Source organism: Anser anser, assembly GCF_964211835.1.
Source record: "Anser anser genome assembly, chromosome: 4".
Lineage (NCBI taxonomy): Eukaryota > Metazoa > Chordata > Aves > Anseriformes > Anatidae > Anser > Anser anser.
The window spans coordinates 62,184,340-62,287,148 of NC_139724.1; the positions used below are offsets into that span (position 1 = coordinate 62,184,340).

At 38.2% G+C, this 102,809-nt stretch overlaps 1 protein-coding gene and 1 long non-coding RNA gene across 15 annotated transcripts; one reads left to right on the forward strand and one right to left on the reverse strand.

The window, feature by feature from the left end:
• Window positions 1-763: 763 nt before the first annotated feature.
• On the reverse strand, window positions 764-9,151 carry LOC310898378. Of its 2 annotated transcripts, XR_014583250.1 has the most exons (4): window positions 8,809-9,151; window positions 8,485-8,573; window positions 5,006-5,152; window positions 764-1,604 (listed from the first exon to the last, which is right to left on the reverse strand). It is a non-coding gene; the product is annotated as an uncharacterized lncRNA (long non-coding RNA). The 2 variants fall into 2 exon arrangements; XR_014583249.1 differs by lacking the exon at window positions 8,485-8,573.
• A 12,798-nt stretch (window positions 9,152-21,949) lies between these two features.
• LCORL (ligand dependent nuclear receptor corepressor like) lies at window positions 21,950-101,519 on the forward strand. Of its 13 annotated transcripts, none has more exons than XM_083835758.1 (9): window positions 22,069-22,233; window positions 47,451-47,516; window positions 52,404-52,487; window positions 54,708-54,787; window positions 55,023-55,152; window positions 64,325-64,579; window positions 74,299-74,389; window positions 83,602-88,490; window positions 100,633-101,519. In XM_083835758.1, exons 4-9 carry the CDS (start codon window positions 54,740-54,742, stop codon window positions 100,644-100,646), a joined length of 5,427 nt encoding a protein of 1,808 aa, XP_083691884.1. In that variant the 5' UTR covers window positions 22,069-22,233; window positions 47,451-47,516; window positions 52,404-52,487; window positions 54,708-54,739; the 3' UTR covers window positions 100,647-101,519. The 13 variants fall into 13 exon arrangements, with proteins under 13 accessions (XP_083691880.1, XP_083691874.1, XP_083691875.1 ...); XM_083835755.1 differs by lacking the exon at window positions 100,633-101,519 and adding an exon at window positions 96,524-98,690; XM_083835756.1 differs by lacking the exons at window positions 22,069-22,233; window positions 100,633-101,519 and adding exons at window positions 48,848-48,908; window positions 96,524-98,690 and having other exon boundaries at window positions 47,466-47,516.
• Window positions 101,520-102,809: the final 1,290 nt, after the last annotated feature.

Consider the following 102,809-nt stretch of genomic DNA (forward strand, 5'->3'; position numbering starts at 1 on the left):
CCCATTGTCATTTTTATTAAATCCTTCCTTTTTTTTTTTTTTTTAATAGTCATGCTTCTTACTGCACTTCTTTCCTCAAAGTTGAATAGGACGAGTTGATTCCCATTGTGGCTGCTAGAATAGGATGTGAGCTTAATAATAATGGATCAAATCCCTGTCCAAATTAAATCAAAAGCATAACCCTCTGATTGCGTTGCCATTTCGATTAACCCATTGTCATTCAAATGCAAGAATTCTGCTAAGAGAACTCCAAGCCTCCATTGTTTCCTATGAATCAGGGTTGTTATTTGTGCCTTAGCTTCCCCTTGTCAGTGTAGGTTTTGCAGTGCCTCGGCCCCATCATGAAGCACGCACATCTTCCCTAGCTGCCCTTAACACTAATTTCAACACACATGGAGAATTTGGCAGAGACCATTACGGCGCAGTGAATGGAACCACTGTGGTTAGCAAGGGCATCATGAGCAAGCCCATATTACAGTGTCATAATACAAACATATAACTAATTAACTAAATAATGAAGAGGAGACATAAAACAGTTTCTTATGCCTGGGGAATTATAGAGCCTAAGGTTAAATGGCAGCTTTAAATAAGTATTTCTTTGCTTTCATTAAGGCAGGTTGCTTTATTTTAATATACATTTCATATCAAAATTAATTATAATGTATATTGGATTCTGCAGTTATAATTTGTATTCTCTGCTTTATGTGTCACTCACTCATTAGTTTCCTAAATAACAGAGAACACACTTAGTCAGTTGGCATTTTCCAGTGTTTTAATTGCCTGCTGTGATATAATTATTGTGACATTTTGGGATGTTTTTAACATCCTGAATTAAATATTCTGACATCCCACAGAGCACTTCATGAAAACAGTCAAACTGTATTCAAGTCATTAGGAGTCTACAGTTGTCCTTTAATATTAAAATTATTTTTGACACCAAAAAAAAAAAGCAGATAAAATTAAAGTATTTAACAACTTAGATCTTATGTCAGTTTCCATATTGAAAATTGCTAATTATTATTAGAATATAATGAGTAACTACAGATCTTTAAATATTGTATTAATTTGCTTTTTATTTTCATTTTATTTTTTAGGTAGCTATCAAACAGTGCTACCTCTGAAGTCCTATCTACAAAGTTCAATTTTTATTGAACTCTCACTGTAAAATATGCTACATTAATTAAAAAAAAAAAAAACATCTGATTCACAGTGGTTATGAACTACTTTATATCCATAAAAACAATTTCAGTTGCACAAAAAAAAATGTTTACAAGAGTTAACATAAAATGCCTTGGCTTCCAGATTAGAATTAATTTCTGCAAACAATAATTGTTTAATGGATTACATAAAGAGAATTAGATAAATCAAATAAAATTTTGTGAATTAGCTCCTAAAAGATGTAAGAATAAGAATAACATTTAGATAATAAACAGACATTTCCCTGCCTTGGTCTTTTCAGCCCCATTTTGCAAAAGGATTGCAAATTTCCTGGCATGTGGACGTGGAGGAGGTTTTAGGAACCGCAGAGGCAATGAGGGCAGCTCCATTCAACCTCCGGTCCAGCCTTTCTGCCTCTGCCACCACCACTGCAGAAACACACAGACCTTGTCAGGGACAGAAAGAGAAGTCAGGAGAGCGATGGAGGGTGATATTTTACCCTGGCAGTCTCCAATTAATACCTGGTCCCTAAAGAGTCATACATTGGCTTGTGCACAGCACTACATTAAATTGTGCTATGGTCAAGCTAAAAAAACAGACTCAACTTGACATTTCCCTTCCTCGTGCGAGTCCAGCACAAAGTAGTGCAGTTGTGAGTATGGCTCTAAACCAAAAGCTGTCTGGTTATTAAATACAATCTTAAAAATCAAGTCAATGTTTTAATATATACTCAGCATTTGATTTATACTCAACACTGACACCCAAAAAATACCACCCCCCCCAAAAAAAAAAAATCAATTTGTTTTCTAATTTTTCAAGGTCTAAATAATGATTTTTCTATCTCAGCTGCAAATTTAGTTATTCGACAATATTAATCAAATTTCAAAAGATTGTCTGAATCTTCCTATAATGAAAACTGGAAGTGAATGCAATACTGTAATAATGGAATAATATTCTACAGATCTTAAATGTAATTATGTTATGTTTATGCAAAAAATATATTGGCCTATTGAGCGACCAAGATACAGTCAATGCAAGATGAGTGACAGAGTCAAGACCTAGTTTGTGTGGAAAGGCAGGAGCTGGCAGTTGTCAGAACTGAAACTAGACGTGAGGGCTAAACAGACCAATATCCTATTGACATCAGTTAGATAGCAAGAATATGGAAAGCAAAGTTCTTGATTTCTTGATCACTATACATCAAAATCTTCTAGATCAAACTAAATATCATACACAAATGAAGGGACAAGTGCAGCATGTGCAAAATTAGTGTCCATCATAACCTTAGTGAGAAGCCAGAGAGAGAGATAATGGAGTTAAAACTTGGGGGACAAATTTGCAGCAAGGATGTTACTTTTATGTATATAATTACCTGTCTTTTCTGTGAGTTATGGCTTTACTTATATGAGTACTTATTTACTTTATATCTTTCTGATAGTACACTGATGATTCATATTGACTTGAGCATGCCCTAGTGTATTTACTGCAATAAAATGCACTGAAATAATCCCAATGATACAATCAAAGTGTTCAATTACCCAGCTGACATTTAATGCTGACACTCCATCCTCATGTCAAACTTCCATGTAGACTTGAGGGGTTTTTTTGTTGAAATCATGTCTCCATTTTTATGTCATAACACTTTAAATGAGTTAATTACAATTCCAAACAGCAGGTGTGTGTTTTAACAGCCATAGGATTTGCACTAACAGGGTAATTGCTCAAATATTCTGTTAACTTAAGTGAAACTTGTGCTCTGGCAGAGCAGGAGGAATAAAGAACTAAGAAATAAGAGAGATTACAAATAACAAAAAACTCACATAAACACAGTATGCATTTATAGACAGTACCACACTGGCATTGATCTCATTTTACCCCAGTTCTGCATCATTTTTGAATATGTTAAAAGATCAGTGCAAGTGTCCTCAACCATATTGATCCTACTGAAGTCACAAGTCCCTTTGCCTCATTTTAGCTGCTATTTGGCCAGGCACCTAAACTAACAGTGCTGAGTGCATCCGCTCTCAAGTACACACTTCATGCAGCAGAGCCCAACGGAGACTTAAGCAGTCACTTGTAATGAGTGTGGTAATACACAGCCCTGAATTGGCTTTCCCTTCTACCTGCAAGAATTGCCAGACATGAAGATGGTGACAGATCACTGCAAGTGGGAAAAGATTATCCAGAACAGCTTATTCAGCTGCTCGTTTTCAGGCAAAAAAATCTGAGGGTAATGAGTTTTTTTTAATTGAAATATGATCAGCTGACTCTGTACTTCATTGTGGGGTAGCATTAAAAACCAAAGAATAAACCAAAGAACTGTTAAATACCAGAAACAAGACTTTTAAAAGTATTTCCAAAAGTTTTAAGAAATATACTTTGCAGGAATATCTATTAGAAAAGAAATATTTTTGTGCCTGTGTGTTGAAAAATACTAAAAGACTCTCTCTTCACTTTGCTAGAAAATCCATATAACAAGAAACCCTCAATGCTCTATTAATTTCATTCATGGTTTGCTATGAGGTATTGTGGAGTTACTGTCATATTTTCACTTAGTTCTTTCAGATATACTGAGGTCATGAGTAAAGTCTTGCTCATATTTCAATATTTTCAGACAAGGTACTTCACTATTAATAAATTGGAATTAGACCATTACCTTTACTGAAGGAACATTGCATTGGAAGTACCCACATTAGCATTTCAGTTCAACAAAAAAATTAGTGTTCTCAAGCATGTCTTTCACTCATCCCCACATACTACGCTCCACTTCACATTAAAAAGCTGTTTTAAAGTACAAAACCTGAAGTTTTCTCAGGTGAATGTATACTGGAAGGTATGCTCCAGAGGCACACCTTATGTTGTCTGGCCAGGAAAGCCTTGAAAAACATGAATAATGGAGACATAAGATCTGATCACCGATGTTCAACTCTGCAGGTTCAAGGTGTGAAGCCACTTGTTGATGTGCACTTAACCATTCTGTTCAGAAAAGTGCCATGGAAGGTTTGATATTTAAATGTACAAGTCATTAAAAACCAACATTTCCTTTTTGTCAGTATGTCATCACCATCCAGATAACAAAATCAGGAAGATGACACAGATTTCACTTCTACCTCTATCTGCAGGGATTTAAACCTTTCCCTCTGAAGAAATATCTATACCCACAAACCTGTGGGTAATATATGGGAGAGAGTGCTCTCAGTGGCATGATACTGTGGCATCACACTGGAAGAAATTTATGATAAATCGGATAAGAAAGAGAGAGTTCAGCTCTAACTTATTGGTTAGGACATTTTTGTTAAAGATGAGAATGCTTGGTGACAGTGTGTGGGTAAATAGATGTAGTTGCCATTACAGAAAAAGCCACCCCAGTACTGGTTTCAAAAAAATATTACAACTGCATTTTGCCAAGGCCCTAATCCTGTACTAAGTATTAAGTATGCCCTGAGAATTCCTCCCAGATCAAGCTGCTTAGAGGATTTGGTAGAGAAACTGTTCCCAGATCACTGCTGGTCCGAGGGAGAACACAAGCAAGCTCCGTGCAGCCTTGGACATGCACAGAAACACAGCTTTGGATGTAAGTGGACCTTTAAAGGTAAAGAAAAAAAGAAATTCAAGTGCATCTGGAATGAAAAATCTACTGAGCAAGGTCTTCTTGGACCATATTTTAGTGTTCATGATCAGAAGCCCTTTATTCAAGCTATTTCTGATTCCTGTGATTTTGAAGTATATTAGCACTTCCCTACCAAAGAAACAGCAGGACCTTTGGAAAATAAACAGAGGTGACTTCTCAGCAGGAACAAGAGCAGACTAACAGAAGGCAGCGTGGACTGCAAGCTGCAGAACTTACCAGGCTTCTGCAAGGCACCGTGAGCACTGGAAGCCGGTCAGTGGAGTCAGCCTGAGTGCCAGGTAGCTGTGGTTGTGGCTGCTGCCAGCCCCCGAGCAAGCTGCTCTCCAGCCAGCTCTCTGCGCTGCTGCAGTCAATAGGCATAACCTAAAACCCATCCAGGAAAAAACTTTTGGTATGCGCTTGTTGTGGTTTAAGCCAGCAGGCAGCTAAGCACCGCACAGCCATTTACTCATCCCCCACAGTGGGATGGGGGAGACAATTGAGGAAAAAAGGTAAAATCCGTGGGTTGAGATAAAGATAGTTTAATAGGACAGAAAATGAAATAAATATTATTAATAATTAATAATAATAATAATAACAACAACAACAATAGACTAGAACATACAAAGCAAGTGATGCACAATACAATTGCTCACCACCTGCCGACAAACGCCCAGCTCATCCCTGAACAGTGGCCATCCCCCCAGCCAACTCCATCAGTTTTATTGTTCAACAGAACACCACATGGCATGGGACATCCCTTTGGGACAGTTTGGATCAGCTGCCCTGGTTCTGTTCCCTCCCAGCTCCTTGTGCACCCCCAGCCTCCTTGCTGGCAGGGCAGTATCTGAAGCTCCTTGTCTCTGTGTAAGCACTGCTCAGTAACAACAAAAACACTGGTGTGTTATCAGCATTATTCTTATCCTAAATCCAAAACACAGCACCATACCAGCTACTAGGAAGAACATTAACTCTACCCCAGCCAAAACCAGGACAATATCTACCCCTTATTCTATACCATCTATGTCATGCTCAGGTTCCACACCTTCCAATACATCCCAGTTAATCATCACAAACTTTTCCTGTCTTTTGATATACACACACAGATATCATTCCCCTAGTCTGTGGACCAACCTTCTAAAATGTCCATTGAGTTCATTTAGTCTATGACTTTGGGCTCCATCTGCGTAACAGACTTTCAGGGCAGGGGAGATGGTATGTGGTGTTGGATTGCTGCATGCTGAAGCCAGTTATGGTGCCATCACCACTGCAGTTTACTCAGTTCCATCAAAATTCATTCTTCCTTAATCTGAGTGATTCTCACTGTAGTGCCTTTGATATGGCACATAGCCAATTCATCCACCATTTGCCCCCCTCCGTCTTTCCAGGTCATTACTGCCAGCGAGTTGTCATACAGTGATGGTGTACTGCGTATAAACTTCCCCACGTGGGCTGCATGCATTTGATTTCATCTGGACCTCTGAATAACTGGTTGCTGTCCGGGTCACCATAAACTACCTCCAGCATGTCTAGTTCTCTCAGATCCTGGACACCCCTCTCCATGGCTGTCCACCCACCTGGGTGGTATACATCTTCCTTGAAGAAGATTCCTTCACGACTGACAGGAGTCACCTCCAGAGGCTGACGGCTTGTTCCCCTTTTTCAACCACTTTGTCAATGTCCCTTTCCCTAGAGAGGGATCCCAGTCATTTGGCTTCCCTGCCCTCCAATATCATGCTACTGGCCCTGTTATTCCAGCATCAGAGAAGCCAGGTGACAATGTGCTTGCCTGGGCAGTGGCTGAAATCCTTTTGCATATCTCACAGTTCACCCAGTGATAGAGATGGAGTGGTTATTGCCCTGTTTATGAGATGTCTCTTCCTCCTCCTCTTCTCCCAATGGCCCTGCTTGAGAGTAGCCTGCCTCATACATTTCTTCCTCATTCCCTGTAATAGGAAAGGGGGAGCCTCCTTCCTGCCTCCTTCCACTTCTTCCCTTACTAAATGAGCTGACTTTCACATCCATTGTTTCTTTTTGTGTATATGGGTGACAGATGTCGGCACGGGTTTTTTCTCTGGTTCGGCCACAGGGCCTGTTGTGGGGGTTGGAGCGGCCACAGGGCCTGTTGTTTTGTTAGCAGATCCAGGGGCCTTCTCTTCCCCTGAGGGTGCTGAATAGTGGTGAACAAGGCTTGGTAGGCTTGGGCCAGGCCCCAGCACATTTGAGTGATTTCATGGAATCATAGAATTGCTAAGGATGGAAAAGACCTCCAAGATCATCTGGTCCAACTGTCCCCCTACCACCAGTATCACCCACTGAACCATGTCCCTAAGCACTAAGATTAATCTCTCCTTAAACACCCTCAGGAACGATGACGCCACCACCTCCCTGGGCACCCGTTCTGATGCCCGACAACTACTCTTTCTGAGAAAAAAGCATGTATATCTCTGGAATTGCCAGGGTGACAGTATACTTTTCCCAAATATTTTACTATTTTTTCAGCATTATGAGTTGGTTCAGGGGTGAAGTTCCAAAACACAGGAGGTGCCCACAGGCCTAGGTACCTGTCCATACTATTCCACAAACTCTGCCACTCATAATTATCCTGCCTTGAAACAGACCTCTGGGTGCTACTCTTAAATAGTTTTTAACCTTAAACAAAACCAGCAGCATATTCAGGAGACATAGCAATAGGAACATGCTGGTTTGAACATCCCAAGGATATTCAAAATTCTCAAGAGCTATTATAACTCATCTGGAGGAGAAGGGGAAGGTGAAGGGGAAAGGGAAGGTGAAGAAGCAGGGGAAAGAAAATTAACTCTATCCCAGCCAAAACCAGGGCAGCTTAAGTTCATTTCTAATTAGGAAAGTGGGTAAGTGGATTCTTGAAGTTAATCACCTACTTAAGTGCTTTCCTGAATTACAGCCATGCACTGCTATACACAATGACGATATCTTTATGTAGACTCCATCTTATAATTCTATACAGAAGCAGAGAAGGAATGTATTCAGATTAAAGGAAGGGAGAAGAAGCTGAGTAAATTCTATCCAAGCTAGTTTTGTGTGCTTTCTTAATGCTGTCATACCAGCTTGACCTTTGTTTAGAAATCCATTTGATTTTTTTGTCATTTGAGATAGATATATTTCAAAGCAATAAACTGTTTCTGGAGGGAAAAACATTTCTTGCTTTTCACGTTGCCTTTTGTTTTTCTCCATGTTATAATAAATTTTACCATTTCTTACTTCTATTGCTAAATAGATATGGTTATTTTAGGTTTGCAGTACTTCCAACTATAACTGTGCAGTGTGTATGGCAGAGAGCTGGCTCCTGTCTCTCACCCTGGCAAAGCACATTTCCCAGTAAATATTTACAAAGACATAATTTAAGCACACTGTAATTAAAATGTTAATTTTTAAAGAATGAGAAATACATAATGATGATGTGATTAAACCAAAGGAAAAAAAATAACAAATAAGAAAACATGAGGTAGAGTCAGTACAATCCTATTGATCATTGTAAATAAAACAATGTTTCTTCTTGAAAATGATCATTCAACAATATTTGTTCTCTGAATTCATGCAGAAACCCTTCCACACCTTTGTGTCTCAAAAAATGGCTACAGCATGACAACAGAAAAAAATTACTTTGGACTTGTAGATCTCAGTAATGAAACAAAGATGTTTATTTTTTAGCTATGCATATACCCTTACCTTACCTGTGGTCAGGTAAGCAAGGATGGGATTTTTGGAAGATTGCTACATGAGCAAACATTTGTCCATATAAATTCTCTTGTAGGATCAAGGCCTAAAATAATTCAAAAAGAACTCAAATTTAGCCAGAAACTTGAAGTTAGATGAGCTCTACCTTTTTTGAGCCCACCCAAAGACATTATAGATTTATAATCCCTAAAAGGAAGTTCCATTGGACAAATACTAATGAAGTAGAACAAACTAATCCCGTAACTAGAGCAAACTCAGAAATGTTGAGATTTGGAAAAAAAAAAAAAAAAAAAAGGTTTGAGAATAAATCTGTCCCCTACCTGCTGAGACCATAGAGGCTAAGACCTTCCTTGCAGTCCATTGTTTTTTACCCAGAAGTTTCCCAAACTGAATAAATTCTGCATAATCTTAAGAAAGCCAACTTTTTTCCATTCCCTCTGAGGGTTAACAATTTGTGTGTGAACAATATTGTCAGCTTTTCTCAAATTTGTTTCCAGTTGCAAATTCACTGCACCCTCTTTCTCAGAACAAATGGCAACATTTTTTCTCATCATCTAGTAAAATCACCTAGTGTAGTGATCCTATTCTTTCACAGCAAAATCTTCTCCCAGGTGAACATGCTAACTGCTCCCAGGGGGTCTCCTCCCTGCTGACCAAAGTGCAGCAGCCAGAACAGCACAGAGGCAGCTATTCTCCATGCTCAGTCACAGGCTGATTAATGAAACATAGCATAGAATAAATTGTGAACAAATGGTTTTATTGACGATTGTGATAGCATTGGTTATAACCTTAAGCTTGGATTATCAGGTTAGATAAAATTTCAACTTTTTTTTTCTTTTATTATTTGTCCTATCTTCCTTTCTGAAATGGATCTCCTTTACAAATAAGTTAAAAAAAAAAAAAAAAAACCTGATTTATAGCACTCATTTTGGGAGCTGATTAGCATGTGTTTCATATTATTATACTGGGTGAGTATTTGAATATTTTTTTCCTTTGATCTGATTATTCTCAAGATGATGCATTGAAGTTTTTGGATTCTGGACCCTTTTTTTTTTTTTAATCTACTGAGACTGCCTACAAGGACCATAGTATGTGCTGGAGTATTACTTGCATTAGAGGCAAGTTAGCAGATCCTCAACGTTTCCATAAACTCCTGGATACTTACTTATTCTCAGAGAGAGAAGCAAGGTGACTACCAGATCACTCAATATTTTAAGAAAAGATGATTCCTAATTATCATTTCTCAAGCTAGCTATATTGAAATGAAATGTCATAGCTATATTGAAATATTATATATATATATATATTCAATGTAGCTATATTGAAATGAAATGTCATAATGAAACTTCAAGAAGCTTGCATAACTTGTACCGAGGATTTCCTTACAGCCTCTTCCTCTAACTACTCTTGCCTCTCACATATTGAAAGAAGCAAAACTTGTCCTTAATATATAGTCAAAACCAAACAAACAAATAAAAAAAACCTACACTCACCTTAATTTCTTTTATTGTTATAAGAGGCAATGTGAAGGAGGCAAAAATACATAATAACGTGTTTCAATATTACTTTCTTTTAATTTTAATTTTCATACTGAGCTTTGCTTGCCTGACAAGGGTTTGCTACTCATTTATATGCTTGTATGCAGGGTATATGTGTGTGTATACATATATGGCTTTGTTTCTCAGAGAGAAAAATCCATTGCTGGTCCCAGATTCTGTGCAATGTGGAACTGTTTCTCCACCTTTAAAGACTGTTTGTTTTAACATTACAAAGTGGCATTTTAAGGAAACATATGGGCTTGTTTTAAATCCATTTCCCTACTCCAAGGCATGTTATCGCTTGATTGAATGCCTCTGTAACCACGAGGAAATGTCCTTCCACATGACCAAAAGGGTGACTGTAATCCCATGTCCAGAATCACCACCATCACTTAAGCTTATCTCTTTAGGTAGGCCTACTAGATCGTCTTTTCTGTTTCTAGTGGGAGCACAGTTGTGCTCCCAAGAGTAAATTCCAGCTCTAGAGGGTATAGCAAATACCTATGTTGGCCAGAATAACTACAGACAAATGCAGGAACAATTTATAGCTTATGTCATTCTATCCTGTTGTAAGCTATTTGACTTTTACATTGTTTTATTAGAAATATAGCACAATATTTTTAATCTTCATTTGAAGATGTGAATGGTCTGAAAGTTTAGTGGTTAAATGGGAATGCTTACAAAATGATCTTTTTAGTGGGACTTAGTAAAGGCTGACAGGCAGTGCCAAGCTGGTCTAAAAATAAATAAATAAATCCAAGGACAGACCAAATTAGTTCCTCTAGAAAGATTAATGTGAATCAAACAGCTATGTTCTTGCAAGAAAGTACTGAAGTACTTTACCTGAAGTCCTTTTCCTGCCAGTATTTCACTTTAGTTATTCTAAAAACTCTGCTATGTGCTCTTATACTTCCTTTTTTAAGTACATTGGAAAGCTAGAAAACAGGCCAGCAAGGATCACAGTAAATAAAGAAATACATGAAAATTGAGGAATATGGCTTAGTTTGTGACTGCAATATATAAATACCTTTTTGCTCCCTCTCCCACATATCAGAAGCTTAGAATTATGACCTAAATACTTCTTAGACACCATACCAAACCTGAACTTTTCCTCTCATCCACTTAATAAATGTCAGTTCAAAATGTAAATGAATTTATTTCATGGTGAAGCATATTTCTTAAAATAAAGTTGTCATTGTTTACTTGATAAAAATACAGTTTTAGGACTATCTGAAAACCCTCACAAATGTTGCTCATTTAGCAAAGGCAGGAGGGGAAAGAGAGGCTCTGCCTGATTTCCTTCCCAAATCTATGGCATTCACCTAGATCATGGGTAACCCAAAGCACATTATCCTGTTTTCTAATTTCCCTAGGAAATTAGAATATACTTGTCTGAGCACTGAGAAGAGCCTGATGGTTATCATACTACAGAGGGCTTAGGGCAATGCTTCCTTGTCTGTGGACTTACATGCCCTTTAGTTTTACAGCTGTCCACTTTGTATGGATTAGCTAAATATTTGCATTACTTATTTGGTGACTAGCTGTATCTCTACGTAGGGCCCTGTCCTGAGGGATGATCTTAGTTCAAGCTTCTGCTTCATTTGTTTCCCCAGTTTGTTTTTGTTCAAAACCCCCAGGGGTTTTGGCCCTCCCCTCAGCTTATTTTTTTTTTTTTTTCTTCCCTACTATATATATGATTATCATCCTGGACTTGGTTCTTGTATCACACCTATTAAACCACTAAAAGTGGTATTATTTTATTAGCAAACTCTAAGGTTTTATTTCTGTGAAACAAAATGCATTCCTAACCATGCACTCTGCACAAATTGGTAATACAAGTGATATAATAATAATTAACAGTTAATGTTCAACTCTTTTCATATCAAGATGTTCTTGGGCAACGTTGGCTTATCACTGGATCACATGCCACATAAGATCTTGTTGATGATAATTTTGATCAGAAGTATACTCAGGTACTCAAATTTAACAAACAGTTGGGCCACAGATGGCAGTTAATCTAGTCTTTGACTAAATTAATAGCTTTCATAATTGGGTACACATGGAGCTGTTTAAACATTAAGCACGGTGCTCTTAGGTATCTTTAACAAGAGAAAGTAGGGTTGTTTTAACCAAAAGATTTGTGCAGCTAGGAATAGCAGGAGAGTGGGCATCATAGGAAAAAACAATGCAGTGATTTCTTTTCTTTGCAGAGCTAAATGCAACAGTAAGAGTAGAATTGGCTTGTTTGATTAAATTCAAGAAGTGTTCTTAATTTTTTGGAGGTAGGAACCTTCTTACTGTTATCCCTTTACTGGGCACAGAATTAGCTTAAATATTTGGGACATGACATGTTTTTTTAGAGTTTCCCCTACTCTTAACCAACAGATTGCCCACATGTGAGAATAACGGGAGAGGAGTTTTAGTTACCAGCAAGCTAGCATGCTTTTCCTATACTTTTCTATGCTACAGAGGAAGTGCAAGATGTTTTAAAATCTTTTATTTTCACTGATAAGAAATATTGATCCTAGGAGTGAAAAGATTTTATTTCCAATAATTTGTTGCCGATAATAATGCAAAGCAATTGTGCAAGGTCAGCATGGAAATGGAACTGAGACTTATTTTAGAAGGCGCACTCCTTGTATGAAAAGGAGCACTCATGGGGGACAAGGACGCTGCTGAGGAGCTTAATGATTTCTTTGCATTGATGTTGGAGGTGGCAGAAGCTGGAGAGATCCTTACGCTGAACCCTTATTTCTGGTAGGAGGGAACCTGGCATCGGACCTGTCTGATACCAAAGTGTCTGTGGAAGATCTATGGAAAAAGTTGCTAAATAAACACTAAAAAAAATCATCGAGACTTGAGTCTTCACTTGAGTTCTAAATGAATTTCAGAATGAAATAGCTGAGTTACTACTGGAAGCGTGTGACCTCTCATAACTTCTTCAGACCTGTGGACTGGAGGTAGCATCACTAGAGAATTGCCACCTTCAAAGCAAATAAATAAATAAATAAATTAGAATGAGATCAAGATCAAAATTGCTTTGGATTTTACAAGTAACTAATTCTATTCCAGTTTCATAGTCATATAGGTAAAAAGATAAAAGATTAGAGCCCACTTTAACCAAGAGCAACAAAAGGTATTGGTTAAAGGCATTCCCAGCACCTCCTTTGGTTCTCCAGCCTGAAGGATTATTTGAATAACACCGGAATCTATTTTATGGCACTAACACGTGGCTGACAAATGTTTAGAAAAGCTGATTGTGAGATTGCCTAAGAATAAGAGAATCAATCTAAATGGGGGAGGACTTGTCACAAGTCTGTGCAAGTACTCAGTATTGTGAAACCTGCTCAAGTGGTGGTACACCCTTGGCTTGTAACAATATTTACTTGTTTAACACGTAAGTTTATTGTTTTTTATTTTACTTATTATAAATAGTAAAGCACTAGAGTTATGACAGAGTCTCTACCAAAACATTGTCAGTTCTTACATTCATATCTCAAAATCTTTTATTTTTTTAAGCCCAAGATTATGGAATCAAGTGAAGACGGGAGACTTTTGACTTCCACTTCAAAGAAATTCTAGACATAATAATGCAGAAAGGGTTAAATACATCCCTTGATTCAATCCTAAACTGAAAGACAAGGTAAAAAAAAAAAAAAAAGGCACAATAGAAAGTAACAGAGAGGCTAGATGGAAAAGCAATGTGTCTGGATCACCATGGCACAGCACCCAAACTGGAAGGAGCAGGATCCCAGCCTTACTCTGACATGGCGACAGGGCTTTCAGACCCACACCTCCTAGCTAGCCATCTTTGCTGCCTGCTGTGGGCACACATTGCTGGGGAATGTAGATAACTAGCTGTGAAAGTGTCCTTCAAGGCAAATGGTGAAAGCCTAAACTCTTGAATTTTAAACAAGAGGAAAGGGAAGAAAGCAATGTTTTGTTTTGAGGAAGTGGACTTGCATAAGATAGAGGAGGAAAAGACTCATTCTGTCAGCATCTGAACCCATGAATAGCTGGAAGGAATAAGGCCGTTTGGGGGTGATCAAATTATGGAAAATGACAACAGCAATGTTGCACCATTTCTTATGGTGATCCACAGTAGATCTACTCTGCCATCTGTCTTTCTCAACAGGAGTCCAATGAGGAACTGTTTGGTCTGTCATATCCATCCTAGTGTGACTTCATTTTTTGTTATCTGAGGGGATTACTTCACACAGTCCCAAAAAAGGAGTACTTAATGTGAATCTCTATTTTTTCTATTAATTTGTTTGAATTAACATAATACAAAAATAGTCTTTAAAAATTAATGGGAAAAACTTTATGGCTAGAAAACATAAGAAAACCAGAAAACCAAGTTTCAGAAAAGCTACTGGAAAATAAAATGAACATAAAAATCATTCCATATCTTTGATTTTTAAAACCTACATTTGAAAAAAGGTACAATAAGAAAATAACAGTTATGTTAAATGTATTATCTGTCTTTGCAAAATATAAATTTTATTGTTGTTCCTTTACAGCAGTACTGAGACTGATTAAAATCATATGAAAAGACAAATATTGAGAACTGCAGAAAAGCAAACAACCATTTCAAGAATTGTCATGTGAAGGCCATATCAAACTAAACCCTGTAGCACTAATCTAGCTAGGTCCTTATTTTCAAATAATTTTGGGTCTGAGAAATTGTATTGCTCTCTTTTTATTTCACTAAAGAAGTGGTGAATTTCATTCACAATGTTCCCCCTTTCTTTTTCTTCTACTTTTTTCCAGTTTGAGATGTTTAGCTTGAAAATGGATGAGACAAAACTGGTGGGCAAGGAGGGAGAAGGGAGTTAAGTGGAGAATTCAGAAGGTAACATAACCTAAAACACAGACAATTCAGCTAAGAGAAAGGTTATACGTAAAACTGATAAGATGAAGTTTACAGATGTAATAAAAATAGTTGTCTTAAATCAAACCATGAAAAGCTCTGCTTGAAGAGGTAATAACTGTGCAAGTGATGTTCCAGGAAATAAGCTGCTTTACTCGAGTGACCGATGAGCCATCCAGTCTCATTTCCTGCCACCTCCCATGGTGGGTGCTGGTTTGGTTGGCTATGAAATAGCAGACTATGCCAGAAACTACAGGAAAACCTACCCAGTGTGATGTCCCATGTAAGGAAGAGTAGTATTGGAGAAACACTATCCTCCTTAGCTTAAATTGTAATTAATCTGTGGTCCGCAGAAGAGCTAGCAGCCCTTGCGGTATTTAGTTTTAGGGAGTACTTAGCTAGCGTAATTGTAGAAGTCATTCATGATGACAGTAAACAGTTCTTTGTCTTTTCACTAGTGTAAGTTTGGATTACCGGCACGTTGCCCTGATGACTGGCTCAGTATTTCATGTCTATCTCTAATATTAAGCTGCAATTAGTGATCTATTCTCTCTGGGTTTAATGGCAGTATATTTTCAGCTGCAGAGTTGCTCTGGTGATGGCATACTTAAATTACTTAGCCACTTGGGAAACTTTAGAGAGAGTGAGTGACATTACTCAGCTGTGTGGAACATAGGATAACAGTTTAAATGGAAGGACAAAAACAGCCATATTTGACAGATAGTGCTATGGAGACATCACTTAGGCATATATATAGGATTTTACCTTCCCTCTAAATTTAATTTTAATAGTCATATAATGACATGTTAAAACAGCAGCTTAATCTATAGAAGACTATTTTTTCCTCTTTTTTTAATTTTTTTTTTTTATTTCAAGCTGACTCCTTTCACTTACACACCTTTTTCTGTCAGGCTCGTGCTGAAACATAGGATGTATCATCCTCAGAAAAGCACTTAAAAATAATAAATGTTTTAAATCAGTACTGAACAAAAGTTGTTATATTTCTACTTCCAAAGTACTCTGATTGGCTTTTAAAAGATAAAAACACAGAATATTTTAGGTAGTTTGCATATTAGCATCTAATATCACCTTGCAAGCATGTATTGTTTAAAGCTTTTTTTTTTTTTTCCTACCTTAATATCCACCAAACTGTAGCTCTGCTTTGCGAAGTGATTCTGTGAAGTAACATTTGGGATACCGTTCTGATCAAATGTGCTCAGCTCGCCATAAAAATTGTTGTCTTTGTTTGTTTTGTTTTCTTTTGTTTTGTTTTTTCTTTTTTTCTTTTTTTTTTTTTCTCCAGCTCTACGGTTTTGTCCAAATGGATTGCAGCCCTAATACACATGCACTCTTGCATAGTAAAGTGTGTGTGATGAGAAAATGACCCCTTGGCTACATAAGCAGGAAAAGTGTGGCACAGAGTGGGCCACCAAAAACAACATCATACAGCTTGTGCCCGTCCACTCTCCAAGGATGCTGAAGGGGAAGGTAGGTTTAGGCCATCTGTTTCATGTTCTGGTCTGCGGCTTGCAAGTACCTTGATGGGCTGTTGTTTGAGCCATAAAAGATGGCAGTACTGCCACGGGATGAGAATGATACTTCTGCTGCTCAGAAGCCCACAAATTAATTCTACTCATATAAAAAAAAAAATGTGGAAATCAGTATTAAAAATCTTTATCCTGAATCCCGTAGCCCATGGCAATGTTTTGCAGTCAGTCTTGGCCCAGCCTTTGTTGACTGCCTAAAGAGTTGTTTATTTTAAATGAGTTTGTTTAGCAGAGCAGAGTTGGAGAGCAGAGAATTTACCATGGTATGATCAGTCAGATTATGAAAGAGGGAAGCAGAATATTAAAATGCCAACTTTAGCTTTGTCGTGCAGAAATAATGAGAGATATTTCCTCTTCTTTTTCAAACATTTTTGCTTCTGAAGAATCTTCTATTATGCTGGAAACCTAAGCACATTTGCATGTTAGAAAGCAAGATAAAGCAGACTGTGAATTATATTGTTATAGAGAGAAAAAAAAATAGGTATAAAATTCAGAGGAGGAATGAAAACAGGGAAACTTGAAAAGGGAAAGGACTTCTCTGGAACACGTTGAGAATGATACCAAATAGCTCTGAGCACTTACAGTTCTTGTGAAAGCATGGGGAGGTGAATAGTCAAGTATTGGGCAAAACAGAAATATTCCACGAGTCTCTGTCACCCCATTTCTGTCTCGCTCTTGACAGCAGTTCAGATGGTGAAATGGCTGGTTCATAGCTGGGCCTTTGAAAACCAAATAAAGGAGGACAAATGATGCTGTATCAGGTGGTGTGATAGTGCAGCACACTGGAAAGGAAGGCAAAAGGGGACTAACAACCAGAGGGGAAACGCTTGCTCTTTGCAACTCTCTGGCTTCTGTTTCACTCTCGGGGTTGCACTTCATTTGGTGTGTTTTGTCTACTGTTTTTTGAAGTACATTTACCTCTTGATAATTAGTAGGTCTGAGCTGATTCAAAATCTTGGCTTCAGTGTATTACTAAGTTTATTAAAATTATATGCAGGTTGAAAAAAAAGAAAGAAAGAAAATGAAAAATGAGGAATTGTAGCTATACCTAGTGGATTTATTGAAATATTTTAATAAGTTAGTAAATGAATAAGGTAACAACCAATCTCCTGAGAGTAGCTAATACTTACAGTTTGAAGCAACCAATTTTGATTTAACAAATTGGCACTGGTCCAGGATCACCCATAAAATTCTTCACAGTGTATAGTATATCCTCTACAGACAAATACTATCCCCTTTCAGAAGTCACAGTGTAGTTATCTCTACAACTGTGGTAACCCATACAACCTGACCCACATTCAGCAAACAAACAAAATTATCACATATTTGATGAGTCTGTGGCAGTGTACATAAATATAGACATGTGTGAAGTACTAAATTTCCTTTCCTCTCCTCATTCTGATCCACTGCTGCTTAGGGAAAGGTTTCCATCTTAGGAACTAACAAAGAATTTATTTGTGTACCATGTCCACTCAGCAGAAAGATAACCCTCATGGAGAGGGCCTTGCAGACCACAGCTATGCATATGGCACCTGCATCGTTTGCATGAGTTGTTTTGGAGGCAACCCCTTTCTTCAACCTCGTAAGGGAACTTTCCGCCATCATGCTGTAATTAGAGTAGATGAATTTTCTCTATAGCTCCTTGGCAGAGGGGAGCATTGCCAGACCCTTAGCCTCTAAAGAATAGTGATAAACTCAGATCTGAAAATAACGTATGAAAATTTCACTTTGGGTTCCAAAATGGTATAAACCAACAGTTCCATAAATGTCTTAGTTAACCACGTAAAACTGAGTGTATCTATCATAAATATTTACTGTGTCGTTTTATTGTAAGCCTTGCTTGCCCCAAACAAGGCTAGTTTGATACATGGCTGTTACATCTCTATTAAATCAGCTAGTATAGTTAAAGTAGACAGGACATGAAGAATATTCGTGTTCTTGAAAGCTTGGCTGCTTTTAGATAAGTTAGTTAGATGGTCTGGTAAGAAAACATCTACTCACATGCAAACTTTTTTTATTTTACCTAATTTTTTTATTTTACCTATTTCGGTCCTCACAGCTTTAAGAGCACTATGACAAGAACATGCAAGAAGAAGCATTTTCCCATTTTTTACCTTCCTTTATGACAGATACGGATGTTTGTGAAAAACAGTCATCTGTCTGCAATAATCAGGTTTCATGTGCTTAGAATTAGGTCAACAACGTGAACTCAAGTATAGCGCTGGCTTGATTGGCTTAGTGCTGCCTTTCTACTTACGGTAAGCTTCACTTTATGAATTTCTTGGTCATTTTTTAGAGGCAGAGATTCAAAGAGAAGTTTTTGGCCAAAAATGTTATTGTTCATTTTGAAATTCACCTTGGTTAGCTTTCTATTAACCTGTGCAAAGACACAATTGTGCACATATATTGAAAGACAGCAATATCAACTGATGCTGATGAGATTCCCAAAGGCAGACCCTGTAATTAAGAGAGAGCAGTATTTTTCATTTTATATACTGCTGAAACATGCAGTCACTGAACAACAAGTATTCTGCAAGGAAAATGTCTCAGGTTTAAGATTTGTTGCAAGGCACACAGAGCCCCTAACACAGATGTCCGCAACTGTAAAGGATTTCAACCTTTATAAAAGAAGTTATGTTTTTAAAGCTATTTTTGCGTGACTTCATTCTGATTGAGGATATTATGAAATTCTACTTCTGAACTATTAGATTAGTCATGATCTTTTCACCTGGGCTAGGCTGCTTGCCGCCATGGGCAGGTTTCTCATAGCACTCCTGCTGCACTGCACTACAGCTGCTGGTCTGGTTTCTGCTGCTGGAGGCTACTTTCCTCCTTCACTGGAGGAAAAAGAGTAGGCTGTATATCAAACCTGGAATAGTGGAGGTATCTGCTGGAAGTAGCTGAAAGAGTAGGTGGATCAGTTATGCCCTAAACCATACATATCAAACCACAGTGGCAAAATATTTATCATTTGCTAGCTGTCTGTGCTTACCTCTCTCGGGTGGAAGCTGCCATCCCTTAGGGGAAGTAGCAGGATTAAACATTTGTTGCCTATTCAGCATTTCACAGTTCAGTGCATCAGCCTAAATCTGTGAAGTTTGTGGTATTTTAGCATATAAGATTGTGATCTTATGCATCTTTATAATGTACTAAATCACTGGAATATGTATATTGCATATAGATTTAAGCAGTTATGTTTTGGTAATCTAATATTCACAGTGATTATTAAATATCGCTTGTTCAGTTTGGCTAGATCCTGTACCCAAATGACCATGTTAGTGTTTGTTGTGAAATCTCCTCTAGCATTTATTTTTTAAACCCTTCTGTTTTCTGTCATCGTTTATCTTTCAAATATTAATAGTTCTCTGCAATACTCATTCATAAAGCTATCGTACAATTCATTATTTAACCCTTTTTGTTTTACCAGAAACATTGACAATTTCCAGATTTACAAATTGTGTTCATGTAAGGGGGGAGGTTCACCATTTCAGGACATACTCATTTCAAGATACCATCTGCAAAGGCTTTGTCTGTTCAAGTTAAACTGTTTTAATTACACTTCATCCTTACTCCCAGTTTCCACAAAGCAGTGCTTATGTGACAAAGAGCCACGCAAAGCTGTCTGTACAGGAGTGAATTTCATCTTTGGGGATTAATTATAAAGAGGTTTCGGTGATGAACAGTTTTGTAATGTATCAATAAGACAGTTAAATCTCCCCAGTATGTGTTTAAAAAATTTTTAATTCAACATTTCAGATTATGATAGGGATGTAGATAAGCTCCTGTGACGATTTTATTTTGTCTTCACCCCCAAATTAATATATGAGAGATGAAACGTGCCTAAGGACCATAATAGTAATTCTTATAGCTTTAAACAAAATTGTACTGGACTTTGCCTCCAGAGCCATTTCTAAGTTAACTGACTCTGATCCCAGAAAAATTAGCTAGGATAGGCAGCTAAAAAGAACCAAGTTAAAATTAGCCCTCACTGCCCCTGGCTCTGCCCTCAGTCAGTCTTGGAGTTTCCTTGTTCACAACAGTGGAATCACTTCTATAAAATCAAGTCCAAATCCATGTAAGCAGTAATCTCTTGGCTGGGAAGTCATTTTGATACAGAAGGAAAACCAATGCAATTAATTTAAAAACAACACCCCTGAGGGTTTGACTAAACAAGATCCTTGGGTTGCCTGCTTTAGTTTTAGATTTGGAAAAATAAGGCATCTCAAAGGGAGGGAGTTGTTCAATACCTAGTGTCTGACATCTAGGCAGTATTTTCAGAAGGCCTAGGAATACAAAACTGAGAGAGCTAGAAAAAAAAAATGTTTGAAATTCTTTCCCCTTTCCTCCCTCTCCCTGAAATTCACCCTCCAGCTTGGTCAGCCATGTTTAGTTCTTTTTTTCTGCAGTGCCTGGAGAAGTCTCTCCAATGGGACTTGCAACTAGAGCAAAAATGGTGTTAAATGAACAAAAGGGAGTGGGGGCGGTGTCTTGTCTATTTTTTATTTAAACATAGGCATCTCAAAAAAAAAAAAAGAAAAAGGAAACCCTCCTCAGATGAAGGACATTTGTGTCCATATGAAACTATGATGACCTCCGGGGTTCAATTAAATGAATAGTTTTTAAAATTGCTGTGTGCTGAATTCATTAAGCTCTATTAGCTGCTTTACACAAAGTTTATTTTTATGAAATCTCTTTGGGAAAAAAAAAAAAAGGATAAAAGACGTGACCTGTCATCTTTTACAAAAGTTTAGTTCATTCCAGTGGAAACAAAGGTGATCTTCATGGCTGCGCTCTGCAGGCAATCTCTGAACGTGTCCTTCGCCCACAAAAACATCTGAACAAGTTCAGAAGGAAATGTATGCAAAGTTTTGCACAAGAAGCAAAAGCACAACCGGATTTATGAAGCCCATCTTGTGAAGAAAAAATAGATACATATACATTTTTAACAGTTTTTCCTTCAGAGGATATTATTAGTTTGAAACCGATGCCTTCTGTCCTCACACGGTTGCGATTTACCCTGTGTGGGCTCTGATGATGCCTTGCAAGAGTTGCCCTGGGTTCCGCTGCTTCTCTGAGGCGAGGCCGGTGACTGTTTGAAGTTCAGGGCAAGTAAGAGACACGAGGTGCTCGCAACAGATCTGAGGTGAAGAAGGAGGAAGCGAGGAGGTTGCCAAGCTGCTGCTTGCTGCTACTCACATCCCCCGCTGGGGACGGCTCCGGGGTGGGCGTTCAGCTACACCCCTCCCGGCTCCCCTCAGCGGACTACAACTCCCGGCATGCATTGCCGCAACCCCCCCTCCCCGCCGGGCTGCTGCAGGTGGCGCGCTGCCCTTCGGGATTTGTAGGCCGGAGGGGGGACATGGAGGGGAAGCGGGGCGGGGAGGCGGGGGGGCCGGTTGGCGGCCCGGTTACCGACCAGCAGCGGGGGGGGGAGCCCGGAAGGCGGGAAGGGAGGAGGGGGTGGACACGTGTCAATCACCCCGCCAGGCGGCGCGCGCGCTCCCCGCCCCGGATGCTAAGGGAGGAGGTGGGGGGGGGCGGACGGGCGCGGGCACGCGCTCGCCGAGGTTTGAAGGGGGGGGGGGGGGAGCGCGCGCTCGTATGTAAATGAGCGGGCGTGAGGTCAGAGGCAGATGGAAAAGGGAACAGACAGAATGGCCGCCGCGGCTCCCGCTCCTCCTGCCGCCGCCGCCTCCTCCTCGCAGTGCCGGAGCCCCCGCTGCACGGCGGAGCGCAGGGGAGTCCGCCGCGAACTCGACTCCTGGCGGCACCGGCTCATGCACTGTGTGGGTAAGCGCCGGGAGGGGGCTGCGGGAGGGGAGCGGGGCGGTGAAAGCTCGGGGGGCTCCGCGGCTGGGAGCGGGCACGGCAGCCCCAGCCCGAGCCTCCCCCTCCGGCTGGCAGCGGGGATGAGGGGCGGCGGGGGGCGAGCCGAGGTCTCCTGAGCCGCCAACGGGCGGCGCGGGGTGGGCGCCGCGGCTCGGCTGAGGGCCGCCCGGGCCCTGCCTTCGCCCCTTCCCCGGCTCCGGCTCCTTTTGTCTCGGCTCCCCGCAGCCGCCCCCCCCCCCCCCCCCCCCGCCCCTTCTTCCATGGGGGGGGGGGCGGCGGGGGTGGTGTGTGTGCGCCTTTAAGAGCGAGCCGCTCCTGCACTGACGGTTGGGATTTGAAGTTTTCCCTCCCCCCGGGAAGTTGTCATGGCGACGGCAGTTCTCCCTCACTCCCCCCCCCCCTCCCACCCCGGGGCTGCCCCGGCCGCGAGGTTCCCCCCTCGAGTCACGTGACCCCCCCCCCCAATCCCAGCGGGGGCGCGCGGGGCCCTGGCGCCGTTCCCGGGCGGGGCGGGGCGGGGCGGGGGCGCGCTCCCGGGTACCTGCGGGGCCGCGCCCGGCGCCTGCCCCGGTGCGCGCTGCGCCGCCCGCGGCTGGCTTCGGCCCCGGGCTTTTGTCCCTTCGCTCTCTTCCTTTCTTACCCCCCCCCTTTTATTGTTTTTGTGTGGGTTTTTTTTTTTTCCTTCTGTTTCGGGGCGCGCACGTGCCCGCTCGCTTGTCTCGACGGAGCTCACCCTGCTCCGGCCCCAAAAAGCCTCGGTCCCAAAGGGCCGGCGGGCAGAGCCCTGGAAGGGGGTGACCGAGGGGTGACCCTGTCCTGGTGCTGCCGCTGCGTGTTTTGGGGAGCCCGGTGGCTCCTTCATGCATGCTGTCAAACACCTTTCTGTATACTACAACACCTGTACGTGTGTGCGCTTCCTTAATCCTTCCCGTTTAACATAACGCTCTTTAGAAAACAAAATGCATTTCCACATACTTGTATATTCATCTTCCACTTTTGTGGAAACAATTAAGGTTAACTAGAATACATAGCGAGAGCTAGCTCATCGGCACAGACATCGTGGTGCACTGCTGAAGCTGACGGGCCGATGCCCCGCACAAGTTATATATGAAGCATCCGCTCCTCTGATTACATCTTGCTTGATGGCATTTCCTTTTTAAATCTAAACTGGGATCCTAAAAGCCTGCTTGACAGTTGATAACTGAAGGGACTTTGAGCTGTAGCAGTGTGCTATCAGATGCATTTAAGGAACACGGCGCCACATGACCAGCGCGGACAAGGAGTGCGAAGAAATGCAGTGAACTCTCTGTAAGATAAAATGTCACCGTAGACTGGGACCTCTGCTGGGCAGATCTGTTGTGTTTGAGAAACTTCTTCCAAGTCGCTTTGGGGTTGCTCGTTCACCGAGATTTGTTATGTGTAAAACCAGAAAATAATTACTTACACTTTATGCAGACCTGTGTTATCACTTTGTGCTCTCTTATTCCACTTGAAATGTTTTTTGGGATATAATTTCTTCGTATACTCATATGCAAAAATTAATTAATAGATAGGAGCCCTTTATTATGATTAGCTCCTGCTGAGGAGGAGGGGCATGGGTTATGGTTTAATAGTTAGACAAGAGCTATCTCTGTTAAGAACTGTTACTTGGCACGCTTGTTGAGTAGCCCTTATCTGAGAGAAAGTGTAAACGCAGTGGCAAGAAAGTGGGTAGGTAGTCAGTGTAATGGAGGTAGAGTACACTTAACTGCTTTTATTTTCAATCCTTTGAAATTCTGCAGCATTAACTTCTGCAAAGTAACCCCCTGTATTGGTGCTAATTAACTTTCAAAGTAGAAATGGTTAATTATTCTCCCTCAGCAAAGTATTCCTAAAGATCTGAAGAGTCTTACCAAAGCTAGTGTTAACTGGAAGGTCTAAACAATTGCCCAATTCACGGCTGAAACAGCAACAAAGGGGAGGGGAAAGTGGTGAATATGATTGATATTTGGTATAACTTCGGTTTTTTTCCTCCACCTTTTTCAAGAGTTATACCTGTGTAACAAAGCGAGGAGAACGATGTGGCAAAGTAGTAGTCCACCAGTGCCTGAGCTAGCTTAATGTCAGTCCTAAAAAGAACCACATTTCATGTGTCATTCTACCCTTAGCGTTTTTTTATTACCAAAATTGTTGAAAGGTGATGTGACATTGTGGACTGTAGTTTGTTAAGCAGTATGTTAAGAGAGCGAAGCAAGAAAGCAGAGGTTCCTTCAACGTGTCATCTGCTAGCTGTTTGGATGAACAACCTTTTGATTTCTTACATTGTTTGCTATATTGATGCTAAATCTGATGCTTGCATTTCTGTGCTATGGTGTCGCTTGGGCACCTTGAAATCCTTTATATGTGAAGGATGCCTCACCCATATGCTTTACGGAAATGATAAACTGAGCCAGAGGTAATCCTTCCAAGACACTGATTGCCCAGCTTGAGGCTAATAGTCAACAGATTGTTTGTATCCACAGCAGCACGATGAAAATAACTCGGTTGTCTGAAGTGTACTGTTTGCTTGAGGGTCAGTAACGGTTAGGGACCTCTGCTTGAAGGGTTTGATTGCTGAATGGGTTTTTGTTCATCTGTCAAAACCTCATTGCAGAATTGAATGTTTGCATGGGTTTAAGAATTAAAAGCTTGTTTCTTGCCAGGCTATTGTGTTAATTAGTGACTTGTGGAATATTACTTTAAGTCCCGGGTCAAAATGTTCAAGCACTTAAAGGCTTGGAGGAAAAACAGTGAAAATTTCACTGAGATTTCTGTTACTTGTGATCTAAATGTATTTGAAAGTATCCCAAAGAACCCTTCACGTTGTAATTGAGTGGAATATATTCACATAAATCCCAAATAGGTATGCTGTATGAAATGGCTGTTCAGATGGTAAGCTTTGTGTATGTTACTTTGATCACTAACATTCCTAAGATGCCTAGGCTTCTCCTTCTGGCTGTGCCTTGCTCCAGAGCACCTAGCTCTTGCATGACACCAAGCTCAAACCTGGAGGCTCTCAGAAGCCAGCTGCAGCTCTTGACTCTGTAGGTGTTCGTGCATCGTGCACAGGACGTGCCAACAAGTTCTGTTCAGAGCCCTGCTTACAGGTGTGTTTTGTCCTAGGCACAGTCTTTGTTACATAACTAATAAACAAGGTACCCTAATTCCAAATTCCGTGTTTATGAAAACTGCCTGAAAGCTTGGAGTTAAAGTACCTAACTCATCCAACAACTGAATTCCACGGTAGTGTAAATTGAAAAAAAAATTCATAGAGGTGTGTATCAGAAGGGTACCACACCCAAATTTTGAGTTATCTGTTTAAAACTTTGCAGTGTGAAGTGGTTATATGCATTCCACTGGGTTGAGAGGCTTTGTTGTGGAGCTATATAAATGTAGTGTCAGACTGTAGTCAGCCTTAAGAAACAGGATCTATGCAGTTCTCTGAAACAGTCACTGACCCCACTGATCAACTTTACTTGGATTTTACAGGCAAAGTGTTGGCAGGTATGTTGAGCCCACATAACTTTCATGGCATGGGCACAGAGGAGAGGCTTAGGAATTGCTAAATGAAAAAGCTACAGCATGAACTGGTGCTTTTATGTATATTACCATGGTATCATCTGTGTTAAGCAGAGACTCTTTAATGGAGAGTGCCAGGTAACTCCAGTCATGGAAGTTGAAGTTTTCTTACTAGGGCCTTGCACTGTATTGTGAAAATACGAAAGAGTGGGAATGATCTTTCAATGTGGAAGTAAAAGATTTTAATAATAACCAATTCTTAAAAAATAAATGCATCATTATTTAGGAGAAGGATAGAAGTTCTCCTGATCCTTTGGTACAGCTCGGGGGCATGCATTTGACAGGAAATAGCCTTAGAATTGCTTTCTTATGAAAGCTGAAAGTTGATCAAAATGAAAATGTAATTTTTGGTATGCCTGTGAAATCAAATCATGCCATTTCCTTTGCTTTCAGTGTCACTTGTTTCAGACTTTTTGCTTTCTAAACTAGGGTATATCAGTAAATCTAATTGTTTGTTTTGATGACTCTAAAGTTTCAAAGTTACTTCTTTTTTAAATATTTGAATGTCTGCTCCAGCTTGTTCTTTTTGAACAAGTTAGTTCTCAAGTGGAATTCCCCCCAAACCAAAGGCTTGTAGCTTCTGCACTTGGAATTATCCCCCCTGTTGGAGCCCTCCTGCATCAACTGCTTCCTGTCTTTATCCCCGCAATACACAGGAGTGTCCCCACTTTTCCCGTGGCTGTAGGTCCTCTGCACAATGTCACTGGGTTTTGCTGTTTTGTTTTGTAATGCCAACGCAGTTGTAGGTGACTTCCTACAGCTGCCAGAGTGGCAGAACTACCTATTTCGCTGTACATCTGCTATGCTCTTGTCTGTCTGCTAGTGCTGCAGACAGCCAGTATCTGCCAGCACTGGTGCTCTGTTACGCTCTGTTACACTGGCAAGGCTATGTGCAGGAACGTTTTTCAAAATGATACGTGCTTCTGTGGTACTCTGGGCTCCTTAAACAGCCAACAAGCTTACTGTGGCCATAAAGTCATTGTCAGGTGTGAGCTGTAATACCGGTGTAGGGTCTTCTGTGGTTCTGTCATGCTTTGAGCTGTGATGTAACCAGCAGGGTAATAAAGAAAACGTTTAGACCCAGTGCATGTATATATGTCTTTGGAGGCTTCTGCAGCATATCACATGAGCTGTCTTTGGATTGAAATACGAGAAAACACGTGGGGCTTGCTTTGCTTGTTTTGGAATATCATTGCTTCAATAAGCAGTGTTAAATCAGCTTCTTTTCCATGTTTTCTCACAAGCCTTGTCCAGTTCATCAGCTCCTCTCTCAAAAAGTCATTGCCTACTGTTGTCATTATGTGCTTTTAAAGGGATATCTTATATGGGATTCCTGAGAGAAATTTTCACCTGGGAAAACAATACAGAAGGTAGGGTAATGACTTCCAGGGACTTAGTTTAAAAAGTTGGGGGGAAGGTGCAGCACTGTTGCGTATACCTAGCAGCAGATGCTTGAGTAGTTTGCTGATCTGCTGTGAGCCTGCAGCTGTAAGGTGGTACAGAGTGTGCCTCTGTGACAGGCAAAACGGTACCTGCTGCACAGACCACGCGGGATGCAAGCAATGCTCTGCTGGAATTATTTGCCCTCAGAACAGAAATGTGTTTTGGAGCATACAAGTACATACACGTGTCTTCGGTAGTGCGCATAAAACCTGTGATTGTTTTTGTGCTCCTTGTCTCTAGATATTAGCATATGGAAGCAGTTCAAGTTTTTAAGTGTTCCAGGAACTGCTGTAATCTTTGTCTATGGTTTTAGGCATAGCTTGAACTTTCTTATTGTATGTTCTTACATGGCAGCTGTTTATTTTTGTGTGATTGATAGTGAGCTGAGAAATTTGAACTCTGCTGGTCTTTCTGCATTGTAGGCACTAACAGCTTAAGCTGTAAATTCTGTAAACCAATAAAAAATGGCGAGATGTGTTGTCATTGCAACTCGGTCTGTTTTTTTTCTTTGAACTGGCATTCAGTAACTCTGTACAGACCTCGAAGTTGGTAACTTTTGTGTTGATACATACCACAATTCTGTGGGTTTTTTGGTTCTACGCTCATTGTACCTTCCTTCATAGTTTGTGTAGATGGTATAAGGATTCATTCATTAAACTACCCAACAAACTAGACGATAAGCTTAATTTTTTAAAAAAGCTAACCTAGCAAATGAGGGGAAACGTGGCAGCAGAAAGAAAAGGGAAGGAAAGGTCAGATCTCGTTTAGCTTGGCTCGGTTTCCTAGTCAGGTTTACTACGTACCTGCTGTTTTTCCTTCAGTCAAGTATAAGTGGCTTCACTAGAGAGTACAAGGCTTAGGATTTTTAGTAACTACTTCTAGCAACGGGTTTTTTGGTGGTGTTCAAAATGAGCTAGAGACTGAGTTGGCTGAACAGCATCCCAACCAACATGATCCTTGACAAGAGCAAGGTTACAGTACCGCTAACAATAATGTGTTTCTGCTCATTCTCCTTTGTGGTGGAACTGGTCTGATCCAGTAGCCGACTGCCTTTCTGTTTTTAAGTGGTTCTGAGGGTCCTCTATGGTGGTTGTTCCTCTTGGTAAGTTTTCTGTGGAGTCTTCCAAAAGGGCTTGCTATGGTAATAAGCACTAGTAATCGGGGGGGCAGAAATAGGAGTTTGTCGTGCCGATCAATTCATCGGATTAGTTTGTGCTGTTGAGGAGCTAGCTGTGCTCTAGCTCCTGGCAAGTAGCCAGGGCTTATGCTGCCTACAGCCACAATGGGAAAAATGAGTACCTCTTCCCCTTATCCGCCCCTGCTGTTTCTTTATTTCTCAGCTCTATTATATGGGTGTTTTGAATAGATAGTTACAATGGATCCCTTCTTCTTGAATATGACTCAAGTATCAGGGCTTCGAACAAGGTTGTTATTCTAACCTTTAGAGTTCAGTATGTTTATGTACAGTGTAGAGGTCAGCCAGAGCTTTATAGACTTCGCTAACTTAAACTTCTTTGTCCTCGTTAGGACCTTGTCTTTCATGTTATTCTTGAACTTTGTTTTCTTCTATGTACACAGGGGAAACTTTGATAGCTTGGAATATTGACAGAGATATGAATTTGTGAGATTCATATTTCTGGTATCAAACTCCTGAAAAGTAGGATGGCGTTATAAATTTAACTACCATATATTCTGGAAGGGACTGAGAAGCTTGTTTGAGGGTGTAAAGCTATTATGTGATCTATCTCTTTGTCACTGCTAATCTACCACTTTATCCTTCCATCTGCTAAAGGCATAGAAAAGCCAGGAAGAAGGGAGGAGAGAGTAGGAAGGTGGATGTAGTGGCTCATCTATTTGAGACTGTAAGGGAGTAGATGATGTATTGCAAAGAGCAGGGGATTCTGAATCTGCAGAAATGGATCAAGATACAGAGGTTATATCCGTTTTTATTGGATGTGGTCAGCTGCAGGTGAATTCTCAGATCAAAGACCCATGTAGCAGGCCATCATCATCTTTGTGTCCACTTTTGGCACAGACCTGGTTCCTGTGTAGTATCTTGAAGCTGGATTAACCCTTTTGAGATAAATGGTTCATTCTTTCCAAAATTTTTGAGGTCTCAGCTGTTATTTTGAATTGTCTTTGGTTCTCAACATCCATCTAGGCTTGCATCTACGTAGCACCATTTGTTGTATTGCAGGGGTGAGAGGGGTAAATGTCACTAGATGTGAATTCTTAATTTTTTTTTAAGGTCTGGTGGTAAGTGGAAGATGACTGAACTTGTAACCTCTTCTAATTATGTTCCTCAGCTTTCAGGTTCTGTATAACTTTGTAATGCCATGCTTTTTAAATATGGAACATCCTAGCTTTTGTGGCGACTCAAGATCAATTACTCATGTTTAAAGAGCTTTTCAGTAGAAATATTTACTGTTTTTGCTGTGTCTTATTCTGAAATACTACAAACTGCTCTTAAAAATATTTATAATCTGAAAATTAAATATAATCTTCCTCACTTTGCAAGTCTTCACTACAAACTGTCGTAGTTAAAGGCTAGTTAAAATCTTATATATGAAGACTAGTCACCCCTGTCATAATTCTACTGCTTTATAAGCTAGCTTTCTAGTCTGCTTAGCCACTGATAGGTCAGGGGAGTATTGAATAATCCAGGGTTGAATATGCTGCTGCTTTTCATAACTCATACCAAAAATCTTTGCAGATCATATTTAAAAGATTTTTTCATTCTTAAAACTACACAATTTTATGCCAGGTTAAAATACTACCGGTGCAAAACTGCTAGGTATCTTTGATTAATGATGAACAAATACTGCTGCCATATATAATGTAGATTATAGAAAGAAGGTGTCCATTTGTGACCCGTAGATTGGGTGCAGGTCATCTAGTGGGGGAAAGAAAAACAAGATCTACTCAAGATCCGCTGCTGCCTTAAACTACTCTGTACATAGTGCCAGCTGTGCCAAATTCAGTCTTAAAAGTTTGCTGTGCTACCAGCTGAGTGACACAGACTGTGGACTTCCTTCTGAGTCTGGTTCACGTTCCTTCAGTCTTCTTGTTCCCGGACCACCCTATCTGTTCATCCCTCAACTTTCATCAGCAGTAACTTCCAATCTTTGACTTCTTAAAATCACCAAGGTGTTTACTTCCAAACCTTTATCTATTCTCTCTTGCTTTAAAGCAAGTTTAACAACAGTCTCCACAAAAAACATTCTTAGCTTTTGACTTTTTTGGTATGTTTCTATATGGAGTTTCTTCATAGTTTATTTGCATTACATCAAAAACTTGCTCACCAAGTAAATAATACTTTCAGTCCTTCAGTCCAAGAGATGTCAGTCTTCTCTGTGTGTTTAGTCAACTCAGTTTCTTCCTTCGGATATTGCTGCTGTATAATGCACTGTATGGTACTTGAGGAAAAAGGAGTATGTCATATCATCTTATCCAGGAAATGTCAGGCTCTGGCAATCTTGCCAGGTCAAGAAGTCTATCTTATTATGAGAGAGTTCTGCACACTTATGAGTACCCATGTGAAGGGACTAAAGTGTTCTGTTTTGTTGTTTGTTTTTGTTTTGTGGTGGTTTTGGTTTTTTTTTTTTGGAAATTGATTCCAAACTCATTCTGGCTAGAAGTGTCCTAATTTCTAGCCTAAATTTATCCCCAGTGTATATGCACTGTGATAACGTTGTCAGGTTGTTGGGTTTTTTTTGTTTCCTCCTCCCATTTTTTATTCTTATTCAGGTATTCTCACTTATTTAACATGGTAAAAACTGAGTATTAGTGGACAATGAGTACAAATGACCCAAGTCATCATAGTGGGTTTGAATTTTTTTGTTCAGACAAGTTGGGGGGGGGGAAATACAGCAACAAATATGCATGCTAATGTAGACTGCTAATAGCTGATACTGTCCAGAGTTTACTGTCTGCAGTGTGGTGCAATCCCAGTTGCAGTGTAGGGGCCATAATGAGCGCTCTGCTCTGGTGATCTCCTTGAGCAGTCTTTCCTTTCCTCCTGTTCCAGCTTGAATGGGTTCTAAGGAGTCCTTCCAAGCAGTATTTCTAACAAAGTGTAGTCAGGGCTGTGCTCAGTGGGGGTGGTAATAGTGTCTCTGCATCATTGGATAAGAACAGCTCTACTAAACCAGAGCAAACTTGTCTAGTCTGGGACCTGTTGTCTGCAGCCAGTGGTGGACTGCGAGGGGAAAAATATGAATACATAATTATATTTCAGAAATACCTTTCATCCTTCAACGACTCATCTCGATCCTTTAGAGAAAGTTTTCTTTGTTCTGATAACTGCCTTACTAGATGATCCTACTTATTGTCGACTTTGTGTGGGTGTGTGGTTGTTTGGTTGTTTTTTTTTTAAGCAACATAAAACTTTAGTGAATCTCTGTCTTCTGGTTATGGATTCTGTATTTTATATGACTCGTTTGCTTGTCCTAAAACAAGAAGTGGAAGCACCATATGAAACAATTATTTAAAATATGTTTCAAAAAAAAAAGGCAAGTGATAACAGGTGTTTCCTATTTGAGTGGTTCTGGGGTTCTTCCAGTTCTGTTTTTTCTGAAGATCTGACGTATCTTCACTTGGCAATCTCTTCTGTCCTCCGAGTTGAAGAGTTGTGTTCCTTGTAGAGAAGCTGTGTATTAAATTCGATCATTCTTCCCTTCTTTCTTACACTTTCTCTTTCTGCTTGTATCTTATGATGTGGAACTAGAAGTACATGTAGTAGCCAAGATTGTGTCAATTTGTGGTGACAAACCGGGGAACGATGCAGAAGATACTCCTTTAAGAACTCCATAAAGTCATGGTATGTTACTTGCCATTTACCAAGCTTATTCTTTCACAGGACTGTGTGTTTGAACCCCAGGATTAAAACCTGAGTGACGAGTCAGTTCGGTGCCTGTTGCTGTCTAATGTGAGGATTTACTTTCTTCACCATTCAGCTTAACGCTTACATGCTTTTGGTTATCCTCTTCCATTTCACCACCTTGACACCTCAGTATTTTGAAGTTCCCTGACATTCTTTGACTTCTGCCTCCCCCTTGCTAATACTAGACTGTGCCAAGTAGGGAACTGTAAATCTATTAGATAATCTCTTTGGGTGGAAGAGCACTGGCAGCCCTGGGACTCTCTTGTGTCCTTCTGCTGGGAAAACTATCTGTTCATTTCTGTCTTCTAACCAGCTAGTTATCTATGCAAGAATTTCTATATCTGTTCCTTGGGAAGTTTTTTTAAAAGCTTTTGTTTTGTGTTCCTGTTCAAAAGAGTCTGTAATGTTATTACAAGAGGATGGAGAGAAAGAAGGGTTAGCTGCTTGGTCTGAGGGGTTGGAAATGAAAATTTCTGTAGATCGGGCAGTACAGAACTCATTGGTAGTACTTGATTGATGGAAAACAAGCTTGGCAGTGATACAGTACAATGGCTCTTGGAAATACAGCTTATAAACTCACTTCTACCATCTCACCTTTTCACTTTGGAGTTCTACCATTTTTTAAAAGCTGTTTCATTTTATGTAGTCATATATGGCTTTTGAGTTTAGAGGTCTGATGGTGGTGTTCAGAGAGTTCTGCTGTAAGGAGGAGATTAGGGAAGCTTTGTTTCAAAGCTGTACTGATGAAGGTCTTGTCAAACCTTCTTCTACTGATGCCTAAACTTGAGGAACTGTTCACTTAACAGCTTATAGTTGTGTTGTAATCTGTTGGGAAAACAGCTCCTTCAGTCAAAGTAACTTCTACTGTTCAGCTCTTAATGGGTTCTTCAGTGGTCCTCAGGTACGTATGTTCCTGTACTTCATACCATCAGGATGTGATGAAATGTCATGTTTGTGTTTGAGGCTGCCATCATCTTCTGTTCTGGCACAGTCAGAACTTCAGGTATGTTTCTTGTGATCACCGATAAAGTGTATTTAGCAAGTCATATGCTAAAACTTACCCTCAATGAAATCTAATAATCTATCTCCATGCTTCTTCAGCACTACTTGTTGTTAAGCTTCTCCTTTCTTGTTAGTACCATGTCTATTTTGTGTGTGTTTCATGATTATCTCCTCAGGCTTGACAAAATTTTACCTCAAAATGCTGATCCCTATCTGTCCTAGCTCTAAATGATTTATATGCTGTAAGTCATGCCTGAATTGTGGCCATCGTCTCCGGCAAGAGATCTTTGTCCCACAGACCTTTAGGAAGTGAACTGAAAATTCAAGAATCATGGGCTTCTCTTTTAACTGGTCAATGCCTTCTGCACTGACACTGTGGGAGAAAAAGCTGAGAGATGCCCCCACTATTTTGTGGGGCCTTCTTGTTGACTGTCCTTTGTTCTGTGTGACACAGCTTCTCTGCTTGCCTTTTGCTGACCGACTGACCTAATAACGTGGCATACAGAACAACTAGGAGCTAGGTGCAGGGCAGCTTTGTCAGCAGCTTTCTGCACTGACACCATGTGGGGGGAAAAAGCTTACGCAGCGTGATGATTTTGGTTACTGAAACTTGTGGTCTTGCTTGCTGAATGTGCCTTTTAACTGGTGACCTTAAAAATACTTACCTAGTAGTTTAAGGAGGGATGACCCAAACCCAGTTTTACTTTCTTTCAGGTTTCTGCCTATCGTAGCATTTTGGGGGCTGGTGCTTGAAGTGAGGGGTAGTCATTTGTCCCATATTGTTCATATTGTCTAAGGAGATCTTGGCATCTTCTCAGAATCCCTCTTCTTGAGGGATCAAATCACTTTTTTTTTTTTTGAGGAAACTGTTAACTGTGCTCCTTAAAGGCAGTAGAGCATCTACTTGTTTTTTTTCCAAGAACTTTATATTGATTTCCTAGGTAGGAACAACAGGTTGCACATCTTCTGTCACTTTGTCAGCTTCATTTGCCCACCACAGCATCACAAACTCCAGAACCAGAGCAGCCTCTTCTACTGTTGCCTGCAGGAGTAACTACTTGGTGGTGATTTGGATGGTGTATTTGAAGAGTTGACTGTCCTTTGTTCTGTGACACTACTTCTCCACCTGCCCTTTGACAACCAACTGACCTGATTATGTGGCATGTAGAACAATTACAAACTAGTTACTAGGCAGTTTTGTCAGTAGCACATCTCTAATGGTCCTCTGGCATTTTCTCCTTCATTCTTGACCTTACAGATCAGTAAAAAAGACTGATTTGCTCTTTGTGTGGAATATGAGTGACTTTGACCTGTGAGACTAAGAAGTTTGGTACCAGAGAAGTAACTCCATGTGATGTTTTCCAGAATGCTGGAACTGAGATTTATCTGCTTCCTGCAGTAGTTTCCCTCTTGCTGGAAATACTTGCTTAAAAAAAAAAAATCCTACTCTTGTATTGACCTTGCAGTTCAAGTTGGCCTCCATAAGTGGTTGCTGTTGTCTTCCTAAATTGTTTAATTAACGGGAAAAATCCTAAGTAAAGATCAGCTTGAAGTACTGAAGTTTCCTATTTCGCGTTACTAGAAACTTGTTGGAAGCAATAACATGACTGTCTTGGGTCAAAGAAACACTACATTGTCAAAGTAGTAGTGAAACCTGGTGGTGAGTCAGCCTTTTCTGATTTTCTTCTCGTTCCTGGTCTTCCAGAAGAAGAACTATTAGCTGTTTTGCTTAATGCTTCTGCTGCAAATGCTTTATCTCTCAGCTGCTTAAAGAACAAAATAGGTATGTAGAAAAGGGGGGAAAGTATCACTTCAGATTTTAAAGTAAACTAATGAATTCACAACTGAAAATCAGTGTCTGTCTAGAAATAGAGTGGTTCTCCTAAGGAGGAGCCAATGCTGGAACACAGGAGTGGAGTGTTTCTAAGGCGGGATAGTCCACTGTGCTTGAATCCATGCACCCTGTGTAAGAGCTCGTTTGTTCTCCCAATGATTATAGTATTCAGTCATGCCACTATGTACTTGAAATTACTCTGTTTTTCCTTTCTCTCCCTGCCCCCATCCAGTCAGACATTAATAACGTGAGTTTTATAGAATGTAGGAGCTAATTACGAGATCATTACAGACTTTGCTAATGCCCAATGAATTCTCAGAGCATGTACACTTAGGCACTGTGTGATTTCTGTTCCACACCAGAGGTGAGTCTGAATCCAAAACTTAAATATTATCACTTGGTGTTTTGTCTTGTGCCACATAATGCTTGGGAGCAAGCTAATCAAATTTGTATAGATGTGTACAAGTTACTTTTTAAATTTAAAAAACAAGAGTAAAACACCCTGATTAGTCTCTGGGGTATCTCTAATTCTACAAGCTAAAACAAGAGACCAATTCACTTTTTTCTGTTCTCTTACATCTGTCATCTTTTCACTGAGAGTGCCTGATGTGAAGCTAAAACTTGTATTCAGGGTCTTTGTTTCTGTATTTCTGCTTTTCCAATCTCCAGTGGGAATTGAAGAAATTTAGCTCTTGCTAAATACTACCTGATTAGAAATTTGCATGTATGCACATGGTTTTAGTTATATCGTACAGGTTCAACAGAAGTAACCACACTCATAAGATGTAGATCGCAGGCTGGTTGTCCCTGACACGTAAATAGGCAATGTATCTCAAGTTACTTTCATTAATGGTATATTTTTGTTGTTTGCGCTGGACATGTTTAAGACCAGATCTGAAATTAGTTGAATTGAACTTAGAGTTCTTTCAGCCTAACTGAAGCACGAGTGAGGCACTTTTGAGTTTTAACTTTGAATTCTAGAAGATCTTGTAGAGAAAAGAGGCATAGTTAATACTTTTTTTTTTTTACTTCAGGTGAAGTTTTTACATAGCAGATCAGTGCTCAATTCTTGTTGACCTAGTTGACATGTTAGCCATTTGAAACTTAATTTGCCAAGCCAAATTTTCTTTGGATGCAAAAATGGTGGCTGTACGGATTTTTTTTTAAACCAGATTTTTATAAAAGTAAAGGTGGAAATACACGGCATCACTATCAATGTAGAAAAGTAAGCTTATGACAGATTTATTAAATTGCCTTATTTTAAAGGCATGTTGCACTCACTGGTAAAATTAGGGTATGTCCAAGATTATCAGAAATATCTTCAATATTTTCAATAAACTGGCTTTGGAGTTTGTATGCTAGTAAAATGTTTGGAAATAAAAACTTTGAAGCATGTAGGATTGATATTTATAGAGTTGATAATGCGTTTGCATGATAGTTTGGTATCTAGACACAGGATGACTTTCATTCAGTAGCTTCAGCAGATAAGAAATAAATGTCAATGTAATTTCAAAACAGTATGCAGCAAATAGACAAGTTGTCTGCTTGAGGCAGAAATGCTAGCCAAAAGGAAATCACCTGAAAATTCCCATGAATTAGAAACTCAGGTTTCCTTAGGGATGAATTTCTGTGAAGTTTACTGGTAAAATTTGCTGTTGGGCATCAGTTTCATGGAGCTTTCCTGAAGGCTTGCAAGGTCTTGATGTGAAGGCTTGCAGCAGAGCTATGGTGTGGTTGCAGAACCCTCAGCTTCAATTTCTCAAAAGCTCATCAAGCTTGGGATGTTTTGAATTAAATACTTTTTTGGCTCAGTGACCTACCATTTTCTAATAAGTGTGTCTTTTTTCCAATAGTTTTCCCCAAGATCTCCCTTTTGGGCAGAAGGCTTCATATTTTTGATCCTGGTAATCCAGGAAGCGTGCCAGACAAACTCATTCATTAGTTGACTGCTAGACTTTCATCCAGATGCTGGTTAGACGTGTGGTGCTGCACAGTAGGAAAGCAGTGCTGGGACCTGTTTGTTGTTAGTGACCTGCTGTGGACTTCCCTTTTTTCTGTGATGATTCAATGAGCATCTGAATAGGCATGCATGTAGGAATGAAGCCTTTCTAACAGTTTCCTTCTCTAAGGAAGCTATAAACTTGTAACCAACAGAAGCTATCTGCACAGTTCAGAATAGCAGTTGGTATAGACTACCGTAGAGTTTGGACTGGAACAAAGAAAAGCAGAAGCTTTGCTTCAGTGTCGGCAGAACTTTTAACCCATGCTAATGTGAAATGTATTTAAGGTCCTTTTGACCACAGGCTGAAAATGTCTCAATTCCATGTACTGCTGCAGGGCTGGCTAGCTGAATAAGGTCTAAAAAGTGGTGAAAGTGGGGGAGAAGTGGTAGTAGATGATTTAGCCAGTTTCTGGTCCCTTTATTCTGGGATATAGTGGATGCATCTTGCACTGAGTTACCTGGGCTTGGTCACCCATGTCTTTGTCACGGAATGAAGCCTCATCATGGAAGTATTTCTGCATGTTACATGACACAGAGGAATGTCTGCTGCTTCAGTGCTGGTCACTACAAACAGTAACAGAGGGCCATGCTTCCTTCATTGGCTTGCAAGTATGTGAAGTTGAGGTTGGTCTTGATGTCCGGTGAGATTCAGACCAATTCCAGATCCTAGCTGTCATGCAAGGACATTTAGATTACACCATTTTTCCAAGAAATTAGAGGTTTTTAGAGTAAATGAAATTCTAGTAACTGTCTGTTAAAAAGCAATTTTCTTTCCCCCACCCCAATACCAGCTCAGTTACTTCTGAAGTGTTTTCCTTAAGCTTTTCAGATTAAAAATAATGCAAATCTCTCAAAGTATCTTGCTGCTACTTTAGAGATTGTCAAAACTAGATTTAATCTCTAAAGTAGCAATGTGTATTGACAATGTCTTGAAGCTGCAGTAAAAGGTGTCATGGGCTCTCCTTTGTAGGGTTCTACAAGGGCACATTCTTACTGGCATAAAGAGTGCAGAGATGCTTCCTTATTTACTGAACCTCATTTCTCTTACTGTGATGTGCAAGTACCTGAAAACTAGACATCAAACGTAATGCTAGTCTTGGTCTTGGCTTAACCTACAAATCTGATTTATTTTTGCTCTGTTGGCTGCCACCCTTTTCTTTAAAATTGTTGAACAATTGGGGAGGGGGTGGGGAACACTTCCTCTCTTTGTTTTGCTCCCGAGGTATAGCCGGTGTCAGCCTCTAGCACTGCATGTTACTCCCTCTCTGCCTTCTGCTGAGCTGCTCAGTGGGTTAACCAGCTCTTTTGATGTACATGTTCTTCTTGGAAACCATGCCATCGCTGTGCATCCCCTGGAGGAAGCACAGCGTAAAGACTCAAAAGCATAGATTTTTATCCTAACTGAAAAGTAGCCTGTTAGAACTGAAGCTTTTCTGTAAGTTTCATTGCACCTCTCACTGACAAGTGTATGCAATCTGTGGTCACCCAGTCTCTTTTTCTCTGGCAGCAGCAGTGTCCTCAACCAGATTAATTTTTGGGGGTAAAGGTTTGCATTAGACAAATATCTATCTTAGCTATGGTTCTGAATTTGTATTGGAGTCTAAATAGAGGATTTCCTCCCTTTCACACTGGAATCTCTGGTATGTTGGTTCCTGTTTGCTCAGGGATTTGAATCAATACAGTAAAGAAAATGAACGTATTAAGTATAAGATAGAAAGTTCTAAAACATTTATACTTTTTTTAGTGCTATAAGCAGAAACTTGGTTCAAACTGGGCATAATAGTGTAGAGCAGCCTTATCCCAATCCTGCCACCCCCATGTGAAATTGTCCTTGATTATGTCCCAAGAAGAATGTTGCAGGAAGAAAATGGGGCTATTTTTCACCTGAGAATCTGGCCAGCATTTTGTCAAGTTTTACTGAATAGATATCCTCTAGTGACATTACAGATTAGGGGGGTGGGGAGGGGGATAGGGAGAGTAACACTCAAAATTTTATTTTTGCTTCACTTCTCGTGATTTAGACTTTGGGTATTTTGACTAGCAAATTAGTTCTGTGGGATTTTTTTCCTTACAATTTGTATAAATAGCAAAAATATTTTATTTTCTTTAACTCAGTGCCTCAATGGTTTCATAACATGGTAGATCCTTTCCAAGTTCTTGTTATAGTAGATCTAAAAAAAAAAGTCTTTGAGATCATATGAATATGTAAAGAGTAGATTTATGAATCCATTATAGTTCGTGGGGCAGCCCCTACCTGTGGAAGGAGGGGAGAGGCAGAAGAAACCAACAGATGAGAAGGTCAAATTTAAGTTACTCTGCTGAACACCTTGCCCTTTACTCTTATAAAATATGGAAGTAACTCTTGTCTGCAGAATATTCCTCTTTTAACAAGCTATAAGGGAGTTGCTGCTTGTATTGTAATGGGCTAAAGATAGCTAGGTGTAATAGAGCAGGAGATTGAAAAAACTATTTGATGTTTTTCAGAAATTTGAATTACTGCTACAAAAATGACATAAAATGCTTTCTAAATCAGTCGAGAGTGATCTGACAAACCAAAGGAACTTGGTGATGATTAATGAACATATGTTCTTAAAGAGTTTTAATTTTTGGTACAATTAATTTTTTTTCCTGCTACTTAGAAACAGGAGACTTTATTTGGAGACAAAAAAAGGTAAAACTCATATGTAGATAAAAATTTTCAGAGGAACCAGTGACCTAGTGCATTGTCAAATACAGTGGAACACAGAGTACAAGTAGCACCTGTGAAATGGGGGCATACAGTTTGGAAAGCTATAACTTACATGATTAGAAATTAAAAGATGAGTAAACATGAGCTCTGAGACCCATTCTTATCCAAAAGGATAACCTGTAAAGGCAAAGGAGTCATCTGCCTTTCTTTAAGTAAGCCAAAACAAATAGTGCTTGCTACTCTTGCACCTGTAATTTAAAGTAAGTATTGAAGACGGAACTTGAAGAGAAGCAGAAGTTAGTCATTCAAAGAGACTGTGAAACTTGGTGCATAGGTTATTTTTTTAAAAGCAACTGAAAATAAATCTAATGCCTGACAGGACTAAAGAAACTGGATTATGTCTGTGGCATGACTTAGTTGAATCCAAGACAGCTGACTAATACAAACTACAAAGCTTCCTTCAGGTGCATTCCTGTACTGAGCCAAACTAAATTACGCAGCTGTGAAGCTGTATAGAATGGGGACAAGTGTATATATAAATGACAAACCTCCATTATATTATTTTCATAAGCAGAACATCGGTATTGACTAGTGAAAGTTTTTGCTCACTGTGTGTATTGCCTTGCCAGGAGGTTATTGCTACTGAAATAAAAGCATATGGGAGGGAAAGGAGGCTATCAGTTAAGGAGGCTGTCTGTTGGTTATGACAGTCCGGGGTGTGCAGGCTGTAATTTCTTCCCAATGTGATTTTAGTTCCTGAGACGCCTCATATGGTTTGTGTAATAGTCTTCATGGATTAGGAAACACCTCTTCAAAATACAGGTTGTGATGTATAACTTCAGGGTGGGAACTGAACTTACATGAAGACCAGGTAACAATGTTCACAGGCTCAAATTCAGAAGTAGGAGTTAAACTCTTGGTTGTAATTGAGTCACTTAAGCCAGTAGGTGAAATAACACTACTATTACAGAAAACCAAAAAAAAAAGAAGTTTAATTTTAATGCTGTCTGGTGGTATTGTGCTTGTGCATAATCTCATTAAATATAATCCTATTCTTTGAATTTTCCTAATTACATTTTGAATACTATTTATTAATCTTTACAGTCCTTTAACAATTAAAATCAGCAGTCCTGAAACTATTTTAACATTAGGTTTGGTTTTAAAAGCAGCATTAATTCTATTATTAATGTGCTAATCTGTATGCTGCTTAGCATGTGCATTTTTTCTCCTTTAACTTTTCATTTGATTTTATTATAACATCAAGTAAAAATTCAAAACACAAGGTGTATGCAACAGTCTTCCTTGTGTGAGGCATGTTGTTTAGCGGAGGTGTTTCTCTTCAAACCAGAAGAGTGGTGAGTGGTAAGTAACAGAAGTGATATAGACTCTAGCAAACCAGCTTGAACCACAGTAATTCAGATGTGATTACTAGTGTTGTAAGGCACAGAGTGGAGGAAGATGGAAATTCATGGGATATTAAAAGAGGGTAGGTTTAGATTAGATATAAGGAAGAAATTCTATACTGTGAAGCATTGGCACAGGTTGCCCAGAGAAGCTGTGGATGCCCCGTTCCTGGCAGCGTGCAGCAGTCATACCCTTTTTAGATCTAAATGAAAATATACTGGAGAAAAGGGGGAAAAAGCAAAATTTTATTTGAAGGCACAAGAAAACAATGTGATCCATCATACCCATCAATATATTTCTATCTTATTTGAAAAGTCTTAGTAGTCAGGCAAAGTTCCCGGTGACTGGAAAAAGGGAAATGTCCCTTCCATTTTTAAAAAGGAGAGACCCAGGGAGCTACAGACTGGTGAGCCTCACCTCTCTGCCTGGGAACGCCATAGAACAGATCCTCCTGGAGGCAATGTTCAGGTGCATGCAGGACAAGGAGGAGATCCAGGACAGCCAGCATGGCTTCACCAAGAGCAAATCGTGCCTGACTGATCTGGTGGCCTTCTGTGATGGAGTAACAGCATCAGTTGACAAGGGAAGACCGACTGATGTCATCTACCTGGACTTCTGTAAGGCCTTTGACACGTCCCATTATGACATCCTGATCTCTGCATTGGAGAGAAATGGGTGGACTAGTCAGTGGACATAAGGAAAGGGCTGGGTGGCTGCAGCCAGAGTTGTGGTCAATGCTGCTTATATCCAGGTAGAGGCCAGTGACAAGTGGCATCCCTCGGGTCCACTTTGGGACTAATGCTGTTTAATATCTTTATCAGTGGTATAGATAGTGGGATTGAGTGCACCCTCATCAAGCTTGTAGGTGACACCAAGCTGAATGGTGCAGTCGATAAAGCAGAAGGAAGGGGTGCCATCCAGAGCGGCCTGGACAAGCTAGAAGAGCGTGCCCATGTGAACCTAGTGAGGTTCAACAAGGCCAAGAGCAAAGTGCTACACCTGGCTCAGGACAGTCCTAGCCATGAGCACAGACTGGGAGAAGAACCTGCTGAGAGCAGCCATGCAGAGAGAGATTCTGGTGGACAAAAAGATTGACATGAGCCAGCAGTGCATGCTTGCAGCCCAGAAGGCCGGGCAGCAGGGTGAGGGAGGGGATTGTCATCGTCCCCCGCTTTGCCCTTCTGAGGCCTCACCTGGAATACTGTGTGTAGGCCTGGAGCCCCCAGCACAAGAAGGATTGTGGGGCTGTTAGAGTGGGTCCAGAAGAGGGCCACAAAAATGATCAGAGGGCTGGAGCACCTGTCCTGTGAAGATGGGCTGAGAGAGCTGGGGCTTGTTGGTCTGGAGAAGAGAAGGCTTTGGGGAAACCTCACTGTGTCCTCTCAGTACTTAAAGGGGACTTATAAGAAAGATGGAGAGTGACTTTACATGGGCAGACAGCGACAGGACAAGGGGGAATGGTTTTAAACTAAAACAGGAGAGATTTAAACTGGATGCTAGGAAGAAGTTTTCTCTCAGAGGGCGGTAAGGCCCTGGAACAGGTTGCTCACAGAAGCTGTGGATGCCCTATCCCTGGAGGTGTTCAAGGCCAGGCTGGATGGGGCTTTGGGCAACCTGGTCTGGTGGGAGGTGCCTCTGCCAGTGGCAGGGGGGTTGGAATTAGGTGATCTTTAAGGTCCCTTCCAATACAAGCTGTTCTGTGGTTCTGTGATCTCTTCTAATAGATATCTTTTCTGCATCGAGGTGAAAAATAAAGCAGTAAATATGAATTGGTTAAACGAGACTGTTAAACATCTCTCTTCCATTTAATTTTTTCTACCTAGGTAAGGACCATTTGTCTACCACTTCTGTTATGTATCCAGTGATATGAGTAAAACAGTCTTTGAGTGCAGAAAAGTATCATAAGTGAAGGTATTTAGAAATACTTTCTTTGAAGGCTTTTTATCAGTATCTGCTTAAACTTTTCTAAACTGGCAAAAGCTTCCATAGGTGGGGTATGGGGGGAGGGAATGTCAGAGAGGGGAACAACTATAAGTGAAGGGATTTTCTAGCTTATTGCAAGGTCACTTGTGTGGCCAGAGTTTGGGTTGTAGGGTTTTCCTTCACTGATGTTCCTCCTACTCCACTTCTCCTCGGTTGCTACTGTGGAGTAGCTAGTTATGGGGCTTCCTAGGTCACTAGTTATAAGTGGCTGCAGACCACCACCTCCATATACCCTGCATCAAGTGTGGTTACTGGAGTTTGCCTAAGCCTTGTGAGGCCTTCACTGAGATCTAGTATTAATGTGTTCTAGTGTAGGGTAAAAGAGTAAGGAAAAAGGCATAAATTGTTTTTACCAAAGATGATTAAATTGCAGTGAAGTGTCTCAAATGCAGTGACCTTTGACCTTATACCACCACTGCCCCAAAAACAAGTAACCCTTGTAGCTAAAGGTGTAGAATTGTATTACTGCTGAAAAAGGAATATATGAAATGGGGGGGGGGGGGTGACAACCAAAAGAGATGGGAAGGAATGAGAGTCAAGGATGGATGTAAATATCTCTGCTTTAATAAAACGTGTTTTCTCTGGAAAAGATGCAAATACTGAGTTAATATGGCAATAACCAAGACTAGGGGAATCCAGAAATGAATTTGATGTAGATTATATCAAATATTTCAATATAACTTGCACATATACTACTGCTCTCTTCCCCAACTGTGTAATAATTCCCTCCAACTTCAGACCTGCCAAGTGGTGTGTTTGAAAGTGGTATTCAAATGCCAGCTTCTATTCGTTACATGATATGTATTCTTCTTGGATGTTCTCCTAAGGCTTGGTCTGAGTCATTTGAAGAAACTTGTTGGAAACATGCTTGCAGGCTCAGCTGTGGGATGCTACTGGAGATGTGTCCCTGCTTATGCTGCTTTTCCAGGGGGACTGGAAGAGCCTTGCTTTTGTGTTGTCCTGTCTTTACCCTCTCTGCCATTCTCCCACTTTCTGGACTTCAGGCTGCGCTTCCCTGGCATATGGAGTTTGGAGCTGTCATTACCAGGCAAGCCTTTTGGCAATGAAGATTTGCATTACCAAACGAATCTTGTTTCTCTTGAGCACTTTCTCAGAGAGACTCTTATTGCCATAAAATCTGAAGTCCTGCCTGCAGCCAGATAACCAGATGCTTACTCCCAGGATGTGTTTGCTCCTGTCAAAGCTTTTTCCCTGAATCACCACCAGTGTCCTTCCTGTTGTTCCAGGATATCTGTAGTGAACTCTGATCTGCTGAAGATCTCTCTTGGCAGTATCATAGTGGCCTTGTAGACAAGCACCAAATAATAACATTGCAATGGTCAGGTGAACTGTAAAAAGTCTCTCAGCTATATCCTAGATCAGGACCCCAGGCAAACAACAGACCTCTGCAGTCAGACAGACAGTATGTCCCATGTGTGAAAGCCTTCATCCCACACATACAGAAGTCTGCAGCCACTGTTGCTCACTGCTTCTTTTTAGTGGCTTTGGTTGCAGACCCATGGATCAGGCCAAACCCTGCAGAACTTCTTTCTGACCTGTTCCCTGGGCTGTGTGCCTTTTCAGTGCCTGAAGAACTACCGATGGAAAAAGAGAGCCCTCTTCCTGTAGCTGGAAGTCACAGCTTCCAGCAGCCATGTCCTGGGAGTCCTTATCCTAGCCCTGAGTGAGGAAAGCAACAGATTTGGTAGAGGATGATCATAACAGGGTTAAGGAAGAAATACTTGTTGTAGGGGAAATTGACGGCTTTATTCAGAAAAGCTAACTGTGGAAATATTTTTCCTTAACTGTCAAAAGACTAGCAGTATCGTAAACTTCTGCTTATGAAAATTGATGGAGGAATGTGACTTGGATCATAATGGATGTCAAGTAATTGATAGAGCTGATACTCTTATGTAAAGATACAAGAAGACAAGTAACACAATGAATGTGCTAGAGGTAAAAGGAATTAAGTTGATAGACTAGGGCATTGCAAGATAATAAAGCATGGTGTTTCTCTTCAGTTCGGAGCCAAAAAGTGTCAGGGATAAATTAACAGTAGTTGTGAAAGGCAGTTTGGAGTCGAGCAAGGAATCAGCCACCAAAACACTGATACAAAGACATTTCTAAAATGAACTTAGAACAGATTTCTTGTTTGTTTGCTGGAAAGGTGTATCAGTAAAGGTGTATAAGTACTTATACAGGTGTGTAAGTAAAGTATATTTGAGCAGTGTCTGTAGGCTCTTCAGGTTTTGAAGAGTTCCAAAGCTACTGCTTCCATTTCCAATAAAATGAAGATTTGTTGAAATTCCTGGGCTCAGGTGGTTACATTTCATGAAATGGTGCTGGCATGTATTCATCAGCAGTAGTTAAGTCAAACCTGTTGGCTGCATGGGGAAGCTCTGGTAAGAGAAGTGCCACTTTAGATGGGTAGGATGGAACCAAGTTTGGTGAAACATCAGTGAAGTGGGTTGGTGCCTGCTTTGTTCAGGAGTGAAAACCATAAAAGCCAACTGTGCTACTTACCGTTTATAACACAAGATGCATGGAAAGCAGTTTTGGAAAGAAGAACAGTTTTGCAGAGCTAGAAAGTACTAAAAATTTGGAGTTAGTATTTGTTCTTCTGGAATAAGCCCAGCTGTTTCCAAGCAATGCTCCAGCAAACTGTAACTTGCAAGAATCTTAAGTATTGGCTAGCTGCTGAGCTTAAGTGGCTTGCTGTTTATAACATTACACTGCCTTTGTTATTATGATTTCACTTTTTCGGGTGGTTGTTTGGGGAATTGCTATCTCAACTTAAGATTTCTTCTCTTGCCTTTGAAGTCAGAAGAGCTAGGAATCTGTGCAGTATGATCTGAATTCCTATAACACTGAATCTCAGAGTCAGTGGATATTTTGATACAATTTTTAGTGTATACTTGGACCTTGGATTTTTGCTTTCTAGTTTTGTAGCTGTATTTAAAAAAAAATAAAAAATAAACTCCTGAGAGGAGAGTGGTTTTGTCTGTTACTTTGTGCTGTTGTATATTTATTGCGAAAAAAGAAAAAAGAGACCTAAATTAGAAACATATTTATTTCTATCTCAAATCATAAAATTATATTAGTTATAATTAGTCAATTTAATATTATAAATATAATTCGTATATAAAACCCATGGAATTATGCAAAATTGAAAGGTAATTTTTAATGCAATGGGACCTGTCAGGCAGAACAGCTCCTGTATGTTAAATTAACTTCTCTTGTCTATGTTAGGATTTTAAGTTATTAAATATCCACCGTACCTTATGTAGCATGTTAATTCCTCCTCATACTAGTGTACATATGATCTAAACCAAACAGTAAACGTTGCTTGTGATAAAGGGCATGATGGGTGATGAGCAGATTTATAATTAGAAGTGTTCTCTGCTGATGGTAGGCAGATGTTTCCTGAAGATACTGCTGGTATCTTTCATGTAGTAGGATGATAAAATAGTCCTGCAAAGTGCTCTCTTCATACTCAAGACCTGTTCATATTAAAGAATGAGAACCTTCAAATGCTGCTTTGAATTATCCTCTTAGTTGAAAATAGGCTTATTATATAGGAGTCTGTAGGAGAGAAGAGGAGGCACATGGAAATTCTTTCTATATTGAACAAAACTTCCGTTTTACTGATGTTATAAATTCTGACTGTTTCATCAGTTGTCCTGCATGTCCTCTTCTTTTTTTGGTTGTTATTAATCAGTTGTTTGCTCTGTCTCTCTTCTCCCCTGCTGCAGTATGTGCTTTTACCAAATACCTAAAACAGACTAGCTAGTAAATCTGGAAAATAATTGGATTTATCTAATCCTCAATTTTAAAACTATTTTATACAGAACTGTTACAACATCAGAAGCAAAATAAGCTTTCTTTTCTTTTATTTGCGCAATGCTAACCTACTCGTATAATGTAATTTTTCGTGAGCCTAAATGAGAAGTTTCTGATTTTGAAATCCTGTGTCCTCCCGCCCTCTTCTTCCCAACGTCTAATTCTCAGTGTAAGAAAGACTTACTCTACTAGTGTAGAGCTATGAGGTTAATCTTCCCACCCTTAAGATTGTGTGGTAGTTATTTTAAGTCTAATGAGGTGGTTGGGGCATGGCTTAATAGGCTGACTGTGTGCAGATGGCAATTGCCTTGTCTTATGTTTATCTTCTAATTCTACTGAATGGTACTATAGTGTCAGGAATAAACACTCGTGTGATAAATGTAACAATTTTTGAAATTGCTCTTCGAGTTTGCGAGAATATCTGTTGCCAGTGTCTTCAAACTTGATTTCTTTTTATAAGAAACCTTTGATTAACCGTTCTAAATGTTTCTTTCGTTTCCAGGTTTTGAAAGTATTTTAGAAGGGCTTTATGGACCAAGGCTACGAAGAGACCTCAGTTTATTTGAAGGTAAATGAGCCAGCTTTTAGTGCAATGATCTTTATTTGCAAACTTTTCTTTTAGTTGGAAGTATTTTAAAGCATGTAAAGTTTATTTAAAAAATAATCTTTTGGTTTTGTTTTTTCATCATGCTCATGTCAGTACTGTGCATAGGCAAAACATTAGTTAAAATGGTACCTAAGCAATCTTATGTAGGGAAATTTGGAATTAGTTAAGCTCTCATGAAAAAAACTTTTCCAGAATATTGTGATTCTGGTTTCATTTTTTGGACAGCTTTTAGAAAGTAAGGTGAGCAGCTTGTTTTCCCTATCAATATTAATTAGAAAAAGGAAGATTATGAATGCTAGTTTGCTTTTTGTAGTAGTCAAGAAAGCTTAATCTTTTCTATAAAAAAAAAAATATGCACTATTCTTTTGTAAGACCTATTCTTATTCCAAATGGGTTTGGTTTTGTTGGAATAAGTGTTAATAAATACTTAACTAAAGATCCAGATGTTATCAGTCTTGAACAAAAGCAGGGAAAGAAAATCCAGCACAAAACTGCCTTGAAGTGTTGAAAGAAGTGTACTGTCAAAATTATTTTCATTGCTTTAAAAAAGCATTATTTTTTATCAAACCTTCAAAATGTTCTGTTTAATTTCCTTACAATTTTGTTTGATAGTCTAGTTCATGAAGCTTTGTAATTAATATACTGCTAGTACATGAGCCAGTGTGTCATATACTGTGTATGTTTGTTTATAATAGGTTTGGAACAATTGTTTTAACTTGGCTGAGGTTTTATCCTCTTTGTATTGTGTAAGTTCCTTGGCCTGTATCATATGCATAACACTATTTTCAAGGGAAGGGAGAGAACATGAAATATTACTTTACTGCTATTTTAAGAGTAACTTTCTACCACTTACAAAGCTAAGCATAACACTAGTCAGACTCTTAAAAATGTTTAAGAAACTTGTAAATCTGGGATAGAGCTTGTTTTCTTGAGTGGTACTCCCATCTGCTGTGATTAAAAAAAAAAAAAAGCACACTACTCTTTGGAAAGGGAACAGGGCGATGTTAATCTTGTAATAGTGTACAATATCTTTTTCTTGTTGTAATTCTAATGGGTTGCTATGTGTTAGGCTTCACATTGATTAGTGATTGAAGCTTTATTATTCTCTTGCATCAAAGGGTTTACAGTTTGAAAGAAAATTCAGGACATTTTTGGGCTTTTGCATAAGATGACAAAGCACCAAGCGAATGGCCAGAGCGTAAGCATTACAGCTAAAGGAGCCCAATAGTCCACCATAAAGTGTTACAATACTACTTTAGAGTTGCTTCATGTTTGCTGCTTCCTTTCTTAAGGGAAAAGCTTCAGCTTATTTATCTCATGCTGTTGAAGATTCCTTGTGGCCTTCTGTTTAAGGTGATATACTATTTCCATTGTTTGTCTGGATGCCCTAGTGGCTCTTTTTGTCCTTGCAGATTAAATTTGTGTATCTAAAATGTTAAGTTTTAAGTGATTTCTTTTTCCCTTGTCAGAATGTCAGTAATGTGCCTGAATTTTGGACAGTTAGAGCCTCTCTGTTTGACACCTATAAAATTGGTTTTATTTCTAGAGCAACTGCAGAAGAGATGAAGGATGATGGGATTCCCACCTTGCCTTATTATTTTGGATTCATTTTTTTGATATAGATACTACAACAGTTTGAAAGAGATTTCCCATGTTCTCTATAAATACAGTAGAAACAGACATTTTAGGATGCAGGGCTGTTTCTAAACTGACATCTGAATTGCATTATAAAGATTAATACAGAACTCTTGAGTAAGATTGACAATAAATCTTCCCCGTCATAATTCAAGTGCCATTTTTTCCATTTTCACAGGTAATGAAACTAAGAGACAAATTTGACTCACTTAAAATACATGGTTGGTATATAGAATAGAAGCCACATTTTTAGGCTCTCGGCAACATGCTTAAATCCTGCAAGGTGTCCATTTTGCTCATCATGACGACTGGATCAGTGCTATCCATACTATCAACATGCACCATTACGCTTTGTTAGAAGGAGAGTATGTTTCTTTGAATAAAGCTTAAGAAATTAAATGTCTTATCCAGAAATTTGTGAGAATTGGCTGAAATACATGCCTCTTAGCTACAGTAGCATTTTTCTCTTATTTTTTCATTCTTATATTTTTTGTGTAACAAAAAATATGCATAAAATCTAATACGTATTAATTGGTGTATTTCTTCCTTAATTCTGTCTTGAAATAGTATTTGATCTATAGATTAAATTACTGTAATTAAAACTGCTTGAGTAAAAAAAAAAAAAAAGACAATTTTAAATGGTAAAGGGTACATTTCATTTTTGCTAGTCCTTTTTTTCTTACCTTTCAAAGAAAATATCTTGTAAACTTTAAACTTTCTTACTAAGCAGCCAAACTAATTGAACAACCCCACCCATGGTAACAGATGATAATCTGATGGCAAGTTTTTTTCATAATCTTAAAATTCTTACATGTTGTTTATGTAGTGCTTGTTTGCTTAAATGATTATCGTTACCTCTATTATTCATCACCATTTTTTTCCAACTGCTTTGATAGTGTATCTTCTGGTTGCAGAGGTGTCACGTTTTATATCTCGGCACCCAGCCTTGGTCCTGCTCAGAACTGCTCAAGGCTTCTTGTGTCATTGAATCTTTAGGGCTTCCTAATCCTTTACTTAATGCCCATTTTCAGCTAAGTAGATTCACATGTAAATTGTTGTTCTTTACATTCTACTTCTGCATGTTCAGTTAAACTGATAGAAAGCTTTTCTTCTGGTATGTGTATATTCTTTTGGCACTATGTGCTGGGATTTGGGGTGAGATTTGAGAGGAGGGGGGTCTGTTCTCTTATGGACAAAGAAAAACGCTATTGTGGGTAAAACACAGCTCTTGCTATTCTTCCTCTGCTGGGGGGGGGAGGAATTTTATATAATACAAAAGGGTTGTTTGAGGGTGTGCTGTGTTCTTTTTTCTTAAGTTTTTCTTGAATATTTATTCATAGTGAAGGTAATAGGGTGAATATTTACATTAGAAACGCGAATCTTTTAGTCATAGTCAAGTTTTTATGAAATTAAAAAGATGAAGGAACATGATAATCACCTCAGATATTTTAATTATTAAGAATCAGCAGTGCCATATGAAAAAGGGGATTTGTTTGAAATTGTGACAACTTGCTGGAAAATTTGTAGGGGCATTGTAATAATGCAGAAAATCCTGGGAAGTGTAAGTAGGACTTTTTTTTAGGCTTAGGTTTAGTAGAGAATTTCACATTTTAAGAGATAAATATGAAAGCTGATTGGTACTATAGATGTCTGTTAACTTAATTCAATGTGACTTTGGAGGGGAAAAAAATAATGGGAGGAAACAAACATTTGAATGGCTTATTAACTGAAAACAGGTGGTAATTTTTGTCAAAGGTCATTATTTAATAAAAAAAAGGAAATCGGTTTAATAGCTTTGCACTAAATGACATTGGTTTGAAGTAGTAGTCCGAACTATGCATTAACATTAAAATGCTTTTTGCACAGTCCAGCAACTTTTTCTCATGGGCTGGCTGCTGTTTTAAGTTGTCACCAAATCTTTTATCAGCCAACCCCAAGCAAGATAAAATGGGGGAATGAATGATCGTGATCCTAAATTGAATGCATCTGAGAGAGACAACCATACTGTCAGAAAGATCAGAGGCACAGATGGCCTATCTGTAGTTAAAAACTAATACTGACATCAGTATGTTTCCTCTGGTGACCTGAGACTGTTGGGTGCCTGACATTTGATGTATTTGATACATCAAGCAACAGCCCTGGCAGTTGCTTCTGGGAATTTGCTGTTTTATTGTGTTTTTTGTTTTTATTTTGGATAAGCACTGGTCTGAGGTGAAGAATAAGATATTTGGTTGTGTGTTTTGTTTTGGTGGTGATTTTTGTTCTTTTTTTGAGGGGGGGATACTCTTTCAAAAGATACCTGTGGTGCATGAAGTAAATTGCAATGAGTCTAGGTCTATGGCTGCTGTAACATTAACTAATGAAAGACTGGATATAAAGGCAAGCATGTGTAGTTAGTTCTTATTACATTGAGCTGGAACAGGCATCATTAATGCACACAAGCTTATTTGACTTCTTGACTTTGTGCTGCTGCTGCTGAAAGTCTGCAGCTCTGAAGGAAGGTGTCTGAGAGGATGGTTTGGAAATAATTTTATAGTAAAGAGCCTTCTCTTCTTTTTACTTATCTTTTTCCTGAAGTGTGACTTGAATTTTAGGGGACAGTCACTGAGAGAGCATTTAGGCTTTCTCTTTCCATCAGTATTACGATTTTTAACCACTGTTTTCCAGGTAACAACAGTTGTTCTTTTCCTTGTTAAGTTTCAAAATATTTCTGTTAGAGAAGCTCGGAATTGATCAATCGCCTCTATATTTTTGAGTTTTTATTCTGATAGCAGTGTTCTCTAACTCACTGAATTCTTATGTTATACTGTTACTCTTAATATGATACCCTGTACATGATTTACACTTCTTTGAATAAACTTAGTGTGATGTACACCTTACACCTCTCAAGTGTTGCTTGTCTGGTGACACAGAAGGATTGTTCTCCAATTAGACTTTTACCAGTGGAACTTCAGGATTCCAAGGCAGAAGAATTACTCTGCTAAATTTACTAGCTGTGTTGGAGTTGCACGCACAATCTCAAGTATAAGTAGTCACATTATATGAGATTCCTATTGTGATTTGCAAGGAAAACTATGAAAATATGAAGTTGTTATGAACGTATATAATGTTTGAAGTTTTTTGTGTGCAGACATCCTGAAAGAATAGTTCTGACAATCAGGGCTGTCTAGATTAATTTAGCAAAAATAACTCGCTGTTTTTCTTATTGTGCAGTTGGAAAAATCCCATGTCTTTTTTGATCATCAGCTGTCCAACCCATCAAAACTGCTGGTTTCCGTCCCTGGAAGTATATAACAGGTTGTTAATACAGAATTCTGCTCTAAATTAGCATTTGACAGCTGAGGTAACCCAAGTAACTCAGTATTATTCTTTAAATCTAGTCATGTTCCTATTTAACTTAAGAACATTTTTTTGATTCATTTTATTTTTTGGCTCCTCTGTGCCTATTTGGGAAAATAAACCAAAAAAACCTGCAGAGCACTTGTAAGAGAGGAATGGGGATGGAGGGGAATGTCAGAAACATTCCTGAGACACCAAAGCGAGAGAAAGGGAGGAGGTGCTCCAGGTGCTGGAGCAGAGATGTCCCTGCATTAGCCTGTGGAGGGGACCACAGTGAAGTGGAAAGCTCCTGTAGCCCTTTGGAGAACTGTGCCAGAGCAGATACCTTTGCTGCACCCCAGTGGAAGACCCTATGCCACAGCAGGTGGCCTGAAAAGGAAACTGGAGCCCTTGAAGAGCCCACACAGTTGCAGGTTTTCTGGTAGGAACTGTGGCCCTTGGGGTACCCTTGCTAGAGCAGGCTTTTCTGAAGGACTGTGCCCCGTGGACAGGACCTGCTCTTTGAACTGCAGCCTGTAGAAAGGACCCGTGCTGGAGCAGTTTAAGAAGCCCTGTAGCCTGTGGGAGGGTTCCCATGCTGAAGCAAGAGAAAAATGTGAGAAGGAAGAAGCAGCAGAGAACAATTCTTACAAACTGATGGCAACCCCTGTATCCCTATCTTCCTTGCCCTGTTTGGTATCAGGGAGGAGATAGATGAGTCGGGAAGGAAAGACTGTTTGTGAAGAAGGTGGGGAAAGGCGTTTAGTTTTGCCTTTTTGTCATTATGGAAATTGCTCTAAATGGCAATAAATACAATTTACTTTCCCCAAGTTGAGTCTGTTATGCCTGTGACAGTAACTGGTAAGTGATCTCCCTGCATTAATATTGACCCATGAGCTTTTCCATCTTACTTTTACCCTCTGCCCTTGGCAGCTAGCCAAGGTCAACCCACCACAGTATCTGGAAGCAGATAACCTCAGGAACCTCCCTAGCAGAACTGTAGTTGTAATGCTGTGATTGAGGGGAAGATGTATTTGGTATTAATAAGGAAAACAAATTTTTAAGCTGTGAGTGCATGAACTGGAAATGACTGGGATGTAGGAAGATCTGTAGTTAACGTGGTTAATATTCTCCTGCCAAAATGATGCAGCCATGATCAAGACTCATACGCAACTGGGGTGCTGCAGGAAAGGTACCGTTTATTATCTTGAGACCTTGGTCACCTGTATTCAAGAAACGGGAGTTCAAGTAGGGATAGTGCAGAGATGATGAGGGCTGAGTCTCATGAGAGACTCAGGTAGATTCGATTAGCATAGCAAAATAAAGTGTAAAAAAATCAAGCGTAAAGGGGAGGGATAACATTCTCTATAAGTAGTACATCAAGGTGCTAAATACCCATGAGCAATAACTGTTTAGGTGTAAGAACAATGTTGCCACAGAAACAGATTGGAATAACTTGCCATATGTAAACTTAAACAAGAAACTAGAAGATTAATTTTAACTATTAAAGCAGTCGGTTTTGGAAAATCTGTAGTGATTGGTGGTTTGGTAAGAGTATGTGGTTGAAAACTATTTTTTTTAATGGAGCTTAATAGCTTGATTAAAGAACATAGATTGTATGTCTCCATTGAGATCTATTTAAGTCCTATATTCCTTCAAGACTAAAGTATGACTTCAGATGATTTTAAATTTCTTCTTGTTTTTATCAGAATAAATGAAGTGTTACAAGTGAATGTAGGGTTTTGGTTCGTTTGTAGTAATAGTATAAAATGAGTCTAAATATGACACATCTTGCTCAAATGATAAGAGGACTGTATCCAAATTCCTAGCTTAGTTTGGTGTAAGCTTGTAGACTTTAATTAAAAGGAATAATGTTTAATTAAAAGGAATAATGACTGGGTATCAGAGCTTAATTTACTGTACGCAGATGTCTTCAGTAACTGTGATAGGTAATCAACTGAAATGTACAGGTTCACTTTTCATTTTAAGGAAGATGCCCTCTGATTTGAAAGTTGAACCATATGAGCCAAACTAGACTTCTGAAATAACTGAAGAATTGAATACTATTGACTACATTGTACCAATAAACGCATATTAGATTACAATGGAACTTAGTTAAGAGAATTGTAGGATGTGTATTTTGTTCTCTGAATCCATTTTTATGTGTTTAAAACATCTAGCTTTTTTTCTTCTTTTAAGACTGTGAGCCAGAAGAGCTAACTGACTGGTCTATGGATGAGAAATGTTCCTTTTGTAATTTACACAAAGAAACAGTCAGTGTAAGTATGAACATGATATCAAGCATGACTCTCCAACGCCTAATTTTTGGTATGAAAATATGAATCAGAGAGCTGAATTCTGCAAATAGGTTAATACTGCATTTTGACTTAAGATAGCTTGGTTATGATGGGAAGTAGTAAAAATCTCTTTAGTGGCTCAGTAACTTAGCCTACTGATAATATAATACACAACTAACTTCTGAAAGATTTTTATAATCTTCCATGTATCTTCTAGGATCGTGCATCAATTATTGGTTCTTCACAGTCAACGCCTACAGAGGAACTATCATCTCAGGGCCAGTCCAACACTGATAAGATTGAATGCCAAGCAGAAAACTATCTAAATGCACTCTTTCGAAAGAAAGGTAATGAAAGCACGTCTTTTCTGTTAAGAGATGACATAAATCTAGCAGGATCAAATGATTTAGGGTTGACTTTGATTCTGAAGTAGTTTCTGTTAATCCGCTGTGAATGCTGTTCTTTTTTTATTCTTTTTTTCCCTAATCTTTTCCTATAATTTTAGTAAATGAAGCACTAATTCTTTCTGCTCGCCATTGCTGTGAGTCCTGTTGCATTGTTTGTTATTCTTTTAAATCTCTGTTCATTACCTTTTTCTTTTTTTCCTCTATGATCTAACTTTTTCTATGCCAACTTGTGATGCTGTTCTCTGGAATTTTTAAGTATTTAAACACTTTCTGTTCCAAAACTGCTTTTACTTCTAGTTTTCAGTAGGCAAACTCTTGTAGGTGAGATAATGTGTTTTACAGATTACAAAATAGGATTTGGGATCGTCTTACATAGAAGTTGTGATTTCATATATATCCAAGTCAGTGTTTGAAGCTTCTTAAAACAGTGTTTAGAAATTTTATTCTTTGACTACTGTCATTCTTTGGCAGTTGGCAACTTATAGCAGCACACAAGTGACTGACAGGTCAGCTTTGACTGACAGGTCAGCTTGGTTCATGTAGGTTATTTGCCAGTAAGCTAGTCACTATTGATAGAGGCGAAATTATTAATTTTCTTCCTGAAGCTCCTGTGTAAGGAATGTGAGTGCAGCTTTATTCATCACAGATTTCACAGGTTTTTATTGGAGTCTAGTCAGTGTACTTGAATGTCAAAATAGGTGAGTGTGACAGGGGTGACAGCCCTCTTGTGCTCTGTCATAGTAGAGCAAGTCACTCATATTCACTTCACATAGGTGGGGGAGAAAAAGGGAAGTTAACTTTCTCCTGCTTTACCTTGCTGTAGCAGGAAGAGATTACTATGCCTTTGAACCTGGGATGGTCATAATCTCTTTCCATATGGGGCACATGTCTGTTCAGCCTACAGTTTACTTAAGGCTTTCAGTGGAGTGCAGTACGTATTTTGAGTTCGTCTTCATTCCTTGTCTTTGCTTAAAACCACTTGTTTTCTGTTTGAAATAAAATGTTGCCACCTCAGTGTTTATGAAACTTCTATTATATTTTGATTAAGGGGCCAGTTGCATGGCACCTCTCTAGGCAAGTATTTAAATTCCTTCAATTTTCTACATTCTCAGCTGTTTCCTTGGTCATGTGATATACAGTGTTTTCAAACATTACCTGCTTTATACTTAGTTTAGATAGAATCATAGAATATCCTGAGTTGGAGGGGACCCAGAAGGGTCATTGAGTCCAACTTAAGGCTCCACACAGGACCGCTCAAAAATCAGTATTTCTGAGAGTGTTGTCCAAATGTCCCTTTAACTTTGACAGGCTCGGTGCCATGACCACTGCCCTGGGGAGCCTGTCCCAGTGCCCGACCACCCTCTGGGTGCAGAACCTTTCCCTAACACCCAGCCTGACCCTCCCCTGTCCCAGCTCCATGCCGTTCCCTCGGGTCCTGTCGCTGTCCCCAGAGAGCAGAGCTCAGCGCCTGCCCCTCCGCTCCCCTCGTGAGGGAGCTGCAGGCCGCCATGAGGCCTCCCCTCGGCCTGCTCTGCTCTGGGCTGAACAGCTGCTCCTCATACGTCTTCCCCTCTAGACCCTTCACTATCTTTGCCCTCCCTTGTATACTCTATAATAGCTTTGTATCTCCATAGAGACTCTGTCTTTTGATTCTCTTTGGGGGGAAATTTTATCATGGGAGAAGTGAAACTTGGTATGACTTCACCTTACTAGAGTGAGTGACTTTTGTGAAATTTCTCAGAAAAGCTCTTGATTTTTAGCATCTTTCTTAGTTTTTTTGATTTGCCAGATCAGCTCAGTTTGAAAGGTTTTGTGTATTGAAAAACAAGTGGAAAATCTTTCCTGATTATCTTTGTGATTCTCTGATGGTCTTGTGTATTCTTGGGTAACTGATAGTGTGTTGAGGAGTTTTCTAGGAATTCTGCTTCAGTTCAGGTTCAGCAAAGTCTTGTGAGTTGTTCAAATTATGGAAGGAAGAGGAACAAATTGTTCTTTGCAAAGGGCATGTAAAGCCAATTTCTGAGATATTAGTTTCTCCTTTGTAAGAGGAAGCCAAAGAGTTTTGCTAGGAAAATCCCAAGTCTCCTTTAAGAATTTTTGTAGGCTTTTGAGATCAGTTATCAGCTGGGAAGGGGGGGAATCAGAACACTTGAAATAACTGTTTAGCCTAAGGAACTTTTTTACACTTGGTAGTAAAAGAGATACTCTTTTGTGGTCAAAGTACTGTGGAAGTATTGGTTGGCCGTCTTTAAAACAGAAGTAATAGTTATTTCATTTGTTTTGACTATAAACTTTTCAAGGGCATATACTGTCTCTTACTGTCATGACCAGCGGAATTTCATTTGGGGCATCTGTGAACAACTTCTAAGACTGAGCAAATTGAATTTTATTTATTGGTCTCATTATCCTTTTACTTTCAGAATATGCTACGATGTGGTTGGGTATTTTAATTTGCAAACTTTTTTTTTGGCACCAGGAATCTAGTTCAGATGGCCTCCAGACACGCAGGCATGTTATAAATGTTGTCCATAGCATACAACCTGCAGGCATTCGTTGATGAGGATGTCTGTAAAATCCCGAAGATGATGATTCTTTTCCTTTTAAGAGTGATAAAATTACTGCCAAGATAATAAAAAGCTACCACTTTGTTCTTTTAGGTAGCTACTTTTGTGTTAGTGAAAGACAAATTTGGTAGACAGTTGTCTGTAAGGAAGTCCTATCCTTGGCAGGCACCTCAGTAAAACCGAAGTAGTTTTTGTTACCTGCTGTAGCCCCTGTTGTGTTGATTGTTTACACTAAACAATTTATCTGAAAACCAAATGCTTTCTTCCTAGGTATGACATCTCTCTTTGCCCAATGGGTGTTGTAAGTAGAGTAGACTCCTCACTTAAGTAATGTTAAAATATCCGTTTCTTTTGTCAAAGCAGCCATGAAGAAAAAAATACAATGTGCTTTAAGAAACTCATAGGTTTTTTCTTTCACTATGAATATCACAGAATGCGGTAATCTTTACATGGCAGAGTTCTAGTTGCTCAAGAGCTTTATCAGACATTTTTGATCATTGAATATTAATTATCTGGCTTTCTGATAATCCACATTGTATGTTCCTGGAAGCCTTTCTTTCCAGACACTATTACATTAGTATGAACTCTTAAACCAAAAAAGTCAGTTAAATACAATCACAGTTGTGAATCAGGTTCTACCTTCAGGTCCTGATCCGCCAGGACAGAAACCTGAAAATCTTTTATAGAAATAAAGGAATTGAGGTAGAAAAATGGAGGGAGTAAAATAGTCAGGATGACTTGAATGACTTCAATCTTTCTAGGTTCTATGGGTAACTCTGTCAAGTATCTTCAGTATCATGTTTTTGACACCAAAATAACTTCCTTTTAAGCTTAAAATTTTCTCTTGTTTCTAGGTGTCTCATGTTCTAAAATGTTTCCTTTCATAAGTATGTCTTTATAACATACCATATAATTGCCATTGCCTCTGAGTTCTCATTCTTTACTTAGTTGCATCTTAGAGGTGCAGAGATGTCAAGAGCTGATTACGCTTCCCAGGCAGTATATAGGGTAAACCCCATCTAGACTTGCAGCTATAATCTCAAACTACAGAAAACCATTGAAATGTTCTTAAATATTCAATTTTTAAAAATTTACTTTGAATTTTAGTTTTGAGATGTGCATACTACTTAATCCAATACCTGCAGTTCCTTTTTATTAATAATTCTAAGAAATCTGATTTGTCTTTTCAAAGCCTGGTATTACCTGATAAATTAGGTTAAATACAACTGTAAGAACTGAGAACTCTGTCATAGCAAGGATGTCATACAAGTGTACTGCACAAGCTGCCTGTCCCTCAGGTTCATCAGGAAAGAATGTTTAGCAGGATTTCAACTGCTTGCTGAAGGAAGTAAAATGTACAATGTGTTGATTGTCTGTCTGCCAGTGTTACTGTCTCTAGTAACTTGAATTTCCTGGTCATTTTCAACTTCATTTAAGGGAATCCTCGGAGGTATAAGGATACAAAGTAAAGAAAATTGCCATTTAAGTAGAGGAGGAAATAACTTTGAATGTTTACAAGAGCTGAAAACTAGAATAAACTTGGCCCTTATTCCTTCTGTTTGTTAATCAATTAAGCTGACTAAACTAATCATGAGGGGTAGCTCAGAATAAATGGCTGTATTCTGTTTTTTTAACCTGCTGATGATTATACAGTGAGCTGGACAAGTTTACATGGGGAGCTAAGGATGCTGCTGGTACAGTCTGGCTATTAAGATGGAATCATTTTAGAAAACATGCAGCCCCTTTGTGAAGGGGAGAGGTGGTACAGGAAATGCTGATAAGCAACCTGGTATTCTTTAGTTCTGCTACTCACAGAACTGCGTTGTAAGGTACAAGGAGAGTTACAATTCCCTGCTGATTTCAGCTGTCTTTTTGTACGGTATCAGAAGAGAAACTAAGAGTTGTTGTCCCGATTTCCTTTTAAACGGGAAAAAATAGTGTTTTTCAAGATACAAAATGCTAATGTGGAACATAAGTTTGGGAGCTTTCAATTCCGTGTCTGTTGTCCTGCCAAATACATGTGTAAGACTGAATTACCTGTTAAATCATTTTTTACTTTGTGCAGTCTAATTCACATAAAGTACAGAATAGTAAAGCATATGGATTTGAATAGCTACAAGGTGGTATGTAGTACTTAAACTGAGGGAGTCTTAATCCTAAATGTGAGATTTGAAAAAATAAATTGTTGCAGTTAGTCATAATTGTATATCATCTTTACTGCTGCCTTTGCGTTCTGGCTGGAATATTTCACAAGTAGAAAATACTGGGCTGTATCATAATATCAGGAGGGTCTACAGTGATGTGAGAGGAATTAGAGGACCATCAGAGCTACCTATTACTCCAAATTCTTAGAGGCTGTTTTGCTGGGTTTGAAGTGGTATGTATGTGCATACACAATCCTTGGAGTAAATACAGCTGCCTTGTTGCGTAAATCTTCTATCTGAAAAATAGAAGCTTAAACAGATGTAGGCTTATAAATCTAGAATTTTAAACTAGCTATAATCATTACTCCTAATAAAACATCTTTTAGAATAAAAAGTTTTTTGTTCGTACAAAGTATATTTGGTGCCATCTGCTGATAATAATTAAGAAATATTTGCTTGTGAAACTAAGCTCAGAGGTCTAATAACTGTCTTCCCACAAAACACATTAAATTGCTTTTACAAACTTTGTATGACTATTTAAAGATTTCCAATGTGTAGTGAAACTTCACCACCATGAACTTAAAATTACAGGTCTCAACATGTTTTCATTACATACTTCTACAGTAATGCAGACATTGAATGTAAGCAATTAGACTGTCATACACATTAACCATGTACCCTATTCTGATTAGTCTTATATTGATAAAACATTATATAAAGTTATATTTATCCTTAGTCTATTTTTTTCTATATAATTTATAGTGTGTAAAAAGAAAATTGTATATGAAAACATATCACTTTTTTTTGAATGTCTAACATCTCTCATCTCTTCTGTTTTATTTGGATAGCTGTGGGAAATCACTTCTAACTTAGAGTACTCTGTTACTTCTTCCTAATATTACAAGTTATGTATCCACATAAGCTTTGTTTCCGTTAGAGAGGATGCAGTATTAATAAAAATGGATCAACAGCAGCTTTGTAATACCTCTGAGGAAGTTACTGAGAAGAGAGGATCAAACTCTTCACAGTGGTGCATAGCAGGACAATGGAAGACAAATTGAAATGAGATATTCTTGGTTGCATAAGCAGAGATGAGGATCGGCAAGCAGTGGAACAGGCTACCCAGAAAGATTGTACAGTCTCCATCAACAGAATTTTCAAGGCCCAGCTGGGTAAAACTCAGAGCAGTCTGCTTTGATCCTAAAGGTGACCCTGCTTTGAGCATGCAGTCTTACTACAGACCTCCTACGGTCCTTCCAATGTGAATTATGATTTAAGGGTGTGAGTATAGTCAAATACTGAAGATGTGATAGTCACGCTATTTGCATTTTTAGCAGTTAAGCTTAGTCTAACTAGGGTCTAGCCTTGTAGACTCTATATGCATTAGCAGATAGAATACTGCAAATGTGCACCTGGAGCACATTTTTTAGATTGTGCTCCAAGGTGTGTGTTTTCCATTCAATACTACCTTTTATAGTAAATTAAATATGTAAACTGTCAGTAGTTGTAGCAGTTATGAGAAATCTTACTGCATTTATTCTTCCGTAGGGGGTATTTGGAAATAATTAAGAAAAAATAAGACTAATAAAGTATATAGGAGCAAAAAATAAATTCTTTGTTATTCCAGCTAGTTCAAAAGATGGCTTTGCTGCTAATGGAAAAGCAGGCTTGTTAGGCAAATGTCTAAAAGCAGTTAATGCTTGGATATTACCAGTGTGAAGAGTCTGAAATAGAATAGGAAGAGAATAGAAACATGGTAGTTCTGAAAGAATTTTGTCTCAGTTACAGTACTTGATGTTGTTGATTAATAGGCAGATGCTTATTCCAGGTATTTGTGTTTTTTGGTTAATTATGGGTATACCCTGTGCTTCTGATCTCTTGCTTTTCAAAGGCACAGATTGTATCAGGATGTAAAGTAACTCTTCCCCATTTGGGCTCATAATCACCTGTTTTCCAAAAAATCTTCAAAGATTTTCTTGGCTGCACGCAGCAGACTAATTTCTCAACTGTTATAGAATGACCCTTCTTATATATGTTAGACTGGTGTTTTTGACATTTCTTATACTTTATTGTCTTTGAGTTTCTTGATTATTCACTGTAAGGTTTTTGCTTGTTTTTTAAGCTAAGTTATTGATCAGTAACTTTCTTTGCTTGACAGTGGTGGAATCGTAGCTTTAGGCAGACACTCTTGTTCCTAGGTAACTCAACTTTCTAATTCTACATCCAAACTTCCCTTGTTCTTTTGTTACTGATGTGTATATACACTAACATTTTTACATCTGTTGCCTTGCTGCTTCAGTATCTTTTGTCAAGTTGTTTTCTTCTGTGTCTCTAACCAAATGCCAGTTGAACACTTCATGGATTCATCATTCAGGAATCAGGAAATACCAATAAACAAAGAATACTTGTGTCTGGATGCTACATGATGGGGAGAGATTTTTCTCTATATGGATCATTCTGCATTTGGAATTTTACCTTGTGCCCTTCTTCCAGAAACTCCGATCAAGTTTTAGAAATTCTGGTAGCAATCTGGTTGAAGGAGTGTCAGAAGATAGGCATTCAATCATAAGCAGGCTTGTTTTTTATTCATGCCTTGCATAAGGTCTCTTGAAGCCAAGACATCTAGCATATACTGAGGTTTTGAAAATGCTGGAGCTTTACCTTATCTGGTAACCAAAACGTATTATCAAGAAGCACCAGAACAGTCAGCTGCCTCAGCAGATGAGATATGTTTTTGTAATGTCTTGCAATACTTCCTTGGTGAAAATGAATTCAAGTGGAATGTTTTGAAAAAACTGAAATAAACAGTCTTATATACATTCATCCTAAACCTGAACAGTGTTCTTTGGTCCAATCTCAGTGATCACTCTTGCTGGTAGATGGGTGTAGCTTCATTGACATAAAATGCTCGAGCAAATACTGTGTGATCCATCTATCTTCCAACAGTGTCTGCCTGAATGAAATATTCGTGAGATCCAGTCCTTTCAGTTTCTCAGCTTCCAGGAAAACAAAACTCAACTGCTCAGCTTTTTTTTTTTTTTTTTAACTTATCTGTTCTGGACTGATATAAGTTCCCTGGTAACTGCCACAATATCCTTTTGACATTTCTTTCAGGCAATCAAGAATCATCTAAAAGCTAATTTTTCACATTCACAATTCTTTATTTTATTTTTAAGCTTTAAGCCTCTGTCTGTTGTGATGAAATTTATTTTGCTGATTACCTGTGATCTTGAGGATGGACAGTGGGTTAAACAAAGCTTTGAAATGCATGTTTTTGTGTGTGTATAGGGAAGAACACATTAAGGAAGAACAGAGATATTGGAGTATGGACAATTGTGCTCATCTTTTGAACTGAAATATTGCAGTTTCTGGTATTGCATTAATCAGTAATACAGCTTACTCTTTAGTAGATTTCTTATGTAACTTAGCATAAAAATGTAATTTTTATTTTGTTTTTGGCATTTGGAGGGATTTTATCGTGGTGATTCACAAATGTAGTTTCAGCTTTGCTAGTCAGAAGAACTTTAAATTTTTTTGTCTAGCTGGCAGATACTAAAATAAAGTTATAGAGATCTCATGTTTGATCCTTGTATTTGTTTTGTGCTTTTAAAATGAAATGCTTTTTTTCCATGGGATTGTTGTATGTATCCACATACATGTGTCCTCATATACATATAGTGTGTATACCTTTAAGAACAGGAAATGTTTCTTCTCTCAAATGATTTCATTGTTAGCACTTTGACCTCTGAAGATTATTGTAAAATTCAGTTGCTTGCATTACTACAAATTATATGGGACATCTCAAGTCATATCATATCAGATTTGATGTTGCAACCTTGAATCTCAAATAGGCACGATGATCTAACATGCACATGAAACAACTCTTCTACAACTCTTCTCTAAGATTAACTTCTCAGAAGTCCAACTGTTCTATATTATACAAAGGACTAATCTGTAGAATTGTAGTTTAAAGATAATTTGTTTTATTTGCTCTTTGAAAGTAACTCCTTGTATATTCATACTTCTATTTACCTTGCACTAAATATTCAAAAAATTTTCTAAACTGAAAATTGTCTTGAAATGAAAATTCATCTTAATTAACAACAATAAATACAAATTCTGATTCTTGTACTTGAATTGTTTATCTTCCCATATAATCTGACTTATTCCATGATAGTGAAATTCCATGATAATTAAAAACTGCTGATGCAAACACACTCTTGCAAATGACCAGTAAGGAATATTTGAAAGAACACCTTAGGTATCTTAATTAACGCGTTCATTAAGCACAATGAATGTGTGCAATGAGCTCATGTGTGTATGTGGAATCTTTATTTTTAAAAAAGTATTTCAATTTTTCTTAATACATCTGTTGCTTGTGTTGTTGTTGTTTTTTATTCCTAGATCTTCCTCAGAACTGTGATCCTAACATTCCCCTAGTTGCTCAGGAATTAATGAAAAAAATGATCCGCCAGTTTGCGATTGAGTACATTTCAAAAAGTAGCAAAATTCAAGAGAACAGAAATGGTTCATCGTTTGAACCAAGCATGATATGTAAAAGTATCCAAATGAACCAAACGGAAAACTCCCTTCAGGAAGAACAGGATAGCCCTCTAGACCTCACTGTGAATCGAACTCAAGAACAGAATACTCAGCAAGGTAAATATCCTCTATCTGCTCTTCTGTGTTTTGATGTCATGTACTACCTTGTGTCTCTACTTAAAAATAAATAAATTGTTCTTGTCTGTCCCAAATAACTATATATTCTATCTTTTCAAAGCAGTGCTCAGTACATAAGGGAAAAAAAAGAAATTGTGTGGTTAAAAGAAGTCTTTCTAAAAGCGTTTTTCTTATTGTGTATTCAGTGATAAATATCCTAATTTCTGGGTGCATGCTTTCAAGTAGCATGGGAATTTGTCGGTGTCAGAATACCAAATCTTAAGTCAGTTTATCTGTGGCTGTCACAGGTAGCAGTGGCTCAAGACTTTTTTTGAAGGAAAGGGCTGTTAAGCCTTCTGAGAAAAGAGAATGTACTGCAATTTCAAAGAGCAAAGTTCATTCTGGCTGTTTCAACCCTCGGACACTGATTCTTTTAGTGCTGGTTAAAATGATGGAAGGATGAATTTTCTGTACTGATCTGTAAAGATTAAGAATTAAACAACCTTATTCTTCAAGGCAAGGAAGGGTATTTCATATTTGTAAATGATAATGAGAGATATTTTTCTTGCTTTACTCTCAAATACTGTTATCCAAAACTGATAATATAATCATGAGAGTGCTTTGGACTCCAAACTTGATTTGGAGTAGCAGCAGTTTTCAGGGAGGATTGTAAATGTTGTGCAACTGTGAACACCAGCAAAATCAGTTAGTCTTTGACAAATACAAGGGTTTGTATTAGTCCAACTATATTGCAGACCACAGAGAAAAGTGAACCTGTATGTCATATATCATACTAAAGTTAAAAGAAGATAGAACTGCAGAAATAAACTTTTAAAAGACTATATTTTTCATAATGAAATAGCTTTCATATGATTATGCTTAATGATGCAGTCTTCAATTAGATGATGCATCATTGGGGAAAAAGGTTTTGACATGGATCTACCTTGCTGAACATATCTGTTCTAGATGAAATTTAGGCAACTTTTCTTTGACAATCATTAAGAAATTTTGAAGTTCCTGCTTTTATTCTGTGTCGTTAGCAGAAGCTAGTTCATGTCTAGATTTAGACATGAATTTATGCAGACTAAATACCTGGTGCAGATGAAATCCTGAGAAAAAATCCACTGTGTTTTGATATGCCTCCACTGTGGATGAATTACAGATTTCAGAGATTTACAATCTCTAGACTGAAGCCCCCCCCCCCCCCCCCCCAAGGATGGTAAAAAGTACTTTTCTGGTATCAGCACTATAACCTGCTGCTTACTTCCAACAGCTGGCTATAAAGAAGAACCAATTTTAACACTAAAATGTACCTGAGGGTGTGAAGTCCCCAAAGACAGGTTTTGGGTCACTGAGCACAAATAAGTCTTAAAGGAATGAAAAGGAAGGCAGAGGGTGAATGGGGCAATGGGATAGGGTTAGGAAGAAAATTCTACTGCTACAGTCACTCAGCTATTTTGAAGTACACTGATCTTTTCTCCAAAAAAGATCATAGAGAGAGTTTGAGGTATTTTTATCTTCCATGTCATCTGAATCTTATAATTAGGGTAAACAGCAATATACTATAAACAGGTATGATCTTGGACCAGCTTTTCAGTGGTTCTTTAGGATGATTTAGTCTATACAACTAATGTAATCCTGATCCTTAGGCACTGTTATGCAATTGATCAATGGTTTCAGCTTTTAATTGTACTTTTTTTTAATTGTCTAACATAAAACACTCGAGTCTCCAGACTGGAGGGAAAAAAGCTATATGTTCTTATTTGCTGCCTTTCTAGTAATCTTTTAATTGTCTTGCACCTCTTAATCTATTGTTTGTTTGTTTGTAATTTCCAAGTGAAATGGCAGTAACAGAGTACAAAGTTCAAATCTGTACGTTTGTTGTTGGATCCTTGAAGTTGATATCTTTTTTGAATTCAAATTGTCTCCTGTGAAGCAGGTGATGGCCTAAACATAAGTTCTTCAGGTTTATCTTTTTAATCAGGCAGGTGCTTTTTATTTACCATAGTATCATTTAAAAATGGCAGATGTAAATAATAAAAAGCAGGCAGTCTTGTATCTGTACTATGGGAATGATTCTTGAACTACCTCAGAGGAAGTTTTAGGCTTTATTTTCCAGATCACAAGAAGCATTTTCTTGCACTGAGCCCATCCAAGCTAAGCACTAGTTCAGTGCTGAGCAAAGGTTCTGCCACTGAAGACATCTGGATGATCTTATCTTCACCTCAAAGTTTCTTACCTTCTCTTGTTATCCCTAGACTGTCTCTGAAGAACGCTCATAATATTCAGGTTTGACACTAACAGTGCTGCATGTTGTCAAAACCCCTGCATATTGGGTTTATGTGCCAGTTTTAGTAGTGAGAGAGGGCTTCAGGGGTGGCCTCTGTAGGAAGAGGCTGGGGGTTGCCCTGTGCAAAGCACAGCCACTTCTACACCAGACCCACCACGGGTCAAAGCAGAGTGGAACAGCAAAGTTTGTGGCACCTCTCTGAGAACATGTAAGAGTGAAAATGCTGGATGGGCAGAGTGAGAAACAACCCTGCAAACACCTAGATTGGAGGAGGAGGTGCTGCAGCTGTTTCTCTGCAGCCTGTGGAGAGGACCACGAAGGAGCAAGTGTTTCCCTGCAGCTCATGGAAGAGAGCGGTCTGGAGCAGATATCCCCACTGCAACCAATCCAAGTCCCTACATCAGATCAACTTGGCACTTCCTGAAGGAAATGAGGCCTGTGAAGAGCCCACACAAGCAGGGGAGAAGTGAGAGGAGGAAAGCTGCAGAGAGGAGACTGTAACCCCTGTTTCAGGGGAAGGGGGGGGGGGGGGGTGGAGTTGAGAGCGAAGGAGGGAAATTGAGCCTGGGTTAAAGTTGGGGTGGGGAGGTGTTCTATCTCTGTCTTCCTCACATTATCCAACTCTATTTGAATTGGCAATAAATTAATTTTTCATAACTGATGTCCATTTTTACTGTAACAATAATTGGTGTCTTTGTCTTGACCCATGAGCTTTTTCATCTTACTTCCCTCCTACCTCACTTCTTTCTGCTTGGCCTCTTGACAAAGGAGGAGAAAGAGAGACTGGGTGTCTGGTTGCTGACCTAGGTCAACCCGTCACAACCCTGGTACTGAATCATTCAGTAATGAGCTTTTAAGCACAGACATCCAAGTACCTCTAGCTAGCATCCGACTCTGGTAGTGGAGTGCCAGAATTGTGCTTTGCTTTCTACTGTATGTGTAAGAGTGATAATTTCCATTGCAACTTGCTAGTAAATAATTGGGGGCTCATAGGCTCAGTTAGTTACTTCTAACTGACAGTAAAATATCAGAAAAGACCTCCAAGACCATCTGGTCCAACCATTCCCTTACCACCAATATCACCCATTAAATCATGCCCCTAGGCACCAGGTCCAACCTTTCCTAAAACACCCCCACGGACAGTGACTCTACTGCCTCCCTGGGCAACCACTTCCAATGCCTGACTGCTCTTTCTGAGAAGAAATTAGGAGAAATTTCCAACTTAAACTTCCTGTGGTTCAACTTGAGTACATCCACTAGTATCCTACCACTAGTATCCTACCACTAGTATCCTACCACTAGTATCCAATGCTTCTTAATCTGTGTAATTCTAACGCTACCAAGGACTCACAAAGAGTATACTGTGTTTATATCACAAGAGAAAACTTGTTTTGCCTGCAATGTGCCTAAAAAATATGGGGTATTTGTGTATGGTTTTTGTCATTCCTTCTCTGAATGAAGCTAATGATAAAGCAGCATCTTCACAAAGTAAAATGTGGAGTGAGGAACAGTTTTGGACTATCCTACAGCAACCTTATTTTTTTGTGCGGCATCTTAGGGAGTGTAGCCCAGCAGCAGCTGCTTCAGTGTAGAGGCTTCTTTCCCTTAATAGACACAGAAGGGTTCATCACCCTGAAGCTCATAAGCAGAGTGACTTGCAAAGAGGCAAAAGTATAAACTGTACAAGTACATAATCTAAGAAGCTAGTTTAGCTGTACAATTTCTTGTTGATTGATAGGGTGTAAACATAGCACACACAAAAAGCAAGAGAATTTGCGTAATGCTTTTTCATGCCTCCTTGATTCATCATAAGTAGAAATTACTAATAACTAATATCATAGATTGTCTTCTATTTACTAGTAATTTCAGAGTTGGATGACAGAGGGAAGTTTTGCTGCACTGAAGTTCTTAAAGCTATTCTATAGCTATATCGTTGTTGGCTATTCTTGAAGTAGGAAAAGTAAGGATAACCAGAGTTTAAAATTCAGTTTGAATGATTTAAAACAGCTTTTTATTATCCAGTTTTCCTATATGCATATGAAATCACCAAAATTTCCAACAGAACAATTCTTAGTTTTTGAGAAGTAAGTAGTTTCATAACTTGAAAACCCTCCTTCAACTTGGTATGGCAACTTGACTCATGACATATATGGCTTCTTGATTGCTACAGTCGGGTGTATTGAAAAGAATTCAAATAAAATAATCCTTTACCATCTTTTTATTTTAATACACTGTTCTCACTATATATAGTGGGAAAAATGCTGTGTCCTTGAAGGTACACATGCTATGTTTCAAAACCATAAATTGTTTAATCTGCAAATATATTCAAGAAACAAATTGTTTAATAATTGTGTAAAAAGGTCATCCTTGGAACAGCGTCCAGGGTTTTCATAGAATCATTAAGGTTGGAAAAGACCTCCAAGATCATCTGGTCCAACTATCCCCTTACCACCAGTATCACCTGCTAAGTCATGTCCCTAAAAACACCCCCAGGAATGGTGACTCCACCACCTCCCTGGGCAACCCGTTCCAATGCCTGACTACTCCTTCTGAAAAGAAGGAGTTTTGTTTCTTTGACTGCCAGTAGCAGAAAACTGACAAACTCCCAAGGAGCCATTTGCTCACTCCTTCTGTGGCTCAGGGGGGGAAATAAGACCAGAAACAAGAGCTTACAAGTTGAGTTAAGGACAGGGTGCTGGCTTACTGCTTGCCATCATGGACCAAGACTCACCTTGGGGAAAGTTAATTTTAAATATTGCCTATTAAAACAAAGAGGCATTTTTCCCTCCCGTGTTTTTTTGAGAGGTGCCACCAGCTTGGCTGCTGGGCGCAGCTGTGTCCTGCAGTGTGTTTGTTGGAGCTGACTGGAATCAGTAGTGGTCAACCAGCATGGGACAGCCCCACTGCTGCCAGCACCTTGTCACATGCACCTACTCTATAGCCAATCTGGCAGTTCTTCATCTTATAAAATAACTTCCCTGGTCAGCAAAAATTGGGTAGTCAAAGGGGTAGTTAAAAAGTAATAAAAGACTTCGGAGTTCTTACTGATAGTCGTCTGAAAACAGCGTTTCCATAAAAATAGACAGCAAAGGGCAAGGCATCGTCAAGAAAGGTGTTAGAGACAAGGCAGTATCATTTTGTTCCTATTTAAAGCTATATTGAGGTTTGCCACAGTATGATGGATAAGGTAAAGGGATAATTGTTATTTACCGAATCTCAAAATACTAGAACTAGGCAAGGTTTGCTGAAACATTTTAAAAGGAAAATAAAAAAAGAGGTAAGGGGCTTCTTTTGCACAGTGAATTGTGAACATCTGGAACTGCTGTGACAGGAGGTGGTAGAGACGGACATTGGCAGTGGGTTCAAAAAAGGCCTCTCATAACTTCCTAGCCAATATAACCAAGGCCAGATAGTAAAGAGCAGTCAGGGAGAGAGACCTCTGGGTTCTGTGATCCAGTGGCATCTGCTGGGAGAGTAGGAGAGGAACAAGCTGCAGGTGGTGGCCAGGCTGATGTGCTCTCCCATGCTGGGAGTGGAGTTTCTGCTGTGACTGGAGTCAGAGGACTGGGTAGAGTAGATCATCTGACCTGGTCGGGCAGATAACCAGTGAAAGATTTCCTGAAAACCAGAAGATGACGTGTTTGCCAGAATCAGTATTGAAATACCAATTGTAGGAACTCAGGTGTTTGATACAGACTTATTTTTTCTCTGTTTCTGTAACCTTGCTAGTCTGGTGGAGGTTCACATTATTGTGGTCCTATTTATTCTGAAGATGTTGTAGCTTAGTTGTACCTTGGTGTTGTTGTACCTGATGATGTGGTGCTGAGCAGTCAGGTCCAGAGGTAAAGCCATTTCTTTGAAGTTCAAAATCATCGGATTTCAGCAGAAAGAATTTCATTAGAAGGTCACAAGGAGCAGACCTGAAAAACTTGTAATAACTTTTCTATATTAACCAGTATTTCAGAGTATCTGTTTATGAAGGCTATTTTTGTAATAGTCATGGTTTCAGATGAAAAGTACAAGCAATTCCATGGCTCTTATTAGACCCACATTATATAGAGTTTTTTCTGCTCCTGATGTTATTCACTTCCTTTCCAGAATTTTTGCCTAAATCATGTGGTTTGAGTGATTTGATAGAAATAATAGAAGTGCTGGTTTGGTTTTAAAATAATTGTTCCTACCTTGCAAGTAATGGAGGTTTTCAAGGTTTGTTGTCCACCTGTACAATCTGCTTTTTGTTCCCTAGTACTAGAAAACTGTGTGACTTGGGTCCTGTATTAGGGCAGGAGCTGAAGGACGAGTTGCAACTGCTCAGTTCTGTACCTTTACAATAAGGTACCCAGGGGACAAGCATGATCTCAGGGGGTGCTGCTGTTCAAACAGATTTCTGTTTGTCATGCAGGAGATATGTACATAAAATTACTAGACTGTGTGTGAACATCCTATTACAACAGAAATTTTGTTAGGCTGAAAAAACAGTCTTACAAAAACCAATACCTGGATTAATGCCCTCATTACATACAAAGGATACCAAAAGATCATATTTGACTGGGTAAGTGTATGCACAAGGTGTGTTAATGTTACAGAGTAAGCATTAGAATGCTTTGTAACTTTACGCAGGTCAGAAATTTATTGCTGTACCCACAGAAGCAGGGCTTCTTTTGAAAATCCTGGCTTGGAGATGTGGTTAGACACAGGTTTATTTGCATCTCGTTATAGATAGTTGGCTCTGTAAACTTCTGGTCTTGAACCTAACCAAAATTAAGATCTCTACTGTTTATATATACATACATTCATTTAATTTCATTTGGTCTTAAAACTTTATTACCAGTGCTCTTGCGTTCCTACTAATTGGAGGTGCTCCTTCATCGTAATTGATTCTACTGTAAAGCAGAAAGATCCACCAACACTAGGATTTATGCATTTTAATGAAACTTTCTGACCTATCAGTACCTCCTGCATCAGATTGTTGTTTTATTTGTTTGACTGAAATCACTGAAGAAAAGCCTGGTCTGTGGTGACTTTATCTGCTATTTTGTATGGATATCAAATCTCTCACATACTTCTCGTTCACTCTTTTTACTGAGGATTGCCTTCCCATAGAACATTGTTTTCAGGGAAGAGTCATACATATACTTAATAAATGCATTTGCTATGTTGAACATTCAGCTGTCTTGAACCTGAAATGGTTATTCCATTCTGCTTACCTTTTAGAGGCAGTATCTAACTTCATGTCTCAGGAATCAGTATTTTCAGTGCTGTCTTCTTTTTAGTCATTTTTTCAGTTTGTTGGGGGCTTATGTTGTCAAAGCCAATTCTGAAAGACTGGAAATAAAAATGATTTGGTTTGTTCACATTTCATTTTGGAATCTTGCGATATCCAAAAAATCTTGTTAGCGTCAGTTCCTTTGTAGAGTGGTTAGAAAGAGCCATTCATATTGGTTGTCTTGATATTCTAGTGTCTTTAGCAAAACTCTGTATTTCAAAGTTGTAGATTAATTTGGTTTTCAACAGTGTTTCTCAGAATGGATTTTCATTTTGGTGTTTTTGTTTTGTTTTTAATCTATTCTTGGTTTTCTTTTGTTCTTAGTAGTCACTTGATAGTGGTCTACCTAATGATTAGCTTTTGCAACTTGATGAGTTTGAACTTTGAGGTAGTTTTCTGAGGTATTTTTCCAGTGACTTTGTCCAGCTATCTCTTCTAAACATTTTATATCACGGTGCCGGTGAATACCAACTGAAGGTGGAGAAACTACTCTGAAAGAGAACACACAAACCCTTAAAGGGTAACGTAGTTTGTATTGCTAACGAAACACAACAGATGAAATCTGTCTGTTGCACAGGAGTCAGGGTCATTGCAAGTATTCGGGATTTTTAACAGCTGGGTAGTAGTCTGGATATTCCTTGCAGAATAATTCTGTAGCGATTTTAGTTGGCTTTTCTTTCTGGAATATTACTGCTTCAGAAAGCTTGATTAGCTTTAACTAGTCCTTACTTTAACTTCCTTTAGGGTCTAAGGAAGACTTTGAAGGGAACAAGTTTAGGAGAAAAGGAGCATCTTTAACAAGTGGTGTATTTATAAATATGCTTAATATTATTATATTGGCCTACAATGTTAATTTTTCTCTCTTTACTCTTCTTCCAACATAAAACAGTTGGGCAACTAACACTAAAATATATTTCTTTGCAATATTGGTACAAAGCAAAGTTAACCTAACAGTTTTTCTGAATTCTCATTTGAGTTTTGGCATTTGGAAAATCCAACCAATACTTCATGTCTTCAATCGAAGGTTGTAGGAAAACATATACAATTTATTGATGTTTTGCAAATAATACATGATAACATAAAAATGATACTACTGTATAAAGGACTAGCATAAGATTGCTTTTAGAGTTGAATGTTGAGCTACATATTAAAACTCAAAATTGGATTCCTATAACACAAGCACACAAAACAGCCCAAGTTTGAAACAGAGAACCAAGGAAAAAGGTATGAAATTATATATGGTTAGGCAACTTATCTATAAATTAAATGTGATTTAAAAAAAATATAAACCAAAAAAATCTCAACACTTACTGGAAGGAAAATGTCAGGCACTGAAGAGGTTTGTTAATTTTCAATGTTTGTAAATACTGATTTGAAATAAAATATGGCTATTTCAAAAATTCATAGATTTTAACATCCAGCTATAAATCTTGAATATAACATTTACCAGTGACTGAATAGGGTGAACTCCCATCCCAGTTTAGGTCTTTCTGATCCTTTAGTTACGTCATTACTTCTATGTGGGGGCAGCAGGGGGAGTATGTATAAACAAACAGTTAGTAATGTTTATGCTGTTTAATGACATAGGTCACATACACTGAAAACACTATGGGCTTGAGCTCTCTTCCCATTATTGGGGTACTACTATTCCTTTCTCATCTGGTAACCTGATGTAATCTCATAGCTGACTCTGCTCAGAGCAGGAGGTTGGTCCAGAGACCTCTGAGGACCATTCTAGTCTGAATTATCCTGTAAGTCTGTGATTTAGTTATGTCCACTTTAACTTCATTATCAGATTCGTTTGTTTACAGTATGTTTGTACAATAATACGAAGTACATTGCTCTGGTTGCCTTGAAAGTAAACTGTGCAATATCCATGTATACATGATTTTTAGGAAAACAGACGTTGCTGTTTAAGACATTCTTCTTTTAAATTTCATGATTTCGTTTTGGCTTTTTGATTTTTGTTAATTTTAAACAATTTTGTTATAAATCAGATAAAACAATTTGCAGACAGCTGATATTGTTAAAGGAATAGGATGCCAGAAATTTGAAAGGTAAACTTAACTGCTTAAAAATTGTGCCATAGCTACAAACAATTGCTAGCAAAATGTCTGAGGTCATCCTTAAACAACTGCTATCATAACTACTCATTCTTTGCAGGGGATGGAGTGCTAGATCTCTCTACAAAGAAAAGCGCAAGGTTGGAAGAACCCAAATATGATCCATTGTGTTCTGAAAACTCGGTGTCTGGGTAAGCAACGTTTAGGACTCTCTTCGGCTTATGTAAAAGAAAATCGGGGTTTCTCTTACTTCTCTGAAGTCAGGTTTTATGTTCATAACATATTTGTATATACTGACACACACATGTGGTTTATATTTTGCTTTCAAAAGAATTTGTGTCACTCATAAGTGTGTGTCTATGTATATATCATATGTTTCATTTGTCTTTTTCCTTTTTTTCTGTTTAAAGAAAAGTTATCAGAACAATCACCAAACTTTAGTTCATGTTACTAAAAATGAACTGAAAATTGATTATGTAACACAATAAAAGCAGTAGGACAGTAAAAGAGAATGCAAATATATTCTTTCAGAGTTTACTTAGGAAACTTCAATTTTTGACAAAAATTACCATGTTAATATTTAGATTTAAAGTATTCTTCAACTAACATGAACAATTAAATGGCTGTTATCTGTAATACTCCTTAATATGAGAGAGAGGAAGCGCGCGAGAGAGAGAGCTCTTAATCATCATACTTATACTTACATCATGGTTCTGGCTATGGTGTGTGGTGGCAAATAGTTAAATTTCTTTATTCAGCAAGAAAAATGTTGTTGCCTCTGCTGAAAGCTACCACAAAGCTAGTGAAATGCATTGTTTTGTTGGATTTCGTTATGATTTTGGCATCCTCCCATCCACTAGCCATAGCAGGACCGTTTTTGTCACCTGTACGTCTTACAAAATAACTTCTTACCGATAGGAGCCCAATAGCAGTATTTGTTGGATGATGTAAAATTGCATTTTATTAATTTGCTGATATGAAGAAGTTTAAAAATTAATATGACTTTGTAATTAGAAAGCTGTAAATAGTGGCTAGAAGTTTTTAAACCTGTGTTTTATTTTGCCAAAATGGACTTGATTGTTAACTACAGCTCTTTACCTTATGGTTGTAGAAAGCCTAGTTTTGTGTAAGTCTGGGATGGTTGTGTGTAGTTATGTACTTATTGCTGCAAATTTTCTATGAGGGGGTTGACTCTTTTATTACTTGTTTAGCGGTAACGTCACGTTTCTACTAACAAAAACTCCTTCAGGATTTGGGTATTTAATGGAACGTTAATTGTATAATTAAAATTATAACAGTGTTGCTCTGCAAGTATGTGAACAAGGGAATATAGCAAGCACATGAGAATATTATCGAATACTGAGCTAGGATATAAAGTTCTTGGAAGGGCTGCTGTAGAAGCCACCGTATGATTTTTGACGCACTGTCCTACCAGAACTGTAACATTTTGCTAGGATAATCATTTAACTACCACATCTCAAAGGCTTAAAAGTATCAGAAGCAGTGATGTTACCGAAGCAAGGAGTATAATAAAGGAGTGGACCCTTCCCTTCCATAGCTGTGTGAGAGTCTCTCATACATCAGTTTACCATCGTTTCATTCCATCCATCCAGGAGACTACACAGACACAGAGAGGACTATGTGGAAAGAAGTGCTGAGTTTGCAGATGGTTTGCTCTCAAAAGCTTTGAAAGACATTCAGTCTGGAGCACTGGACATAAATAAAGCAGGCATACTTTATGGCATACCTCAAAAAACTTTACTTCTCCACTTAGAAGCCTTACCAGCAGGAAAGCCTGCACCTTTTAAAAACAAAACTCGAGATTTCAATGATAGTTATTCATTTAAAGACAGTAAAGAAACTTGTGCAGTCCTACAAAAAGTAGCCTTGTGGGCAAGAGCTCAAGCAGAGCGCACAGAAAAAAGTAAACTCAGTCTACTTGAAACCTCAGAATTAAAATTCCCAACAGCTTCCAGTTACCTCCACCAGTTAACTCTACAGAGAATGGTCACACAATTTAAAGAAAAAAGTGAAAATCTACAATATGAAACTACAAGTCCTACTGTACAATTAAAAATTCCTCAGCTAAGAATAAGTTCTGTGTCCAAACCACAGTCTGATACTGCTGGTCTTCTGGATGTTATGTACCACGTTTCTAAAACCTCCTCAGTCTTAGAAGGATCAGCTCTTCAAAAATTGAAAAATATACTCCCTAAACAGAACAAAATTGAATGTTCTGGACCTGTAACTCACTCAAGTGTTGATTCCTACTTTCTGCATGGGGACCTCTCTCCTTTGTGTCTTAATGCTAAGAATGGGACAGTAGATGGAACCTCAGAAAATACAGAAGATAGTTTGGATCGTAAAGATAATAAGCAGCCAAGAAAAAAACGTGGCCGCTATCGGCAGTACGATCATGAAATAATGGAAGAAGCAATTGCAATGGTAATGAGTGGGAAAATGAGTGTTTCCAAAGCACAAGGAATTTATGGGGTACCTCACAGCACTTTAGAATATAAAGTAAAAGAAAGATCTGGAACATTGAAGACTCCGCCGAAGAAGAAACTCCGATTACCAGATACTGGCTTATTTAATATGACAGATTCAGGGACTGGCAGCTGCAAAAATAGTAGCAAGCCTGTGTAGAATAATTGTTAGCAAATTGTTGTGTGTGTGTGTGTATGTATGTCTGTATACACACACTGTGTGAGAAATACATATGTTCACTCTGACAGAAGACGTGAAATTATACAGTTCAAAAACCACATACATGCCTTTTGAAAAATAGTTTTATTCAGGGTTTTCACTGTGGACAGAATTATAGAGTTGCTCACTTAATTCTGATAGTGTGTATTTAATATAATCCTTGTATAAATAGGTGAAAAGATTCAGGTTTTATTTAGTAGTCAATAGCATAAAGATGTTTTGGGAAAACAAGTATTTGTCATGTGAAACATAATTTTTAATTGGTGAAGAACCACTCTACCCATTCAACAAACCATCTTATTACGGAAATACACGATCAATGGTTAGCAAACTTCTAAACTTCACAGAATACTTGCAATAAATTGTAAGTAACTCAGATTATACAAATCAAGGGATTTTTTAAAAAGCTAGTTCCTTAAAAGAAAGTGAATTTGTGAAGTATTAGTAGGATATAGTACATTCTGTGAAAGAAAAAAAAAACTTCATCGTTACTTAAATATCCAATACAAGTAAGAAATAAACATTTCATTACTAAAAATGTGTGTTAGCAGGCATAAACTGCATTTTTTTATCATTTTAAGACAATTTTGTTGGTGGTTTAGAAAGAAAGTGGTGTTTACAAAGTGTACACTTATGAAACCTGAGAAATTACTGTAGTTATAGAATTATTAAATATGAAATAAGATGGAATACTAAGAGCATAAAATAATTTAAACTTAAACCTAATTTTCCTTTTTAGTTTGAAAAATAAGGTGACTTGTAAGGTTTAAAAAGAAGGTTGGAATGCAACTTAGAGCATGTTCATAATGTGCACAGAATGAGCTTGAGAATGGCATTTTGTTTTGTTGGTTTTTTTTTTGTTTAAACGTGCTGGTTAGTTGACGTTATGACTACTTAAAATTTATTTAAGGATTGTGTCACACTCCTATTGAAAAACCTCACTGTAACTGTAATGTATTTGCTGCTGTGACATTTCAAAACATTTTCAGTTTATCAAAATGAATACCAAGTTACATTATCATTTTGCTAATAACCAAATTTGCAGTTCAGGGTCTTGATAGAAATACAAATATTGAACAGTGAAGCTGTTTTGAACGTTCAATAATATACATTCTTTATAAATTTGGTAGTTAGAAGCTAGACAGTTCACTTTAAATAGGTAACTTTTAATAGAATTTAAGGGAGACCAATTACCTTCATATTGCAGTTTTTAAATGAATTTCAAAGTATTCACATTGGACTTTATATCATACTTAATTTTTTCATGGAATATCACAAAGAACGTGTCTACATGTGAAGAATGGGGGCTTGCTTCATACATTTGATACAGAACATCAATGCCCTTTTCCTCTCAAAATTTTATTACTTCTGTATGCATTTAATTTGGGATAGAAAAAGACTCCAACTTTTATACATTTGTTGCACATGCATACATTGTCAATTTTTTTCCCACTTAAATTTGCCTGTGTATAGGTTAATTATAAAAACTGAAAGGGGACATTAGATACATATGGGCCACATCAGGTAACTTGATTTCTAGATAAACTTGCCATTAAAGTCAGCAGAGAACATACTTGCAATATTGATGGCAAAATCTAGCCCATATTTATTAACCTTTATTAAAAAGTATCAACTTACATTTTAAAATAGAATAATGTTCCTTATGTGAAGCTGCACAAACAGTGTATCACTTCTTTGGTCTCTCAGATCTATACTGAATCTTCTTCAGTGACTAAGGTTTACTTGCATATTACAAAATGAATCCTTTTTTACGCAGAACTGTACCTGATAACTAGGAGGTTACAAAACAGCAAATGTCAGGGTCATCTTTCCTTTTAAAAGAATTAAGCCATATTTTGTGAGAGCCAGAAGGATTAAATTCTTAATGCATCCCCACTGAAAACTGAAGTTGAAAAAAACCTTAAACGTTTCAAGATCTGTCTTTATACAGTTTTACTTGCAAAAATTTGGGGCTTCAATACTTTGCCTAATATTTGTACCATACTGGTGTTTTCTACTCCTCAGACAATATTATAAATTTGAGTCCGAAGTTTATATTGAAGGCAAGTTACAGTACTCTTTTTATATCATTTAAAAGATGACCTGACCAAAAAATTAACAGGATTCATAATATCAGGGATCATTTTACTATTGACTTAACAGTACTCAGTAGTTTTGTATGTAATATTATAATTAATTTTCAACATTTTAGTACTTGTATTTATTTTTTGGTCAGAAATAGTATATTAAAATATTTTTTGATAGTTTATAGATGATACTCAACCTGTAAGTGTTTAAAGGAACAGAATTATTTGTTTCTAATTATTAGGCTAACCTTGATTACACAACTAAGGAAAGGCAGGGAAATGTGTAGATTCTCCTTCCCCAACCCCTATGTACTCCATTAAATGTCATTTAAATTACACACTTTGAACTGTTTTATAAATTCAGTTACCAGTCACTACTTAGTAATTGACATTTTCTGAAAATCCATGTTTCAGCAGAATTTTAAATGAAGGCGAAAGCAAGCCCTACATGCTTTCTACTTATTTGAATGTTTCTCAAGTATTTTATATTAAAAAACAGTGCCTCTGTTTTTAGAACTACTGCTCAGTAAAGCTGTTTAAACCATTTCTGGTAGCTAATGACAATTTTATATTAAATTGTATATTAACTTTAGTGAGACTGATTTTTTAGTTGTTTACAGTACAAATACTTGTATTTGTTTTTTAATTGCAGTATTTCCATTGTCGCAGTAATTTAGTAAAACTCTGTGGCTGCCTTGATTTTTGACAGATTTTTGTTAACAACTGATTTTTAGGCAATTAGTTATATTTATGCATAAATCAATTGCACTATAATTCATGAATTATTTATTACAATATTTTCTAATGAATTCCATGTATTTGTCTTGTGTTGTAAATGTACTGTAATTCTGTTTCTTCTTTGTGTTGTTATATTCCTAAATCTGATTGTATGAATTTAATTGTTTAGTTAACGTGTTTCTACGTTGTAATTTGTAGTAAAGCACTTCAATGCTTTTGCACATAAATTTACAACACTGATGTGTGATTGATTTGCTCATTCAGTAAAAAAAAGAAAAAAAAGAAAAAAAAGAAAAAGAAAAGAAACAAAAAACCTGTACACTGACTCATTTGACTTACTCCTGAGGCACATATTTAACATGGGCATTAGATCAAGACCTGTACAAATTAAGCATTTAATGACTAATTTACTATGACAATTTTATATAGCAGAGATCATAGCTTTAAGGAAGGGTGGTTGCTTAGAATTGAAATATTACTCATAAATGAGAGGAAATTCGGAATACAACACTATGTAGATAGGATAATTAGTTTGCAGTGAAAATTATCAAAAGCTATATGGGTGCTTAAATTGAAACAAATATTCATTTTACTAATACTATTATAGATAAAATACAGCTTTTGGGGAGAGATTTATTTACTTAGGAAATTTCTGTAAGTACAAATTGATATTTCCTTCGGAGTTCTGTGCGGTCCGTACAAGTACCTGCAGATGCGTTCTGTTCCCAGTTCTCCTCTGCTCAGTCTGCAGCGACATTGCCAGTTCGGTCCAACAGGGACAGAACTTTAGGGAAGGAGATCTTTTGGGAGTCCTCTCATAAGAACACTTTCCTGAGAATTTTCTGGATTTGAGGAGAAATACTTGCTTATATCTAAAATAATGTGCTGAAGGGCTAGTTCTTAACCTTACCACACCTCTGCCTTTGTGCCAGTTCTGGACTCCAGTCAATCGTCACTCTGTGGTATTAAATGCCCCTGCCATTGCAAGTAATGTAATTCCATGCTTGACTTTTGTCTTCAGGGGTTTTGTACACAAAAGGTATTGGGGGAGCAGCGTGTATTGGTCCCTTCCCCTCTCAACTCCTCCATTTCCTATCCGCTCTCGCTGGCCACCTTTTTTTGTGTCTTTTGTAGGAAGTGTAAGGCAGTTCTGTGAAGGAAGGATGCAGCTGTGAAATAGCTCATCCTTCTGTGCAGTTAACGCTAAAGTCCTTTGTCCCAAAGAGAGTCTTAACTGCTGTGTGACAACACAAATTTAAAGGGCTACGGGGAGCCCTTTCAATTTTATTGAAAAGCTATTAAAGTAGTTTGTCTAAATATATGGACATCTCTACAGAGAGAGACTCTCTCTTGAAAGAAAAAGCGTTGCTTTAAGGCTTCAATGTGTTTGCAGAGTAAACTACTCCTAAATGGTGACCATGCTGCATTTTCACAAGCTTCAGAGACCTTTTGGAGTATGGTAGCATTGCCCTAGGTGAAGTTGTCTGTCAGCTTTAGAAACTAACACACACAAAGGGAAAGCAGGTTATAGTTGTGTTACGCAAGGGTAGGTAGCCAGGAAAGAAATCATGTTAGGAGAGTGTCCATTATGTCCGTGGTAACCAGCATATTAATTTGTAATAGATTAATCTCAACATATCAAATTCAGAGCAGTTTTAACTTTGAGAAGGTTTTAGCACTTGGGAAGGTTCTTCCACCAGTGAGCATATATGAAGTACCAATTACTTACATTATGGAAACAAGCAGCCTCCATTAAAATATCTCTAGTGAAACAGCATTAGACAGAGCTTGAAAGCCTGGAAAGACACAGACATCTGTTTAGAGATTTGGTCCATAAAATCTGTACAGTAGCCATCAGGTAGCAAATTATTACGTAGCAAAAGGACTGTGATTTACAAACAAAATACTGAAGACCTGGTGCTTGGGGTGTTTTGGTTTGGTTTGGTTTGTGTTTTTTTGTCTTTAGCCTTTTGATACATTCTTTCATTAAAGTCATGGGAGGGCATTAAAGTGGGGAGGGCAATTAATTTTTATCCATAATTGTATTACTAGAATAAGCTTTGTTTTCCCAAGTGTAGTGATACAGTTCGACACCTTGTGACTCCAGAGAAATAATGTTCTGACTCTTCCCAGTGCAGGAGTGTTTCAAAATTAGTTAAAACCTGACATAACATGCCCTTGAATAATGTTTTTATTTTGGATTACAAGTACGAAGAGGGTTTTAGTCTTTTTATGTCTCCAATTTAAATATAATCACATTTTCAATTAGTAGTGTCACAATTACCTTAGGCTTTTGAGTTAACAATGGAACCTAATGATTGATTTTCAATATATTCCATTTCTTACTAAATATTGCAGAGGAAGGAAAGAACACAAGGGATTATTAAGCATAGTTGGCTGTTTTTAAACTCTAAACATTACAATCCACATGGGACATTAAAAATACAAATTTGTGTGTATAACTTCCAGTAAGAAACCTGAAGCTAAAAGTTATTATTGATGTTAATTACATTGGGTATGAGCTAACAAAAAAATAGGTAACTTTTTAATAAATATATTACATTTAAAATATGTATGTTCCTTGTTCAACACAGTTGTAAAACTAACCAAAATGAAGGTTTTCTGAAGTACAGGCTTAAATGCAAAAAGTTACATAAGCTAATATTAGGACAAAAAGTTAGTGTCATGTTCAGAGTTTGGTGATATGTTTAAATAATACATACTTTTCTAAAACAGAATTCTTTTAATACTTTCTGCTCGTGCAATTGGTTTCAGTAAAACATTTGAATTAGATGATAACTATCTGGTGATAGTTGCTATCCAGTGTAAGGAATTTGTATTTAATTGAAGAACTATCTGTATTAATTTCTACCATGGAAATTTTTCAGCTTTTCAATATAAATGATTGATTAGGTAAGTAGTGACATTAGTTTTAATAATTTATGAGAAATGAATTAAATAGTTAAGGTAGTATTTCATCAGTGATTTTATTTTGAGTTAATATCTTTGGGAACAACTGCTCAAAAGTCTTTCTCAGATAAAGACCTACCCTATATTTGAGATTTAATGGATATTAACCTTTGACACAGCAGTTTCATATTCCAGTGGCGATTATCTCTGTTTCTGTATAAGGAAACTGTGTGTGCGTGTGTATATGTGTGTGTAATATATTGCAATGAAGAGCCTGTGATGCACCACTGCAATTTATTTAAAAACCAGAAGGGAAGCTTGTATCTGAAAAGAACAGTAACAGTAGCAAATGGCTATTTTAAAAATTCTTTGTGAGCCTATTAAGTGTTCTTGAAAGAACAAATAAGTGTCTTTGAGAGGATCTTAAACGAGTATCCTAAGAGCGCTCAATACACTTAGGCGTACATGATTATCTTAGGCGGTATCTCAGGAGAGATGGATCCATTCTTGCCTCAGCCACAAGCTTGAATTGTGACGTTAGGCAAGTCATTTACCCTCCCTCTCTATGCCTCAGCTACTCAGTTTGTGCAATGGCAGTAAAAAATACGCCCCCCAGGTTCATGGTGAGGTTTTACTTCATTAATGACCAAGACAATTTGAAATAAGAGGAAGTTAACATTACTATAATTACATTTAGATATGAGAAGCTATTTTTAGAACTATTCTTTTTGTCCCTTAGTTTCTTTCTGATTATTCTTCTTCTTATGGTAGGATTACCACTGCTATATACAAGATGCACATCATTTCTAGTGAAACTTGCAAGTTTGAGTGAACTGTGCAAATAGAACAGAACTGTTTTGCTGTCTTCAGGTTTTTAGTCTTGAGCTTAGCCATTGTAACAAACATTAGATATGGTGTTTTACTGTAATTTATGTTTTGTTTTGATTTGTTTTCATTTTCAGTTCAAGCTCAACAGCTGATGCAAATTCAGAGGAAACAACTAGTTTGGAAAAAGGAAAATCAACATTAAACAAAGTTTTGGAGTCTTTTTGTTCATATCACTGGCAACAGACTTTGGCTATGTTAAAATTTTTAATACAAGATGAAAATGTTCCTATAGCTTGCAGTTGCAAGCAAACACATTCGGTCCACTCTGAAACTCCCAGTTCCCTTACTGAAGAGGATGTTCACGTTCCATTTTGCAATTGCAATGGACATGTGCTGACAAAAAGGTGCTGTTTACGAAATCAAAGACCAAACACTTGTTTACCACCTCTATCAGTTTGTATTAAAGATTTCCATTCTTTGTCATGCCAAGCTGTAGCAATTGGATGTATTAAGACAATGGTGAACAAAGCGTGTAGTTCTCATAAGTATTGTGCTGAACAATCACAAAATTCTAACAGGCATTCTGCAAAAGCAGCAGCATGTACGTCTTCAACTAAGGACTGTGATCTGTTAAACAGCATTAAAAATTCAAATAGATCTCGCAGCCCATCACCACCTCCCCTGTCACCTGTACAGAGTAAAGAATTTGAAATATCAGAAGGATCAGGCATAGATTTTCCAACTTTAGATAACAACAAGCTTGAAATATCCATCAACCAGCCTCCATCCCTCTTGCCAGCTGAAAGTAGCAATGGAGAATTTGAATGTGAAGGTAAAACATGCAGAGGAAAAGTGACTGAATACTCAGATAGAACACTGCAATCAACAGATCAAGAAGGCAAAAATTACATAAATTCTGAGAAGGTTGAGAACAGTGAACATTATGCCATTTTTCAAGATTTAATGGACCGTATTAATGAAAAGTTAAAATCAATAGACACTACAGACATAGCAACAAATCTTGTAAAGTTTTCTAATAGTGACAGGGCACCAGAAAATGATGTAAAATTAGGAGACTTCATAACCTCCCTTTTGCATAACGCTAAGGCAAGTGATTATAGTTTTATGGAATTACTTCGCCAACATGATAAACAAATGGAAAATAAAATTATCCAAACAAGATTCCGCAAGCGTCAGGAAACGTTATTTGCAATGTATAATTCTCCTGATTCACCATTCATTCGGCGACAGTCTTTGCAAATCAAGAGGCAGCTTGCAAGCCTTGATGAAACACTTGTAAGAAAAAAGTCAATTTCTGATAGAAATGCAAAAAAATCTACAAAGACTTTTGATAAGATATACCCAAACAAAAGACACAGTTTTACAGTGATAGAAGATAAAGCTTTGCAATGTCTTGAAAGTAATCCGCATATGAATTGCCAAACCAAACCAATGTGCTTTCCAGTACACCAAACAGAGTCTTTCAAACTACCTCTTACTAATTTTCAAACCAGCTCTGACTTTCTATTTCTTTCAGAAAACAGTGCCATTGCAGCCAACCAGGCTAAATTTGCAAAAATACAAGGAGATTGTGAAAGCCTAAAAGAGTCTGATCAGATTCCTCAGGAGGAAAGTAATGGAATCCCGGGCAGAACTAAACGCAACATTGTGCCTCCTGGATGGTACTCTGTGTATGTAACAAACAATATTGTATTTAGGAAATCATCTGATGCAAAAAAGTCTTTAGAAGGTTTGGAAAATATGGAAATAAATAAAGATGTTCATGCTGAAAGGTGCAGTGACATAAATATAAGCAAAATTGTGAGAGACACAAATCTGCAAGTTGTTGTAGAGCGTTTAGAAGATACAATAAAATTAGCTAAAAAGACTAACAGCTCATGGTTGGATGCTTACAAAATAAGCCAAAAATTAAAAGATAATGCCTATGAACAGATTATCAACCCACTTGCTAGACAAGGTTTACCTTTCAGTCTGAGTGAAACTGGATACACAGGACAGAGCTTCCTTCCACATTCACATGTGCCAAGCAGCAGTAAAACCAAAACTGTGTGTGTGACGACAAACAAACAAGAGATGGTTATAGATCAAGAAATTAATGACTGCCTTTTGAAGTCTCTGACTTTTGATTCATCCAGCTCTACTTCCAATAATGAGAACTCACATACAATTTCTGAAGCTGGGGAGATCTCATCTCCCTTAAGCTACTCAAGTCCTATTAAGCTTATGTTTGTCTCAGAGGTTAATAGTAGTGAAGGAGTCAAATACACTTTGACATCTGCAACTGCATCTTCTAAAGGAAACACGGATATTTGTTTATTTCAGGGGCATGCAAACACTGTGTTAGACAAACAGACCACAAAGGATCTTTCTCATGCAGTCTGTGACAAGGATTTTGATTGCAAAGAAAATGATGCCAAGGAGGAATCAAACTGTGCTTATGCAGAAGAAATTACAAGCTCTTGTGCAGTTGTTCAAACTAACTTAAATGACTCAAAGCAAAATGAAGTTGTGGAGAAATCAAACAGTAGCAGTGAATCGGTTTTAAAAAGAAAGCCTGGTAGACCAAAGAAAATAGGTCCTCAAGTCGTTAAGCAGGTTAAGAGACCTATTGGGCGGCCTCCAAAACCAAAAATAGACGTAACTGAAAGTATGGAACATAGACCTGCACTTAACAGTGACGGTAAAAGTACCAAATCAGATGCAGCAGTCACGGAAGAAGTTAACGGCAACAAAAATATTACTGTGACGGTTGTTTTTGGAAGGTCAAGAAGAACTAAAAGATATGTTTCTGAAGGTAATCCAAATGTCATCGGCACTCTGCCCACAAAACACGTTGATTTCAATGTTGCCAATGACCACAGCAAAGTGCGGCATAGCACGGAAACTGAAAATGCTTTGAATGAAATAGTAAAAGCCTTACAGAAGCCTTCTGCTGAAAATGAGGTCTCTGGTTATGACTATGTTAGACCTATCAAGAGTAACCTAGCATCACCACACCCTTGCAGCAATATTATACGGCCGATTAAGAAACCCTTAACCACCGTTCGAAAGCCTGGTAGGCCAGCAAAAGTAAAAATCTCTGGTATATCCGTGACTGTTAATAGATTTTCACCTCAGGAAAGAAAAGTGAGTATTAGCAACTGTTTGCCTCCTTTACAACAGCAGAATGTGTTAGAAAAAAACATACCACAGGAGAGAAACAATCAACTGTGCAATAATATGGGTCAAGTAAAGAGCATGCAGAAAGATTCTAGAGAAGATGGATCAAACAACGTTATTACAACAGTGTCAAGGAAACGTGAAATTCCATTAAGACATTCTATTAGAGACAGAAAACCTTCACTGCATTTTTTACATTCATTAGCATCCTCTAGTGCGTTTACTTGTAGAAGTGCCTTGTTACATAAGTCTTATAAGCTCCATCTGAGAAAAGCTAAAGATCAAAAGGAAAGACGTAGGCAATCAAATCAGAGCGCCACATCCAAAGATACCTCAGAAATGCGAAATTCAGTGCAAAAAAGTGCAAAAAAGGATCTTAAGGATGGCGAATTTGGGCCCATTAATGATGTATCATCGGATCCCATCTTTTCATCGAAGCCTTCTCTCAGGTGGTGGGCTACTTCCACTTCAAGCGACACATTGATGGAAGAACTAAATAATAGATTTGAACAGATAACGAATACCTGGTTGCGAGTGGGGGGAAATGAGTTTGATAAATGTGTGTGTGAAAACAGGGATCCCGTTGAACAGGACTGTAACACTGAAATGTCAAACCCTTTAGACTCCTGCCTTGTAGAACTTGAAACATCACCTATAAAAATGCTTTTCCAGAAAAAGTGTAATATGAATGAGCTCTGCACCTGGTTTATGCAAACTACAGAAACGCAGTCTCTCTCTCTAGTGAGAAAGGCAAATGCTCGCAATCCTTTAGAAGTAGTTAGTACTAGAGAGATAAAGGTGGAAACAAAGCAATCTGACCTTAGTACTTGCCCTTTCAGAAAGCACTTTAAAAAGTTTGCACTATCCTCTCCTTCAAAACCAGCAGGGAAACTACAGATATTACATAACATGGTGAGGTCTCCAGTCTTAAGCATGAAAAGTAATTTTACATTAGCCAGATTAAAAAGAAATGACTTTAAGAAGTTACAGCATGATAGGTGGGGACAAACAAAAAAAAAGCTGTATAACCAGGCTCCTGGAGGCTGGAAATCAAAAAGGAAAAATTTACAGTTCTTTTGCCAAAGCCAGTTGTTTAAAAGTACAAGTGGGGAAAGCAATGATGGAATGCCCAAGCTCCAGGAAAAAAACACAGTAGAAATGCAGCCCACTCAGACTTTGGTAGAATCTCAGAGTAGCCTCTTGCCAACTGAAAATGAAGCCAGAGATGCATTTGTTCAACAGATGATGGGATCTTCTGACTTTAACCCACATCCCGGTTTAGCAAATATACTCTATAAGTCACATGCAGAGACAAATGGAACAATTTGTTGCCAGCAAAATGGTAGAAAAGAACAAAGCCAAGATAAACTGTTTCAGAATACATGGAAAGCCAAAACCTTTAAAGATTGTAGAATATTTCTGAGAAAAATCAACCATATTGAGCAGCACAATTCATTTAAGTTAAATAATGTCATTTATTCTCCTGAAGCTGTTGAAAGTAAAAGCCATCCGGCCTATTTGGAAGAAAAAAGACATCCTCTTTTAAGGTCCCATTCTACTAAGCAAAATGCATTAAAGAAACAAGAAAATGAAATGGAAACATCTAAAGGATCTAATTCATCTAAAGTGACTGAAAGGCTGGATGACCAGTTTCACAGCAGAAAATTAAGTAGTGGTGTAAGCCATGATGATATTCCTGCTGGTAGTTCTGAAGTTGTTATCAGAATAAACAAAAGAAAAAGTCCACAATGGGAGACCACTGATACAAATGTAAGAAAAAGGCATAAGAGACAATCATGCAATAGTGGACAAATGGCAACTTATTACCCAAAGTGCCAAGTAGGTAAGTTCCTGTTCCCCCCTTCACCTTAAAATGCAATCTTAAAGAATTAGAGAGGTCAAGCAACTAAGCACTTTGGATTTATTTTTTATTTTTTATTGCATGATAATCATTTTAATTTCAGAGAAGTAATTAAACATAGCATCAGAATAACGCAGAAAGTGCAAATTTAACACATACAGAATATTTTACACTAACTTTTCAGCCACAATAGGTGAGTTGCGTTGTGTTATGGCTATAGCATGCCAAGATGAAAGAAAAATGCTAACTGATACTGTCCAGAGAGGCAACAGATCAAGTTCTGACATTTCTGAAGTCAGTGGCAGCTGGTTATTGATTTCAAAATGAACAGAATTTCATTCCATGGTGTAGTTACTCATATTGTGAGGAAGGGTAAACTATAAAATGAAGTAGAAATTTAGTTTATTAACCAACAGAGTTGTTTAAAAACAAAGCAGAACATTTTTGTTATGTCATGATTTCTAATGTAAATCTGTAATGGTTTTGTAATGAAATAGTAAAAAATAGTACTATGTACTTCTGAGAAGTATTCATTCAGAGATCCGTTTTAGTATCCATTCGATGCCAAATGAAATCTGCTGACTCTAAAGGGTTTGTGCATTGAATCCTTACAGAACAATTTCAAATACAAAATTAGTCAAACTCAACATGCAGTTACCATACTAAATGCATTCGTTTGGCATGGTTTTAGGCTAGCGTGAAATTAAATCCATTTTTAAAGCTAGATATTTATAATAATTGTTATGCAACTGTGATCACAGAAAGGCCATTATTTTACTTACAAAGAGGGTACACTTGTGAAATTATTTCTTCTCTTCGGTGAAGAGATCTCCTTAAACAGAAGTCTCAACTCATTTCAATAAAATAACTAAGGTGTTAAGTATTCACCAGAGTAGAAGAGTTCTGCATAAGGAATTAAATTACTGCAGGAATACTCATTTTTAGAAACAAAACTGTATTAGCTAATCAGATTATATTGCCTAAAGGATAAAAAATCTATTCAGAACAGAGCAAAATCTTATGTACCCCTTTGTATTTTATATTGTAGAAAACTATCCCTGATAATAAACTGAAGTATTAATTTAAGTTGCAATATAAACAATATTATGGCTCTTGTATACTTCATTTCTTTTGTGCTTTATGTAATATATACAATTCTTCATATTAAGCTCATTCAGTGTAACCATTCAGCACTTTTCCAAGATACAGAGTTTTTTTACATTTAAACCGTTGTCTTGTATTTTAATTCACTGACTTGGCGTCAAAGTCAACATTAAAAAAAAAAAGTTTTTAAGAAGTTCAAACCTTGACACAAGATTGCTATAAAAAAGCCAGAACTAGAAAAGGAACGGGTAACATCTATGTTTCTTTTTTTTTGCAAATGAAGAAAGAGCTCTCTCATACTTCTTTTTCTTTCATAATTTTGACTGTAGCCAAGAAAATTTTGCATTCAATTTATATTTATCTTCACACTGTTTCTTGCTATAGCAATGTAAGACCTATTACTGTGATATGGTCTCGTGTTAGTTTTAATTGGGACTCAATTTTATTTACCTGATAACTTTCCTCCCTTAGTTTTGGATCATTAGGAAATCTGATAACTATTTTACATTATTTCATTTACAATTTTTTTTTTTTTTATTTTCCTTCTTACTCATAGTTTCTCATATTAATTGTTGTCTTTAGAAAGGATGTAACAGAAGGGTCATTGATTAAGGAAATGTTAAAAGATAAACGATGATTCTGGAGCTTTCTCCATGCTTGTAACCCCAAACCTTTCTTCAGTGTACTCTTGCAGTATAGAAAAGGATGTCTTGTTTAAGCATGTTGATTCAACATTGTGTACTGTCTGCACTAGCCAAGGAAATCATATAAATATTTTTAGTCTACCATGTAAGTTACTGGCTAAAAAAGAAGGAACATGATTTCTAGCTGTGCATGCATGTGTTTTCAAACATCGTTCCTGCATCTGGAAGTTTAATGCACATGAAAACATCATTATTCGTTCATATGTTCTCTGGATTGTATTTTTGTTGATGTGGTACCATAATTTATATCATTGTTCTGTTGCCGTGCTTGAAATGTTTTTATGGTGGCACAATCGATATTTAAAGTTTATCTTCACATTTTACTGATCTTGGTGTCTTATGAAATATTCCTGAAAGAGGGAGGTATTGTGATGCTGTTTTATTATGAAGCATTGTGGCAAGTAGGCAGAATGTTGTCAAATTTTTGTGTGTACCTGATTTTTGTTAGAATATGCAAGTGGAATAAAGTCAGTCGAGTTCTTATGGCTCAGGATAGTACCAAGCAGCTAGAACTAGCCACGTAATCAATATAGCAACAGAAAACAATTAATCCCTTTTTCACATTAGCTGTTTTATTCAAGGCAAGGTGGATGGTAGATACATTGGTCTGTATGTTGTATGTTACTACTCAACTTCTGAACTGTTGCTTCAACAATGCATTTGATGTGTTGAGGGCAGTTCCCTTTTACTGTAGATATGTTATGATTATATAAATTACTTTCTTTAAGAACATTGAAACATTATTACTGTCCGTGGTGGCAAAGAAAATTATATAAAAAAAACTTTTAGAAAAGTATTTATGTGTCTTGCCATGAGGGTGGTTCAGACCACACTCACATGCCCTGGAGACAGCCAAGCTAAATCCAAAAACTTCAAGACAGCCAGGCTAAAATAAGAAAAACTATTATCCCACAATAAAATGGAACACAGTAAAAGACTCACCGTGTAGTGAATATATTTTTACATTACTACAGAGGGTGTGGATTTATCAGAGACACAAAGAAGACTGTTGACCTGATACAGTAGCAGGCAGCACTGCGTGCGGATGACACAACATCCGCATCCGCATACCCTTTGTGTAAGGTTGGAACTCATAGAAAAGCTTTTAAAATGACTTCTGATCACCTAGGATATTTTCTACAGGTTTTTTTCATTTTTTTCACATTTTTTAGCAAGTCTTCCCAGCTTTCCCTTTCATGAAGGAGCACATTCTACACTCCTAAGTGGAACCAATTTTAAATATCAGATGAGGTAAAATGCAAAAGAGACGCATTGAAACGGTCATTAAGTCTACTGATCTCAAGCAATCCTCTTAACAGCCATATCTTAGCTCTTCCTGGAAGGCTTTTCATCAGAAGTACTTGGCTTCAGGCTGTTTCACCTGTGATGCAGATGGACATTTTCCTAACTGTAACTGCCAGGCAGGACGTTACTTTTTCACACAGCCATAAAGAAAGTAAGAAAATAGATTGAAAACATAGAAAAAATAGTGAAAAGAACAACTATTCTCAGTAAGTGGACTATTTTTAATGCAGAAGTATAAAAGCAGAAATGTAGACTTGATATATAGCTGACTACACGTATAATAAATCCTGACTCGTTTAATGAACCTCATGGTCTCTGCCTCATTCCCCTGATCCAGCACCAGCAGCTCTCCTACCACCACCCGATGCTCTGGCGGGCTTCACACGGCGGGATTCCCCCTGCCACATGCGATGACGTAGCCTGTCCTGCTCCGCTGTGAAAAAGAAATAAGATTTTGGCCGTATTTTAAGAACAGCATTTTCTTATCATAAGGCATCAGCTGCTTATTTCCAAGCTGCATGTCTTTTCCAAAGCAGGTGTATAGGTGGAGTTATCTTCCTAGCTCCATGCTTTTTGGCCAGCAGCTTTGGACACTTCAGAGTTCTAGAAAAGTTACTGTTTCTGCACTTATGGAACAGGTCTAGAAACAATTTATGTTCCTCTTTCAATTTTTAATTAACTGAAGGAAGGGGACCTTTTTCTGATGATTTCTCACATGTTCTGGATATCTGTCATGTTCTAGGTTGTTCTTCAGTATTCTTTGGAGTACAAATAATATCTATTGCTTTATTAAGATGTAAATCTATATCTAGTGAGAAACTTCGTGCTTTATGGGATCTAGGCTTGTTTTCTGTATTCCTTTGATGGTTCTTTTTGTCAGTCTGGCAGGTTTCACCATCTTGTTCTTTCAGCAGTTGAAACTCACCTGACTTCGGTCTGCATTCAGCTTTATCCCTTACCACAGATGAAACCTAGACAGTTATTTCACAAACATTTATTCAGCTCACCCACTCTCCATCCTCTTACTTAATGCTACATGCTCCTTTTGGTCTCCCCTTTCCGGCAGATGTGTAAGGGATCTGTGCTTCTGTCCTACGACACGGTGTATGTCTGTAAGCAGGGCAAGCACCTTAACTTGGCTCTAGCTCTTTCTTTAGTGATGACCATCGTTAGGCTTGCCTACCACTAGCAATTGCCTTAATTTAACACTAGCTTAGGGTTTAGAATCCTTTCAGGAGCATAAGCCTATGCATTTCTACTTGGTTCTAAATGTTTTATATCAGTTGCACATTGTCAAGCCATGAGTGAGTAATAGGGCTACATTCTCCATGGTTTTTTTCCAAACAGCTCTGTGTAATAAGAAAGTGCTCTTATTTTTTGGTTTTCACTTTGCAGCTCAGGGTAGAATATTTCTAAATAGTGGCCCTGCTAGGAAAGGCTAATGAGACTTCCACATTTCATATTAAGCTACATGCAAACAGAGAGAATAAGATGCTTAGGGAAGTCAGTCTCTTCAGATGGATGTTGTCACAAGTTCCTCTTATCCTCTTATAAACAAGAGAGTATATTTGGCATTTTACTGGTAACGGCTTGCTGTCCATGTTGTGTATTTCAAACCATTAACATCTTGATTAGTTGCTTCAAATAAAGGATTATTTTCCTGTATATGAAATGGAAGCCTAACAGAAAAAAAAATCTAGAAGCTGTAAGAATACCATATGACATTTTTTTAATCAAAAAAAAATAGTCTCTTGCTTACTTAGATGGTTCTTTTTTATCTTTGTGACATGTTTGCGACATTTGGAATGGAGGCTACATTTGGGGAGAAAATAAGTACTTAAAGTTAGATTTCAGTGTTCCTATTGGGGCGTTCAGCATAAATTTCAAAGCACTCATCATTTGTTTTTCAAATTTAGGAAATTTATTTACAATGCAAGAAAAGATTTAAGAGCTATGCTTAAGGTATCAATTCTTAAAATTGTGGTCGTGTTGATTACTTGTATTTCTAGTTTAAAATTGAGAGGTGTGTTTCAAAAATTTTCTTCTTCTGTATGTTTTGCTCCTGAGTTCGTATCTCTCAGTTCATTATTCACAGCTGTTTTAAAATTTATGTAGTAGAAATCTCAGGAAAGGAAATTACTTCTTATTTGCAAATTATTGTTTGACCTTCCTTAATTCAGAAGTCTGGTGGCTTATAAGCCACATGGGGACTGTCTCATCATATTTCTGAGATGATCTCCCTCCATAATATAACTGCATTTGTAAAGCCAAAAAAATATAAATAAATAAATAAAGATTTATCCAGCTCATAGGACAAGATTTACGTAGCTGCATTCATCATAGTACTGAGGTGGTGGTGCTCTCGTTTTTCTGAGATGAGCCCGAACCAGCATCTTAAGGTCTGAACCTCCAACATTAACCTTTTTTTAACCTTATTCAAATGCTTTTTATAATTAAGTGGAATAAAAATAGCAAAACCATTTTTTTCTGTTATAGCATGTTTCTAAGAACTCAACACTATTCATTGCACAACATTTTTGTTGCTTCTTTAATTGATTTGTATGCTGCTAGCTTCTAGTAATGCATAGAAATTTAGTTTTCTTTCATGCAAGAGACAGACGTTTCACAGCAGTGCCTCCATATTAAGAATGAATTATGTTCCTCATGAAATTAATGATGCTTCTTTTCAACTGTTAGATTACTGAACTGTTAGCTGTTTTTTGTTTCCAAGATTTTTGAAAGCAGTATGCTATGAAAGATTAAAGATCACAGAACTCTTTTTTTTAAGTTTTAATACTATCACTAATAAAATATTCTTGACAATTTATCAAACTCTTAGTTATATTTCTTGTATATTTCCTGTGTATTTCGTGCCTATTTCCTTCTTTTTTATGTAACCTTCCTTTCTTCTCAACACATTTTTTTCTCTCAGACCAAGAAAACATTTTCTGACTTAGTGTGAAGAGCAGAAGAAACTTTTCCACCATAATTTCAGTCTGTTACTATGACTGGTTTTGACTTCTTGCCCCATTTTTTTTGACTCTGTTCACCTCCTGTCTTCCTTATGGTCTTGTTTACTGTTTTATTTTTCACAGTACCCCACCTGTGTTAAATACAATATCTAATATATCTAATTTTTGAAAGAGTCCCTGAATATTGGTTATCCCCCCGAATTCCTTTGATCTAGTTGGGTATGCCATCTATTTCCAGGGCACTTCTTTCTCACATATTAGCAAGTATGATTCCATCCATTCACCTCAAAAATACTATTTCTTATTCCAACAAGAACCGTTTGATAACTAGAAATGAGGCATAAAAAGCTTTCTTTGTTGTTGCATTTCGGCATTGTGTAAAGATGAGTATAAATTTCATAGACAATAAATCTGACTGTGCGTGCTTGGTTTGCCTTTATTTCAATGTATGTTGCATTAGCAAATCAATCCCTGCTTGCAAGCATGCCAAGGCTACGGTAGTCAGTGTAGCATTTAACCTGTATGAGTTCTAATATTTTCCTTTTCTGGGAGATCTTCGAGTGGTTTATACATAGAAAATCATTTATGCTGCTTAAGTTTTACTACTTCCACTCAGTCTTTTTGAAACCTCTCTGTAAAAGCCTCAAATCAGTGCTGTGTGTCAAGAATGCACATTTGCTTTCCAAGTTACAAATTTTCACATCATTAATGAAGTTTTGATTAACAAGTTCAGTTTGCAGAATTTGTGTCAGGAGAAAAAAAAAAAAGTTTGAGGTAGCTCAGCTAGTTGGGAAAGAGATTTTTTTTAGCTATGAAATGAATGTTGCAAAATATTTAGAGAAACATAACCCTGTGATGACACTTTCATAGTCATTTTACAGAATACAAATGCACACCATCTGACAGTAATCTTATCAATGGAAAGGGCTGAGGAGCACCTAACAGTTATCCCTATGCCTGCTTTTTCTGTGTGGCCTTGGTACCTGGTAAACAGAGAGTAATGCAACAAACGTATGCACTTCAGCTAAATGAATTTTCTCAACTTTGTCATTTTCATACAGTAGGTGTGACAGTCGTGTTTTTCTTGAGGAATGCACTTACAAACTGCATAGAAAATAAAAAGCTCAAAGAACATTATTTTCTTTTCATGCTTGGCTGCCTATCACCTCATACAGAAGTGCTCTCTAGTCCTACTATTAAAAGTCAGTTTTTCTATTATTGTAACTGGATGATTTGGGTAAAGCTAAAGTAGCAAATGCAAAACTTCAGAAAGAAATATTTGTATTAAGGTAGTTTTAAATAGAAGAAGTGTGGAGAAGAATCGAAAAGATCTATAGATCTTTGAGCATGGGAAGGGCCCTTGTTGCTTCCTTTAGTAGAAGATCGAATTCAAAGACCTTTCTATTTAATTACTTTTGCTTTAATGATAGGAAGGAAATTTAGTGGGGAGAAAGAATCCTTTTAGGTCCTAGCAAGCCTGGAGACTTGACCACATCCAGGCTTGCCTACTTAGCCAAGGCGGACTAGATAGGACTTTGGAGTCTATCAGCATTAATCTAATTTGGTTGCTATGACTTGTTATAATAACATCACCAATTACTCTTCTCCAACACTGTTGAAAGACAGCAAATTCAGAGGTGATTAGTGGTGGCGACTTGGGAACATAGCCTTAGTGATCCCTCATCCTCAGCGCTGTCAGCAGCATCCAGATGATGTGGAATAAAAAAATTCGTACAACTGAACATCCTCCATATACTGAGCAATGGTACAGCACTCCCTGAGTAGTTAGAGGGCAAGGGCAGATACAGAGTAGTGTAATTGAAAGTGAAGAAAAGAGGCTGAATTTTCAAGAACTATCACTATTCTTTAAACATTCTTTCTTTGTGTGAGATAACAAAGAGTGTTTTCTTCTTTTTCATTGGGTTTTTAGCACTGTGGACTGTGACAAATCCACTAGGGAAAGCAGAACTATCAAATGTGCCATCGCTGGGATTTGTTTTCCATACTACAGAAGCACCTGTATCCAACTTCCAAAAATTGCGTGCATGGAATCCGCTTGACTGAGTCAGTGACAAGTGAACAAAACTAAAGCAGATGATAATTGCTATAATAGAAAACAGATGTCTTCAGAATTTTAACCTTTTTAGAGACTGCCATTTAAGATCAGTAAAATGCCTGTTTTTGTCAAGACATTTCATTTCAAGAAGTTAAAGAGAGCTCCATCCTCTTCCCAGGGCAAGCCTTGAGAGTGGAGAGCACAAGAAGGCTGTAGAGGAGCCAGCCTCCATACAGCCCCACGCCAAGCTCTACCAAAATAGGCCTCATGGCTTCTGGTAGCACCAGGCTGTAATCTGCAGTTCCTCCTAGCAGAAGGGTTGCTGTACAAAGCACCTCTTTGCACTAGGACTGCTTAATGCACACCACACCTTTCACAAGTAGAATAGGTTAAAATTTAGAGTAGAATATACTGACGAATCTGACTGGAGAAATTCAACCGCTTCTATTTAATTTTAGTCCATAATTACAGTCCTTTATTTTAAAAATATAATTGAAATACACTATTTGCATACTTATTACATCAACAACTAGAAAATAAATCACAACAGATAAAAGAGAACCAAAAGCGCGATGAAAGACTAACCCCATGTTGGTTAAAAAAATATATTAATGCAGAGCTCTAACATTACTTTTTTCCACTTTGCCTTTATTAAGGTTAAAATTTCCTAAAATACTCAAGCTTTTTATGTTGATGTTACCCATACTGGGGAAGAGAAAAAGATGTTGATTTAACATCTTTCTACTCCTGTTTTTAAGTATTCCCCTGAAATTCCCAACACTTGAGTTTTCTGTTCTTCCATAAAAGGTAAATTACCAGCATGTCCTTCAGGTCTAGTTTTGCGAAGTTATTTGTGCCTCATATACAGAAACCTCTACAAAACTAGATTAAAAACATACACATTGGAACGTGTCAGTCTGATCTGTTTTCAAATCATTTCTTTCAGTTGTTCCTCAAGAGCAGATAGCCTGCCACAATAGCTTTCTTCCAGGGTTTGATATTTTAGTCAGCCGTGAATCCATAAAGCTGTAAACAATTTCTATCCTCTAGAAAAATAAAAACAATTAGCTCCTAGCAATAAAGTCAATTTTGTCATCTTTCAGTCAATGGAATATCAAAATACTTTCCCTAATACTTGAATTAGGAGCTCAAATGAATAAAACATGTTAAGATTTGAATGGGCAACATACATGTTCAGAATGAAATGCATAGGTTTTCTTTGAGGAAGGGAATAGAAACTTCCCCCATTAAATGGACTAGAGATTTAAGACCAGGGTCTTATGTGTTTATGTAATATAGGCAGGGCAAAACATTGATCATAGCTGTAGGCATTGTGAACATTACTTGGTAAATAGCAGGACAGCCCCTCTAAGAATGCCCCTCTAGCTCTTCACATTGTGATTTGTGGTTCAATCTAATGGCAAAGAATTATGTTCATAATTACACCAAATCCTAATGTAGGTGTACTGTCTGGTTGGAAAACAGGCCATCCTTACTCAGTACAATTCCTAGTTTCTGGAGGAAAGTAACATGCCAAATCACAGAAAAAGCCCAAACCTTTGTCATTTTCTATCTGGCATTCGCCCAGCATTAAGCAAGGTTTGTGTGTCTGCTGCTTTAAAGACAGTGCAAACTTCGCTCTTCAAAGCATTTTTCATTTATATCCTACTTCACAGAATCATAGATCATCCCGAGTTGGAAGGGACCCACAAGGATCATCGAGTCCGACTCCTGGCTCCACACAGGGCCACCCAAAAATCAGACCATGTGTCTGAGAGTGTTGTCCAAATGCTTCTTGAACTCCAGCAGCTCGGTGCCATGACCACTGCCCTGGGGAGCCTGTCCCAGTGCCCAACCACCCTCTGGGTGCAGAACCTTTCCCTAACACCCAGCCTGACCCTCCCCTGTCCCAGCTCCATGCCGTTCCCTCGGGTCCTGTCGCTGTCCCCAGAGAGCAGAGCTCAGCGCCTGCCCCTCCGCTCCCCTCGTGAGGGAGCTGCAGGCCGCCATGAGGCCTCCCCTCGGCCTGCTCTGCTCTGGGCTGAGCAAACCGAGGGACCTCAGCTGCTCCTCATACATCTTCCCCTCTAGCCCCTTCACCATCTTTGTAGCCCTCCTTTGGACACTCTCCAATGGTTTTATGTCCTTCTTATACTGTGGTGCCCCAAACTGCACACAGTGCTTGAGGTGAGGCCACACCAGTGCAGAGCAGAGCAGGACAATCCCTTCCCTCAACCGGCTGGCAGTGCTGTGCCTGAGGTACCTCAGGGTATGGTTGACCCTCCTGGCTGCCAGGGCACACTGCTGGCTCATGGTCAACTTGCCATCAACCAGAACCCCCATATCCCTTTCTGTGGGGCTGCTCTCCAGCCTCTCATCCCCCAGTCTGTACGTACAGCCAGGATTGCTCCATCCCAGGTGCAGAATCTGGCACTTGCTCTTGTAGAGCTTCATTCAACTGGTGATTGCCCAACCCTCTAGCTTACAATTTCTAGACTCCCACGGCATGTGTTCCTTTCAAAACAACAACAAAAATAATAGCTCCAGCACTATCACTTCATGAAGCAGTTGATTGTTTCTGTTCACTGCTAAGAGCAAGCTTTGCTACCTAGAAAGCACATAAGGAGAAGGGGGGACAGAAGCAGCAAGTCAGAAGCCAGCCCTAGCCCCATCTCATATATGCTTCATCTCATGGTCCTGAGAAGAGGCTTGGGCTTTCCTGAAAGTAAGCAAGGACGGACAATGGTTCAAATGTTTAGAGGCTGTAAATTCAAGAAGTTAACCTTACAGACTAGTCTTCTGTCACCTCCACCTACATGCCGTTTCCTATTGGAAAGAAAAGATCAGAGCAAAAAAAGCATGTACAAACCAGAAAAACAATGAACAGATAGGGTGCAAAAACAAAAACAAGACAAAAGATAGCACAGAAGAATAAGGACACAATGAAATACTGGTTGGACAAGCCATACCCCCAGTTACGGGGGGCTAGAAACAAGGGTTGGTAAATCAGAGGTGCCATGCCACAGAGGCACATAACATTCCAGAGAGCTTGCATAAGAACATAAAAGCATAAAAGTTGTGTTTCAGGTGATCTGTGAAAAGTACTGAATTGTCACTTCAGCGGTTACACTCGCTGTTCCCTCTTGCCATCCAGTACGAAAAAGTTTAAACTAAATCAGTCAACAGTGTAACACAAACCGATACATTTTAGGTTATACTCGTAATTACTCAGTGTCCTCCGACCGTTCACTCGTATTATAAGCAATTTTGCATAAGTCTTCAAGATGTACAACAAAATCAATTGTATGGTTATATAGTCAGTAAATAATAACTACAGTGAACACTATATTTCATCAGACTCAATCCTTGATAATTTGCATTTAAGTCCTGTGGTAGACCTGGCTTCCTGAAATGCAACAAGATGAGAGATTCTTGCTGCAAATGCCACTGTAAAAGGAGAAACTGGGTGCAGGTAGCATGATCATCACCTAACCTTCTTGTCCTTTCCATTACTTATTCTCCTAGATTTGAAACACAACAAAAGTTACCTCTGTATTAGTCCTCTTAAGGCTGTACTAACTTAATGTCATAAAGAAAAAAAAAATACTTCTTGCACAGTTCCTATTCTGTGGGTTTACTTTGTGGAACTTGAATTAAGAAAGGTCAGGCTGCAGATCGCTCTTCCTGTGCAGAGGAATGGCGGTAGCAGGAGACTGACCCAATACAGCCTGTGCACACCAGCAAGGCCAGCTGCTTCTATGCATACATTCCCTTCTGCCTTTGCCACATGGAGAGCTGAGCACAGGTCAGGTTCAGTTGGTGTTTCTGGAACACACTGCAATAAAACAAAACCAAAAACGAGTATACACAATCTGCCACCACCTCACCTTGCCTCGTATCAGTTTGCTTGTTTGCAGAGAGAGGAAAGTGTACTAAACTTTTTCTCATTTTTTCCCCTCCCACCCCTGCTTCTTTTCTGACAGCACACTACAAGTGAAAGTCTCTGAGCCGCAGAATTCAATAGACGTGAACACAGAAAATGAACATTTGAAGTCCATAAAGATGTGCCTTAATCAGCCCACTGAGTGGAATCTGAGTTTTTCAGCAGCATCTCTCGCCAGCTGTAAAGTTTTTAACCAAAATCTTCAAACTGATGAGAACAAATAGATTGCAGCTGTTCTTGCACTATTATTTTGTACATTGTTCTTGATTTTTTTTTCTGCTGAATAATAAGCATTTATTACATTGATCTTGAAATGATCTTGTGTGATTTGGCTTTATATTACTATTAGCATTATTCATTTTGATGTACTTTTTTTTAAAATATGAAGTTTCACATCATGGGATTCTTACAGTACAAATTTACATCAGAATCAGATGTTCCCCTTTAATGGTATTGTGATTTTTCTATGTTCTTTAAGTTTAATTATTATTTCCCAATTCTATTTTTGTGCACGAAAGTTAATATATTATGTAAGTTGTGGCATAGGTCACCATGTAAAGATTTATGGTAATAATTCAAACAAATCTGTAACAGGTGGAGACCGACTACCTCGAAGCAAAGCAGTAAAGAGAAGGTAAATTATCCGAGATCTCCCTTCATCATAAATGGATTGAAAATGTATCGAACAACTAGTTTGTTTCTGCAGTATGCTTTCATCTTCATTTATCTTGAGAACTTTTGTGTGACAGTGTTTAATGACTGTAATGTCTAAAAGAAAGGCCAACCTTGCAGGAGAATCTCGAATGATTGTCATTCAACTAATCTGTATCTGCACTTTTTGAGGTTTCTGCTAAATGGTCTTTCTTCCCCTTTTGTTTTTATGAATTTATGCCTGACACCAATTAAAATGGATGTAAATGCTCCTCCTATTTCTTTTTTTTTCCTTGTACTTTGGAAATTCAATGTAAACAACAAAATTTTAAACTCTACTCAGAGAAGTAGTAAATGGTTGTAGCTGACTACGTTGTAGACATTCCATGCCTAAATCAGCTTTAGCAAGGTTCATGTACTTCATTCATCAAAACTTTATTATTAATAGAGCTATAACAAGAGTGTTAGAATAAAACCATACAATCTATTTCGCTTTTCTGGAGTCATACATTCAATAGCTAGAGTAGAGGGTTTTTAATTCATTAAGTTGTCTGTCCTTTACTTGCAAAGAACAAATTTTCCAGAAGGGCAATTCCTTGGAAGACACTATTTATAAAACAAACGTTGCAAGGATTTACTTAAAATTATCCTCTTACTTAACAAAATGAAGATGCAACTCTTCTTTACGTAAGTTTGTTAGCTTGCAGATGCAATCCAGTAATTCAAATAAAGACTTACTGGAATTCACAACAACCTTAAGTTCTCACAAGGATACTGAGTCACCCAGATGTCAGACAACGCAGAGTGAACATTCATCATCACACCACACTAAGAGGGTCTTTATGTACCTTAACTATTTAAGGTATTTGAATTCTATCAGGCAAGAGAGCCAAAAGAGAATTCAGCTTCCTGGGGAAGAGGCGCTGAAGCTGACTTCAGTGGAGCACCACCAAAGCACAGTGAACAAAAAGGGATGTAAAAGCCATCTTATAAGCAGTGGAATTAATGCAGCCTGACCTTGCTCATGTGCCTTGATGGAAGAGGTGCCATATAGGTTTTCTCGTATCAAAGATCAAGTACATGCCAAAACTTCTCCATTACAGGCGTCTCACCTCCAAGTAGTTGTCTATGTCCGTAAACTTGTAAAAATACAGATTCCTTCTCCTCTGTGTCAAATTGAGTTTCAACTGACTTCCGAGTTCGAGTTTTCAGGTAGGAATCAGGTAGAAGCATAACACAAGCTCACTTACCACATCCTTCTGTCAGAAAAGAAATAGCAAAGCTATAGAGAAATGTTCTGAAACGTTCTTGGTACAGCACTCACCCTTCAGAGATGTGACTGGCCAAAGGAAACTCTAACCAGGAGAAAACATTTTAGGTTTTAGAGACTTTGTAGAGGCAAGGCAAGCAAACAAAAACTAGCGCAGGAATAGACATTAGTAGATTATTTCAAGTTTGACACTGAAAGGCCACCGCTAGTGTATAATCATTTAGTATGGAACCAAGTCCTCTGGACTGGATCTAGTTTGGGTTATGCACGCTGAACACCCTGTTGTGTTTAGCCAG

Excerpts from the sequence above, each read along its gene's own strand:
- LCORL (XM_083835748.1), top strand. The coding sequence starts at position 22,077 with ATGGAAAAGGGAACAGACAGAATGGCCGCCGCGGCTCCCGCTCCTCCT. Across the intron at positions 22,234-47,450 it reads CCGGCTCATGCACTGTGTGG|GTTTTGAAAGTATTTTAGAA; the intron begins GTAAGCGCCGGG and ends TTTCGTTTCCAG. Across the intron at positions 47,517-54,707 it reads AGACCTCAGTTTATTTGAAG|ACTGTGAGCCAGAAGAGCTA; the intron begins GTAAATGAGCCA and ends TCTTCTTTTAAG.